The 137,399-nt window shown below is 40.4% G+C and overlaps 4 protein-coding genes across 5 annotated transcripts; 2 read left to right on the forward strand and 2 right to left on the reverse strand.

Moving 5' to 3' along the window:
• The first annotated feature begins 905 nt into the window (after positions 1-905).
• Positions 906-49,389, forward strand: stk32a (serine/threonine kinase 32A). Its single transcript, XM_079171681.1, has 10 exons — positions 906-1,039; positions 13,210-13,383; positions 28,173-28,210; positions 34,260-34,349; positions 36,506-36,609; positions 39,003-39,119; positions 40,304-40,429; positions 42,273-42,401; positions 48,666-48,730; positions 49,135-49,389. Exons 1-10 carry the CDS (start codon positions 921-923, stop codon positions 49,250-49,252), a joined length of 1,080 nt encoding a protein of 359 aa, XP_079027807.1. The 5' UTR covers positions 906-920; the 3' UTR covers positions 49,253-49,389.
• A 6,895-nt stretch (positions 49,390-56,284) lies between these two features.
• Positions 56,285-84,829, reverse strand: dpysl3 (dihydropyrimidinase like 3). The gene is made up of 14 exons (XM_079172001.1): positions 84,710-84,829; positions 74,847-74,935; positions 73,131-73,315; positions 71,304-71,468; positions 71,118-71,179; positions 69,573-69,653; positions 68,395-68,463; positions 67,305-67,425; positions 66,051-66,207; positions 65,204-65,345; positions 63,281-63,451; positions 60,073-60,252; positions 58,874-59,027; positions 56,285-56,416 (listed from the first exon to the last, which is right to left on the reverse strand). Exons 1-14 carry the CDS (start codon positions 84,746-84,748, stop codon positions 56,322-56,324), a joined length of 1,710 nt encoding a protein of 569 aa, XP_079028127.1. The 5' UTR covers positions 84,749-84,829; the 3' UTR covers positions 56,285-56,321.
• Positions 84,830-100,384: 15,555 nt separating this feature from the next.
• On the reverse strand, positions 100,385-111,728 carry jakmip2 (janus kinase and microtubule interacting protein 2; the record flags this gene model as incomplete). 2 transcript variants are annotated; one of them, XM_079172409.1, is made up of 22 exons in its annotated part: positions 100,385-100,435; positions 100,793-100,858; positions 100,997-101,149; positions 101,859-101,909; positions 102,210-102,287; positions 102,670-102,738; positions 102,841-102,906; positions 102,995-103,048; positions 103,274-103,375; positions 103,978-104,076; positions 104,496-104,558; positions 105,011-105,094; positions 106,019-106,147; positions 106,301-106,423; positions 106,778-106,834; positions 107,521-107,661; positions 107,797-107,943; positions 108,073-108,171; positions 108,979-109,194; positions 109,883-110,125; positions 110,445-110,699; positions 111,600-111,728. In XM_079172409.1, 22 exons carry the CDS (start codon positions 111,726-111,728, stop codon positions 100,385-100,387), a joined length of 2,475 nt encoding a protein of 824 aa, XP_079028535.1. The 2 variants fall into 2 exon arrangements, with proteins under 2 accessions (XP_079028535.1, XP_079028536.1); XM_079172410.1 differs by lacking the exon at positions 104,496-104,558.
• Positions 111,729-123,535: 11,807 nt separating this feature from the next.
• LOC306705291 (sodium- and chloride-dependent GABA transporter 2-like) lies at positions 123,536-132,858 on the forward strand. The gene is made up of 14 exons (XM_079172007.1): positions 123,536-123,824; positions 123,927-124,061; positions 124,390-124,530; positions 124,764-124,851; positions 125,414-125,546; positions 126,802-126,936; positions 127,039-127,142; positions 127,582-127,706; positions 128,504-128,616; positions 128,705-128,842; positions 129,610-129,712; positions 129,891-129,991; positions 130,379-130,549; positions 131,335-132,858. The coding sequence occupies exons 1-14, from the start codon at positions 123,641-123,643 to the stop codon at positions 131,485-131,487; spliced, it is 1,824 nt and encodes a 607-aa protein (XP_079028133.1). The 5' UTR covers positions 123,536-123,640; the 3' UTR covers positions 131,488-132,858.
• The last annotated feature ends 4,541 nt before the right edge of the window (positions 132,859-137,399 follow it).

Genomic DNA, 137,399 nt, shown 5'->3' on the forward strand with positions numbered 1-137,399 from the left:
TCCATTCTCAGAGACATTGTCGAACGGGGGTAATCACGTACAGTTTGATTTATACGTGTAATGACAGCTGCCCAGATTGCTACAGGTGTTATATTCTGCATTTTGCTGCGTCACGTCAGAATCCTGCTACTTTTTCCCACTGATACATAAATACACTGAGTGCTGTTTGAAAGCATTTTTTATGCAATTTTGAAATTATATATATATATATGACTGACACACACCGGGCAATTCTAATGAATGCCAACATGACGTTTCCCATCTCTAAGATGCAAAACATACGGGTGTGAGAAGTTTAGCGCCTTAAGAGAGGATTACATCCCTTATCACAGAGATTAAAGAGAACGTTTCCTTCCAGCCTCGTTGGATGGTTATTGCAATATAGCACTTCATGTGTCACAAGCGATAAAGCTCAAGACAAACATGGATAAATGATGGAAAACACGTGACTGTATTGCAACAGTTTGTAAAAGTACATAGTTTTTCAACGTGTCAAAACAGAATATCAGCATTTTATCAATTATTTCTCTTTGAAATCTGGTGAAATGATAAATCTCACAAATCTGTTGAAGCATCTTTAAAAGTATGCTGATAAGCAGCGTTTTCTCTATGTGTCATGCGACATGACTTACCAATGATCAAAACATGAAGGAATGATGCAGAGCAGTGGCGATGTTTAATGTGTTATCGCATTGGCAGTAAGGACTACATTATCATTTTGTATGGAAATATCATCTGTTCAGAGTTCGCAGGATGTGAGTCACTATTAACAACCTTGAAAGTACTGAAGCATAAGATTGAGACACACAAGCAGAACAGAATAAGTATTCAGACCATTTTCACCAGTGCAGTGAAATAAAACTACCCTTGTGTGATCTCATCATCAGGTCTGCATTGTACAGAAGAAGGACACTAAGAAGATGTACGCCATGAAGTACATGAACAAGCTGAAATGCGTGGAGCGGAACGAAGTGAGAAATGTCTTGAAGGAGCTGCAGATAATGCAGAACCTTGAGCATCCGTTCCTGGTCAACTTCTGGTAAGCCGATGTGCTTTGCCGCATAAGTATTTGAATGTGTGGTTCCACAGCACACGTTTGTGTATCACTTAAGTCTATATAAGGTTTCCTGTAAAAGGCAAATAAACCTGGACCACTTCTTCTACAGTGTTTAGGTACTTACTTTAGCTACTCTTTGAATTCAAACTGACTTCAGACAACCCTATATTTAGCCCTGAGTGACTTTGATAAAATATACACCTCCATTCCTTAATATGTAAACAAAAAGCTGCTGTGTAAAATTTTAAGTACACTATGAATGATTTCCACTGCCGCAGATTGTCTCCACAAAGGCTTGTATTTAACACTGTGATTACCATCAGCCATAGCAGCCTTTTGAATGATTGTGTAGTGCGCTCGGTGTCACCCATTTGATTTTTATGGTGATTGTATCCTGTCCATTAAATCGATGACTGCACAGACCCATAGGGATGCCGTCAGCCATTAAAGAAAGCTCCGGATTGCGTTTGCAGATGCATTCAGAAAGGTGTTGCCTACTGAAGAACACTGTCAAGCCTCCATTCGCGTCATCTCGCCCCTTGAAGTTGCTAAAAGGAAAATGTAGTTAGCTCACTGATCCAAATTCAACTTTTATGTGCTCAACTCTCCTCTCAGCAGCTTCTCGTTTGCCTCACCGCATTTTGGGGGTCGAGGAAGTCTTTTTGCCTCAACATTGTACATCTCAAATCAAAACTGCGAGTGCTAATCTAAGATGACTCATCAGGTACTTTCAGCAACTCATTCATCATAATTTGAAAGCCCGAGCTTATTGAGCAGCAGGAGTCGTACTTTTGAGATGCCTGATAAGTATGGCTTGTTAAGTTTCCGTCTGAAAGGCGTCATTAATTCTTGATAGGCACTCACACTCTGCAACGTTTTGAGAGGAAGCCACCCTGGTTTTCTTTCTGCCAGGCAGAAAGGCAGAGAGGAGGGAATGTCTGTGTGCAGGGATGAAGAATAACTGCCACAGTCATGTGGTCCAGTTTTAAAAAATAAAATATTTATTGATATTTTAGTGTTATTTATAATTTCTCCTTTTGATTTGCAGGTTCCTTTGGGGTTAGGCAGCTCCCATTAAACAACTCTGGAAATGTGAACAGTTAAATGTGATAATAAAAGAGAGACTTGTGGCACCAATGCTCTCCAAGTAGCTTTTCTCAACCCTTTGTCCACTGTCCCACTTTTCTATCTTTTCTATCTTCCCCTTTCTCCCATTTTATTTCCATATCTTTTTTGAAACACTACTACTCTGGCCAAATCAGTAGCCGATTTTTAATTACTAATTTGAGGGGAACAAAACCAAATCCGTCCACTGTGGGAATGAATGAGAAGAGACTGAAAGCACAGTCAAAAGAGGAGAGGAGAGGAAAGGAAAGGAAAGAACAGCAGAGAGGTGCAGGGAAAGGGAGAAAAAGGCAGAGAGGAAAAAACAACAGAGGAGGTTAACAGAGGACTCATACAGACTCATCAGACAAACAATGCCAGTGCTTGCTTTCTTGCCTGATTGCATGCTGTGTTGGACAAAAAAAACAGTTGGAAGTTAATGCATTTGGCAGCGTAAATCCCCCTGGGTGGGGGTGATTTCCTCTAGAGATGTGCTTGGGTCAGCGCTATGTCCACTCTCTCTCTCTCTCTTCCTGTCGCTCTCACTGTGTTGAGTTGGCGTAAGTTATGATTGTCCTGAGGTAAGCGCTCAAGGTCGGGGACGGGGAGAGATTACCGCAGGCATATGAACCGCACTGAGACAGCTCCAGTACATGCGGAAAACCTGGCTTTGTTTTTCTGTCCCCTGGCCTGTCCTCTGTCCTCTGTCCTCTCTTCTCTCACCTTCCTCCTTTTCGTCCTCCTCCGCTGCTATTTTCCTCCTTCACCACCTGCTTGTCTTCCTTTTACTCTCCTCTCGCTGTCACTCCACTTGCTACCGCATGACCTCATGCGTCCGCTGGTTGTGTGCAGCCGAACAACAATGCACTTGGAAAGTCAGCATGAACTTCTAAATAAGTTATGTTCCCTCCATGCAAATCTATAACGTATGATATGGAGTACCGATTTAGAAGCATCTTCTCTGGCATTAAGTGTTTGGTACGGTCAGTGTATTGATGTGCCAGCACTGGCAGGACAGCCCGTTTTGCCTGTGCTGCACTAAGTCCCACTGTGTAAGGGGAGCCCTTACTGGTACTGCGATGCCAGATATACACTCGCACTATATCAGAGACAGACACAGAGAGGGAGAGGTGGCAACCAGCATCAGACGCTGCTGTATGGCGCTTTCAGTCGTCTTTGACTGTGGATTTTGCAGTTGATTTGTTTGTTGGTGTAGGAAATGTCACAGAAGAAGTACTTCATGAAACTACCTGCTTGCTGTTTGGTGTGATGAATGTGTTACTCACAGGCTGTGTAATGTGTGCTCTGAGAGTAGCACGTTTGTTTTCAAGCAGAGAGCAAACCGTTCGCAGTGCAGTAACACTGCAAAATTGTTTGCTAAGTTGCTGACATATTGAAATGCCATCTGGTGATACAGTTCGGATCTTGAAAGAACAACTACAATTTTATAGATTTTCATAATGTTAACAATGCCGGATTTAATAATCAACCACACAGCCAAACAGATGGGATTCATACAAACTTAAGTCAATGACATAACCATGTAGATCTTCCATATCTTCTTCATGCTCTCTTGCACAAACTTCACCACAGAGTAATAGTGATCTCAGACAACTTTGTCTAGTGTGTGGTTAAGAACTCACAACTAAACCTGCTTTGAACAAAGTCTATTACACTTCATTGCTGTTACATCTTGCACGTCTAACCTCTGTGACAAATACTGCCAATTATGCAACGTGGTAATGTAAAAAAGCCATTGTGTAACTGTCAAAAGAAAAAACAGTAAGTACATTAACAAAAGTCTGACACATTGTAGAGTAAAAGCTTCACTTGCTCTAGGGAGTCCCTTTTTTTCGCTCAGTTTTTATGCGATCTCACTAATGTATTTCATTTCTATGCAGAGTAAGACATCTTTCAGTGTTATTCCCCATTCATGTGCATTTTCTCCTCAGAAAACCAAACAGAAGTGACATAATGTCTCACAAAGGCGATGATTTCTTTAAGAAACTGAGAGAAGACTCCCTCCAAGCGTCCTTACATAAAATCTCTAGTTCACCAGATATGCTGTATGGTACGGGCACTACAGTGTGCTTAGTAGGGTACATTTGAAATGAATGGCGTAAGATAAGAAAAGCATAATCCAGACTCTATTACTGCAAGTAAGCAAAAGTAAGATCTGCTTGTACCTGAGGTACAATCTATGTCCTAATGTATTTTTAAAATATGCACATCACACTACTTTTACCTTTAGCCTAACACTAGAAAGCAGCACGTCAGCATGTCAAGTATATCGCCCGATGTCAAGGTGACCTGGTATAATGGAAGATCATAATCAGGAGTGGTGAGAATAAGTAAACATCATGATTAACTTCTGTTTTTAATCCTAAATGTTACCATATTAGAAGTAAAACAAATAAATAAATAAGTAAAAGCAAAAAGTAAATATTAAAATATATGCTTACTTGTTAACTATAACTGGAGTTATATTTGATATGTGAGATCATTCATTTCCCGTGCTTTGTTTGGGGATGTGTGTATGTATTTTTGCAAGAGAGTGGATCCAATGCGTGCGTGTGTGTTCTCAGGCCGCATTAGACACTGACTGATGGAAGCTGTCAGTCAATGGAGGTGTTGGGAGATGGGGTGGGAGGAAGGTCGGAGGGCTGTCGGCATTGATCCAACATTTCACAGTCGGAGCAGTTGGCTGGCTGTGTCCGTTTCAGCAAAGGGCTTTGGTCAGCACGTGTGTGGAAACGTGTGTGCATGTGTATGTATGTATGTATGTCTAATCACGCTAATTGCAATAGCTTGTGTTACACATCGTGATTAGTCATTTTATTGCTGAGATTTACTGGTGTTGATTTTCTGCTGTGGGCATTCAATCAATGGATGCTAAGTAACATGTTTAGATTGAGCAGGTTTTTGTTATTTCACCTCATAAAACGGTGTTCAGGTTATGGATGATAGGTTACTGAGAGGGGAAAACAAAAAAGTCCCGTATCAACCACACGCCATCCACCCAAATTATTATTTTCTCTGATTTAGAGACCTGTCCCCGCATGGACATTTCACTCCTCCTCTTGTTGCTTTTGAAATGATGGTGTTGTATTGATGTATGGGTGTTCTATTTGACGATTTACTTTCATGATTAGAGATCATTAGCTCACTGTAGTTATAAACTTGACAGAGGAAACAGAAGTTACGCTGCTGTTCCTCGTGCGTAAACGCGCACAGTGTCAATAGCAATATGCTGCAGAGTAAAATGTTCACGTTTTTAGAGAGTGAAATCTATATTTTCCTCAATAATTATGTAATATTTCATCCAACAGCAACCAATCCGCTATTAATCAGAATGTTCATGTTTTATGATCCGTACGGCTATAACTGCAATCCGCGCATCTCTAGTGCACAAGTACTGAAAAAGTGAGTTGTTTTATATGTCCCCTTCAAGCAGTACAATATCACTACATTTAATGAATGAGATATCTTTTCAGATTGGGCATATGTTTAGGAATATTGCCAATATTGCCATTACTTTAAAAGAAGCTACGAGGACTGTATTTCCTGATTTAAGGATAGTAATCTACTTTAAAATAGAATAATTTGCATGTCTGAAGAAACTGAATTTATTACAAGTCATTAAACTTTTATAACTTTATATTGCAGCAGTTTTAGTATTATTTGAATTAACCGTGTGGCCTTAAATGTCACAATTGCTACCGTTGAAAGAGGGAAAGGAGTTATTTTTGTCAGGACACAGTAGCTTCTGAGCCCCTGTGGTTTCTGGAGACTTCCATTACTGAAGTGGCCTAGGGGTGCCTGTGTCTCTAAAAGCTCCATGCAGGATGCTCTTCCATCAGACTGACTGCCTAGAGGCCTCCAACAGGTCACATTGAAAAGCATGTGTGGCGGAGCAGATACAGACAGTGAAAGAAAGACAAAATGAGACGGCGGGAGAGACAGAGGAAAAAGTGGGACAACTAGAGGACAAGAGAGACAGAGAAAGGACAAGAGTGAACAAGCCAGCTGTAGGGATAGGGAAAGCAGATGCCAGCAAGGCTAATACAAAGTCTGCACCATTTCAACATAATGTACAAGTGCTAATCTGCAGTCTGACTGCTGTTCTTTACTCTCCACCCAAAATGCTGGTCGAGGCATCAGCTGCTAATGATGCTTGAGAACTTGTTCTGCTTTTGTCTGTCTTAGCCCATTGCAGCTGCAAAATACAAATGGAGACAGTCAACAGTGTAGTGCTGCTGTCTCACTGGTTGGCAGATTATTTTCCACTTCATACTTGCTCATCCGTTTTTATTTCTTTATTTCTATAACCTTTATTCTTTTGCTTGTTATGATGTTGTTGAATTATAAAAATGGGAATACGCTCTTGGGCTTTATTGTGTTTTATCCTTTTGACAAAATGCAGTCGATGACATGATGCCATCTGGTGAGATTGTGAACATATTATTGATTTATAGAAGTCATATATTTCTCTTTTAAAATGTTGTCAATAAAAAAAAAATTCAATTCCATTTCAACACCAGCAGCAGCAGCAGCAGCAGTAGCTTCAGTGCTCTGTCTGTGTCTACACACGATGCATTCAGGCACAGAATTGAGTGGAGGTAAATGCACAGCTTCAACATGAAACGGACTCTTTTAAATCACATTGGTCACACAGAGCACGTATATGTTGTCATATTAATGGTAACTTGGGTAACTTTCTGTGACCCTGCGCTTACTTGTGACAAACAGCTTTGTCTAATTTATTTTGACAGCAGTGGCAGCAGGGCAGTGGAGACTTCATTCATATTCAAACACCTTCTAAGTACTGCGTCGCCATGTGTCGCCACAAAGAGAGAGAGAGAGAGAGAGAGAGAGAGAGAGAGAGAGAGAGAGAGCACTTGTTTTCAGAAGAAATGGGGATTTTATTGTCACAGGAGACCAATTTACACTCTAAGTATAGTGGAGATATTGCTGAAATAGCATAGAATATCAAGCTGAATTAGCACCTGGTCAGTCAGTCCCAGGGGGATGATGTTGATTTGCTGCTATAATATCTAATATGCAGTATGTACAAAGCACAAGAAAGAATTAATACGTGCAAAAATGCTCACTTATGCAGATAGTCAAGTGCTGAAGAAGCAACACGTATTACTCAGAGTTGTTGACTTTGTGTATCTACAGGGTACACATTTCCACTATGTACTGTGTGTGTGTGTGTTTTTACTTGGAAAAATGTCTGCTTGCATATGTGTAGACCTATGTCTGTTACTATGTACCTTTTAAGACTTATGAAACAAAGTTTAATTCAAAAGTAGCTAACTCAAACAACAGGTAGTTGGGTGGCAATATAAGTATACCTTGGTCAACGTATCCTCATACAACGGGTCGTATGATATCTTACAAAAAGCTTCTAGTTTATTTGTGCCTTTTCCTACGAAAGTCCAGCAACGTGTACATTTTCGCTCGTTACCCAGTCTTTTTAAAACAAACTTCCGTCTTCACAGGAAACAACTTAGTTACTTAGCACAACTACTTAGTTAGGTTTTGTAAAAGATCATTGTTTGGTTTAAAATAACTGCAGTTACTGAAGTATGCAAGTTACGTGACAAATAAATCAACGTCGACTACTTGTTTCACATGGGGAACAAACAGCGGTCTCCTGCGTGAAAGATCGGTGTTTGTTGGACCGATAAACAGCCCCTTCCGCCCGCCTGGCGAGGGTTTTTTTAACTCTTAGTTCATGACTAAGTGGATAACATACAAAATTATTTCTTTGGATACATAAAAGTTACAGCGCACAATTTTCGCAGGCATAGCTACGAATGCTGGATGAGAACAGCCGGCCTGGGTACACGTGCATGCATCTGTGTGTGTACATTACAGTAATCAGAGTGCATACCCTCTGTATGCCAGCTTTGTTAATGAGCAACCATGTGAGCGATTGCGGTGAGTCATTCAGTCTCGTTTGCTCTTAAGACAGAACAACCTCCCCCGACAATGACAGCTAAGCCCTTTTGGTTTTTACCACCTTGGCTTTCTGATGGAAAGACTTGTGGGACAGAAAACACGGAAACCTCAGCCAAGCATGAGAGCTGGTTTTCTACTCTATTACACCGGTTTCACGGAGGACTCAAGTGTGCTATCGATTGGTTTGATGGACTTGCAGTCCCTCCTTGATCCTCCTTGACCCGACCAATCACCAAGTACGTATGATAATGTTGTATTACATTACATTTTCAGATTAATAGCTGTTTTGACTTTCTCTGTCAGTGAATATTCCACTAACATGTTGCAATTATTGGTCAGTGCAGTTATTGGTCAGTGCAGAGCAACGAGCATTTGTTGCAAAAAAAACTTTTTAAAATTATCAAAAAGGAGAGGATTTTCACCTAAAAATAAAGTTATGTAGACAGAACGGTTACAGTGTTCAATATATTATTGCTTTTTTTTCATCCCAGATACTTTAATATTCGATATCAGCTGATATGATCTTTTTCCTTCATTTAAGCAGATATACTATACATATACTATACATATACTGTATATATATATATAAACAATTACATATACTAAACAGGTAATACTTAATTGACAAAATAATACTTATGAAAATAATTAATTCATGATAAAGTTGAAGGTTTAAATCTAGAAAGGGTCACTGAACTTGCAGAAATTGTTTCATGGTATTATATACTATCGCAGTTATATAAATAAACAGCACTTTTCCTTGAAGAAGCCACTGTTTTTCTATCAAGAAAAAGAGCAATAAAGTCCCGTTTGTATCCCCTAAATGCTTGTGGCAGCAGCTTCTTGGAGTCTTTTCCACCTTAACTACTTCTGCTGGGTGAGAGGTATTTACACGTGAGTGTGTGTGTGTGTGTGTGTGTGTGTGTGTGTGTGTGTGTGTGGAAGGAGAGGGAGAATGAGAGGCAAAGAGAGTTAATCAAATGATTAATAGACAGAGTAAAATGGAGTCCATCCAGCAAACACACACACAGCTTTACCACTGAGAAGCTCATCTTGGTTTACAGTTTTGAGCCCGAGCTTCAAATAACCGTCATCAATATTTCACAAACATTCAGCTTTGCATTTAAAACAAATATATTGGACATATTTTTGTATGCTGCATCTCACACTACTGCCCTAATGTTTATTTTCTTAACATTTTAGAATATTCTCTCTAATGGCAAGCATTTTACAGCAAAGTTAAAGTTATTGCCATCCTAAAGTGAAAGCTTCAAAATAATAAGTGTCCTGACTTTTTAGAGAAATTCCAGCATTACACAGAAGCAGAGCATGCGGGTAATCGGGAGGCAATGTTTTGACCATCTATGTGCTCAGTCAGAGGTGCGTTGGCCCCAAAAACTACAAATACTGTATGAAAGTGAAGCATTGCTTTGATATTTAAGAGAATGTGATGTTAATATGACACCTGCTTCAGTTATCTCTCTCTTACATCTAATGTCAACAGCTGGATCTTTGATTTAGTTTTTTACAGACTCCCCATGGAGGTCTCCTCTTCTTAGAATATGTTGCTTTCAAGAAATGTTGTCCCCTTATTTATCAGGCTCTAGCCATCTTTTTTGTGACGATTGATAGGATTTGAACATATTACAATTAGAATAGTCGGTCATTTTGAACAAATAGAGAAAATGTGGCTTTCTATGAGTGTTGCTCTCTGAAGCTAGATCTATAGTCTAGATCAGGAAAAGCGATTTACCAAGCCATTCCGATTTACAGTTGCTCCCCTTCCTATGCCACATGGAGGAATCATTAGAATATACCGTCCCCTAAATCTCACACACGGCTTGGGGAATTATACCTTTGCAAAGGTGTATCATATTTTTTCTAGCAAGCCAATCAGATAAGACTGGGCTTTTTTCAGGAGGGGGGCTTAAAGAGTGTATTTGAACATTTTATGTTCTAGTAGAACCCAAAATAGAAGCATGAACCTGTAAATGACCATAGTATGTCCCCTTTCAAATAACTGTGAATATATTGAAAACAGAAATGCCCAAAAAGGTTTATATGGGTTTTGTATGCATTCCTCCATACGTGTCTCTCTGTATGGTATAATATCTGAGAATTCACATTCTGATTCAACGATCTTTAGCTTTGTAGCATTTAAATTCATCCCATTATGCTGTCTCACACACACACATACACATATAAACTTTGCCAAAAACTTTGGAGAACCTTGGTGTCCAAAAGCGTGGCTAAGTCATTTCTGCTTGTCTGAGTGATTGATAGCATTGCAGCTGGTCCCATCCATTCAGCTGTACTGTATTAGACACTTTAAGTGGGGAGGGCTGGCCTCTTCTCATTTCTCTTTTTTCCCACTGAAACGAATATTCATCAGTGGAGAACTGTTGGTTGATTGTGCATCTGTGTGTTCAAGATGGTGTGTTGATTTTTGCCAGTTTATTCTATAATAAAACATCATAATATTGAATGCATGTTTTAACTGAAACTTGGACTCTACTGTGTGCATCTCTTCATGCACCTCGTTGTGACTTTGCCAAATGTGTGTGTATCTTCAGGACGAGTATCTACAGATAGTCTTTCCACACTCTGAGGCCATTGGCAATCAGATGTCGAGTGGTCTCAGCATTATCTGAGCCTTAGCAGACAGTTTTGAGTCAGCTCAATCAATCCCCATTCACCCTGTGCAGAAAAGCACCACCTCCAGTTCATTGGAGAAGGGCCCCGAGGAGGGGAGTTCACCAACGTGGCAAAAAACTACACCCGGTCATTGAACACTGAGTTTAGGCAAAGATGATGGTCCTTACAGAGAAGTGTCTGCCAGAAGAAACCCCAATGGACTCCGGGGTGAAAATATGCAACCTCTCAAAAGTGAAATTGCAGCCTATTCATTGCAGATCAGGAACATGTTGAAGGACGGAGGGTGGTAGTGTAGTATTTTGTGGAAGATCTGAACTTGCCGATGTAGGACGCTGCGTTGCACACAGCAACGCTTTAGGCGACCCAGGAAAATGTCGGCTGCTGCAATATTTTTTTTTAACGTTTATTTGCTTTTTGAGAGAAACTAATTAGCACGACGTTTAGAGAGGAGGAAAAAAACACCCACCGTGGCCCCACTCAGCATGTAAAAATCAATGATGATTTGTGCAACAGCTTCACAAATGGCAATGCAGTGGGCCGCATGCTGATAAAGGCTTGCTGTGCATGACAGTACTTGATGGATGGATGATAGCTGGGTGACCACAAGTAGCGTTACCACCCAGAACATCCCCCCGCACCATAAAAGAGTGTGACTGGCTGAGGCATATGCAAGCTAGTTCTACGTACAGTATGCACTAAAACTAAGTTGTCTGAGCAGACTGTTCAGTTTCCCCTGCACACTGACGTAAAGAATATGTAATATATGTAATGGCCCACTTTACTAAAATGGCAAGACACTCACCAGTCTGACGAAAAACACGTTAACCCTAAACGGAGATAGAAGCAGCGCAGGGAGCCATCTGAGCGGACGATGTTGCTGACTGGATGCAGAATAAATGAGCTATAAGATTTTCATACCGCCAATGTTGATGGAATTGAAGAGGAACAAATCCTCAATAACACTGTGCACATCACTGTAAAAAAGAAAAAAGCCAGGATAATCTGTTTGCTGATCACTAATGTAATCACAACAGAGATTATGTTTTCGCTGTGTTAACTATTCACATTTTATTTTTGCTACAGAATGCAGAAAGCAACAAAAACAGGATGCAACTTTGATGATGTTATAGTCCTCAATGTATTTTTAAGTATGCAGATAATGTATTGGATTATATTCGACTGTACAAGGCTCTTTAGTAAGCAAACGTGAAATATCTTTAGAATGCAGTTGTGTCCGACTTTCCTTCATAATTTGCATTGGTGAAATCCATTTTTATTAAAAGTAAAACTGGTAATAATGTGGGCCAAATAAACCTGACTTTAAAGATTTAAAGGTGTCTCAGCAGACCTGAACACTGACAATAAAAACATTAATTGTAAGGATTCAAAAAGGACAGGGAAGAGAAAGAAGAGAGAGGAATAAAAGGAACATTTTCAAATAGTCTACAGTCTACGTCCTGTCTATTTAGTGTTTTTAAGACGTCTAAAATGTGTTCAAATAGGAACACTTTGTTACCCGTCTCTCCTGTCTCCCAACTATCATAGCCACTTATGTACAAGATTATTAATAGTTTCTTAGCCTGCCAGCCTTGAAGACAGGATAATGAGCATATCCCCCGGCATGACTTAGCCAACATGTAGGTGCTCCCCCCCTGCGATAAGTAACATGTGACGAGTGTTTTTCTTCTGCTTGTTGTACCGTTAGTCATACAGAGTAGAGCAGCATTTACCCTCAGAGACACCGAGTGGCTCCTGAGGCTGTTTTGTCAGAGATCATGGGGTTTGAAACACTAATGGGTAAAAATTTGTTGAACCGTTTTTTCTTGTCAAACCTTTTCTACTCAGGTCCTACACACGGTCTTATAAAGGTTGATTTGCCTGAGGAGCACAAGGCTTATATGAGTTCAATTTGCACTTGACATTTTCTTTTCTTGCTGAAGGGTATAAATGTTACATCTTCAACATTGCAGCGTTGCAAAAAGTCAACCTTCTGCTCAGTTAGACTTTCTTCCAGCATGGGTTCCCCCATCTAAAAATAAAGCGTGTTTTCTGTTATTATCATCTTTTGGGAACCCTTCTTAAACACTGGTTTATGGTATTATGTTCCACCATCTTCCGCCTCTTAAAACTCCATCCTTATTTCCCCTCTCCTCTCTTCTTATGTAACTTCGACATCTCCATATTTACCTTCCCTTCAAACCTCCCTCTCTGCTGCTCTGCTTTCTGTCACCACTCTTATTTTCACCTCCATTTCTGATTTCTACCGCCCCCTCTTACTGCATGTCTCTCTCTTCCTTCTAACCTCCCTGGTAAGCATCTACCCACTTCAATCTTTTTCTTCCAAATCTCCTTCGTCCCCACCCCATGTCCTTGCCACTACCTGGCCTTGTCTCTCTACACTCCTGACCGCCTGCCTTCCTCTGCAGGTATTCCTTCCAGGATGAGGAGGACATGTTTATGGTGGTGGACTTGCTCTTAGGAGGAGACCTGCGCTATCACCTCCAGCAGAACGTCCACTTCTCGGAGAGCACCGTCAAGCTCTACATCTGTGAACTGGCCCTGGCGCTGGGATACCTCCGTACGAAGCGCATTATACACAGGTGAGAAGCTGTCTCTTCATTTCCTTCCTCTGAATCCTTTTTTGTAGTTTACTATATTGTAGTTTGATTACCAAACCTTTAATAATGCAGAGAACGGTTATATGCAAACAACATGAGACTGGTTGCCCCATTATTTCTCCTCCTGCTACAGTACATGTCCCCATTCTGTCTCTCTACCTTGTTTTTCACCTCCAAGTTTGAGTATTATCTACCCCGGTGTTCTTTTCTCCTTGGCTGTCCACTTTCATATTATATTCTAATATGACTGCTCCACCACTGTGCAGGAAGGTCAAAATGTGTTGACATAGAGGTCACACCTGACACAACAGTTTACCCTGAGCTGCAGACTATGGCCATCCCAAAATGCACCAGTTCTGTCCCCACTGCTGCGCCAAGACTTAAATTAATTTGTAAATTGCAGGTTAAGTGCTTTTTAGGCAGACATATCTGCTGCAATGGCAGAGCCACCGACTCACATGGCCAAGAAAGACATGGCTACTGCCCAATGTTATTATTTTAAGTTGTTGAAGTGACTCAAAGAGCTTGGGATGTCCTATTACAGCCAATGATGCTGCCAAAATATGTCCCTCTTTCCCATACTGGTATCAGGTAACAAATAATACCTCTCATATAGGGACAATGCAGATACAATATACAAATAGAGCAAGCCTGTCTCACACTAGATATTTTCTCATTTACTATGCCAAATACATTTTGTAGGAAACATATTTGCTGCTGTTTTTTTTCTTCTTTTCAATCCTGCAAGTGTGTCATAGTTACGTTACATACGAGTCAAACGAAGGTCGTCAGCGTGTGTGGTTGCGCAAAGCACAGGATTTTTACACCGGAGTCCAGGATTTGTCTTTCGTCCCATATCTTGTTTTTTTGAGGACGTATATTTCCTCATTTGTACATTATGCAAACATTTAGAGTGGATTCTCTGCAGAGTTTTATAAATGAGACCCCAGGAGCGTATACCATAGAAAAAACTAATTAAATGCATTGATTTTTTTTTTTTGGATACGCCCAAAACCAAAATTTGCTATGGTTATTAAAAAGTAGAATCTTGGCAAAATTACAAAAACTTAAATCAGCATCATGCGGAAGGACGTAAGATACAAAGACACATACTCAAACTACTGCAGGGTACCAAAGCACAACATGATAACCTTTTGCTTTGTAATGACTCTTACAGTACTTTAAATGTATACATTTTCAGCATGGGCGACCTGAGTAGCGCATGAGTAATGCTTTGCTCCAATATCTGAGGCAATGTGAAGTCAGTATTCCATTCACTGCTTTGACTTACTCCTCCCCTGTGGTGACTGAGCATCCAGGTAAATATAGAAAGAGAGGCCTTCTCAGATCATGACTAATAGGAAACTTCCCTTGAACAGAGAACACCACATAACAAATTAGACCAATTAACGTAAAGCAGACCACTTGCTCTTGTCTGTGCTTTTAATACCGAAAAAGGAAAGAGGGAGAAATAAATGGGACAGATTATTTATTTGCGTATTCATCGAGTCCATTGAGGGATATGAATATTTAAATTATGTTTTCTATTTTGGTGCTGTAGAGGACTGACTTGATGTGCAGGTGTTGGGGGCGTTTGTTTTGACAGAATCAACATCTCTTCAATCTGCATTCATTAGCTTCAAATAGGAAGAGGAGCTGAAAGTAACTCTCAGCTCATCTCCGTGGAAATTGAATATATAATGTCCTCCCTGAGATGTGGACGTGTTGACTTAGGTGTGGCAAGTGAATGCACTTAAAGCCTTCAGAATGAGTTTGTGTGTACGCACCTGTGTATAGGTGTGTAAATGCAGGATGTACACGTTCTTCTTCCGTTGGTCTCTGATGATTTTGATGATAATCAGGGGAGTAACGATGATAATATGGCAATAATGATATGCTAATTATATTATTGCAAGTTTGATCATGACTATGACAGAATATGCTTGTAGTAGTTGTAGTGATTTGGTTCAATATAATGGCTAGATGTCCATTTGTTCAGCTAGGCTTTATTCACAAGACAAATCATTCACGCAGATTACAAATCTAATTAATAATGTCAATAAGTGGAACTTTAAAGTCCCTCCGAGAGTGTCTCTAACTTTAATTTAAATATTTCTTGACTTAGATTGCACAGTACCTGTGCTTGTACATTTCTATACAATTATATTTGCTCTACTGTTAATTCATGGAAAAACTGAAACCTACACTGTACATTTACCACCACTCGTCTACTTTACTGTCAATTTCTTCTTTGTTTCGATCCCCAATCACACGTCATGAATCTGACGTAGACTTTCTCAAAAACAAATGAAAGAAAAAAACTTAGGAGGAAGGTTTTGTTAAATGAAGCCCATTGGTTCTAAAGGTTATGTTATTGTGAAATGCAAAGTTGTTTCATATTGTTTAAAACAAGCTTAAAATTAATAGAAGACTCATCAAAAGCAGACTGCAATTTGGAGGGCTTGTTTTAGGTATAGAGTAGATGATGGTATCATCAGCATACAAACTAACATGGCAGTGCTCAGTTGGAAAATATACATATTATTTATGTGCAAAGTTAATAGCAGTGGGCCTAATATTGATCCCCATGGGATACGTTTATCAACTATTTTTGGAAACCATTGGCAAAAAGAGTCTATGGATCCCACCTGGGTTGTCGGCAGTATGAAAGTAATTTTTTTAAACAAAAACACATTTAAATGAATTAATTTGAATTAAAGTTATATTACTTTAGAAATAGCTAAGTTTAAATATGGGTTTGGTGTAGTCAAGCACAGGTTATAGATCAAAGATGGAGTCCTGTCCCCGTCTGTAACTATATTGGGATCCATAATAACGTGAACGCAGCAGTGACAACAACAGACATCTCTGTTTAATATTGCCAATTATTTTCAATAATGAGCTCTTGAACTGTATGCCACTGTATGGCAAATTAACAATCTCAAGGGAGTAGGCACAGAGCAGCAATGACCTTAACAACAGCAGTTCACCTCATCTTGATGGAGCCTGTATGGAAAATCAAAACAGCAGCGTCATCATGGGACATGCAGGAGCCTCAGAGCATATAAAGTGTGATGCATGGTGGAAGTTAAATTAATTCCGATTTATTATCAAGGGGGAATTGATTTTACTTGAAGCCTACAAAGTAGGGAGTATTTTAGAAGTTTTATATTACTCACCCTTAAATAAAATGTTATATGCTCTATTATGATTTAAATGAATGTTTTCATCATGGATTAAATAAGAAATAAAGAAAACTTCACTCGAAGTGTAAAAGTTGAAAATGTATGATTTTGTTATAGACAACTACAAATTCATTACATTACACTCACGTTATGCGTCATACTATAGTCCTTTTTCTTGTCTAAATAATGGTGATGGTTGAACATATTTTAGAGTGCATATTTGTATTTTGAGACACCATGCTCAGAACATGATCAACCTCAGCAGGGGTGTCATATATCTGGTTTAGTTTATTCAGGGTTGGTTAGTCCGTGGTTTTTAACCAAAACTCTCTGAGGAGTTTGAATTATTGACAACAGAATGAGTCTCAATTAGATGACATCTTCAGAGACTTCATGAGTCTCTCCAAACAAGTGGAAAGATAAATGGCAAGTGTGTGACAGGGAAAGGCATATGTATGTGTATCCGTGTGTGTGTGTGTGTGTGTGTGTGTGTGTGTGCACGCGTCTACCTCACCACAGCCTCTTTGACATCAACAACAATAATCTGAGGCTGAATCCTCAGGTGTATTTTGTTGCTTCCTAGATTCCTCATAATGGAAAGACTTACATGTTGACAGTCAGCAGACGCTCTTAACAAGTCAATATTCCTCACTGGCAACACACTGCCCACTAAAGTAGTTAAGGAGCTAATCGTTCCTATCAAACTAACAGAGATGGATAGATAATGGAGGTCCATTAAGTGAGTCTCACAGTGAACCATGTAAAATACACACACACACACACACACACACTGGTATAGCAGTACACTTGTTTGAATAATCTTTTACAACATACTTGCTATTGCAAAGTGTGCTTTTTCTATGAATATTTCATAGAGAATACCGGATATTTGTTGTGCTGAGCATTTCATATTTGTTGATGGTAATCGTTCAAAGGGGAAAAGCGGTAATTTTAACTATGAACATTTAGTTTTCATAACACACTAATAGATGGCTAGTGTGACTTTGACTCTGTCAATTATTTGTCGATATTCTACATTTTTCTGATCATCAACAAATTAAATGAAAAGACTTAAACCTATTACAAGTACCGTCTGTGTAACGAAAGGCTGTTAAGTAGTTTATTTCTCTGTGCCACAGAACCTAATTGTTGTCCCAAACTATTACAAAAAACATCAATGAGCCACATCTTTGTCCTAGGTTCTTTCATGACCATGAACATGGCATCGTAGTTTATTTTGACTCAATGCCACGTGCACCGTCGAGCTGCTGTAAATACTTACTAGAGTGCCAAATGTGTAGCCTATATGGCTGAAAACAGTCCCCAAAAATTGCACCATTTACTCTTGTTTGAGTAAAGTTTGCTAAAAACTACAGTGTCCATCTGAATTCACTTGGCGGTAAATATAAGACTACTTTGTGACACATTTTTAAAGATGTTCCTCTTCAGCTGGAACAAATGGGCTTGGGGCTGAGTGCCACTGGAAGTTGGGAAGAATTGTGAGACAGACTAAGACATTGTTGGTTTTGGTCTTTCCATGGAAACTGTCCAATCTATTTATTCAGTTTCCTGAAGCGCACTGAGACCCAGCTGTTCCAGCAGAAAGCCTATTTCATCCAAGGAGGATTCTTTTTTGCAAGCTATGATCTCCTTACCCCATCTTTTCTCCCCGCATCTCTCTCTCCCTCTCTCACACACACACACACACACACACACACACAATATCGTGCTTATCCCTCATAATCTCTTTCATTATGACTCCCCATTTTTTTCCCTCGTGCTGTTTTATTCACCTACTGGACTTATTTATTTTCCTTGCTCTTCTCTCCCTCAGCCTCATTTCTTAGTCTCGGTTGTGCCCGATCTTTCCATTTCTCTGAGGGAGTGGCAAAGGATAGCTCCACTAAAATAATCTAAATTGCTCCTTCATCCCCTTCTCCTCTAGAGGCCTTTTTCCAAGCTGCCGAAAGGGAATATGGTCTTAATTCACCTATCTGGTTAATTGAAGGTGAAAGAATAACAAAACAGTCACAGTGGGTCTTCTTATGGATGTTTCTTAAAATAGAGATAGCATGGAGGCAGACTAAGTCATTACTTGTACTCTCCATCAACTATTCGAAATGGCAAGCGTTTGTCATGTCTTCAAGTGACGTATTCTTTATTCATGGGGTGTGTTAATGTTTTATTTCCCAGCAGAAGAAGAAAAAGAAGAACCAAGAGGTAGGGTGGGTAGACATTATGCACTCATATTTCATAAATGCAGATTAAGGTGCCAGCTGGTGCCAGCGCTCTGATTTCTACCACAAAATGGTCAATTGAGCATTATCATTGTCGGAAATCTCCCTGAGCGCAACCCAGCTCACAACAGCAGATTAGCCGATGGGAGGATGTGTGCGCTCTGAACATAATAGATTGTTTACTAGCTAGTGTGCTCCAAAAGGATCATTAATTGCCTGCGTGTGTATCTAACTCACGTGTCTGCCTGCAGGTAAAAGAAGGAGAACGAGTTTAGCAGAGAGCAATGTATCCTAGTAGTCAGAATGGCAAACATGCAGACAGACAGAAGGAGCTACAGACAGAGATACAATGTCAAAGATTGTGAAGAGAGCTGATATGTTTTGTAACAATCCCTGAGTGAATTATTCATCACTGGTAATTGTGATGTGAGTTTTTGGCCTTGGCTTTTTAGTGCTGACTGGCTGCTTTCACTGTCTGCTCTGCAATCTCTGTCCCCCAAAAATCAGCTCCAAATTACACCGGGGACTTGTCAAACCCGACTTCCGTCAACCAGTATCTGTGAATGAATAAAGAATGAACATCTCCCAGCTTCACACACACACACACACACACACACACGCAGTGTTTACCCATGTGAGTAAACACAGCAACAGACACGCACGCATGTACACCTGAGCCGGTCTCCCGCCTGTCAGAGCTGCTTTTCTTCAACAGCAAGAAGAAAGGCTGAGCGAGGGACGCAGCAGTTTGCTGGGTTGGAGATGTTAGCCTCTGTGGGTCTAGTTGGGCTTTCAATTCACGTTCAAAGGCAGCGGCTGTCTGACTCGCTCCTCAGTGGTTGGTGGGCGTGGGTACTTAGAACTGAGGGATTTTGACACTGTGTGCATTTGTGAGTTTCTGTGCACAAATGTGTGTGCTTTGCTTGTTTTGAGTGTGTGTGATGTAGCTGAGCTGTGGGCTTTCTGGGGCTTCCAGAGCTCCTCCTTTGTGACAGAGAGGGAGAGGCACAATCTCAAACAGCTCTCTGCTTTTATTCTGGAGGGGAGAAGAGAGTTACTAAAGCAGCAAAGCCATGAAAGAGCCTCTGATTAAACTGCCTGCAATCTATGCCCAGGGAAACCAGTAACACCAATTTCACTGCAGCAGCTATGTTTTTTCTTTTTAATGGAATAACGTGGGTATCCACTTAAAGATTTCAATATAGCTGAGAATTATTCGTTCATTTGTCATTTGGCCCAAAGCCAGAAACGCCAGACATCATGTAGCTAGGGCTGGGTATCACATCTCAGTACTTCTGGAACAGTTGAAATGTGTTATAAAAAAAACAATTGAGTAGAGATAAAACGATTATTCAATTAATCGAATAGTCTCTACTATTATTATCTACAACAATTTTTATAATTTTCTGAGCAGAAATGCTCATGGGAAGAAATCTTGGATTTTTTATTATTTTTGTTTTTACATGTGATACATGTCGTCGAATTTCTGAAATTAAGGCTCACAAACAAGTGAGTGTCTTTCCGAGTCTCGCATATCACACTTGCGAGCTGCAAATCACAGCCTTCAACAAAGTATCAGACTGAGAGCGCACTTCTCTTCTCTCACATTTAGACAAGATGTGGTGAGGCCACCCTGACATGAGTGACTGTAACTCATCATCTCTCATTAGACTATCTGTAACTGCACTCTCATATAAAGAGCACTACACTTGCTCCAAGACAACCTCACATACCTGCCCAATAAATACACTGTGTTAATATGCTAGAACATCAACAGTCACATAAAGGTTACGGCTGCATTTCTCTGTATTTTCGCCACTACAATACAAACAATTGTTCAATTAATAGGGAAAATATTCTGCTAAATCGTTAAAATAATCATTGCAACCCTACTAATTTAAATAATGTGCTTGTGCCGCTGCTTGATTAGACAAAATCTGAGTACTCACCTCACAGATATGTGTGTGGATGTTTGCAAACTATAATTGTGAGGACCAGCACCCGTTTATAACCTTCGAAGTGAGGACATTTTGCAAAGTGAGGACATTTAGGCCAATCCTCACTACGTTTGCACTCTAATGGCCTCCAGAGGTTGTGTATATGCTTCGTTCAAAGTTTCAGACTGTACCTCAGAAAAGTTCGAAACTGGATCAACTTAAACCATAAAGACAATTTTATCAAATCAAATGAAATGCATTATGTGACATTTCATTCTGCTACATATAAATAACTTGTATCTTATACTTTTAGTATAATTGACATATTTTCTTATTTTTACTTACTCAGAACTAAAAATGTACAGTAGCTGCGGTTCTTAGACCCAGTCTGAAATGTACTTTAAATTTAAACGTATCCGTCATTTGTGAATCTTAATCAACCTGCTATATAGCCTATTTGTGAGTAATATCTATAAGTTACAGTTCACCTATTAGACTGCATATTAATTAGGTTTCAGCCCGTTTTACCAATCTGCATGTAATCAGTGTACATAAGTGCACATTTGTATTGGTCATCAATGCACTGTGCTCATGGTATCAATGGTTGGTGTTTAAGATCATGTACCTTAGTAGGAGGACTGTATTGACCTATTAATAAACACCAGTCCAACTGTTCAAATAAAAGGTCAATATAGAGACAGTAAAAACTCCAATAACAGAAAACTGCTACTTTTGTCATAAAACCTGGTGTTAGTAATGTTCATTTTAGGAGGCTGGAGTCAGGGAGGCACCTTGCTCTGAAATGTAGCATTCATTTGTCACTTAGTATATCAGAACGTTTTTTTCCTCATTCCCCATGTGAATTTGTCTGGACCTCACTTTGGTGCATTTACAGGAACGAGTGTGTGTTCTTATTTGGACTCAGCATATGTTTGTGGGCATGTGTAGGCTTATGTTTTTGTTCAATGATCATAGTGTGTGATTGAGTGGTTGCATGACTTGCGTGTGTGCAGAGATGGGCAGTATTTCTATTACTTGTATTTGAAATACGTATTTCAATTACTTTTGAGTATTTTGTAATTTGTATTTGATAGGGCCGATTAAAAATCGTAACGTAATTTGTAACAAAATACTTTAGAGTGGAGTAATTTTGTATTTAAAATACTCAAAATACTTTCTCCACGAATCAAAAAACAGTTCACGAGTTCAGTCTTCAGATCTTCAAGTTCAATGGATTATCTGTCAAGTTAAATATTGTATCTGAGTGTGACAGATGTCAACTAGCTTGATGTATAATTTATGTCTGGGTCTGGCTACGTATATACATGGTGATGGTTATAATATCAAGCGATCGATGCTAACATGCTAATGATGCTAGCATGCTGTCTAGGCTAGTGCATAGCCAGTGTTTAGCAAGTTAACTTATCAGTCGAGTAGCTAGCTATAGGAAGAGGGAGATTGGGAGCTTGTATTTCATATGTGATGAATATTTTCTTTTTGATACAAAGCCAACGTTTATGGGCTGTTAAGTCCCATTAATAAAAATATATATATACATAATCAATCAAGTTGTTGTCTTTCAATAGCTTTGCTTAGTTACACTGACATTCTGTGACTGTTCTTCCTTTTTGTGGGGTTCACCAGAGTTTGTTGTACATTATATATACCTGAATGCTCTGCTATACCAAATTGTGAGAAAACGGAAAATCCAGAAAAAAGTATTTCCTATATTTTAAATACAAAATACATGTATTTTGTTACATTTTCTGGCACCAGTATTTTGTATTTTGTTGTTATACATTTATTTGGGGTATTTTGTATTTTGTATCAAAATACATTTTGATGTATTTTTGCCCATCTCTGCGTGTGTGTGTGTGTGTGTGTGTATAAGCCACTGTTTTCAGGTGTGTTGGCCCGCTCCAGTATCACTGCAGTATCAAATGACCAGGTACAGGCTTCAGTTACCCCTCTCCCCCTAATAGAAGGCTGTAATGAGGCCATTAGATCCTGCTAATGACTTGTAGGGTCAGTCAACCGCGAGAAAAGCCGAGGGGATCCGCTTGCACCGAGCTCTCCTGGCCTTTCGCCTCACATTTTTAACTACATTCTTCCCTTTTTCTACTGCTTACTTCATTGCTTTTACGCTACTTGCTCTTTGTGCTCTCTGTCTCCCTCTCATAATTCACCGTAGCTCTCTATATCCCCTCGCCTTTTTCTTTCTAGTCGTCTCATTGGCTCTCCACTTCTTTTTTTCAATTTATTCATTCAGAAGAGCACTACACATTTAGCTTTCTCTCAAATTGTCACTGTCCCGTCTTTATCTCCCAATGTATGCCTACTCCTACTACTCTTTATCTGTCTCACTCAATAAATGCATAGCTGTCTGACTTATTTACTCAGTCCATCTCCTCCTACCTTTTCTCCTCATATATTTTATACATGTACTTTATATCTCCTTCCCTGTCTTTCTGCGTCTCTTCTACTTGTTTGGTCAAGTGATTCATACACAGCTGTCAATTCTTATGTAAAGCACTTTTGATTATCATAATATTTTCTTTTTACTCTGAGATAAAGAAAAAAAAAACGTAAAACTTCTACAATTTTATGTTCGACTGCAGTGACAAAGAATGACTGATGATCATAAATTGCTACGTCATATTTTGGTGAGTGCATGATCTGAGTTTAGAGGCTGAATTCAAGTATTTCTCCAAATTATTTTTCCATCACATTTCATGATACAACAGTGTAACTCTTTGACCTCGTACAGCTTTCTGTTGTGTTACCTCTAAAAGCATCACATTAAAACTGGTAAACACTTGCAGATGGTTGGGGGGGGGGGGGGGGTCACCTAGTCAAGCAGTCCTGTCTTCACACAGCACAGGTGTGACCGGGGCTGCAACAGACCCATCTGTTTCTCAGCACTAATAGATGGTGCATAGCGGTTATCCACGCTAATGAACACAGAACGAAACTGCCAGCTGAAATTTGCAGGTCCCAAACCTGTGCTCTCTCAAGTCTTCTCTTTATTATAGAGCTGGACCTTGAATCCCAAAGGATTAGTTAATTCAAATCAGTAACATTGTATTCAGTAACATAGTACGAAAAACCCACAAGTGATTACATCCAATACACACTGCATGAAAAACATTAAAACACATTAAAAGTCTCTTACTGAGTCAAGGAAAGAAATGTGAATAATAGCACTGCTCTTTCCCTAGACATGATCATTACGGAGCCGTCTGACCTACTTTTCATTATGACTTTTTTTTCAGACAAAACGACTTTAGTTGTTATTGCTGGGTAACTCTTTTATGTCAACTTTCATGAAAGGAAAATAGAATTACGTTCATAGATCATTAAACTCATTGCAACTGAGAAACTGTGAGTATTGATTGTGACTTCTAGAATAGGCCTTAAAAGTCTCTGAGGTTTTTAAAGTATTGACTATTTTAGTGCAAAACCACTACAAGACAGAGCACATTCAGGAGATCTGAGACTATCCTTTAATTTGTTCTTTTTTGTTTTAAATACATATAATTGACAGTGTAAAACTGCAGTACGTATTTGAAGCAAATCTACATGCCTTGCACTCCTTTCCTGTCAATTTTCTTCCTTTTGTTTCTGATGCACCCCTTGATAACGTTAGCTAGCGTATCAAACTAATATGGCTATAGAACATGTCAGTTTTCAAAAATGATCAGGGAGCATTTTCTTGCTTCACTGTCCATTGTCAGAAGAAAAGATCAGTCGTGGCCATCATCGTCACCTCTACATCCGCAGCTTGGCTGTTACCACGCGCCACCTCCTAATGAGCCTTGCTGCTTTGCTTCATCTTTTACGCCAGTTATCTCAACCCCTCCACGTCCCGTGGATTCACAATGGCAGCATGGCCTTTAGCTATGAAAAGAGGTTTACTCTTTGTTCTTTTTTTTTTTCGCAGCGACACATGCCCCTCCTCTCTCCCCTATTGCCATCCGTTGAGGCAAATGTCAGCTAATTAAGGGTTACATGGTCGACCTTTCTCACCCCCACCTGGGCCCGCACCACTCGATCCTCCACACAAAACACAGGTCAGCGTGGCCTCTGATATGCTAAATATTCCTGGGCTCCTACAGGGCAGTGGACTTAATTAGAGGAGACACTTGCTGTCTAATACTGAGGATGCACAATGAGTCTGCCACAAAGATGACGTGTGTCTGCTACAATGCTACAGTCTCCAACCTGTTGTGATTCGCCAATACACATAAATGTGCTCTTGAATGTCCCAACTATTCCCCCTTATGTTCCCTTAAAACCTACATTGTGTATTATGTTATTCCAACAAACATTCTGAAACCCACTGCTAGCATGATTACAAATCAAGTCAAATTTTGAGAGTAGAACATTGACCTCACAAACCCTGGTAATAAACTCAAAAATAGGTACTTCTCAAATGTCTTAATTCTGCAATGTAGATGTTGATCTTAGGGTGTGGTAGTTCTCAAAACGAGTGCTGCATTTGACCATCATGCGCAAGTGGAACATTTGATACGGCCGCTGAATATTGAATATCGTCTCTCCAGTTCAAAGCATCTTTAGAGCTGTGGGGATACGTTCCAGAGACTAGAGAACAGAGAGAAGCCGAGGACACACTGTGCCCTTCCACTCTTTTTCCGGTCTGCAGCTTAACACATGCATCAAGAAACAGACTGTTCGGATGAGAAAAACCTCTCACATGTCTTAGGAGAGGATGGCAATTTTGAGAATCTGACACTGCACGATACTTTCAAGTTTGTGTGGATGCGCGTGCCTGTCTGTGTGTGCGAGAGTCTATGTTTCTGTGTGTAAATGGGCAGTGGTGGGGGCAAAACGTATGTAGGCACGTATGTTATTTGGAAATCATCTGAGTGGCACAGACAATGTTATGAAAGTGAGAGCAATTGTCAAGGACAGATACAGATCAGTGAAAATGATGAGAAAGAAATTAATAATTTCGCTTTGAATTAAATATGAATGGCCAGGAGGGATGTCATTGGGCACCAAACTGTTCTTTGAAGTGGATGACTGTCATCAAGGACATTGGTAATATCGCTCGTGCCTTTGTGACTCGGTGTCTAACAATTTGGGAATCCGCAGTCTGTGTTGCTGACATCTGTTGTCAAAATGACTTCTCTCTATGAATTCCCTTTCTATGGTTCCAATACAGAGCAGAGCAGTTTATAAGCCATTGTGCATTATTGTCATGAGAAGAAAGGGTCAACAAATGTGTGTCAACAAGACAACAACAACAGAGACATGAGTGCTGAACGTCACTCAAAAATGCAGTGCAGTGAAAGTACAGTGCATCAGAAGAAAATCTAGGCTGGCAAAAGGCTCATTGTCCTGGCTAAAACAAATACAAAAAGACACTGATTATGCATGTGTTTGTTGGGAAAATCACATCATTGTCATTTCTATGAAAGTAAATAATTGCAGTAGCAGGAAAATACAGCCTGTACTCACTGTAGCCAATAAGGTAGAGCTAAAAAAAAAACAAGGCCCAAATCTTTTTTTTTTTTGGTACATCCAAATTGTATTCAGATTGATTTTCTGGACAGCAATGAAAATTGGATTTATGCAAATCGGTTCTAAATCATATTCGGAGGTGGTTTGAAATGCGATTCCAATCAGATCTCTACAGATGTGTCTCAGACAGATGCTCTGGCTGCTCAAATCGAAGTGTCTTTCCCATCCTGAGCTCTACATGTTTCCACCAGCCAGTACTTTGCACATGGCCCCACACCTCTTTCCGCACAGTGAAGCCCGCCATGAGTGCAGCACGGAACGCCACAATGTATACCGGTATACATTGCATCCTTCTGGATGCCGTTAGGATTTATGTGTCGTCAGAGCAAAATAAAAAAAGATAGGTGCAGAAAAACAACCACCGGTTAGAAAATGGGAGTGATGAGAAACCAGCAGAAGCTGTGACTTTAGTAAGAGCCTCGGTCTACACCTGTTCCTCCTCTCAGGTGTCTCAGCTACTCCCACAGCTTAACCTGCTGTCCAATCTCATCTCCATCTGTTTTTGTCACACACCTGGTACAGTGTTGCATGAGAGGGCCATTTTAAAGTTTATATCTGGGTGTATTATATGTCAATTTTTGTCACTTACTGAAGTGAAATGACTCACCACAATAGTGAGTCAGTCTACTTCTATATTCATCTCTGGGAAGCTTTTACGTTTGATGATCTGTTCACACAGTTTTGGGTATTACTCTGACACGCAGGAAGTGTTATGTTGTGAGACTTCAGCAGCAGAAAACAGGGGCTTGTATAGAATAGGTAGAGGAAGAACTGGATAACTGATATGAGCAATGTAACCTCCCTGGCAGGACAAAGAGGAGAGTGCCACCTACAGAAACTCAAGCGTCATCAGCAGTAATGAGACATCTGACTACCACCCACACGGTTTTATTTACAGGTGGACTGTGGGAAGTGCGGTGCTGAAACACCATTTGCTTTTTCACTTTTTACAACAAATTAAAATCAAGGATCTTGTAGAATACCACTGGAAAGCCCATTTTAATAATGTACCTAACGGGACTAAATGTGTGTGATGATACTGACTAAAGACGTCATCTCAGTCCGTCACCATACGATAGATTTAGTTGCTGTGTTAGATAATTCCTCTGACTGGTGGTCACTATAAGTTAAAAAAACATCTGTATGTGTTTTCTGACCTGCCTCCACTGTGGGAAAGTCATGCTTAAGTTTAAGCAATTAAAACTTTGCATATTCTACCTCGTACTTTACCAAAATGAGCTGCAAAGCCGAGTTTCCAGTGTCATTCTGTGCCCTGGTTGATCAACTAATAACATAAATCGCATTATTACATACCCACAGACATGGCATTGCAATATAGCATCATACTAAATAATGTAGAATCTGTTTTGAGAAAATGTAAAGAAGACTAGACTGGGCTTCTAGGTTTCAGCTTGATACATATCAGGAATGCTAAAGCTTAGTTTAAACAGGACGTAATGAAGCCGGGGCGAGGCACACGCGGTAGAAAATGACATTTTCACGGCCGGCGCGCTTGGTCACGCACCTCTACATTTTTGCAACTTGGCGTTTTTGCATGCTCAGAGCTCGTGGAAAAGTGCCAAGCGAAAGTATAAACAAAGCTTTAGGTGGTAAAGATGTTTTAGCAAATGACACTTAACTGTCTTTTTTTATATTCTTACTCAACGTATTTTATTTACAGTAACAATTGTTGCCTAAAGACTCTGGCACTCACTGTATTCAGATTCTGAAAATCCCACGACTGCTTGTATACTGCAAGTTAGAAATTTAAATATTTGCACAGAAATTACATGCTTCTGTTCCTGATTTTACTCACTACTCAAAAAGACATACTAATTCCACTGTACTGTTTGTGTTTTCCCTTCCAGAGACATCAAACCAGACAACATACTACTGGATGAACATGGTAAGATCCCTTTCCTAATTATTATATTTCCATTTATTCATATGGAGTTGAGGGGTTGGAATTTAAAGTCCAGCACAATTCGGTTTAGTTTTTGTAATTGTTTACATATGGCAATATCATTTAACATGGTGACCTGACTTGACTTAGCATCCCAAATTCAAGACTTAACAGCGTCTGGCTGAGGATTTCACCGTACCTCAGACCTCTGGGATCACTTCTGCACAGATCAAAAGGAGCAATGCTCAGAGGCAGCTTTCACAGTCGGTGCCTAGATAGGCCTTGCAGCATGAAGTAAAAAAAGCATCTAATACCTTGTTTTAACAAGTGCAACATAGAGGAGTGCACAAGTTCATTTTCATTTTCTGTCCACACTATGCCAGACTGCGTTGGTTGAAGCACTGTGACATTAACACGGTGTTCTTTCTCTCTGAAATAAGACAGAGTGAGGACTGTGGAGGACGGGGTGATATTAATGATGCCTCCTTCACTACATGTTCTGAATGATTGATCAAGTCTGACAGGCTTTAGTGTCAGTTTCAGTGTGACACAAATCTACACACACACACATACAATGACTAAAGAGACAGAGTGAGCAGTGTGTGTGTGTACATGTCAGAGGGAGGGGTGCCATTGTAAATAAAGGTGGCAAAAAGACTGTAAATGCCCCCATCAATATGTCAATCAAGAATATTAAAGTGCTTCATGCTATGATCCATCCTCGAGAAACACACAGACATCCCAGACATAAGATCGTACAGTATGCACATGTACACTACATGGCCAAAATAATGAAGGATAAATCTTTTCAAGCACGATGAAACCCTCTAATTGGCTTTGCTTGGAGTGACACAGAATTTGACCTGTTAATTAAAGAAGTCCATGCCGCAAGGTCAAAAAGATAGGTGTATATAGCTCTTCTCAGCTATTTTGTCTTCTTCTCCATACACCAAAATCCAGTCAGAACCAGTTACCAACAAACGTATCTCAAGAAATTGAGACACCCCCAAGGTCCTCTGGTCTTTACGACTAGAAAGTCTAAACCTTCTGTCACATTAAAAGGTGGCAATGCACCCTTTGAGTCATTCATGAGGTGGTTTAATAGTGATTCAGCAAATAACGTACATTTTAGTAATTTTCTACCACAGGTTATGTCCTCAGTTTGATTATGAATTATGTCATACACTCACGCCAGCTTCCAGTGAAGGAAGAGATTATAACAGTACAGTCCTATTGTAAACTAAACCCTGACTCAACTGTTCATCTGCTGTATACAGACCAGACGGCAACCTCGGATTCTGAAAAGTGAAGCCAATGCAGAACGGTCTTAAACTTGCATGGGGCAACTCCTCTAGTTGCAAAAAGATGTCTGATTGTATAGAAGTCTGTGTGAAAATAACCCTACTTCTCACTTGATTTATTACTTCAAACATTGTAAACATGAGTTTTTGGTCTCAATCCCTAGTTTCACGTCTTCTGCAATATAGCATATTATCTATTTAGTAATTATGGTCCCATTTAGAGTAAAATAGAAGTTAAAGCAGGGTATGCTTCAGGGCGTGGCTACATTGTGATTAACAGGTCGCTAACACTGCAGTGTCCAGGAGTTGTCAATGTTTTCATTTTAGAACTTTAATAACCCTCTCACAGTGGGTTTTTATGAAAGTTAATTGTTGTTGGTTGCCTAAAATGGTCTTATTCACCCTCTCGTGTCACTTCTTGTTGCAAAAAAACAAGACGACTACGGACAAAAACTAAGATGGCAACAGCCAAAATGTCGAACTCAAGGCTTCAAAATCGTAGTCAACAAACCAACGGCTGATGTCATGGTGAGGAAGTCTACCTATACTGTATAGTCTTTGATACAGAAAGTAGAGATTTGTCCTTCAACTCAGGAGATTCGAGTATAATTTCAGCATAACGGAAACAATCTCAAAACTATATTTACAGGCACAGTCAAGAGGTCTCGGTAATGCTGCACACGTTCCCGAAAACGTTAGAACATGATCATGTTGTGTGGTAGTTTGATTCATGAGCTGATTGTAATGTATATACAATATCGTGATATTCAAGTCCATGAATAATTAACTAACCAACTATAGTGTTGCATTCCCCTTAGATGGAACTATGCTGTTTAAACCTAACCATGAAAAACAGACCAAAAGGCCATATAGTGTACACACACACACACACACACACACACACACACACACACACACACACACAAAGTCTGGAGTACTTGGAGGGCACTGGGCAGCTTCTAAAGGGCTATGTGGGATAGCAGCCCAGCTGTCGCTACAAACTGGAAGCAGACAGAGAGAGACAGAGACACACACACACACACACACACACACACACACACACACGCACAAACACACAAACAGGGAGAGCCACAAAGATACAACAAGAAAGAGGAAAGTGATGAGCAAACATTTCTGGAGAGAAAGATTTGTCAAAGGAAGAAAATCAGAATAGACAAAGAAAGAAGGAAATGTGGGAGGAAGAGTGATAAAGATGGAGACGAAAGAGAAAGGCAGCTTTGTCAGCCTAATCCTGATTTCCACAGGACAGCTGACGTTCACCTGTGCTTTCTCTCTCTCTCTCTGTGCTGTGTGTGTGCGTATCCTTTCAAACTCAACAAGCACTTCTCTCCTGCTCATGCATTCTACCCACACTCTGTTTTCCAAAGCAGACCTGTAGTTTACCTCTCCACTTAAGTCTAAAACAATGGGGGGGGGGGGCAGCAGGCTGTTTGCGTCTGCACACCATGTCAAGTTTGCAAGCCTGAATCGACCCGTTCCTCTTGTGTTCCTCTGGGAGCTGCTTCATAGAGAGAAAAACAATTTACTCACGCATGTGCGATGTTGCTTTATTAAATGGCATAGCCCCAGGATGCTGGGAGAAGCTCCGAGAGGGCCGGTTGTCTGGGTTGTCTGGGAGCGCGTATGCATGCTTCACAAGTAGGCACTACATTGAGGGGAAACCACGGCTCTGGTGCATATGTCTGCCACGTCATCGCCCATGGGACTCTTTGGAAAAGTACAGTATAGGATCTTTCTTGATCAGGAATATCAGTTAAGAGTTTTTAGGAACAAAGTCAGTCAATTCATATTGGAAATGTATAGGAACAATACAGGCCTGCAAGCTAATATGGAGTTGCCAATGCACTGGAGAGTGCCGAACTTCTGCTGTGGCTTCATTACTCCTGCTTCGTGAAACAGGCCAATGTAGTTTAAGTCATGTTACATAAAGCTTCTATCTAAAGTGTGTGTAGTGGTGTTTAAAATGACCAACAGACATCCAGATTGGGACCATTAGTAAACTCATTTGTGTATGAACAGTATAAAGAGAAATACAAAAATAGAAGAGACATGCAGCAGCGTGACATAACCTAAGGATCAAACCAGACAGTTGTGGAAGTAATCCTAGCGAAACACATTAGATAACTAAGCCACCAAGTAACCTGCTGAACCATTGTTCAGCCACCTCACATTTCAGCAACAGTTTGGACTGGTGACAAACGGGAGTTAATCTGATGATTTTAGAGCAAGAGATTAAATTTGAATTTTAAGGGAATACTGGCACTCTGGACTGCATGCATTATTTTCACCAAATTTAAGTCTGACCTGTATTCTCTTCATTTGGTGCACACACATGAGTGAGTGAAGTGGCTTACTTACAAATAGTGCAATGCTTAAAATCCAAAGGGGAAAAAATGCAACGAAGAACTGTTTAAGGCTTAAAAATTATAATACAAAAAGCATTGCAACGGCGGTTGATTCAGTCATATACCCAGTTATACCCAGCATAACATGTCAATAAGATCAAGAGTAGCAGGTACAAGGCATCAAAAGACTGCTGAAAATGAAAAAAAAGAGAGTGAAAGTCATTTTAAAGTTAGGCTGCTTTGTTACGTTCACTAATTTAAATATGTATTATGTCACGAAGGCTGATTAGCTTCCACTATGTCTCTACAACAGTTAGGATAGTCACTCTACTACGGAAATTGGTATGTTAAAATAACAGCAACCACATTTTAACATTAACAAAAATAGGTACAACAAACAGCAAAACGTATATACAAATATAAGGTAACTAAAAATGGCACGTTTTGGCAACCAGCTGATGACTGGTTCTCAGCATGGCAACCCACTTTTAAAAGTCAGTGTTGAACCCTTAAGCCCCATTTCTCTCTCCCTGGGGTCCACTTTTGATTCACCAGTCAGGAACCACTGTCTATCTCATCCATCCACTGAACCCAGCAATAAGTCCACACTGTGATGACAAAGCTCTGTAACCTGAAAGCAATGCACTGTACATTTTCCATAATGCAGATTTGGAAACTGTGTCATAGCTCATCTCTTAATCTCTCTCTGACCTATGAGAGTTCTCTCTGACTATGACATCACGACACTAACTCGACTCCAAACTTCACTTAACTCTCATCATTTCTATAGAAACACTAACAATTATTATTCAAGAGCAAAACCTACGAGTCTAAAAGCCTCTGCTATTGGACACCAGAGGCTGTTTGGCTCCTTACACCTAACTGGACCAGAGAGGTTTGAACTGATCTCAGAATGACACTTTGGTTACCATTTTCTACATATTATTTTGCAACTAGATACTTTTTTCCATGCAGCCCGAGATTTTGCTGATGGTTATCCGTTTATTCCCGCTGGCTACTGTGTAAAACTCCTGTCCTAAATATGTCTTCTGCAAAGCTAAGAGAGATGAAGACAGAAAAGGGGAAAAAAGGGAGATAAGTACTGTATTTGACAGAGACAGGAGACATCATTAAATATGAAAACATGAAAGAAGCTCTACCCTTACTCAAGCTCCACTTATAGTTTGACGTTTTTGCTCCACCTCTGTCACAGTCATCAGACTGCATTAACAATGGTCCTTTACCTGCAAAGCACCACCCAATCTCCCTTCTGTGCATCACTACACAACTAAAGTCATACACCGCAGATTAGAATACGGTATGTGAGAATATTTCAGCATATTTCTAAATGGTAAAGGACACAGAGGGGTAAAAAAGTAAAGAGCTAAAGAAACAGAAATGGGTTTACGGAGGGGAAAAGAAAATGAAAATCTGAGGAAAGCTATCATATGGAAGGCAAACAGGAAAAGAGAAGAAGAGGGTGATTAAAAAAAAGGCACACAGAAAGAAAAGGTGTGCTAATAGAGATTGATGGAAAACATTGAGGGAGGAGGGAGAAAAATAAAGGAGGAGAAGAGATTTCTATGTGCACTTCTCTTATCTTTAAAGCGTAAATAAACACAGCTGGCCAGCTTGTGTCTTTTTTGTATTCACACTCAGTTACAGTTTATGGTTGAGATAAAATATATATATATATATATTTGAACTGTGTACAGTATGGCTGTTTGTTTTATGTTGGACATACTGTATGTGTTTGTGAGGTGATTGAGGATGCCCATTCATCCGAACAATCACTCTGCGGCAAAAACTCTCCAGCTCTTTCTCACTCAGTATGACACACACACACAAACACACACATGCACACACACACGCACACGCACACACAGCTCATTAGTGTGTGCTCAGTGTGCTCAGTGTGCATGTCGCAGACTCTGGGCCATCTTGCAGCATGGTGAGACACAGGTCAATGGTTTGACTTTGACTTTAGAAATCATTGAGGTTGCTGCTTAAACACTCACAATATAAACGCATGTGTGTTTTATTCCATCAATAAAGCTGCAGTTAATTTGCATTTGATGCCTTTTAATGTCCTCAATGCAATGATTGTAAGTATGCATAAAGGACAAGGCATTTTTTTCTATTATGTTGTGTGTTCAAATTCTTCTGATCCTCACATAGGGATGTGAGGATTGGGATACCTGCTCTGTGTAAGCTGTGCTTGGAAAAAGGGAAAAAGCTTCAACGCTTTGGGGAAACAGTTTATATTGATGGCGCAAACAGAGCTCTGTGATCTTATAGCTCTGTGCCACTTCAGGATTTATAGGGTTCACACAAGTGAGCATGCCCCGTGTCCCTTTGAGGTAATATAACCCCTCTGCTCTACAGGACACGTCCATCTAACAGACTTCAACATCGCAGCCATTGTAAAAGACGACCTGAAAGCAACGTCCATCGCCGGGACCAAGCCGTACATGGGTAAGGAAACACATTTTTGACCAATGCTTCACAAGAAAACTTTAATACTAGGGACATCAAATACAAGCTAGAGGAAGCAGTTTGAAACTATTAGCTTTAATTTAGAGAAATTATGGAACGTTATTCATATAAACTCCACAGAGCGCACTTAACGTTTGCTAATCCAAATTCCAAATGACATTGAAGGGATATTAGCGACTAACTTTGGTAAGCCCTGCCTACAGCCTCGATGTGAGGAGACAAGTGCCAACACCCAGCACATGGTACAAATAGAGATTGAGGTTGTAATTCTTACATAAAACCCTTTCTAGAGTAGGTTTAAAAAAACCAACTAAAAACTAAATGAATGATACAAGAGAAATTAAATGATTGGTGAAGGAATGAAATATGGATTGAGGGACTCATGCAGAAAAAGACAACACCAGAAATCATTTTTGTACATTTCTGTTTCACCCGTAAAGCCCCCAAAGCCAAGTTCACAGAGTTTGACTTTTGTCAATATTAGCTGCCTGACGGCCAGGAAGAAGATACAGCTAAAAATAAGTGCTATTGACTATTGACCAATAAATGGCAGTACTTTGTTGTGAGGTACATAGTGATGGTTTAAAGCTCAGGGAGCTAAATGATGAATTCTGCTGAGGAGACATTTTAAGTGACAAATGATTAGCTTGGATATTTATAATATGGAGACTTTTTTGTGTCTAAATTTGTGTCTAATTGTAAAAAAAAAAGTACTTTTAAGTATTCTTCTTTGTTTGATTTGATGCATGAGTCCAAAAACTGATTTTAAAGAAAGTAATGTTGCCTTTAGAAACCAGTATTCATCCTTTTCACCTCCGGTGCAATCGCCCTCCTCATGACTCTTAAGTCCAGTAGTGATCAGGTCGATGAGGATTCAGCTCCTGAGAGATCAGATAGGAGCTTAACAGGATTTCAGGGGGATATGAATGACGAGACTGAGCGTGTTAGTGTGCGCGTGTGCCTGCTTCTATCCTTACAAAGTGTGTGCTCATGATGGAGAATGATCTTGCGTGTGTGTGATTTCAGGTGAATACTGTGCTGTAATATATTATTCATGTATCTCTCTGTAGCTTCAGTAGCTAAACTGCCTTTTCAGTAAGAGAGCAGAGCAAACCTGCCATAACGACGAGGAGTCGGACATGTGTGTGTGTGTGTGCACGTGTGTGTGTGTACAGTATGTGTCATGGCAGTCTGGATTTTGACAGTGTAATCCAGATAATGAAGAAAGAAGTGATGAATGGTGGAAATTCATTTTAACCATTTGAAACAAGATTACAGCTGAATAACTTTCCCTAGAGTAGATTATTCCTTTTCACTGGAGAGGAAAAATTATTTCTGAGTTTTGATAGCTCGTCCCACCCATAAAACCTGTTATTCATTATTCATACAAATACATTCTGATGCTACACTGGCTCCAAATTAGATCCCAATAATTAATACTCGCCTCAGGCAAAAAGAGTGGAATTTAATCATCCCAGAACCCCAACAAACCCTTCATGAGCTCAACCTCTTCTGTAATAATCTGCTAAACTGTCACACAAACCGCTTTTCAGACATGTTGAGTACGTAAACATGACAGCTAATGTTAGATGTCAGTCTCATGTCTAAATAAGCCCCCAAAGTTGCGACGGCGGTCTGACTGGGTCAGACCTACATTACCGAAGCACTTCCTACATTTGCTGTACTCCCTCGCTATTATTTCAGTTTTTATTGATGCCAATTGCATCTAATAAGTGATGAAGTTGATGAGAACATTCACGAGGGCATTTGCTGTGAGAAGAGGGAACGAGTGTCCCGCATAGTGATGATGGTCATTAATTAAGGCTCCAACTGCAAAGTAGGTTTTAAAATCCACCATGATTCAGCTCTTTCTGCAACTATGTTTGAATGTTTGAAGCCTTTGTGGAACATTTACATAATAAAGACCAATGTCTCAATTACAAAAAAGACATGACTTTAATCGGGCTATAGTTAAAATAAACTGTCATTGACTAAAATGTCCCAAAAAAACGAGGAATAGGGATCAATAACACACAAACACCAAAAGAAAAATATATTTCTAACCTAGCAAAGATAGTATCACCACACACCATATGGATATTTGATTTTGTTGTATAATATTTTCTGTCTATCAGCTCCCGAGCTGTTCCAAACCTTCGAGGGGTCCCACCCTGGCTACTCCTTCTCTGTCGACTGGTGGTCGCTGGGCATCACAGCATACGAGCTACTGAGAGGACAGGTGACTCCAGCTTAACTTACTTCAGCGTGGCCGTCTGGCACACTTTTCTTGTAGGTGTCATATGTATTTTCTACTGCAGTAGAGTCCTGGCAGTAGGAAAGAAGACAAACAGCAAGACCTCAGCCTTCACAAAACAAAAAAGAGGGGTTATAATTGAATTTTAAGCTGACCTCACTCAGAAACACATCTAAATGTTTAGTCACGGTGTGAAACGCATCAGTGCAGGAGAATGAGCAAATAGAATTTGAGTTATTTTAAGAGTCACTTAATTGGAATTGATTTTTTTATATATTACTTATTTCATTTCATGCTGGTTCCCATCTGGAGAAGTTTTATCCTGATGTCATGGAAATGAACACGGGACATAATGCTTTCACTCATTAGCTTCGCTATATAAGGCCGGGTCTTTCGAGCTAACAGCGACGCAGACTGCAGCTGCAGAATTTACTCTCATATTTCAGAGTGATGATTACACAAACTACAGTAACCTCTGTCTACACTGACAAGGACCCAGAACACCTGAAACTGATCTGGACGCTGTCATTAAGTGTTCCTGGAACCGTTTCCTCTATTCAGACATCTCAATGCTCTCCCTTTCACCCTCCTCCATAAAACTGTTGAGTTACTTTACCTCAGAACTTTCCATTTCGCTTTCTAAAACATATTCTGACCCAGTTACATCTGACGCCCACTTGAATATATTTAGAGCTCAAAATGTATCTCACATCCAAACCTTCTAGAATATACAGTATGTTCTGTCCTCTCGTTGACCTCAAGGCTACATCTTAACTGCACAGTTTACCTGAAGTCTTCTCTCTTACCTCAAAGCTGTGTCCTGTGATTTTTCAAGTACTTTCAACCTTCACTCATTCAGGTAGGAATTGCTGAGCACACATGTACTCACCCGGAATTCACTTCGAGTGACATAGACGTGAGCCCCTTTTTCAAAGTTCCTGTATAATCTGCATCATCTACAAACCCTCTGCTAAACTTTCCTTCACCCCTCTCTCTGAAATGTAATTTTCACTTCATCCCTCTGTCTCCAAGGGACATTCAGCTACACTTTTCTCTGACTGCCATATTACAACATGTGCAGAACTATTTGGCTGTTGAAAACGGAGAGCTAGCTCGCTATTATTCCAGGTCCAGGCACCTTTCGATGCTTTCTTTTATCTCTCTCTAAAAAGAATATTTCACCAACAACATGACCATATTCATATAAATGACTCACCACTTGTTACCTTGAATTCTTGAAGAACGTGTTTTGGAAGAAAAACGTTTTTTTTTTCTCGCATGCCTCCACAGTGAGCAGAGAGTCCAAAAAGGTAGAAAAACCTTTGAAGAATTGAAGTCAATGGGGGTTGAGTTTAACAAAAGCAAAACTAATATCTAAACATCCGTTTACAAACTCTCACACAACTCGTACGGTATAATCCAAGTCGCATTAATGCAGTCGTATGCTCAGGATTTCCCCAAACACATGCATCTCCACCAAAACGTATCTAAAACACTTGAGCAAGTGCGCAAGTGTGAGATACAGAAGTGTTACACTGCAGGACTTGTGTGAGAGTTAGCAAACGGATGTTCTGATATAGTTTTGCTTTTGTTAACCGTGGACCCTATTTACTTTACTTCATCAAGCCATCAAGCCATTGTAATTGACATACAAATGGTTATTTAGTTCAGACCTGGTATTAAGCTCCAACCACATGTTACTTCATCATTTATCTCCTCTCCCAGCGACCAGGCTTCCCTGCTGGGCCTGACCACAGATCAAAGCAACTCAGCATCTCTCCTGAGCTGCAAATCAGTCACTGTCACTTAGTGTCTCCACCTTCAGCTTTTATAAATTAGACAACAATTAACCCCAGAGAGGGAACAAAGAGACGCAGGGGTACATTTCCAAAAGTAGTACAAATATACTGGACCAATGTTTTTCCTTCTGTCATCTGAAAATCTGACTCCTTATGTGTGCCCTGGATGGGGAACATAATTGACACCACGCATCCAAAAGAACATGGAATGGAGCGCCTGCAGCGTGTTGTTCCATCTCTCTCTCCCCTTTCCAGTCTTATCAGTCTGAGAGGGGGCTTACTGTCCCGGAAAAAGACCAAGAGGGTGGAGAAGGATTGGTGTGGAAAGTTGTCAACAAGCTGCCCTCTCACACTGAAAGGCAAAGGGCTTAAGTTGTTTTGAAAATAGTCCCTCATTCTCTGTTTCCTCTATCATTTTATTCTCAACATTGCAGGATATGGGTTCACGGAAGGAGAGCACAAGGAGACGTGTAGAGAGGGCCAACTGAAGAACTAACTTCGAAACCCATACTTTATCAAAGAAACTCCTCCAGGCTATGAATACAAGTATTCTGTAACATGCTGCTCTCCTCTTTGCAGAGACCATATGTGATGAGATCCAGTACACCGGCTAATGAGATCCTTCAGACCTTCCACAAGGTCCATCCCAGCTACCCGGCAGCCTGGTCTTTGGAGATGAAGTCTCTACTCAGAAAGGTAAACTATTGGTACTTTCCACTTTGATTATGGCTGCTGGCAAAACTCCAATATCACAATATCCCGATGCAAAATGACCAGTAAACTGCCAACATCATACCAATTTGACTGGTGTGATCTTGTCCTAAATACAGACAAGAGAGGCAAAGTAGTGATAGTTGATGAGTGTAGCTTCTCTGGGTGGGTTGCACGTCGGTTTGAATTTGTATTTCCTGTGGGAAGACAACGATCCTTCCCTTACACCAGCACTTTATTTCACAAGGTGCATCTATAGAATCTGAAGTAGAGGGTCACTTTCATGTCAGCCTTACTTTGTATACGCGGCTTATTTGTACATGCAAGTCTTGCAGCGTACAGAGCAGCTTTGGAAGTATAATCCTCAAATATTCAAAAACAGGAACTGTTGTGTTGTGACGTACAGTGTCAAAGTTACACAGTACATAAATAAATACATCTAAAGTGTAGCCTACTGTACAAAGTGAGCACATGCTTACAAACACTGCAAACACACATGGCAGCACATACCATGGCACTGGAGAAATAAAGCTATACATGCTCCTTAATAACAAGAGTTATTTTCCATTTAAAGTAAATCGCATATTATTACATCTTAACAGTCTATTCTTAATTAAAATTAAGAAGGTGTACTCTTCTTGTTGCAATTAAGCCACTTACAAAGCAACCAGATGCACTGTCGCTGTAGCATTTGGGGTTTTGTCTTGGCAGCGATCCACTGCAGTCAAACTGTTGCATTGCTTCGTGCTCAGACTCCTCGTGCCTCATTGGCATTCCAGTCGCATGTGTAAATGTGTGGGAGAGAGAGAGAGTGTGTGTGTGTGGGAGATAAAAAGAGAGAGAGAGATGTAAAGAAAGTGAGAATGTAAGGGGAGAATTTCATGCACAATATATTTGTCCTTCACACCTCAAAACCCTTTGAATCTTCCTCATCACCATTTGCTTCCTATATGTACCTCATCGTCTTTTCCTCTCTCCATCCTCTCATGTCCATCCCTCAATATCATCCACCCCCCCCCCCCAACCCCTTTGTCCCTGTATCCTCATTCTCAGACACATCCTTTAGGGTAAACATGTGCTCCTGTCTCAGTGGCACTCAGCCTCCAACTTTTTCAGCCATGCCTCCCCATGGACAATTGTTCTCACCCTAATCCGTTTGTCTCCCTCAGTTGCTGTGCATAGATGTCCAGAAGCGCATTTCCTGTCTAGCAGAGCTACAGGATCTGGACTACATGTCACATGTCAACTGGGACGCTGTGCTCAGCAAACAGCTTCCTCCCGGCTTTATTCCCAATGTGAGTGAAATAAACTGAGCACTGCCTCAGTATGCTACCCAACAAAAAGCTCTGAATACATTTTTTAAAAGAAAGTGCTGCCAAATGCTTTAAAAACAAAACAACCAATATTCACCAAAAAATGACTGAATATGCCATCTGTGGATGAATGATGATGCATGATTTTTGCTATTTTCTCACATTCAGAAAAAATACCATCAATTCCTCAAACCCCCTTCCTTCTACTGTTCTCTCATAGCTGTTCCCATAACAGTATATCTCCCGAAGGGGACAAAGATGCAGGGGGGGGAAAAAAGACTTAAGTCTGAACTACCAACTCCTTATTTAATCCTTTCTAGCCGAGCTGTAGACACCACCCTCTGCTGGGCTGAGCTGGATCTCCCACTGAGTGTGTATTAGACACCCTGATGCAGAGACAGACATAGTAAGCACATGCATACATGCCTCAGGTACAAAAACGACTACCTGAAGCCCTACATGTGGTCTCTGGATCATTATGGTGAAGATGGTGTTTGCACATAATGCTATCACTAGGCAGGAAGTGTAGCTGCTTAGTTGGACAACTAAGCAGCTACACTTCTCTGTCCCTGTCAGGTTTTTACTGAACTGATTCGCTGTGCCCTGTTTCAAAGCTGGTGGTATACGGATTGAGGATCTGACACAAGATCTGAATGAGAGCCTGCAAACGTCGAGAGTCCAGCTCATTTGACCCAGTGTCATAAAACTGTCAGTAAAAAAAAAAAGAACAATAGCTGTCAATGGAGCACTTTAATTCACTTTTATGGGCATATATATATGCTATATTCATTCAGCTACACTCATGACAGATCAATCCAAAAACCCCGTTTGTTTACTATCACATGGTTAGAAGAATAGCAGCACATTCTGACACTTCAGATGCTGGAACAGGAAGATTTCTTGGCTTTTTCTTTTTTTTGTGTGTAAAAGACAACTTTAATGTCTCTAACAATTATAGTTTTAGTGAAGCAGCAAGGTGACAATAATTGTCACTCCTTCGTGTCAGGGCTCATGCAGAATAATGACGAGCTGCAAGTGCAAAGATGACTAGATGATTTTATCAAATTCTTAGTCTATTGCGACTGCAGAGCAGCAGGTTTTCCCCAGCGGGCTCGAGCTGGCACAGCACAGGAAAAGCACAGAGGATCGATGGGGAATTGACAGTGTGTCTCTATCTAATTATAGGCTTATCCTCTGTCTTCAGTGCCTTATAGACTGTTAATGTCTGAACAGGAAGAGAGATCTCAGGCCCTTCTGTTTTGTTTCCTAACTTCCCAGCATTCAGTCTGCTTTCGCTTTATTGGCTTTCTGCGTTTTGAGCTTTGATCATTGCATATTTTTTTTAGACATGTAGTAGTGCTAGTTTCTAATTTTAAGTTTAAAACATTGGCAAACATGCCACAATAAGACAATAGTAAGTGATACACAGTTCATGAAAGCACTGTGCTGTTGCTGTTGTCAGACAATGTTAAAGCTTTGTCTTTTCTGAAGCAACGGCAAAGTTGGTTTTAAAGAAAATATACAAAGAACGATCATCTTGCTTCTACAGAATACCGCCGGCTAAAAAAATGAAATACACATTACAGTAACCTATATTCCATTCGTACTGACTAATTTACAAGTAATCTCAAGCACTACTGTGCAAAAACACTGATACTAAAATCAAAACCATGAGTATCTCACAAACGACTACTACTTACCAAGTGTTGGTGTGGCATTTAGGTTATGTCTCAAAGTTTTATATACTAATAAGATTGAATATTTGAACCCATGGATCTCTTTGTTTGTTTTAAACGTGTGCCTGCATGTGTCTGCGTCTCTGTAGAGGCGGAGACTGAACTGTGACCCTACATTTGAGCTGGAGGAAATGATCCTGGAGTCCAAACCACTTCACAAGAAGAAGAAAAGGCTTGCAAGAAAAAACAAGGACCAGGGATCTGATGGGTCTCCACAGGTAGGACTTTCTTCTCGAAACATCAAATGCAATAATACAGCAGAATGTTCGGATTTGACTTCTACTGGGAAGCTACCGAATTATATAAAAACCTTAAACAAATTAAATAATCGACCAGCCCTTTAAAAGGTGTCTCTCCCTCAGTGCTCTTTATTATTCATTAAAGAAAGATGAGCATTGGTTTCATTCGGCTGATCTACGGGAGCTACGTATGTCCTTAGTTTGTCTTTTAAATGTGTCTGGAGTGCCATTGGGAATCTTGACGACACGCTTTTAGAGCTCTGTCCTCCCTCACCTTCATCAGAATAAATCGTCCGTTCGCCTGACGCGTGTATGGGGAAGGCGAAGAATGCAATCACCTATGGCCCTCGCTCCAGTGTTTTAGTCTGTCGCTCCATCTACATAAATCAGCTGCTGTCCTCTGTGTGTTTATAGAAAATAGAGAGGAAATCACTGAAAGGTTAATTTGATCAACTGGTCAAGTGAGACGTGGGAGGAACACACACACACACACACACACACACACCTACACACACACACACGTACACACATTACTCACTCGTAAACACTGCAAGAGTGAAAGCGGTTAAGCAGCAGTGATTTCATTTTTGGTCTAGTGCTGCAGTGGGACCTGATAAGTGCTGTCGTTTTTTTTTGTTTGGAGGATAACTGCAGTTAAAAAAAAAAAAAACTCAAGTCATTTGTGTTTACTTTCAGCTTAAGTCCAAATAGGACCGTTGAATAGCTTGGAGGAAACTAAATATATAATTCTGGGTAGCAAGAAATCAGGTTGACATGTTATTATGCAAGGGCTTCTTCTTGGGTTATATACAGAACTGGTTTTATAAAATGAAGAGTTTAGGGGCAGATTTTGTAGTGAGAACTAATATTGACTTTAAGAAATCTGATAATCATAGCCCATTTCTTCCAAGTGTTTTTATAATAAAATCTGTGACTTGATGGAACATCTTCCTTTGTCACAGCTGACTATGTTACTGATTTGGACCACACTTTACTTTTCTGCACAAATACATTATACTTCCAATGGGACATCACATAGTATTTTTATAAATCTGCTGCTGTATGTGACGGGGTGTGTCACTGCCTCTCCTGTGTCGACAGCCATGCTCCACTGATATATCAGTGTGGAAGAGATACAGTAATAACGCTCAAACATGTTCCTGTCACGAGAGAGATTTTAGTGATACACCTTCAAGACCAATAGTACGGCGCGTTTATCGGAAGATATGTATTTACGGTACAGGACTCAATAGCCACACTGAATTCTAGGGATTCTGTCCAATTTTTCTATCTTTGGATTTGTTCTATTGAGACAGTAAAAGTACCAGCAGCAGAATCAAACAGCTCATGGTTTCACTCATGTGCTCTGACCAGTTATAGTGCAGTTGTGTGTGCTGGGTCTGGTCCCTTTCCAATAATAATTCACCACACTGTTGAAACCTGCCTTCGCACACTAAAGTTTCCACGTGCACAACCTAACCTATTGCACACACACACACACACACATATATATATATATATACAACCAATGTCATTACAAAGTTAATATGTTTGGACCCTCTCCACATACTTTGCCAGCTTGCAATAAGAAGGCAGCGCTTGCCTAAAGTGCGACATGTTTAATGAAAGCCGACAGCTGCTTATGGAGACCTGCCTCTGTGTATATATCAGTGATATCTCACTGTGCAGTCAGACAACCTTCATCATCCTTTGGCCCATTCAGACAAAGAGAACGTCTCCTATTCTAATGAAATAATGATAGTAGCCCTTCAGGGAAACATTTATGTTAATGGCCGCAGATGAGGTAACGACGAACGGTCAGACTAACAGGAAACTAACACACACACACTAAACAGTCAATAAAATGGGTTTGTACTTTGGTGGCCTGCATTTCCTGATTAAATCACCTGATTCATTTGTGTATAATTTATTCAATATTTGAATAATGCAGCTCGCCTGAAACCAGGATTAGAAATATTCAGCATGGAAAAGGTCTTTCACATGAAAATGGAGAAAGCAACTTTAAAATGATTTTAAACAATGAATGACTATCATATAGTACAAGAAAGATTGATGTTGTGATGCATTCTTTGTTTTATGCAGATCAGTGAGGTTTATAAGTAGTAAATAGCAATCGTGGTTATGATTTGCTGAACTGTCTTGAAGAGGTAAAAAACAGGATTACAGAACATTTTTTGAAGACCTGCCAATTTGGCAGCATAACATCAGCAAATGCTTTTAGACTACTTGCCCAAAACCTCAGCGTCACTTTTGAAGGTGGTTTTGATAAATACGTTTGTTCAGAATATCTTGGTACGGAATGTGTTTCAAAATTGAAGGATTGTCCTGGCCCACCTTGAGAAAGCCTTTCAAACTACCGTTAAATCTCCCCATCTTATTTTCAGAGGCTGTATTCTGTAATGCGCCTGTGTGTCTCACGTTGTCTGTAGCTTGTTCAGAATGCGGTGGCCAAACTGATCCCATTCTGCCATCTTAACATTAGTCCGTGGCTTGCTACTGTATTGACCCTTCAGATTGTTACTCTGACCTTGTCGTCCTTTTTCTCATCTCAATGTTTTGTAAAGAAACATGTTACATATTGGTATGCATGTTTAAATCAACAGTAAATGGCAACCAGCTAAATATTACCCCTTCACTTTATATTGCTTTATGAGGGACCATGAACTTGAATATATACATATACTGGAAAATGCAATACTGACAATTTTCATCTTTCTTTCGAAATTACTTGTTTAAAATGCATATTATTAATTTCAAGCAGTCCTATTTTGCAGCATGCGTCGCTCTTTTTGTGAGGGAGAATATTCCGCTTTATAAATATCTCTATTAGCTCTATAAATATCGGTTTGTGTTTGTGCGATGCTTTTCCATATCAATTTACGAGGGACCTGTGGGGCCACTTGTGATGGATGCACATAAGAGAGCTTGATGCTTGATGTGTGTGCATGTGTGTGTGTGCGCGTGTGTGTATGTGTGCGTGAAAGAGAGAGGGAGATGGTCTGTGCAGCATCTCTGAAGCATAGCAGATCAATATTGAATGAAGTAAGCTAGTTGCCCTAATGCTGTCCCAGCCAGCTTCTTACTCATTACCCTGAGGCTGCTCTGTATTCTTTTGGCATATTCTTCCTCTCCATTCCAACCTTATTCCCCCCCCCCTTGTCGTCACCCTCTTTAGACAATGCTGTTTATTATACGTCACTCTTATCCTCCCTCCCCACACACACACACACAGATCCATTTTCCTTCTTTCAGCTCTCTGCCTCAGTGTTCCCGCTACGCTCATAATGTAGCATAGAATTAGCTCAATTAAATCACTGATAATAGGCAGCAGAAAATTGGACTTGTGCAGTGAGAACAAAATGAATTGTTGGTCTCCCATCACACAAACACATACTTCTCTCTTCTAGCATATTCTTTACTGCACGTATGAAACAGAGTGGAAAACTGTCCAAAAGATGATGGAGCTTTTTTCCTATCTTTATTCAAGAGTATGTTCTTTCAATTTGAGAGCATGATTCATTGATTTAAAGTTTAGGTTTCGCAATGCTTTCCATCTGTCCTCCCACTCAAATAGCCCTCGCTTGCACTTCGATTTGCTCAAACTGTATGCTCTCAGAACTGTATGCGCTCAGATATATTGTAGCTTGCACAGATTTCCTGCACTCCAGCTTCAGCCCTTCTCCTCACACTGTGGCTGCCGCTCAGATTTCTCTTCTGGTCACGGATGTTTTGTGCAAAAGCCCTTTCGAATTTCCAATGCGTGTTTTGAGCGTTTGTCAGGATGTGGCTTCATTGTTGTTAGGCTGCCATTGTCAGGCTGTCTCCAGGTGGTACCTTGGTGGCAGCAACAGCGCTACACATAACAGCTGGTATACATACATAAAGGTACATACATGAAATTTGAACTTTGATTACGTTGTAGAACAGGATTTTAGCATTCTTCCCTGTCCTTTCCGATTAATCTCTTCCAGAAACAAATGTATATGTGCTTGCTGCTAGGCAAATAGACGCTGCGTGGTATTGAAACATCACTTAATTAGTATTAAAGTGAGGTAAATCAATGGGCCACTGGAAGAGGGAGAGCTGCATGTCTATCTGAGGATATAGCTCCATGTGTGACACTAATTAAAAGTGCAGTCAGAGCTTGTCCTCAGTTTAGTCCTGATTGCAGGAATGCCATCGGAGGCAGTCAAACAGTTGTAGCTCAAAAAGAAGAACTTGTTTTTAGATTTTACACCAAACGGCATGCTCAGCTGAAAATGATGGTGTATAACTTTTGACATTCGCCATATTTCTCTTCTAAAATCCATAGCACTGGTTTGATTTGTCATGTATGAATTTGGTGCCAATAGTCTGGTGAAATTTAAAATGAATACAGCGTGGGAAATGCATATCATTTACAGTATATCATAAGTTTTATGTTTATAGAGTTCATGATCTATAAGTGATCAAATGCATTACGTGTATTATAATTTAGTGCACACTCATGATCTCTGCACACGCGTGCTTTGTCTCGTTAAATGGAAAGTTTAATCTAAGCAATTAGCATTCCCAACAGCCTATTTTTAAAGCAACAAATAAAGAGAGAGAGGGGGAGACAGAGAGAGGTGGTGATGAATCGCCTAGAGTTAGTGTTACTGTTCTCTCTGCAAGGCCAGGAGGTTGAACACAGGTTGCACTTAAGCAGTGCAACTTGTGTTCAACCTCCTCCTGCAACTGTGATTGCTGTAAATAACAAAGTCTTTTCCTGGATCTTTCAAACAAGAGATGTGCTTTGTAAATAAACTGGGGAAAAGGTTATGCAAAGGTGGTGTTGTTGTTGTCAGGTTCTATCATGCCTTTAGATCTAAGAATATCCCGTTGTGAAATGAGAAACCCTCCATCACACTGTCGTCTCATCAGTCACATCCATCACTGATGTTTGACTAATTATATACAGCATTCCTCCTCTGTCTTTGTCTGCCTGTTTACTTCTTTGTCCTTTCAGTAGTCTGCACCACCCACACACAAGCACACCCTGTGTTCCCATCTCTGCCTGGATGATTGGTGTTTATGTAGTTATGTAGTGAATTTGTCATTTTCCTCTGTGATACCGCTGTGAAAGGGTCCCTTACCCAGAAACCCAGGAAAAAAAAAGACACCGACTGCCACTGCACGCATGCGAGATAATTACATAATGCACACTCTACACTTTCTGTTCTTTTCGTTCACTTTCTCAAGTGTACATACACAGCAGCTCCCTCTCCTCTCTCTCTCTCTCTCTCTCTCTCTCTCTCTCTCTGGTTCCCTGCCATAATTTAGTTGATGGCTTTTGGTCTGCCAGGGGCTGCTCCCCCACTGTGACAGCACCTGTACTGACCCTCTCTGCTGGGCTGTGTGACTGGCTGCTCTGGGCAGAGAGTCAGCCACTTCTCTCCTGGAGGGGTTTTCCGTGAACCTGGATGTGACTGGAGGGGTGTTTTTGGGAAGCAGCTGTCTTGAGGATTAGGAGCGCGTCCTTGGATGACCTAACCTCCATAAAGGATGAGGAAACTCTCCAAAGTAGAGACATTCTGGAGGACCAAAGTGGCCAGTTTGGAGTTTAAGTTTAATTTTGTGAATTGTATTTCATTTAGGTTCGGTAAGGTGTATTTCCAGAGAGGTAATATTGGTAGGTAAAACTCTCATCTGCACAAGGAAATGAACGAACCATTCTGCATTTGTTCATTTTCTCTCTATTATGTTCTTGTGTCTCAGCTAGTTTGTCTCCCTGTCAGACACACACACACACACACAGTGCAGTGTCCTAATGGTGATGTATCTCTATAATCTCTCTTGTCACTGCCTCCTAGGGAGAGTGAGAAAGCACCCGTCTACTGCTATACAGTCGTGTGAGGACAGTCTGCCATGACAGAGCCGGATGTTCTCACATGATTAAGTAGGCCAAATATGTATGAGTGCGTGGAGCAGGTGGAGAGATCAGAGCACAAGTGTCCTCTAAAGTTAGGTCAAATTCCTCTTCTGGCATCTTATTAAAAGAGAATAAACTCACATGAGGAAAGTAGTGAGTGCAGTCCACTGCCTGTCTCCCACCAGTGACACCAAAACAACTACATTAAATGTAATCAATTCTGTAGATGGTATTGATAAGGACTAATGATCGGCCCAGATTTTGTTATCGCTTTTTCAGGATTGCCAGCAGTTGAGTTACTGAAGGTCTGTGTTTGGTTGTCTCTCCTCCAGAACGGTCAGTTGCAGCAGAGATTGGATAATGTCCAGAGAGACTTCATCATCTTCAACAGAGAAAAGTAAGGAACCTCCGATACCTGCAAAACACCTTCTGTACATATAATACTGTTCATCTAATGGTGAAATAAGTTGCAATATAGTGGAAACTTTCAGGAAACATCACAACTGTCAGTGTATAAAATCAATATTGAATGACAACTCTGTTTAGTATTGTTAATGAAATGTTCTGTCGTTTTTTTACACTGCAGCAACATTTTAAGTTTAAAAGAAAAGTCCTTGCCCAATGTCATAGTCAATACTTAAATGTCTGGAAAAACAGCTAACTCTGGCCATCACAAAGTTAAAATGATGAAAAATAAAAACTATTATTAGCCATTATCCTCGGCCATCAGAGGCAAGAGGTTACGTTAAAACGATAACATGTCAATAGTGTGTCCTAACGATGACGTCCTTTACTCACCAGGTCAAAGAAAGCAGTGGTGGACTCAGACACCTCTGAGCTGTCCATGAGTGAGAAGAACAAGGCAATAGAGGACGGACAGAACAACAACGTCGAACCGGCTGCCTACTTATCGGGATAGGTCTGGAGACCCGACATCCCAAACGTAGTCCCTTACCACTTGCACCTGCCCACAGCTTGTAGATCAGCAATTTACACAAAGACACATATTGTTCTATCAGCACAGGCACTCGTCTTCAATGTTCCCCGCACCACAACACGTACTTGTGTGTCACCATTCGACCCACAAAAACCACATCGAGATCTGCAGACCTGCAGGAGTGAAATGGACTCCCGGAGCAGCAGTCGTGCCAGGCCGAGGCTTTTTTTTTGTTGGTTTTCTCTCTTTCCTGTCACGAAGAAGAACGATTCTCAGCAGAGTGTCACTCATACCATGCTCCTATACATCACTCTGGTGCTCTACGGTCTGCTCAACCTCTACTCTGGGCAGCGTGCTGAAGTGGAAAGGAGGTCACTGCCCTGCCAAAAAAAGAAGAAAAAAAAGGAGACAATGCCACACCTGCTCAGCTGTTACAGTAATAAAGTCTGACGTGGTTAGCACTGGCTGAAAGCTGGATGTACTGCTGCTGACCTGGGCGAGACACTCAGTTGTCTATTCTCAACCATGCATTTTCTGGTTAATTACAGCTATTCCAACACAATGGTTCTCCAGTGCTATGGAAATGGACTTGACAAGAATTGGCATGAAGGTGGACGCCTTTGTCCCGTGTGATCCACATGACTTGAGCATGACACTAAGAGTACAACACATTCAAACGGCGGGGTTACTACGGTATAATGAGGCCTTTTATTTTAAGAACGCAACCACAGATTCCTCTAAGATAGAAAATGAAGAGCTGAACTGTAGGCTTGGGCGTGAATGGCTCACTTTAACATAGCAGCAGATACACGGCGGTAGCAGTCATTATGCTTAGCTTAGCTTAGCTTAGCTTGTCGAGCTAACAAAAGACAGTAGGATTGCAACATTTTGTACAATGTCCCTACTGCAGATAGGCAACTTGCGTACGCTTTAAGTTACTATTGAGTCAAAACTGAAATTTGAAATGCATTTGACAAACAACGGTTTTAAGGTTAAACTTGGAGGTCCTTTCTTGAGATTGGAAGTTGTATAAAGTCGCTGAAGTTAAGGCCACCCGGTGTGGTTGAAAGCTCCGGGCACAACCAGAAGATTACTGATCAATCTGCAAATGACCAGCGGGGTCTTTAAATATAGTTTTATAGCTGTGAAAACATAGAAAAGGTAGACGGTAGGTGTTATATGTTTTGCACTGAACTTTGCTTTGCACATGCTTCTTCATCAACTGTAGCATTTATGCACAGAGAGACAAAAAAAATCTAAAGCTGTGAGTGAACACTTATTCCCTTAGGGATGGTTCTATAGACAAGGATTAAGCTGAGTCCTAGATAAGATTTATTTTCAGTTACTGTATGCACTGAAATTCGTTTTTTTTGTCAAATAATGTTCGTGCCCTTCTTCTTTTGTGCCACCAGATAACTCTGTAAATTTCTATTCAAAAAGAATTGCTCCCGTAGAATAATACGTTCAGCGACAACGTTGTTGTGCAGAAGGTATTCAACCGTAATTTAGTACCAACTGGATAACACAGTGGGGAAAAATCGTAATATTGATTTTCACATTCAATGTTGTTTACAAGAAAACAACGATGGAAGAAATAAAAAAAACCAGGCCAGACATTACCCACTTATTCATACGATTTAAATATACTTTAAGATTTGTCTGAAACTATATGTCTAAGAAACCACACCTGCCTCTGAAGTTTCAGAGGGATGCCTTATAAGATAGATATGGCACACAGCTCTATCCCGTAAACTCTTCGTGTAGGTAGGAAAAACCTGAGCTTTTTTTCAAAATCAGTAAGTAAATGTCATTTCTACTAATGTCTAGTCGTCCTATTGACCTCAATCTTATCTATGTGCAATACAACTCAATCCTTTCAAGTCTATGATACTTGTTACAATATTTAAAATAGATTTCACTCTATTCAGTTCATTACTGTTGGCACTTTTCTATTGAAAATTGGTACAACGTTTTGACTTAACTTTGTGTTGTTGTTGTTGTTGTTGTTGTTGTTGTTGTTGTTGTCATTGTCATTGATGTAAATTTACAGATCCAAAGGTGGTTTCCTGTATAAGTTGTGAGATATAGTGGGATAGTTAAACAGATCCTGGGTATAGTCGGGGTAAATTATATTTGTGAATGATTATCTTACTTTGTCCATATATAATAGGTACCAGATGAGTTGGGTTTATTGTGATATAATCATATGATGTGGCTGATTGAAAAAGTAAACGTTTAAATAATAATTGACAAATAGTATTTTACCCAGGTAATAAAAATGTTCAACAAATCTTACCAACCTAAAAAAAAACATTAAGTCTGGGAACAGATTTGTTCCTCACCTGTGAATTTCATTCCAATTAAGTTGTTGTCCTTCAGTTGTCACTTTGTGTTTATTGTATTCAAATGTGATGGAGTTGCAAACTATTAAGGTGTGCCTTAAAAAACGACTTTCTTTTTCTGAACCAATACGACAATGTCTTGTGCTTTATTTCACTAATTATTTGTGAATTACTATATTTTATTGAATAAGCATTATAAGTAAAATGGGACATGGAATGATATTAGTAGTGAAAGCATTTAAGCAAAATCAGGAAAGTGGAAAGATCTAAAAACATTGTTAAATCATCGGTCTAAAAGGTCTTTTACCTTAAACAAAACTTGCATATATGATATGTATTTAATGTGCAGGTTGCTCTCCACTATCCTAAATATTATGCTGCCCCCTCGTGTTAACTGACAAGTAGTGCAGTTAGTAACCTACAGAGGGGTAGATGGACTTGGTATGAACACCCATGGTTAAAATAATATGTAAAGATATAACTAAGCCACAAGGATGAGTCTCCAACTTCAATGGCTGTTGTTTATCTTCGCACAAGTCAGAAAGTATCAGAAAATAGTCTCTTAACTCTCTCTTTTTCCAATGCGTCACAGAGCGTTTCCTTGACAACGCACCCTCAGCGTCCGAAATGCTTTTGTGATAATGCTGATGTGCTTTTCCTATTCTCACTTTCTCTCTCTTTCTCTCCCACACACATCCACAGTGAACACATTGGTGTCCACCACTTCCCTAGGTAATCTAGAAGGCACGGTCCCTTCTCTCCTCCACAGTGGAGATGAGCTGAGGCTGCACATCTCCACATTAATGGCAGATCGGAGCGGGATTTTACGTTGATCAATGCTTCCCCAATATGCTATGTGGAATCCCCAATGATAAAAGCAGCAAACCTCGGTTTCTCACATGAATGTTAACAAAATATATTGTTATCTACTCACACACACAGACTCGATAGCAACTAATCTACATTATCCTCTCCGGAAATGTTTTCTCATTACAGTCATACACTTTCTCATCGTGTTACCTACAACACCAACAAGCACCACACACACACACACACACACACACACACGCACACACACACACACACCACCCCAGTTTAGACTGAGGTTGCTGACTCATCTCTTGTTCCACACCTAGTGTGCTTTTTACGATCGTCATCAATGCCACTTGGCATGATTGCTATGATGTCATTAGACTTTTACTCACCATTAAACAATGCATGAGGGACCTTGCAGCACTTTTACTGTTGGACCGCACAGTGAGGGTAAATGTGTGTGTAACTCCTACAGCTAGGGAACACAATGGGACTGTACTTTAGTCATCCTATTAGTTCGACCACATAGTGCAAGTGTCATTAATGCGATTCATTATTTTCATGAAGTGCACTTTCCTTACCAATCATTTAAATTGGCAAAGTTTGGATCCACGACAGCCTGCAAATATAATCAGTCTGTGATGCAGGAACAGCCCTAATGGTTATCCTTACAACGGGCGAAGAGGTGAGACTTACCTTTATGTCCTGCTGGAGTTTTGACATTCACCCAAACTGCCATTTGTGTGTGTTTGTGGTTCATCTTTAAAGTCGACTGCAATGTCTTTTTACAGTTTTCTTCTTTTACCATCCCTCCCTGCAATATGAACACAAAAAAACAAACACCTACATTACCAGCAGTCTAAACGTACAGTACTTGTACTTGAAATTTAACTGGTTAGAATTAAACATTCTGAGGTAAATTCTTACTCCTCACTGAGAAGACGTTATAGCATCTGCAGCATTTGCATGCCGTGCAAATGTCAGAAGCCAGCCAAACTATCTCCCTTTATCTCAAACACAGCAACTCTGTAATTATGGGGGAAAAAATTATCTAAAAGTGGAACTCCTACTCTATTGGTGAGATTTGCGTTGGCTCTTTCATAATAAACACGAGTGTGTGTGATCATGTTAATGGTGCCACCAAAAGGGAACAAAAAAGCTAGTTTGACACTTATTTCTGAACTTTTTGAAGGACTGTCACAGCTACCTGAAGGAAGCCTCTAATTGAACAAATAAAAAAAGAGAACCAACCGCTGGCCAGGTAAAATAGTCAGCATTTAGTTGATTGCAGGTGGTCTACTACACGTCAGAGCGGCGTAGTGTTGCTCAGCGCTGCCCCTGGTGGCTAAGAGATGGATTGTATCTCTTGCATACTATGGATGGAGAATACTAGACTTTAGCTTTGTAACAATGTTTATTTGTCATAACAACTCAATATTAATCTTGGCATTAAGTATCGTTTTTTATTTTTTACTGGGCTATTAGAATTGCTACAGATCTGACATTCGGAGCAAGTCTCCCAGAGATGCTGGTGTAAATCAAACCTCATGCTTCTATTGCATGTTGTTTATCCAACTTGAACCCCTCAACTCTGTATGAATTGTTTACACAGTCAGTCACCGCCACGATGACTCACTGTCTGAATAAATGTGCAGTTCATACTCTATAAAAGGAAAGTGCTCAATAAAGTGGAAACTCTAAGCGTATAAACAGCCAGCAAAGATGTGGATACAGATATATAGTACCCTGGGGTTTTAAAGCAATTCTGGTTTATTGAGAAATGAATAATGGTGTTTAAAACAAAGTAAGGAGACACTCAACATGTAAAGCTCACCTGCCTGGATGTGTTAAGAATACTGTACATGGCGTTGCACTTATATTGACAGGGCTGCTTCTGCAAATTATATCTGCATTAGAAAAGAATCATAGGTACAAATTCAAAAATTCATAAAGACAATTCAACCCGATGAAGCCGTTTTATAATCTAAAATGTGAATGTAATGCTAATGCAAATTGTAAAAATGTGCGATGGTAATTCATGAAGAAGGTCCGATTTGATTATCATAAAATAATTGTAGCCTACTTTTACACTTGTAACCTTAGGCCTCTTTCTCATTAATTAAGACCATTTTTATAACCGTTCATTTTCTTATGTCCACCTTTAGTACATACTTCTCAATGAAAAAAAGAGATCCCAGTCAGTCAGTTGCAACTCATGTTTATTCAGGAAACAAATCATACCTCCACAACACACCTTCTTTTTTTACCTGCCATCTCTGGGTTTTGATAAAACAGTAAAAAAGAATCAACATAAAAACAATAACAAAGGTTGTCAAACTAACATAAATACAACAAACCACCACTCGTTCCTGTCCCAGACTCTGCCCCACCGCTGCCAAATAAAAACGACATCTCCTCCCCTCCTTCCCCTGCAGTGGGACAGCAACCAAATAAAACGCTTCCCTTACTGCACCGCGATCCTCTGCGTTGCCAGAATACAGCAGAGACATAAAGAGCTCTAAGCCCCCCTCAGAACATTCAGCTCCAGAGTGCTTCACGTAAACTAACTTGGGCCCATGGTTATATTCAGGCTGGTGTTGAATTAGCATTGGTCAGAATTGCATTAGAGGGCTATGTAGGGATGACAAGGGAATGATGGTCTTTCTCTCGTTCTAAAACGAGAGCCCAGTTAGTCAGGAATGAAAAAGTAAAGCAAGAGGTGAAGTGCTGTTATCTGAAAGCAGGTGTTTGTCACTTATTCATTTAATTGCATCTGGTTTTCTTCATTGCCCTCAATTCTAAAGCTCATCATTACAAGTTATGACTGAGCTTCAAGGGAGTGTATTTGTACTTCTTCTGAACAGGTTTTTTTTTTTTGTTAATCTTTTTCCCCCTCTTTCTCGTTTTCAAGATGATTTTAGGATGAGCACATTTAGCAGCCAATAAGCTAGAAGCAAATGCAAAGGACGGTTTCTTACAACGTTCAATACAGCCATGATGGAGTGCAGGAAATAAAAAATAAAAATTGGGAGATACAGAATGCTAAAACCCTTTCTAATTCATGTGTCTGTCTTCCTTTAATAACATCAATAATTAGCCAATCAATACAACATGGGGATGGTATTCATCAAGCACCTCAGAGGAGAGGGGGTGGCAAAAGGATCATGGATCACGTCACCCATGTTATTGTGGCCCATGCAGCTCCATGTCCAACTGCACTCCTGCTCTGAGATTTGATAAATACCTTTTACTTGGTCCAGTAAACCCAAACGGGCTGCAACAAACATCACTCACAAAGCTACATTACATCTACCGTATATATACAATGCCATCTAGAGCTAATCAATGGTACTGCATGAGAAAACATGGCTAATGTGGGATCTAGTGTTGCTGACTATGGAGAAAGCAGGCTACTGAAAAGGGGGTGACATTGAAAGCCAAACAGGGTGAAAGAACCATCGCATCAATCTGAGAAAGGCGTTATCCATTTTCCTTTGAGAGCAGAGTTTGTTTGTATTTGGTTGTATGTGATTTTATGCAGTTTTACTAGTGTAGTTTCCTATTGGCAAATAACACAGTGAAGATGTTCTCACTGTAGTGTGTTGTATTCTATACTGAGAAGAAGTGAAGCTAAAGACTGGTCATGTGTATTGTGCTTTGTTGGTATCTTTTAGTGGCGATTCTAAACCACTTCAAAACAAACTCCCCAGGAAAAGGGATGCTGTTCTCATCTGAGCACGGTAGCGTTGTGACAGGTAAGGCATGAGGATTCAGTGTTTGGCTCTTTTAACTAATCATGGTCCTCTGCATCTGCTCCTCCCTCCCTCCCTCCCACCCTCACTCCTGCACTCTGGCTGCTGTCGTTTTCTGGACGCATCCCCTCGTCTTCCTGCTGTTTAACTGAGGGATGTGATGTTGGAACGACCACCAGGGGGCACTACGATACGGCGGCCAGCAGGCCTGATAGGGAGGTCATCTGGGATGGAGGGGCCTGGACAGAGAGGAAAGGAGAGACAGACAAGGTGAATTACATGGAAAAACAAAAAGAGCAAAGAGACAGTCGGAAGAAAGATCAAGGGTGAAAAAAGGGGGCCAAATTGAAAACCGGGGCAAAGAGAGAATTAAAGAGAGACGTTTAAAAGACTGTAAGAAATTAGACAAATGGACACAAAAGAAAAATCGCATCAGATGCAACAGTATGATTTAAAATTCAAGAAAATGCTGCAAATCAGTGTCCCATTATTATCTTGACTTTGAAGAAAACATAATGGAGAAAAGACAGATTTCCATATACACACCTTTGTAACGCTACTCTCTAATTATGTATTAATATCCCCACCTGCTAATTAGTTAATGGTGCAGTGTAGAACACTCCAAGTGTTATCATTGGTTAGCATGTACTTTACTTTAAGTTCTGTCTGCTCTTAAAACCAGAATTTGTCCCATTTGTCAATCCTTTCAGACTTCATCACAGGACACAAATACTTGCTGTCTACACTCGCATTATTACTTTCCAGGACACATTTCTCTATTGCCTATGATATATGTACCTGCCACTGAGACGACAGGGTGATTCATATTTCAGCAGACCATGCCCTGTATGAGTGCTACTGAAACATTAACAAAAGAAGCGACAGTTTGACATAAAGCCCCGTGTTTCCAAAGGATGAGCCAGGGCCTCCGCTGCAACAAATTAACAGTGAGCATATAAATGGAAAGTAGAGTGATGTCAGACTATGATACACTGTATCTAAGCAAACAATCCTTCCCATCTCATTCCAGGCAAGTAAATCCACTCTGCAGGTGGTGGCCCTGGACAAACTCAAATAGATTACAAACAGGAAAACACACAGAACCATTACAAAGTCTGGGAAACCAAGAGCAGCCTTACTCCCCTCTAAATTCATGTACTCAAATGTGGAAATTCTTTCCGGCGGAGGTCACCGTCTTATTTCATCGATGAGGTATCACACATAACCTATTCTTGTAAAGACAGGTTCTTCAATAAAGCCAAAAGCTAAACACCAATCTGTGGAGTTTAAAAATGGTTTATCCACTATTTTAAAATACTACACGCATTCACAAAGACAGCTAATAACCCTGTGAGAACAGCTGTGTGCTGTCCAGGTAAAAAAAGGGGTCGCTCTCATTGATTTACATGGACATATTCACTCCGTCAGGAATGGATGGAAACACTGACTATCCGATTCACGAGTTTACCATTTGCACAAAGTTTCACTGTTTGGCAGCATGACAGAAACAATTCCTCACATTTGATGTCTAAATCAAAGCTAATCCAATGCCTTACATATGGGCATAATCAGACTGTCACTCAGCAGCTCCGCATAATGGAACAGATGTCGAGTGTGAATACATAGTGTTGTGATCTCTCACATTAGATAGGCTTTCTTAATAGACCGTGTCCAGACGCCAGGACTGAAATCTTGTTCGCTGTGCATTTTAGGCCTTGAGCCAAAATGCATATCCAGCGTGACCTACAGCAAGTGTAACTGTGGAAAACACTTGAAACTATGTAGCTTGACATTACCAAAAGGCTGTAGTTAGAGGTCACCGTGTCCTAAAGAGCAATAAAAAAGATTGTATTTGAGAGGCGTGAGATACTGTAAGAGAGTAATTCAGCGGGAGAAAGGGATTTACGGTGCATTTCTTAGAGATGAGTCATTACAGAGAATGACTGATCTAACGGAGTTAGGAAATAAGATGTTGAGTAGTGCAAAATACATGTGAAAGCAGGAGAATAGAAGCCAAGATTTGCTTACTACAATGTGCATAATACAGAAATACACCAAAGTACTGAGCTCATATCTCGAATGCTAATTCATCTAAAAAATGTAAATGAAGTTACCATCCTAGATGCGTATGGGTCAAAAGTAAAGTTTGTATGGTTTCAATTTGGGGTAATGTTGACTTCATGGTAAACCACACTAAAGCACAAAACAGCTAACTGGTTGCGTACACAAATGTAACTTCATGCTGTCTGCGCTCTGGCTCATTAAAACTCAAAAAGGAGCTTACGTGGGCAACTTAATGACATGCATTAACAGACAAATTGCCCTGTTTTCGAAGGAGCCTGGTATACTGCAGACAAAGGCATGCCATACTTTGCACATCATAAAGTGTGAAACAGGATAACTGGAGATTATTAGGTTACTCTACAGGCTTGAAGCTTATCGCCAAGAAGATGTGAATGCATCATTCAGAGCAACATGCAAAAATAAATCACATGACTCCTTCACAGCATGATGTTGTAGCTCAGTTGAGATAAAACGGGGCCGTGATGGTGGATCGAATGATGCACATGCATGCATCTCTGATGTGTTTCCATACAGTATAAATCAATACAGACCATAAACAGATGAAGGGCTGGGTGATAAGAGGGATGGGGTTTGTATTAAGAAGCTGGGCTCACTGCGTTGTGCAGGGTTACCTGTTAGACTAAATCCAGACTGGTGCAGGTTTCTGACAGGCGGTTTGGTGGGAGAGGTACGTGCCGAGGCAGAGGGGGTGCCACCACGGGACATGGAGAATTCAGACACGGGGCCGTCGTACATTCCCCTGGGTACTGCCCTCAGGACCGCCAGCTACGGGACAAACGATAAGAGCAGAGATGGCGGCGGTGAGGGGAGAGTAAAGTAAAGAAGCAGGGGTAAGAACACAGAGAGACACTACGGTGTTTGGTATCACAGACAGATTTGATGTTACCAAGTCCACAACTGTTTTGCATTAGACGATTGTTTTGTGTCTGAATTTATATATGCATTTTTCAGAGAGCCTTTTTCCTGCCGAGCCTTTTTCCTGCCGAGAACCAGTTCCAGATTTACACACACAAACACAAACATAGACATACAAACACAGGTAAGCAAAACCATTTTACAGCAAGTTGTGAACAAGCCATTGTCTGTCAGTTTGTCTGTCAGTGGCACGACTCAGAGGACTCTTGGAAACTCTGTGCAGAGTTAAAAAGAGTGAACGAATAAAGAGCCTACCAAGACAAACAGCGCACTGTTACTACAGCTACATGTTCTCATCACCAGCCAGCTGCAAATTAGGAAATTGTTGAACAATGAGATTTTTGGCCCATGAGATAAGAAGGCAAGAGAGCAGACGGCAGGGTCTGCTTTGAGTTTAACTTGTTGTAAATCAAACGGTCGAATGGGGTTAACTCTTAAAGGAAGGAGATAGGAATTACCTTTTTTTTATTCCTTGATGAGGTACAGCTACTGGATCTCTTGTGAGACTACAGTAACTTATTTTAACTGTAGACTCTTTTACTGTATGTGGTAGGCCTCTGGAAAGTCATACACATCCAAACTCACTGTATCATCTTTAAAACCATGACGACAAAGTCTCGACCACCCTCACTGCATGCACATTTTGCAGCCAGCGCTCTGAGGCTGAACCTTGGAGGCTGATGTCAGACTTAATGCATCTCCCCCACATCCCACTTCACTGCCTCCATTCTTCCCGCCCTTTTTTCTCCCCACCATTAAAACTTCTATTTCAGCCCAAACCTTTCTAACTTCCAATCCAATAGATCTTGACTCCTACCTTCCATCTTCGCTTATTTTTTTTATTGCTGTATGAAGTGTAAATAGTAGGCTGGGCAGAAGTAGAACCAGTATTTACCTGCTTCCTGGCTTTAATACGCTTGTAGGCAAAGTCGGGGAAGGGAGAGCAGGGAATAAAGCGGCCCACGCCGGAGATGATATGCATGTTCCCATCTTCCAGAACAATCTTCCCCTGGCAAACCACCACTTGTGGGGCTCCACGCAGCTCCATGCCCTCAAAGACGTTGTACTCAGCAGCCTAAAACACACACAAAAAAAACGATTAGATACTTGGGACAAAAGCTTTGAAATAGAACAGAAACAGTTGTGGGGTCAATACATTAGCACAAAGAAGTTAAGAAGTTATAGAAATATGTAGATCGATCAGGCGAAAACTAGAAGAGCAGATAAGTTGACAGTAATACAAATGTTGAGTAAATGTGAACCACAATCATATTAAGACACATATGCATACACTATATGCTCTCACAAACACATACAAACACACAGAAGAAGAATCATATCCTGTTAAGCCCTCAATAGAGCATTCTGCCAAACAAGCCTGACTTTTTAAATCCGATTCATCTCATGAGTCATATCAGTGTTTAAGGTGGGATGAGGAACACAAATATTGGATATAAACACAGTTTATTAAAGCAACACCGTAGCAAACGTTTGCAAAAACAACTCCATTGATAGTAAGCATGAACATGGTGGAATTTTCAATTCATTTTTATATTTATTTTCCTTTGGAAAATTGAATCAAATTCAATTTGATCAATCTAATTTAATTTTGAGGAAAAAAAGAAAAAGAAAATAAAACCTCCTGTAACCTTCCTTTAAAGGACTGATGAAGGGATGGAAGAGATGAGGAAGACAACAACAATAGGGGAGCTCGGAGAGGATGGATGAAGAGACAGGAAGTGGAGGCGTAAAGCCTCTTTCTCCTCTACTCTCTTAATCCCACACTCGCTTTCTCCCGTTCTTTATCATTCATCACCTTGATTCTTACACTTGCCTGTTTGGCATGTACAAACAGCTGCCGTCATCCAGCTGGTGTTTAAGGTCTCAGTTCCTCTCACTCTCTTTCCAGTTGTCCATCCCCTTCATTCATTTATCCCTCCTTCTGTCTGGTTTTATCCTCTTGTCTTTCTCCCCCTCACCCATTCTTTTTTTTATGTGTTTTATGTGATCCCAAGATTATTGTGCCCTATTCATCCTCGTCCAATTTCCCTTTTTGTGCCAACTTTCTTTGCTCGACGTGGGATTTGTTTGGGATCTGTGATGGCCCCCTCCCCTCACTCCATTGTTCCTAGTTTCCTCTGCACACGGTCCTGTTTTCTGCTGCCGTCCAAATTCAGGCCTGAACAGGACATAACTTAAGACTTACTGCATGCCAAACATGATGTCATGACTGAGCAGAGTGTGTCTCGGAGTGTGTGTGTGTGTGTGTGTGTTGCTGCCTGTTCTTGTTTATGTGTCAGAATATCCTTATTACCATCTATGTATTTTTGTGTTGACAACAGCAACCAATCCACACCAGATGTGGGCTTGATGATGACAAACTTAGACACAGCACAGTGTAAATCCTATTTACTCTGCAGGGGAACGCATTCACCAACGCTGTGTGCTGGTAAACAGTGCTGCTGCTGTTTGGCCTGGCCTCAGACTATCCAGAGCTCTGCTCTTCTGCTCTCCTCTGTTTTATCTGGAAAGGACGGCCAGCAGGAAATGAAAAGGTGACATCATTACGTAAGAACCCAAGGATCCTCAGTGGATGTACTCCACATTTGGAGAAGTCATATTATCAGTCCAGTTCTCTCTGTCTCTTTCCATTCCTCCATCTGAAGACAGAGAAAATGTTCCGTCTCTCCCACTAAACAGACGCCATTAGGTCTTTTAGCAAGGCAAAATAAAATCTACGAGCTTAACTTCATCATTACGGAAACCAACTTACACATGTCGTTCGTGTATTTCTGTATACACAGGATTTGTGCTAGGTCAGTAAAGCCCTAATTTCCTGGGCAGAGACTTCCTCTGCTGCCGAGTGGGCTCTCTGGGATCTTCTAATGTCTGCTTAATGGTAGGAAACTCATTATGTAAATATGTAAAATGTGTGTGTGTGGCCTTTGTCTTTGACCCGCAGAGTGAGTACAAAAAAAATCTGCAATTGCATAATACAGTTTCACATATTTCTAATATAGCTTCACTCGTTTGATGAATTGCACTATGTTCACTGTGATGTACGTTTAAAAAGAAAGCAGCGCCAGCAGGCAACAGATCCCAAATCGCCACAAAATCTGAGTGAAGGAGAAGCAATGTGGATTGCAATTGCAGAGGATGGAGTCGATGGTGGTCACGCTACACTACCAGCTCTGAATCAGACTGCACGAGACGTTTCCCTTGACATCACATGTCTTATGACCAGAGCTGTTTTCTACTTTATGAGACGAGTGGTCAATCAAGGATGTTCCAAATCTCTGCGGTTTGTGGAAGTATTTCGAAATATCAGTTTCTTGTATAATCCTGTGCAATCAATGACATTCTCTAAACCCACTATGGTTGTCCTATCATGAAAAAAATGTTTGTATAATGTGTTCAAGCGAATGTCCTACGTAGTTAAAGGAAATACCTCTTGATTATACAGCTCATAGCTTCGTTGTTGATTAACTGTAGATGGACTGTTTTGGACAATGTTTGCAGCACTGACATAATGTTTGTACATTTTAATAATCCATTTTATTTCCAGATCACAACTCCGGTCATTGCTGAGAGTTTTATGGATTTCGTGAGGCTCAACTTAACAGTGAGAGCTGGTCATGTGATAAGTGCAGCATGAGATTATTATTAGTGGTGAACATCCACTGAGACTTCATTTCCGTTCAGAGGAACTGAGAACTCCCTGGAAACTGTTCAAAAATGTGCTCCCTCTCTCTCCCTCCCTCTCTCTCCCTCACTCTCTATTTTGCACACACACACACAGATGTGGACACGTATCTCTTATCTCATGTTCTGCTTCACTCTTTTTCACCCTGGCTTTTATATATACAGCAAATCACATGTTTGCACCACAGAGCATATGGATAGATGCCATCAGGGTTACTGTAACAATAACAGCACAGACATTACTCAAGAAAAAGTCCCCTCATTGTTGGTGTACTCCCCTCTACATGTATGCACTCTAAACTCAACTCTCAAACTCAAGGCTGAGCAGTAAAACGTTATGAGCTGAATTTAACTGAAACAAAAAAAAAGCACGACCTGTGACGGGTAGACACCGTTCTTACCGAGTTGTGTGTCTTGGCAGTGATGGTGCGGATGGAGTCTGTGTCCCAGATGACCAAGTCAGCATCAGAGCCCACGGCGATCCGACCCTTACGTGGGTACAGGTTCAGGATCTTAGCTGCGTTGGTGCTGGTGACTGCCACAAACATGTTCTCGTCCATCTTACCTGTAGTCTAGGGGGCGAACGAGCATAAACAGGGAATAGTAAGCATTTGTCAAAAAAGATTGGTTACAGGATACAATGGTGCCCTTCATCTCGTATGGAAATATTTTCTGCTCCTAGATATAGATGGATTCGCTTTTTGGATATGTGTAGCTCACATTGAGATGACATTCTCCTTTTGGGTTGAGGGATTACTCGACCCGGTGCAATGTGCCTATTGAACCAACAGAGGAGTTGCCACTTTACTTTTTAATGTTGATATTAGCTTTATGAATTTCCTGAAAGGGTCAGGGTTAATGGCACTGTGTCAAAGCAGTGCCTATCTTCCACTGAATCAACACAGAGATGATTTACTTTACACCCTCTGCTCTGGTCCGGACCGAGTGCAATCAATCTGGGCCTGTGAACAATTTCTGATAAATGAATGAGACTAAATAATGATCTTCACAGAGCGATGTTCTTTTCACGACAGCTATAGAGCGCGGGCGCAGCTAATCCAGTTAATACGGCAATAGCTTCACTCAATTGAGCCAATCAAATCGATTGTGTGCCGTGCATAGACAGAACAACAGCGTAAGAGAGATGTGAGAGAGATGACAGCATGGAGAATGAAGCGATTGACCTGCTACTCTCTGACTACAAACTACAGAATGTCTTTGAATGTCCAAACTTAACAAAGTTTTCCTGGGCAAAGTGCAATAAATGTACATTTTCCTTCGTCTGCAGTGCAATAAATATGCATTATTTGCACAAAAGCAATCATTACTGAGCACCGTAGCACTTAATTTTATCCAATCCTATTTTTTAACCAACACCTTTTTAAACATATTTTTATAGTCTTTATTGTTGTGCTGTTATGTGTGTACTGTCACTGTTTATCTGTGCTCTGCTGCGAGCCAATAAAGAACTGTACTGAACACCTTGTTGTCTTGAGGTGTGTTTTTGTCAAAATCATTGACATCAATCAATCATGAGCAAGATATTCGAGGAATGTTGTATCCTTAGTCCATAAGCTGTTGTCACGAGGCGACGAGCTTAGCTTAGTATAAAGACTGGAAAATGGGGAAATTGCTATACCTTTAAAAATACAGCTATCAGCACTGCAGGAAGCTTAACTCAGTCCAGTGAAGTATGGTGTGAGCTCGGGCTTTACGTAACTACCCAAAGAAAATAGATTCAGTGTAACTTTTTAAAAGCCCATCGACTTTTTACAGGCAGCCCAGCACTCCACAGCTGTCTAAAGCTACATGCTGTGCGTCTGTTAGCAGTACACTGATGTAGTGATAACGAGAGAGAAGGAAGGGAGAAAAATGAGGGCAGAGGGCTGTATCCAAGGGTGAAGGAAAGGACAGATTTGGAGATAGAAACGGAAATGACAAAGCAACGCAGAGACAGTGACAATAAGACAGTGAAATAAAGCTTGAGAGAGTTAAAGAGAGAGAGTAATAACCGAAGAGTATCATTTAGAGAAAAATAGTGAAAGACAAACAAAAGGAGGGAGACAGACAACAAGAGCCTTTTAGGGCCATTTCAAATGCAAAAATGTAGTCTGTTTTAAACTTCTGCAGAAGTCCGATGTTTCCTTGCCATCTGGGTCTAAGACAACATACATAATATGCTAAATAAAGTCCACAACAATATTGACGTTTACTATGCCATCAGGCAAAAAAGCGATTCCCTTTCATAGAAGTGGTAGCTCTCAAAACGAAAAAGATAAATTTGCTTCTTTGTTTTTTATTTGGTCCAAAAACATAGTCCTCACCACAGCTTTATCCCAGATGAGGGTCATCCTCTCCTCCACTCCGTTAAGACCTTCTGGGATCTGAGTGAAGTCATCCTTGCCAATGGCCTTCTGGGCCACGCTGAAGGTACAATGAGCGCTGCCAGTCACACTCAGGTCTCCACTGGGGGACAAAGAAACATGAAAATACAGAGTTAAGATGGAATTATACCAGCACAGTACAAGCTGTGAATCACAAGTAAAGATGTGTATTTACTTTAGCAGGACTTGCACAACAAAACAAAACAATGACTGTGAGTTAAAATATGCCTAAAGCACAAACATTTTGTGGTGTTTCCTGTTTCCAGATGACGCTCAAACTCAATTACCAGACGAAGCCCACCAGAACGCAATAATCTAACTTATACTAAGTGCAGTAAATAGTGGCAAAGTCAACACTTATTCTACATTTCTTACAAGCTACATTTCTATTCAGGTGTGTGGCAGCTTATTTATGACTTCTTTCTCTTACTTTAAGAATCCTACCTCACAATAATTGCCAAGGGAGAACGCCCTCTGATGAGCAAAGGGGTTGGGGAGTTACGTGTTGTAATTCAATCAGTCATGATTTTATTTGTAGCTATAGTACTATGTTAGGTAACCATAGAGTTAATTAGTAATCTATCAAATGGATTGTTTAAATGTTGTTCCCTAACAAGCAGTGTGTGATTTGGATAGGAATTTATGAATACAAGACGAGTGACTACACCCCTGTGTTGTGTTATTTATGCATGCTACAGTAATATCAGGTGATATAATATCATGGGAAATACTTCATATGATGTCTGATTGTCTGATGATAAACAGAGAACGGTGCAGTGATACGTACCTGGACAGCATTGTGTTCAGATAGTCTGGAGTGGTGGGATCAGGGCTGAGAGGAGGTGATGTTACAAAGGAAGCCGCCTTAGCCCAATTCTTGCTCCAGTAATGTGTCCCATCAGTACCCAGGCTGGCTGTGATTGGCTCCCCAAACACAATATTTCCTGGGAAAAAAATAACGATAAAAACTCAGTTCAGAGTATCAAATGTAAAGCGTATCAAATTGATTCATTTTAGTGGTTCTTGGCAATCAACAGTTGCATCAATGAAGCTTGATTGATTTGTCAGCAGTTTAAATCCCACTAAGAGCTTTAGTAATTCATCTGTTTGCAGCAGAGGAATCATGCCGAATCTCTAAATAAGCCAAACATCACCCTTGGAAATGAACAAACGTTTATGTTTGGTCAATTGTGGTTGAGCTTGTTCTTCCATGCATGATGAGTTAAGAGTTCAATTCCTGCCAGTAACATTTTTGTGTTTCTGTATGGTCCTTTTTGGTTTAAATGTCAGGAAATATGCTCGGGAATAGTTCCAAACAAAGGTGTCAAGCCCATAAAGGCCCCTAAATGGTGTACAAGACTGCAAGTCTTTCTGAGGTCAGCCTGTTTAAACCTCATGTGGCCTTTTGCCAAAGACATCCAAACACACATTCTTCTTCTCTGCCCTTTCCCCGTTTTCCTGTTCCATTCTCAAAAAATGGATATTACACATTCCATGGCAGCCAGACAGCCCTTCAGTTCACCTCTGCTCTTTCCCGGGACTGTGAGGAATGGGCTGTGTGACAGCTGAACCACAGAAAAAACCTGAATGACATATCTGAAAATTCCTCTGAGAATAGCCTCTTTTACATCAGCAGAGACTCAGCGTACATCAGCAGCTTCAGGACGGACAGTAAAATCATCTTATAAGGGCATAGGTGTAGTGACGTGCTGGTATGAGCATTTCAAAGGTCTCAGAAATCAGAGAAAGATGGCAACCAATGAGCAGAAGTAAAATATCAAATAAATATTTTTCTCCCTAGACAATACACCATTATAATTTCACTTAAATTAAGCTGAACAAGAAATCCATGTAATTGTATTGTAAAGACGTAAACGTGCCGTTATTCACATCACATGGTAGGAGAGAAGTTTCTTTCCTATGTAAATATCTTGTAAAAAAACAAACAAACATCTAAGTACAGTACAATCGCTCATTAGATACAAACACATCGTTTAAAATATTCCGCATCGTGTGGAGACGTCTAAATGCAGCTCTTTACCTTTTTTCCTTGCCTGTGAGATGATGTCAGCGGCACTCTTGCTCATGACTCGGGTCACATAGAGAGGACAGTTGGTCTGGCTGGCGATGGTGATGGCACGAAACACCGCCTCTGCCTCCAGCTACAGAGGGGACAGGACATTGTGGTGGACATGGAAAGGTTTTTGCCATTTGGATTTTCTCAAATAAACTTAAAATAGGTAAACTACAGCAAACTATGTGTTTTTGGAACTGCATTATTTTAATTATGTGGAAGCTGATGAATTATAAAATGGATTACATCGAGTTAGGGTAGATAAAAGTAAATTCATGAGATTAGCAAACAGATGCTAAATAAACTTCGGTGAGGTCAGACAAGAGCGCCACATGCTCATTTACCTAATTGTTTTTTTGTCACCCATTGGTGATTATTAAATTGCTGAAATGTTTGTGAAACAACAATCAACTTCCTATATGGTTAAGCAGTTGCCAGTAGCCTCCAGATGTGTCGACTGTCTTCTTCATGTGCAAACACTTCAGCTGATTATTGTGCTCTCGTCTACAAACTCAACCTGGGTCCAATAACGAATACATTCAAACCAAACAGGACACCAGACACTGATAAAGCACTAATCCAACTTTGTCTCTGCTCAATTAAATCATGTAACCGAGCTTTTGATCCTTAAGACGCCACTTAACTGCATGACACTATGAGACTGGTGGGACAACTCCACCGCGCTGCACCACAGAGTGGAAAATCTCAGTGACGCTAAAGGCGGACAAGTTGCTGAGTTGAGAGAGTGGCTTTCATTCACTGTTTGTTAAAGGAACATTTCATTAAAGGAAGGGAATTTTCACCCAACGCCTCTTATGTGTCTGAAACCACATGTGTGTAACAAGGACAACGTGTGTTAAAAGCAGTCCAAGAACGTCATTGTGGGCAATGAGAGTGTGTGTATGATCCTCGTAAAAAAAACATAAACGGCATTAAAACACATTAAAACAGCCAATATCTCAAGGAAAAGGCTTTGTATCAAAACAACTGTACTTGGCTATTTCAAAATGTTAATTATTGTAATCAGTGTATAGGTGTGTGTGTGTGCGGGTTATACCTCTTCTGGCCTGCTCAGCACGTGTCCCTCTGGTCCGGTGATACCCATCTGCAGCATGCGGGCCTGCTCCTGTTGAACAAACACGCAAAGAGTTGACTGCTTAGCTCAGAGGCGCGAGACTATTTCTGAGTGTTCAGTGATTTGTGTGGTCGGACTCCAAACTGATATTCTGTTTCTGTTTCTCTCTGCCTGTGCGAATGATATGAGAAGCAGTTTTATCGTGTGGGTCAGGCCACACACTGAGGACTGTGGGAATCCACAAACTGTAGAGGCTGCTCCTTTGTGTCGCAGGAAGTGCAGAGTCGACCCTTTGCATGGAGACACTTAGGCATAGCGTCTGTCATGTCACCATGGATGCTATATGATGGCATGCTTCCCCAAAAAAAGACTTATTTAATTACCATATTTTCTTAATAGCGAATTAGTTAGTCAACATAAGACATACACTTTGTGAGGAAGGATATTATTGAATTTTTTGCACTTCATGTTTGTTTCTTTATGTATTTCTGTAGAGAAAATTGAAGTTTAAGTTTTCCTCAAGCAAGCATCTAGTGGTCATAAGAGGAACTGCAGCTTGAGACACTTTTGTGATGGTTTCAGCACGTATCCATGGTGGTTGTTGCTTGGTTACAACATCTCCTCTGCACCAGCACTAAAATCCACACACTGGTCTAAACAATGCCTCTCTATCTCATGAGCTCTGAAGTAAAATCAGGACATGACATAATCTGGGGTTCAGGGAATCAGACTCCATCAAAGTTGTAGTTTAAGACTGGATTAGAGATCTGGGATTTGCAATGAATCAGATCCAACACACACACACACACACACACAGTGACAGAATCCAGGCATGGTCTGCAGCTCTGACTAATACCAACCCTCTCATTCCACCAACTATTACTGGTCATTCACTTTCATTTGTGTAAACTACACCCACACATTACTGTCCGAAAGGAAACGAATTCTCCCTCTCATCAGTGACAGCATGTTTAGTCTGTATAGTGGAGATGCACGGCGATAAGGCTCGACCAGACCGGCGACATCATAAATCACACAAACCCAAAACAGATCGCAGAGTTGGCCTCGAGACAAGTCTTTAAGGAGAGGGCAGTGACGAGTATGAGGCAGGGGGGAAATGTGAAGAAGAGCTGCATCTGTCAGTTTATATGTCTCTTTACCTCAGCGATGATCTCGCCATTTTCAGCATGGACCTCAGCGATGCCTCCCCTCTCCGCCAGGAAGGAAAAAACATCATAGATCTGGAGGAGAAAGACACAGAAAACGGTGAGAAATCACATTGGCACTGTTTGTATGTTTAAAATCCTGCATGGCTGTTTACACAAGAATCAGATGCTCCTTTTTATCCTGGGGGTCATCCTCAAGCCGCAGTTTACAAGAAGCCCACAATTTGCATGATGTCTACTACGACACGCTGCAATTACTGTGTGTGGTCTCCAGAAATGGTTAAACTCTTGTGGGATGACCTGCAGTTGCTGTTATGTTGCTGCACCACATTTCCTTAGTGAGCTGCATGACATCAGTTTTCAAGCTGGACTATTTCTGTTGCCTCATGTGCTCCTCTGAGCGACCAAATTAGCTATGGCTGGACATGAGAAACACGAAGAGTCTCGCCTCACACCGTCTGGACTTAGACTTTGTTTTTCTACATTTACCAGCTCTACTTACAGTATGAACTCACTACGCTGTGCATCACAGGATACAAGTTACATAAGGACAGGGTGTGTCGAGGGAGAAGAAAAGATTCATACTTTCTAAAAGATGTAACAGTAAGTTGGATATTTTGCGTATTAAAGTGAAGGCAAACCAAAGGTCAGCATTTACTTACTGTTTAGACACTGCTTTTGAAATAATTGTAATTGCTTTTATTTGATTACCTAAATAAGATAACGATATCTAAATCACTTACTGAGTGAAACACTGAGTGCAGCCAGAGATGCTCTATAACAAAGATAAGACGGATAACAAGCTCCACCAATAGTTTGAAATGGTATACACTTCATGTATCCAAAGTGGGCGTGGTCATTGCTGTTCATACTGGCCACAACCCAATTCCATTTTAAGGAATGGGGGGGATGCCACAGTCGGTGTAAAGCTGATATTCGGGCCTCAGAATTCTGACACAGCAAAATCAAGTGGAAATCTTCCAAAGTTACTTAGTTTAGTACAAACATTCCAACTTTGTGCCTCCAACGACATGGTTTCCTTGCTGAGCTTCAGCAGAAGAATAGTTAATACTGAAACATTTCTTCAATGAGAGTTTTTGCGAGCTGCTTTTGCGTTGCTGTAAGCCTCACGTTCTGCCACTCTATGTGCCCTGAACGCCTCGGGTTGAAAATAATTCAACTCAGAGCGGAAAAGCTTTCGTCGACATTCGTGTTTTTTGTGGTTGTTGTTTTGCCGGCTATCTGGAGCTACACGAGTTAACCAACCTTAGTAACCATGATCGGAACATAAAAAGCTAATTAGTGCGGTACTTGAGATTTCTGGTGAGTTGTTTTTCATTTATTCAAACTATATTATTAACTATAGGGTAGCGTTTGTGGTGGTTTGTGTTAAGCGTAAGCACTCATTTAGTGGTTGCCTACCAAACATTTAAAAAAAAGGATGCAGCTAACTGAAAAAAAGAACTGTCGATTTTGCCCCCCATCTCTTTGCTGCTTTAAATTTAGTTTAAAGTGTACACGATGTTAAAGTTTGTGTACCTCACTGTTGCTCAACTGGTAATAGTCCTTGTAAGCCATGTAGACCTGGAACGAGTTCACACCTGTAACAAAGAAAAACAAAATACGGAAGAAAACATGAGCAATGATACTGAAACCTTCCTAAAAACGTTCAAAGACGGATATAAAAATGGTGAGTAGATGTTCTGTTACGATATCACAGCCTACCTTTCTCCTTGATGAGGGTATCCACCTCCTGCTTTACGCTGTCGTTCCAGTGGGTGATGTCCACGTGGAGGGAGTAGTCGCAACAGGTCTTCTCATCAGCCCACTGCCTCCACTGGTCATAGGCCTCCATCAGGCTGCAGCCGGGGTCTGGGATCACATGGTCCACTGGACGGTAGAGGAGAGAGGACGGAGGGATGAAGGGATGAGGGAAGGAGAAGAGAAGTTTGTATGGATAAAAGGGTTTTAGGAGAGAAGGAAGGTGATGGATGCAGAAAGGAGAGGTGGCAGTGGAAATGAAATGATTGGAAAGACAAAGAAGTGTTAGAGTGTGTGACAGACGGGGTGATGTCAGGATTTATCTGCTGGTTTCAACTTTCTCCCTGTATTCTTTATCTTGCATAATCAGCTGTCTGTCTGCGTTCCTGCAGTGCTCAGCCAGCGGGGGCCGACCTTGTCAGATTACATTTTCATCATCTTTGTCTGGGTGCGGGTGTCCTTGATAAATTTGGGGGCCATTTCAACAGTGGATATTTTCAGACTTTTGTTGTTTTTTTGGTTATGTAACCACGATCAATTCTTTAGATTAGAGTTTGGCACACAAGGCCAGTGGGTTTTTCATGATGGGACCACCCACGCTTTTGGTGGCTGAAACATACATATTAAAGTTCTTGTGTTACAGCTTTTAGTATATTGCCAGTGTGATTTAGTGGAAATGTAAGTAAGAATAGTCCCACACATGCAAACCTCCCTGCTGAAGCATAACTTTCAATATATTTTCAATAATATATGATATATAATTTAGATCATCATCATATTTGACAAGCAAGATGATGCTCAAGCACCTGAAATCACAAATATAACAAAAGACAACATTTAAAATGTGTGAATTGTTCTATTATTTAGATTGTATACTACACAGAGAGTACATGCTTGCCTTTTTGCTTGCCTAAGGTACATTTCTGTTTTCATTGAAATTATTAATAGTAAATCCTCATTGTACACAACAGGATAAACAGCACAAATGATCCTGCTTTATCTTACTCAGCTGTAATAAAATAAGACGCCTGCTGGCTCACCAGCTGAATGGCGTCTTTATCTCATTAAATATGTGCCAATCTGCTTATCTGGTCTTTGCATGTTAATAGCATCGAGCTGGAAACGGCAGTCAGAAAAAAAAAAACTACTTTTGTTTATTATGTAAACCATCTGAACTACTTTTGTGTTCACCTTCACATCAACACAACATCATCTGTTTAGTGGAGACAGACATATACAGGAAGATACCAAGTTGTCACGTTCTCTCCAACACATCATCCACTGGAATATAATCCCTCAATGAACGGAGCCCATGAATAGAGCTTACTACAGTAGCAGGTCTGTTCGTTAATGCCTCCGTTTGAACACAGCGCCACACTGGCAGCATAGCAGCAGCGTAGCAGCCAGCTCAAAAGAAGTTCATGGTATTAATGAGACTGTGGTGCCCACCAGCTGTTAGCTGTGATAGCGTCTGATCTGTCAGCTACATGAAGCACACATATACCCCCATGCTGTACATATACAAGTAACATGCAGACAGACACTGGTGCTGTGCTGTATCTCTCCCCCCCCCCCCCCCCCCCCCCTTCCTGATCCTACCCCCTTACACTCAGTCTTTTGTATGGTCCTCTCTTGGAGAGCTGCCCAAAAACAGACCAGAACCGCTTCCCATCTCTTTTTTTTCTGTTCCTTTGTTCGGGTCTCGGCCTTCTTTTTGTTCCCTCTTTTTAGCTACCGTCTCTATCTCAAACTCAGCTGGACTGTGTGAGCGAGCTTTCCTACAGCCCTTACCGATCATGGTCGTGCCCCCGGCAAGTGCAGCTTTTGTTCCCTGAGCGAAGTCATCCACGGTCGTGGTTCCCCGGTACGGCATCTGGAAGTGGGTGTGGATGTCGATGCCACCGGGGATCACCATCTTCCCGTTGGCCTCGACGGTCTTCACCCCACCGGGCACGATCAGGTTGTCGCCGATCTGCCTGTCGAGGGAAGTGGATGTTGTCATAATTGTATGATGATGCGATGTTGCATTCATAAAAGATGTTTAGACAGCAGAACATCATGCTATTTCAAGTAAATCAAGATAACAAATGAATAAAGCAAGCAATTCCTAAACACCGATGTGCGGGAGGTGGCTGATTTATAAACATGTTAAGTCACAATTTGATATCAGCAGACATCTTTCCAGTACATTTAAATCACAAGCAAATGTTTTTAACTTTAAACTGGGCCCCAGAACAACGTCAGCCAAGCTTGAAGCAGCACATCTTCACCATGCCAACACATCAACATTTCGCCCCTGCTAAAAGAAAAACCCTGTTGTTCAGACTTTATAGAGGGGACACGCCAGACGGACAGAGAGGCAGGCAGAAGCCAGTGTCTCTGTGAGAGTTTGCCAGCAGCCCAATGGTCTGGCAGGCCTCTGGGTGTTTATTATGCAACACCAGGCTTTCCATGGGTGCCTCTCTCTGAGCTGTCTCACTAAGGGACAAGGGGGGACAAAGAGCCTATAACTGGAAAACAAAGTGAGAACGGGACGGGGAGGAGAGTGACAGAGGGGACCGGCTGATTCAGGGAGACACAGAAAGAGGAATTCACACACCCTCGCCTTGTCTGGTGGGACGAAGACATGCTCATACTAGAGGACGAGACTGGCTTGATAAAGCAGCTTGTGCTCATGCATTTATTTATTGAAGTTTCCATAACACTCATTTATAATTAGACTGTTATAGTCAGTTTGGGTTGCTTTGCACTGCAATAAATGCACTTGAGTTTAAGTTTCCCTGTGTCACAAAGAGTGATGCAACGTATTTTAGCTCCTAGTGTCACCTGTCTCAAGCTCAAAACATTTCTTTTAACCTGTCACCTGCCCTCCTTCTACAAATTCTAACCATAATGAAACAAATCAATAATTATTCAAATCTTATAGGGAACATTTGAGACCATTAAGATTCTTTATTCTCCATTGCAGAATAAAGAAGTCCATTGCAACTACATGCCATGAAAAAAGATCTGTTATGGATATTTGAGAAACTTGGACTATATACAGTACAGTAAGGATTTCCAGAAGATTAGTTTCTGCATTTACTTTTACTTTACTTTCGGTCAGGCAGATTAAGATTATCTCTGTGACACTGAAGCTTTTGGAAAGCTGGAGGCTCGTGCTCCTTGCACAGATGAGTCATTCTTGCAGATGTCCCAAATTTTGAGAACGATTTATGACAATAAGGAATCCGAATTCGACTTTAACGTTTTCACAAATTTGACCTGGCCGACCCATCAAAACTAATCCAGATTACTTCACATGTTGAGAAAAATGTGTACATTTCTGCAAAAGCGATCTGCCCTCTCATGAGAAAGATGCTGTTTAACATGAGGGAGAGGCTACAGATGAGCTACATACTGTATAACTTGAGTGAAAGACAGGAAATGTATGACGAGCGAGTGGGGAATGGAAGCAAATGGAAATGAATAAAAGCAGAGCAGAAAGGAGGACAGCGGAGGACTTACTTAATGACGCCATCCTCCAAGTAGATATCGGCATGGAAGGACTGGTCGTCATTCACGATCCTCCCTCCTTTGATCAGAAGCCTGTCGCTCTGTAGAGAAAAGGATGGGAGGGACAAGAAGAAATAGATCGTTATGATTCGATGCAGTTTGGCTTGAAACATTGTCAAGAAAGCAAGCTTCATTAGAGGATGATCTACTGAGCCAGATCATTTCTTCTGTATATTTCGAGCTGGACAATGCTGTTCTATTTCTCTTTAGTTGGATCATTTCCTTCTTCTCTCACCCAGAGGAGATGAACAATGTCTCATTCATTCGTTCATTCATGGCAAGGAAGAGAAAGGGCATGTTTGTCAGTCTTGTCCCATGTAAACACACCACATACAAGTTAGCTAGGGACCTCTCCCTGTGGTCTCATGCAAGTGACCCGTATTTGCATCAACATTTTCTTGACATCGTTGTTAAATGAGTCCAGCAAATAAAAGCGAGGACTATCTGGCACTGTTTCCTCAATGGAAAATGTGCAGTAATTCTATAAACAATGCAGTGACTCATGGTCATTTTAAACATTAAACATACACAATCATGAAAAAATAATCTGTGTTAACTTTGGTAATTTAGCTTTCCTCTGTTGAATCTGCATACATTTGTCAAACATGCGTTACCGTTTTGCTGTGACTTTTAATAGTTATTTCAGATTAAAAGTGTTATAAATTCAATTTTAGTCTGCACCAAATGCTAGAAGGATGCTGTGTTTGTCTAGCACTCAACAGGAATTGTTCAATGACCGTGCAGAGCTGCTTTCCTCTATTGCTTGTCTGCTGTACCTCATGGTATCTGCCTTCCAGCTTGCAAAGATAACCTTTACTGGTGCAAAAACTGAATCGGGGAGTGCCAGTTTGATAATGATTCAAATTATGAATATGAAGAATCAAATTTCAGGAGAAGGTATTCCTGCAGGAAGACAGGGCAGCTTTCACTGTAACTTATATTCCCCTGCATTAGAATGACCGCTCATGGTGATAACATTTGAGAGGCTGACATTTTGCTGCTGGTCGCCGAACTGAAGCTGCTTTTAAAAGGACTGATCATGGATTAACATCTAAAACCATGTTTATCCAGATTTCATTACGCAACAACTGTGGATGTTATTTTCTCAGTTTAATCCATTTATTCCACGGACCAAAAACGCCAATCACCAATATTGGTCTGATCTGGGCGTTGCCATCAAATCTGCTGCCGCTGCACCACGGACTGACTCTAGCAGGGCGTTGTAATGGCGACGGTTGACTGCAGGGAGGAAGACTAGAGAGGATGGGAGACTGGGCGCATGGTTTTGCTGACTTGTTGGATAGCTATTTCATGGCTGTCAAACCGGGTGGAGGTCTGCATGGATAACTGTGCAAGGTGGTTTGGGAATCTGTGGGCAAACTGTTTGAGAGAAGGCTGAAACGTCTGATACACAGAAACTCTCTGTTATGGCATTTCAGGTTAAATGTTTTGTGCTATTTTGGGGACAAAACAAGCAATAGATATACTGTATATCAAATATTGAATGATAAATCCATTCATCAATGATGAAAATAATCATTAGTTACAGCCCATCATAAGCAGTATTTTTTTTAAAAGAGGACCGTTCTGGAGTTTCTGGAGAAACAAATGTCTCGCTGTGATTTAAGGCCAATTCTATGACATGAATTGGCCTTAAATTAATAATTAGGTTGTATTCTAAACAGCATGGATATAAAAATACATTCACATGCTAAAACATTCTCAGTTCTTCGCCCTGCTTCCATATTTCCCGACAGCACATGTGTGCAGAGATTTACAGCCCTGGCAGTGAACCCAGTGTTTCATCACTATAATGAACTGCAGCCACTCCCTCACACAACAGAAAAAAAGGAGGAAAAAAAAGAGAATAATACCGTTCTGTATGCATCTCAGATTATACAAACTCAATATCTGCTGAGCTCATAACCACACGCAATGTGTGTGTATGCTTGTGTCTTTGTGTGTATGTGAGTTAGATGGTGATGGAGTGGTGTGAAACAGAGCCCAGAGCTTTTCGCTGGAAACCACACCCTGAAGCAACACATTACAACACACAGTCATCAGCAGCTGGAGCACAGCACCAGATCATACCGTTGAGCCTGCAGCTCTGAATCTGTGGCTCGGTAGCTCAGAGATTATTGGGATGACTGTAATATAGTTCCGGGGATAAAATGGACGCTTTGGAAATAATCAAAGTCAGCACCTTACAGAGGTGTGAACATTTCTTGATTCTAAGAGGCATCGCGAGGCAGACCTGGACGAGTAGCACGACTGCATCTGTCAAGCTTGTTCCTCTCCTTTCTCCTCAATTGCAATAAATTGCATTGACAATACTTCCAAAAAATCGCCTACATTTAAGAGTGATGGAGTCATACATCAAGCAAATTTAAGGATTTTTAGTTTTTCTCACATTCATAACTGTAAGTTGAATATTTATTTTGAAAAAAGAAATCAAAGACTGCATCGACTGCATCAGACGAATAAAGATGTTTTATTTGATTTATAATACTGCAGTGAGAGGTGTGTCCTCATGCATGTGTGCCTTACTGAAGTGCTTCAGCAGTCTCTCTCTCTCTCTCTCTCTCTCTCTCTCTCTCTCTCTCTCTCTCTCTCTCTCTCTCTCTCTCTCTCTCTCTCTCTCACACACACACACTCATATTCCCCTTTGTCTGTTTCTGCCCACTCTCCCCACTGGCCTTTAACAACATGCAAGAGACCACAATCATTTGACAATCAATAGCATTTCCATCACTACCCAGCAACTGTCAGTCAGCTGATTTTAGTATTCCATTTCAGTTAATGCATCTGCTAGTGACACACATAATGTGTAACTATGACTGTGGACTGTCAAGACACACCGTTCTTTCTTATTTTTCTTCTTTTTTAACACTTGTTAATGTCACTTCATGAATCTAAATGCAGTCAGAGCATTTATTATGGCTTTTTCTAATGGAATCTATGACAGACGGCAACATTTCCCAGAGCTCATGTCATTCGACCACCTACAGCAATAGGACACTTCCAACATTTAATAAAAAATGTAACAAGTGGCAGCATGCTGTTTCCCAATATGGCAACGGTTAAGCAGTCAATATGTGCCAAAAGACTGTTTATTGTTTCAGAATTTATACAGGACTCTGTCATTTTCAACAACAATAAATCTCAACATTTCTGCATTATTTTGACTAATAAGAAAATAAAACAGGGACAATAGAGGGGTGTGACACATGGAAGTCCTCCCATCAACTCAGTTCATTATGTTTTTACGATTTCAAATTATAACAAATGATGTATCAGAATTCAAAATCTTGTGTGAGTTAAAACCATCTGCGCTGTTTATGACACTGGTAGCGGGTCTAAACCGAACCATTTGTTACAACATTAATGGGACCGCACCATCCACATATTGAACAATCAATTGATTTACGGACGATTTAATGGCAAGAATGAAATTCAACTTTGTTTTGTAATGTTGCCTGTTTTCGTACCTCCATGTAGGATCTGACCTCGGATACTGAAGCCTTGCTACTGCTTTCTCTATCGCTGCTGTTTTAACAATAATGGATTTTGATTTAAATTGATTCTTGCCCACACTTCCTCCTGAATCCTTTTTGGATATTGATTTCAACCACCTAAATCAATGAAAACTCTACCTTGTTTTAAGATGTTCAGATGTTCAGATGAGACTGATCAGCATTTCATTAAGTGTCCATCCTATGCTAATAGCTGGCTTTTTACGGAACTATAGATAACAATCTCTGTTCTTGCATTTTGAAGTATTCAATCCTTTGAAAGAACTTGTTTTACAGCTCTGCCCTAATCTGCGCACTGGGATTGGAGAAAAAAATACTTTGATCCATTCAGAGATTCTATGATTCTGGTTTGGCCTCTGGCAGAGGCGACTCTCAAACCGGGACAAACCCATTGACCAGACATTGACCAAAAATAGTGATTTTTTTTTTCTGGGTTCCCCAGAATAAGCAGCTACAGTGTAGAAGAAGAGTAGCAGAGCATGTGTAGATACAACCAGACTGAACAGTCTTTGTATATCTATCTCTTTCTAAAGACATTCAGTGAGATAGTTGGTACACTGTGTGGCATTCTTTAATTCAGGCATCCTGCCTACATGTGAAAGAAATTCCAACAAAAGAAAGTCTTTGCTACAAATTGTTATGCTCAAATCTTATAGTCTGAAAGCTTTGATTTAAAGCTATGACATCTCATCTCCTACCCAACCAGGTTTCTTTGGAGAGTGCCTTTAGACATTTCTTATCTACTTTAAACATGTCTCAACTTTAATCTAGTAACATAATACGCCCTTTTCACAACAGCCATTTTGACATAGCAGGGTAAACACAGGCGTAATGAATCAAATTAATTGAGGTCCCTTTTTATTTAGTGTGTCACAGTCATTCCAGCTTTCACAATACCAGGGCCCGGTGAACTTAAATGTAAAGCGGCCATAATAAACGCTATTCATTACACCTTTGTTTGTTCACCCGGCAATGAAATGTCAAAATGGCAGCTGTGAAAAGATATGAAAAAATGATATTAGACCACAAAGATTCATACTATCTTAACAGTTTAGCATTTTCATTCAAGGCAACAATAATGCTGTTGATCCTGATTTGCTCTGACCTTCCAGGGTCACTGACCATGTCCTCGTTTGTCAATCATGTCACTGTTACTGCGCCCAGTTTTTGGAAAGGGAAAATAATCTCACTGGATGAGCTGCACAATGTAGTCATTGTAGTTTGTGCAGTCTGTGTTTATTTGCCTAAAACAGCAAATATATCGACGATACAAACATTAGCTGTATGTAACTAGCTATAGGTGGCTAACTAGCTATGTACACACTAGGGGTGTAACAACACATTAATCTGGATCTAAATACTAAATGATCAACGATTCAACATTATCACATACATTATTAAGATGTCTGAGTCATGTTAAAATAACACACGAGGATAAGGTCACTAAGATTAGTGCACTAAGCTTAGCTGGTACTGGCCTATAAAGAAATACTGTGTTCAAGAGGTCAAACCAACACAACCGTTACAGCTGGAGAGTGAAATAAATAAAATATCTAAAAATGAAATGATGTTTCACCGAAGATCCAATGAAAGCGATGCCTTGCTCTTGGGGCAAACAATTTAAGCAAACAACTGTTTGGCTCCGACCATCACAAATGTTTCTTACTCATCTTCACTTCCATCAGCGTACTTGTTAATATGGGATTGCATGCGTGACTGTAAACAGCGCGTGCTGGGTAAACAGTAGAGGATTTGGTGTTTCCACCAATTCGGTCAGTTGGAGGATTAGCTGAAACACACATCACGCAATCACAACTGAGGTCAACCACAAATGTTTATATAAAGCTCCTATAACTAAGTTGCTGCAATCAAAGAGACGTATACTAATGTCTGTCATTAATCTAAACTGATACTAGAAATATGCACGGTTTAGGAAACTGTGCTTCCAGTTGCTTTACTGTTCTGATGCATTTTAATTTAAATTTGAAGTCATCGGGGAAAAAAGTCATTAATCTAATTTTACCTTCCGCATCCTCCCTCTAGAGCTGACAAGCTCATAAATTAAAACATCTGGCAACGACGTAGAGTAAAGTTCGGGTGGAAAAAAATAGCTTGTCATTGGGAAAAACAAAGCACCAACAATGAAGCACCTCTCGCTGCACAGGAAGCTGTCATTTTCTGTTACACAAGGCAGCAGCAGCAATCGAAAATAGACGACAGGATGTTATTCTTGTACTACTACGCTGATATGCACTGACAACTATTTTTTCCACTTCCACTAGACAGGAGGGAGAAGCTCATAAATAGGGATACAAATTACTAGTAGCCCCTCCTCCATGCTTAATAAGTCAGGATGGTACACGTCTATGAAACAGGCCATTAGACGAGACCTCCATTAGCTGTGAGGGAGATCCTTGTGTGGGGGAGAGAGCGGGAGGGGGAGGCAGGCAGGGACCAGTGGAAGAGGGAAGTCATCCTGAGTGTGCTTCTGCTTCAGCCCTGTTGCCTAGCGCGCAAACAATATTTACTCTTTACCCCAAAACTGCACAGGATTCTTCTTTGACATTCTGGAAAAGTGAAAACAATGAGATGTATCAATCTCAATCAACTGCGTAAGCTCCCGCCAGCCGCGGCCGTACAAAGACCCGGCACGTCTTGAAAGCTGATATTGTGATAGGCCGGAGTAGTGCAACAATGTTACCATGGCGACACAAACAAAAGGACAAAAAGCCAATATGGATATGATTGAGCCAGACAGGTTGAATTATAAACTGTCTCAGTCAAGAGGTGTTGGTGTGCGACTGAGGTGTGTGTCGAATCACATCCCCGCACGACAAACCAAACAGCGGTTGTGTTTTCCTGCCATCACAACGGTGTGTTGGTCGCCATGGTGAGTCGCACGGCAACGCCTGGGTGGCCACGGGGTATTTTGTTTGCACTCGAGCCCGCTCTGCTGCAGCCTGCACGGTGATGGCGCACTCTGGTTCTGGCGGAGCCCGGTTTTTGTGGTCCGTCGACGGGGTTTCATTTCCAGGGGCCGTGCCCACAGACGCTCATTCCAGCTGGAGGGGATTACTGATGACATGTACCAGCCTGGAACAACACTGAGGCTGCTGTGAGCGGGTATGAGGGAAGGGAAGGACCACACCTAGAAATCTGACGGAGCCACTCTGGCAGAGAGCGGACGCAAGGCAACAGCTGGAATAGAGCGGGCCGGCATGGAAATACAGAAGGAGAGTCTTGGAGGGGAGGAGGGTTATGAGCAGATATGTACGCTAAATGATTTAAGACTTCAAAACTTACTGGGGAGATGTTAGTCCATTCAACAAGCTGATGACTCTGTTCAAGTTTTAGTATGTTTTTTTTTATAAATAGTGGTATAGTGTTGAAGCTGCCGCTTTCCAGAACCACCTCTTAAAACCTAGAAGTGGTTCACATTTTATTGTCAAAAGACTGGTATTGAGTTTCTCTCTCTCTCGCAAATGTCACAGACAATACACTACAGTATTTATGTCTTCAGGTTTGCAGAATGACATATCTAATTCTTAAAATGCTCAATATATCAAACTCCATTATGGATACTATTACGGACTTTTTTCAGCTGTAGCCATTCAATGTGTTTGCATTATTGCCCCTCTATATAGGTGTAAATTGTGTTTTAACGCAAAAGAGATTCACAGGAAACGATGAACGCATGTATTGGATGTAGCGTAGATGTAATTTAATTGTTAATTGAGTATTACTTATGACTTTGTTGTCAATGTGACCCGATCAAATCCTTTCAGTTTGTTTGGGGGCACTATAAACAGATGAGCTCGTTTTGCTGTTGTGTTTTAGAGTAGAAGCTTGTAGCGTGTCTGCTGCCCCCAGTGGTGGATACAAGTATTGTTTTTCAACAAGTCCCAACAAATTAAACGGAAAACTGCGTTTTTCTGTCCATACCCTCCAGAACGACACATAGAAGTGTTATCTGATGACATAATTCGTCAGTACCCTCAAAAACACGTTATAAATCAGATGTCTATGATTCATGCTTGGTTAGGTTTAGGCTCAAAAACAACTTGTGGGTAAAGATCATGTTTCGGGTTCAAATCCAAGTGGTTGAGAAAGGAATCATTTTGAACTGAATGCTGACCTGTTGTATAAAAACACTCTTGTCATTACCAAAAGTAACCACAGGTGTCGCCAAATCAGCAAGGAATTAAAGTAGCATAACTTCAATCTGTTGCGGAGAGAAAAAATACTGGACTACCTTGATATGTTGAGAGTAAAAGACTGATTTGAGGGGTAAAGCAGTGGAAAAACTGTGCTGGTTCATTACATCATGTTTGAAAGCCAATGAATAAGTCTCCTGTGAACTAAAGCAGCGTGACGCCACTTTATCTCTGCTCTTGGTCAAGGACATCAGTGAGATACTTTACTGTGGCAACAGCTGAATGTCAGTTTAGTTAACATGTTGGTTACCACTCAATGGAGCTTTTCTTTGAGATTTACAACAATCTCCAAACTGAAAAATGTAACTTCTGTACCCAGATTGCATGTATCTTGAGGCCGTCAAACTCACTTATGTTATGCATTTTTCTCGTCTGTGATTTCTCGCCTCAGTGTCAAACTATGAAGAGAGGAGACAGATCTTATCTTGGTGAGCCTAGTGCTCTCTGCTGCAGCATCACTTACTGATTATGTCTAGTGACATGTGTGTTTGGACATAAATATCAAATATCACACCCTATGAGGTTTGACACCCCAAAATTCCACCATAGGAGGAGGTTAAAGAAAAAAAAGGACCCAACCTCTGTGTGTGGAGGGGGGGTGGGGGTTGGTAACATGAACATTTCCATTCCTATAATTCTGGCCCAGTTTAGCATATTATAGAGAGGTGGCCTACTTCAAGAGTAATGTGCGTATTACTCTGCTCAGAATACAGATAAGACCTCTACGGCGGTCGTCCCCCCAGACAACACCCATTTGGTGTAATATCAGCTGAGGGAGACAAAGGCTGAGTCTCCCACAGCCGAGCAACACACCCCTGAGCTGCAACAATGAAAACTGGAAGGCAGGCGTTTCTGACACACACACACACACACAGAAGGAAAGGGAGAGGTTTCTCTGCAGTAGTATCACAAACCAGCACCCAGCTGGCTGGCTGAGTAACACCTGCCTGCCCCCGAATTCAACCTCCACCCCTCGATGCTCTGCCTGGAGTCTGAATCTTTCTCCCTCCCATGATGCAGGAATACAAGCGCCCCACTACAAGGCCAGCTAATCACAGCTCATCACAAATGGGCGTGTATCCCCCCCCCCCCCCCCCCCTCTCTCTTTTTACTCCCCTCGCTCTCCTCTGCACCAGCCTGCAACATGAACAGTAGCCCATGTCTCTAGTCTGCAGGGGAGACATTTCAATTCTTCATATTAAAATACAAAAGGTCCTCTTTTTTTTTAAATAATGAGCTCATACACAAGCATTGCAAATACATTTACGCTCCTCTGCCTACCCTTTTGTGCAATTCTTTGCCAACACATCCGCAGGACTATAATTAGGTTATAGTATCATTGTGATACTTAGAAGTCACTAAAACATTGTTCATCAAAATGGCGAGAGAAGCTCTTTGAAAGGGAGACTAACGTCACTGATCAATAGCCTCCCATGCGAGTGATCAATTACGCCCCAAATAATCTCCGTAACAGAAAAATGGACCTTTCTTGTTAAAATGGCTAAAACGTGATTTGAATCGCTTCACGCGCACGGATTGATGGGTATCTCTTTATTTAGTTATTGCTAAATGTAAATATTATGTAGGGGGAATCGATAGCATAAAGCACATAAATGCAATATCATAATGATATGCCACCAAACTACATTTATTAACAATAATCAAGAACGATCGGGCACCATAAACTCACATCTATGCAGAAGTCCCTGCAGAAAGATTACAGTGAGTTCTCTTTATGGGCGAGCCGGCTCGCTACACGCATGGAGCCCCTCAACAAAGAAGATGCAGGACACCTTTAAGAAAACGCCTCATCTCCCTGCCTCGCCGTCACTATAACAGACAGTCAAGCTATTTCATAGTGCGTATTTCTTCCAACGACTTCCAGCAGTAAATACAAAGAAAAATTGACACGCTTCGAGTTTCGCTGGTGACTGCTTTTTATGTTTCTGACACATCGCTGTGAAACGGCAGCGCGAAGCACTAACGCAGCGATTTTTTATTTTTTTTTGCAACAGAAGGCATCAGAAGTTCTTACAGCCAATGAAGCATAAATAACTGTTTTACTCACTGTGATCTTTGGGATGTTCTTTTTTCCTTGGTAAGACATGTTTTCGTACGATTCCACCTCTAAAAGTCAAGCTTTGAAAAGACGGTATTCCCTCTCGGATGCTGCAGCGGCCCTCGCCTGGATGGGAGAGTCAGGGAATGGTCGCCACTCTGTCAGTGCGATGTAAAGTGCCTCGCAGAGAGCTACAGGAGCGTCTGTGGCTCAGTCACCCGGCCCCTCCCTCGATCGGCTCAAATTGGAAAGAAGCGATGTCACAATCTTTCCACCAGAGGGCGCAGCGGAGCAGCTGCTGAACAGCCTGCAGCCAGTTGTCTGCATTACTGAGCTGTCGCACCTCTTTTCTTTTTTTTTCTTGCACATATGACAACACATTTACCAATCAGATCGTTTTCTTTTTTAATCTGAACTATCTGGTTTCAAATGCAGCATTGTGTGGTCTGATCTGCATCTGTGTGTTCACAGCCAGAGTCATAAGGAGTGAACTGATCAGAGTAGAAGATAGATAATAGATCATAATTGATTGAGTAGAAAGCAGGACTCCCTTCCCCGTGCAGGTTAGAAATCACCATCATTAAAGTCATTATCATTATTATTATTAGGTCCTAAAATGAAATGGCTACTTACAAATCCTACTGTTTCAATGTAATACTGTTCAACTTACAGCCATAAACTAAATGAATAGACTTTTAAGAAAAATAAATACATTTTTAAAGGGGATTTTGAAATTGGAAAATGTTTGAATGAAAACAGAAGAAAATAAGAAATAAATCAAAATCAAAAAATGTCCAGATGTAATTTTTCATCAACACAAGCACATCTCTTTAGATAACATTAAATAACTCCTTATACATTCAGGATCTCTTTTTTTTGTTTAAATAGAAATGTTATATAAAAATATAAGATTCAAGTAGGTTAACAGTGTAAATCTTTACACATAATTACCTATGGATTTTGTTTTTGTGCACACAGAGGAGGAGCAAAATGGTGTAGCAGCTGTCACAGAGACTGCCCACCACATTACACACCCCACATGCTACTCACCACTACACACACACACACACACACACACACACACACACACCCTCTGCTTGTCCCTACCCAGCCATGTGTCTCTATTGTTTGGACCTAAAGTGGATCCCCTTCACTCCACCGGCCGTTTCCTCCACCACTCCCCTCCTCAGCACTAATGCACCCATAATGAGGTTTAGAGACATGCATGTGAGTGTGTGTGCGTGTGTCTGTGTGTGTGTGTGTGTGTGTACTACAACCATCATCTAGAAAACCATACTTTCGTTCAGTTTTCAAGAAAGACAGATAGTCGTAGTTAAATATATTTGAGCTATGAAACGTCCCCTTTTGTATTACTCTATTGAAAAATAATTGTCTTTGTGATTAATATCATGTGCTGACTATCTCATATCTTTAGGCTTATAAAAAGTGTTTATTAAAAAGATGTTAAATTATTTGTTTTGTAAACGAGACATTGAATAATTTGTCTTTTTTTTAGGTTTCATTATATTAAATATCTCTTTGTGTTGATACTTTAAGTGTGTGTGCATATGTGTGTTTGCCAAAACCTCTTACCCTGAACATTACTCTACAATCATACATTATATATATTGGGAGAAGCTATGCTTCAAAAGTTGATCTATTTTTCATGTAATTTAATTGCCACTGATTGTTTTCCTCCTGCTTTTGGCTGCATGAAGACGCGGCGCCTGCTTGCTGACGTGTCCTTTCATGGCCGTGAGGCAGTCAGGCATTACCTCAGCATTCCCAGGCCTTGGAGAATGCATCAACAACTCACATCAAGTTCGCAGACCTGCTACCACTGCAGACCGCATTAACCAGCTGACACTGATAGACAGACAGGGGGCAGACAGATCAAGGATGCAGAAAAGACATCAGAGCTGCACCAGCAGAACAAGCACCTCGGTGGCCCCAAATGGAAGAGAGAACTGATAAACATTCTCTTCAATACTTTGCAATCATATTAAGTTGCATTACTCACCTATACACATTAGCATGGTCGTGTTTACTTTCAAGTGATCACTTCATACGCAAGGATGCCAGTTAACTTAGTAAGAGACACTGGTGAGTTCAGCTTCTCACTGCGCTATTTTGGTGAAGGTTTAGAATTTTGTGGTGAGGAGATTTTGTTTACGACTTAAAGAGTACAGTTTCGACGTGCTCGAAAAGTGATTTGGCGCTATATAAATAAAATGGGCTTTCTTGCCTTTTCTTTTAGTGAATCAGGATTACAAGGTAATGTTTTAACTACTGCAGCTTTAACAATTACCTCGAAGGATGCCTACATAACGTATTATTGTGGCTCACGTGCATAGATGTGTATGGACAATTTTCAATGTGTATGTGGTTTACTGTTTGAGTGGTTAAGCGTGAATGTAAGAGTATAAAGGGCTCCTCCCAGTCTGACCGCCATCCTGCAGGATAACAAAGGGTGTGTTATCCCCCCCCCCCCCCCCCCCCCCCCCACATCCCTATCCAGCTCCCCTGGGACCCTGGCTAACCACTCCCCACTCTTCACTCCATTAGCAGCTGATTGAGGTTATTAGTTGACCAGACAAAAGGAAACCAATAAAACAAATAGTCGTGATAGTTATTGTTTATTACCACCAATAAATGCAATGAATTTATTTAGCGTTGAATCAAAAAATAATTTATCTCAAGGTAGCCACGCCTTAAAGCATACCTTGCTTTATTGTCTATTTTACTCTTAATGGGACAATCATTTACTAAATGAAGATCAAGCTGTATTGAAGAAGACTTGAAACTAGTGATTGAGACCATAAACTCCTGTGTACAAGGTTTACTGAGGTAGTAATAAATCAAGTGGGAAGTAGGCTCATTTTCTTTGTCGCCCCTTGCTGGCTATCAGAAGAAATGCAAGTTTAATGCACTTCAGCATTTGGCTTCACTTTTCAGGACGAGAGGTTGTCACCTGATAACTACAACATCAACACAAGCTTATTGAATTCTAAATTATTTGACCAAAGCCATAAAATAACCCCAAATTAATGCAAACAATGAACAGGCATAACAACTACAGCCGTTTAGTGTCAACTAACTTTAAATTGAAAACGTGAAACTGGTGAACTTGAAACTCGGAAAAAGGATCATCAAAATCGGTCATCTTTTCCACAACCGTCATTAGTTTACAAAAAGAGATTCATGTTAAGCCAAATTGGCATCCAGACTATAATGTCAGAAGAGTAAGCATGTCCTGACTCTGTTGTCAGTCTGATGTCCTCAAACAGTTTCCAAACAAAGCAGAAAATGTGCACAGTCTAACTATGTCTGTTGATTTCAGCTGATTCATCTGGTCCCTCAGGAGGTGCAATATTGCAGTTCAGTATCAAACCTCATGGGGGGGGTGGGGGGGATTAGTAGGGTATGATGTAAGGATTCAAATAGGTGCACACAGCCCAGTTTCCAAACTGTCTTCTGTCAGGCTGGGAATCAATAAGAGCACAGGAATCACTGAGGTGTAAATGATGAGGACAAACCCTTCAAACTAAATAGACAAAAAAACATTTGTCATTTCTACTTTAGATCATGTATCAATATTCTCAAATAAACAGAGTGTTGTGGCTTCAATCAGTCCCCTAGAATTAGCCTTGTTGTCTCACAGGAGCTCTGTCACTCTTCTGTTTGCAGCTGTGTCTCCAATGAATCAACGGTGGGAGACAGCAGAGGGCGATAACAGATCTGCCCCTGCAGCAGAAACAGCAGCAGGCTTGTTTTGCTTATGGTTAGACTTGGAGCAAGCAGTATTTACGTTTTAGAAACATTAAGTGGGACTTGCATCAGGTGCATGAAAGAGTATTTAAACATTCAACAAAAAAGATCGATAATCTTTGTAATTGATGTGTCTCTTTTTTTGTCAGTTCTCTCTGAGCCAAAACTGCGAGTGTGTGTGCCAGAGCCAGAAAGACATGAATCATCATTGTTAGTGCCCAGACAGTGATCTCAGTCTGACTTTAGAATAACGTAACTTTCCTGCTCAAAACAAGTGCCCTTTAAAAGCATGTGTAGTGAATACTCAATGCCTGCTTCATAGCCCATACTTCTTGTTCCTTATAAAGAAAAATTGCCGAAAAACTCCTAAAACCTAGACTTTTGGAATAAGATGCAAATGTCATAGTTGAAACTGGTGTAATGATGACAAGTGGAGGTTAGATTTGGCATTGTCGTACCTTGAACTATTAGCTTTATTAAAAGTGTCTCCACACAAACTTTGCGGCCTTGAACCGCTTAAACTTTTTTTTTTACATGTCACAGAAGGAAAAGTACAGGAGTAAAGAATACAATTATTGATGGTTGGATTCCATTTTGCTGCTTCAGTTTCAAAGGTCCAGGTCACACTGTCATGACTTACTGGGGCATTTGAAAACAATGATCAAAAATCAACAATAATCAACACCTGCTTTTCCCATCATGAAAACTCTAAATGTCTGCTGTAAAATAAGGCCTATCCAGCATATATGTTTCCAGTATTTAACATTTTACAACAATACTGACCCACACTGAGCATTATTGGTACTGAGCATGTGTTACTACTAATGATACTACTGACTACTGCTGCTTACCATTACATCTACTAGTATTACTACTTGTGTGACTAATAAAAGCACGCCCTACAAACCATGCAGTTCCTTCTAAACAACCACAACCACCAAAGACCATGACTAGCATCACCTAACAAGAAGACCATTGCAGCCACCTGGATACAAAATGGCAACATTCTGAACAAGTCGGCACTCACTCAAAATGAAGAAAAACAAAACGTCAAACATATTTTGGCTTCATGCAACATATCAAAAACCTTGAACAACAGTGTGTGTATTCAATAAAGTGGAAGGTTAAAAAGTTGGATTTTGGTTTCAGTACAACAACCTCTATCTATTGTTCCAATCTGCTCTCGTGTTGTTTACACGCCATGTTTCAAGTTTGATTGCATTCCTTTGGTAGCCAGATGCACCAGCTGTTTCTAAGCTGTTCTGAATTTGTTTTTACAAACATACAGTACGCCACTAAGATGCAAATGCTACAGAAACCTTTTTGTTCTTTTTTTACATTGCACACATACTGCAGGTTTTAAAGGGAGGACATGCTCATATTTCTCAGTTGCATTTGGTGTGTAGATAATATCACCTTCTCTATGCATGCACATCGCAATAAAATACAAACTTGGATGTCATTGCCATACGATGATTTCTCTCTGTACCTTCCTAGGTTATGTCACTGTCTTACATTTTAGCTTGTTGCTCTAATGGGCCTAGGTGTTGTCACTCAAAAAAAGCAAATAGCTGGTCAATATGATGCTACATGTGTGGGCAACACAGTTTCCCCTCAGTATAATGTGTATATACGTTGGCTGAATTTTCCTGCAGTATTCTTCAAGAGTTCAAGGACTATACAAGCCAAACACATTTTGATGAACGTTTTGGCAGTGGATGGGAACATTGTCTCATTTCCCAGCCATTTTGGCAGGCAGTGTGTCCCCCCACCCACCCCCACCCACCATTTACCTTAAAACTAATTTGAGAAAGTAAATGTACTCCACGTCGAAAACCAGTGGCTGTTTGACTTCAGGCTCTATGACATGCACACACTGATTACTTGTTGAGGAGCCTTTGGAATGCTGTTTTTAAAGTATCTCTATAATTTCTTTAGGATGGTTTATATTCTTTGGTCTATAATCTGGTATGTCATATAGGGATGTGACAATATGGGGTTTCATATTGCATTGGTTCCCAAATGCATTGTGCATAAATCCAGCCTCTCTCAGATGAATACGTTTATTGGATTTGAATATAGATGATGGAAAGATTTCAAATTTGACTTAGTGGTCCACAAGCATCAGGGTCAATTTGTTAGTCAGTTGATTGTGCTGCTTTTTTGCTCTTTCAAAAGGTTGCAATTCTGTAAAGTCCTACCTGTCCATCTTTCACTGACTTTAAAATGATTGTCTAATATTACTAATTATATATTTTGCTTAGCAGTAAAACATTGAACACCCATCTTTTAAAAAAAACAAAGGTTGGTACCTAAAGAGAAAAAGTGCAACAGTCACAGTGAGAGTAGGAACCACTGCTGTCATTTACACACGCTGCATCAGTCTGCTAAGTAACAGTCTTCCTACCTTTTCATCTCCCAGGTTCTGCAGCACTTCTTTGCCGCCGCTGGTCCTGATCTCAACCCGAGGAGAGACGTTCCCTCCTCGCCTGTCCACACCAGGGAAGATCGTGTTGTCACTCGCCGGGCTCTGCGCCTCCGGACCGGTCTCTCGTCTGGCGGTCCTCGGGGTGCGGGAGCCTCTCTGGCCGACGCTCAGGGCATCAAAGTCTATGGTTTTACTCTCAAATGCGCCCTCGACGTTGCAAAACAAGCCGCCGTGTTTCTGCCGGGGCACCTGGTCGGCCGTGCCGGGTCGGGCGAGATAGACCGGCAGGTCGTCCTCTGCCCTGTCCCGGTTTCCCCTGCGCTCAGCCATGGTGGAGCCCTGCACAAGTGACCAAGAAAGGCGGTTAAACTAGTGCTGAAGTGGTGTGTGTGTGTGTGTGTGTATCTGTGTGTGTGTGTGTGTGTGTGTGTGTGTGTGTGTGTGTGTGTGTGTGTGTGTGTGTGTGTGTGTGTGTTGTGGAGAAGCCTGAGCTGACAGGCAGACAGGAGTTCACTTAAAGCTCGAGATGGCAGAGTAGCCTACTATATTTCTGTCAGATTTTAAAATGACTTTTTTTTATATATATATGCAGGATGATGGACTTTTGTAGTTTAAATTAGCAGCAGGGGCCGACCAAGGGACCCTTTCAAAAGGAAATTGCCTGAGATCTGTCTGGAAACATGTCGGCCTACTTACTTTTAAAAACGTACCTTTACTGCGACAACCCTCTCCTTTCTGTTGTCGTTTATTTTAGCTGGATAAACTAAACTGTTGTATTTGTCCTTAAACTCGCCCAATGTCCAGAAGTTCCAATAATCTGCGACCTGATATCAAAATCAACTGATTGGATTCAGGTGCGCCTTCAGCAGGTAGCGCAAGTTTCCAAGGTGCGGCCGGAGCTGTCCACTTCGTCGCTGTCCTTTCAGCACCAGTAAAGACGTCTGACACGTAACCATAGCTCCACCTGCTCTCTCCGCTCAAACCTCTTGGCTTCAACTCAAAACAGGCTAAAGCTGATGTTTCCGTGTGCGTGCGTGTTAGTCTGGGTCTTCCACGACGACACCACCCGAGGGGTTCACTCACTCACTCGCTCACTCACGCGCCAGCACAAATGAGACAGGATCGTGTCAGCAGCGCGGAGAGACGAGCAGCTTTCAGGCAGCGGGTCTCAAACTGAGAGACTGCGGAGTCAGCAGGAGTCAACACCGTCACTCAGTTAACAGAAATGCAATTATGTAACGGCCATATATCAGCACGTTTCACAAGTTTGAGTGGGGAGAGTAGTCTCCCTGGGTCTTTTTGTTTGTGTTATTATTCCTCCAGAACATTCCCTACCTCTTTCCACTGATAAAGGTAAAAACAAAAGGAGAAACACAGTATTTCTCTGGATTTTGCTCCTGTACAAAATACTTAAATTAAAATCACTTCAACCATATACTCAGACCATGTTACCACTGATTAGCCTTCATAAGTAGAATATCATCACAATTCTAATGTATTACCTTTTGTACTGTTTGAATCCCACTTCAAATTGCTGATATGGATTAAAAGTTGAAAGAATAATGGCAGTTTAGTTTGGTACAGGAAGAGGGTGGCGTTTGTTTCCCTGTGAGGTTGAGGCTTGGAATTTTCATCAGCTTGATTAGAAATAACAAGCTATCTTCAGATCAAGTGTGTGCGTGCCTGTGTGAGTCCACAGAGATGTGTAAGAGTGTCAAGGTCAGTCTCACCGTATAGGCTATAGAGAAATCACACAGGCCACAGCCTCAGGTCTCACCTAACAGGTTGTCAGCAACTGATATGAAGCCTTGGTTGTTTTCAGACAGAGGTCCCCTTCATGGGGAACGTCAGTCTGAGCCGGCATCCAGTACTTTCCTATCGTGCTTCTGCAGACTCATGCTTGGCAACCAAACTTCAACTTTCAAAACTGTATTTTATAATCCACCTCAACCACATCTAACTGACAAAAAAATCTAATTTGCAGGAAAGGAATTAAAGCTATACATAAATACAGTATCGCACACCATTTCCCCTTTAGTTCAAATGTAGGTTGCTATGAAGATGTCATTACTTTTCTGATCTTTTGTGCATTACATGTGTTGTTGTTATTTTGTGTCATAGTGGCTTGATATTGCCTGTTTTTACAGATTATTTGACGTTCAGAGAAAGCACATGAGTTAAAATGCAGATGGGAAAGGGGGGGGGGGATGATCAAGCACTATGTTCTGAAAGGATGGCTTAGTGGGGATTTTTTTCCAGGGGACTGAAGCTGAGTAAAATATGATAAGAAGCTCTATTTCCACACATTCCTTGCTGAATACCATTGTCGCAGTTCCTGTGGCTCTGTTGGCATCCAGCGCAGCAACTTGACGGGCCAGCAGAAATTTCCCCTCGCATGAATGTGAATAAAGCATCAAGGTTTGTGGAGATGCCAAGAGGCCGCTAAAATTCCCTGCCTCTTTACTTCTATGTTGACTTACAGAGTTTCTGTGTTTTAGGGCTGTCTGTCCTGTCCTTCTTTCCTCCAGTGTGTTGTGTTTAGACAGTAAATCATGTTGAGAGAAGGGGGTCAAAACAACAGAGAACGTCATGACAGCATTCACTACATGTCGACACTTTGTGCTTTGGCTGGCTACGCAGTCATACACTGACACCAACCAGTTCGGATGACTTGAAAAAGGGTTAAATATTACGTGAGCGAACAAGGACAGTGCTCGGAGGCTAGTGCAGATGTTTGTTTTGCTGTGGTCTGGACAGAGCAGACCGACTGGGAGGCAGTGGAGCCATCAGCTCACACTGTCTGGTTCTCAGTGTCAGCGGTGTCATGATAGCTGCAAACCATACAAACAAAACATCCAGTCAAGAAAATTCATTCAGGGTAAGTCGTCTAGTATTTTTTAGCCAACAATGACCAAAGATTTGGCATTGCACATTCTGAGTGAATGAATGGTCAAGATGCTCACTAACAGGATATTGCTCCGACTTAATGAGGCTTTTAAAGCAATTACAGCAGCGATGCTGGAAGAAAGCAGGAGACAACCCCCCATCTTCCTATTAAAAATGGATGTAAGGTATAGGCCGGCTAGTTGAATGAATGTCCTCCATAAGACTATACAGCGCTAACGATTCCACTGGCTTTCAGTGCATGTGCATCCAGGCATGATGCAATGACGGCAGATAGCACAGAGTTTTGGCGAATCCAGTCTTCATAGATTTGGCAGCAAGAGCGAGCGACGAGACGTTTGAAGAAGTAGGTAAGTGGGCCACTGTTCCACAGGCAAGTCGATAGGAGTTAATTCAAACAGGAAATGTCAGGTCTGACAAGTTCCACGTGAGTTCTGCATCGGCGCACGCAATTCCAGAAATGAGATGAAAGTTAAAGACAAAAAGATTACTGTCCACAGATGGTCCCATTGCTTCCTGTGTTATTTCTATGTATGTTATGTGTCGAGTACTGTATGTCTGTCAAAATAATTCATTTTTCACCTGGTAAAAGGTACACAACCTGAAACAACCATAAATATGTTTAGTCTCACAAAACACCTGTACTTGAGTCTTTGTAACATCTCAGCCAGTCTGAATGAGTTGAATTATTGGATACAACTACATGCCCTCACATTTGACATATTTTTGTCTGGCCTCTATATGACACTAATTTATTATTGTATATTATTAGAAACTGGGAAACCCAGACTGCAAACCTTTCTCATTGTTATTCACAGCAGTGGGGAGCAGGAGTAGAGCAGTATAGCACACAGTCACCAGCAGGAGTGAACCCTTGGCAACATGCACAGGGTGATCAGGACAGAGAGAAGACAAAGGCCTACATTCAAGACTTGCCTGATGTAGCCAAATAATAAACTAATTGAAAACAGAGGTCAAAGCTGCAGGAGAAAACACGCTTCAGCTGCTTTGCGCTAGTACTCGTAATGCTGGAAATGCATCATTATTCTCACTTTTGCTCAAAAAGATGAGAAGAAACCAAGTGAGCCACCAGTCTAACATGAGCCATGAAGTCAATGTTGCTGAGCAGCTGAACAGAGCAGATTGGGCAGCTGCATCCGCCTGGGATGGTTTGGCTGCCGACCAGCTGCTGCTGAAATAAGGTTAAAGAACCTCCAAGGATGTACTGTCAGACATTTCAATCATGTATCCCTTACAACGAGGCTGGCTTTCCAACAAACTATGACACGAGGGTTTTCATGTCATCTAATATAACTCATAATCATCTCCGCCAGGCGGATCATGCGAACGGATGCGTGTGCACGTGTGTCCGTGAGTGAGTGTCTGTTGCTAATCTTGCCTTCTCTTGCAGCAAAAACATTTCGTTTGGCTAACCTCTAACAGCCAACGGAACGAGCAGTACACACACAGCAGTACCTCTGCTTATTGAGTTTAATGTATCTTTGCCTGCATACATCGCCACTTATTTTTGAGTTTGATTGAAGTGTCTGTTACGTTAGTTTATAGACGAGGGGTTGGCCATTTGTGGGTTGTATTCAGTAAATCACACAATACAGCAGTGGTCTATGCATTCTACTGAGTGCACCGTTATAGTAAAAACATGAGTTTTAAACTGGTATTATGTGTTTAGAAACTGAGAAACATGCAGAATTGAATATGGATAGAAGAATAAAATGTCACACAAACTCTTTTCACAGGACGTGTTTTAAAATGAAAACGAGATATTCAGTTAGTCAGTGCACACGTTAACCTCTGAGAGTGACCCGTGTGGGTGCTGAGGACAGATAAGTGCTTTCAGACATATATGGCTGGACTGGTCTAAAACTCAAAACCTGGCTCGACCCCTGTTCTCTTCTGGCTTGGCAAGGACAGTCAGGACTAAAGTGAAAAGACAGACTGTTATCCTGGACTGACCCAGCTCTGTGTCCTGCATTACAGAAAAGAAGAAAAAAAAACAAGCTTGTGAGACTACTGAAGCCTTCACTGCTTCAGTGTAGGTTTTATGATTCTCGTAATGTATCACAAGTCTTGAAATGTTTCTTAATGCCGAGCCCTGGTATGTTTTAGCTGTTTTTATGAATCAAATTTATGAGAAACTTTTGAAATATCAGAAAATAATGACATTTGCGTTGAAGAATACTATTGACCCGTGCCAGTAAATACTAGCTATGGCTATTTCTGTGCATTGAGTGAAACATGTCCAGTGCACATCAGATGGAAGAATAACAGATACTGAGCTAAAGCTCATAGCCTGTTTCCCTCTTCCTGACCTGAAGAAAGCAGAGCCCCATTAGGGACAACTGATGACAACCACTAATAGACAATGACAGGAGTCAGCAATAAGATGCAACACAAACAATAACACGGTGCAACTTCATCTGCTGTACGATTGACACCTCCAGGAAAGCTACTAAATGGACTTTGTGTTGAGACTGTTTTGTCAGACCAGATCATGAATGCTAAAAAAGTTTAAAATATATTTCTTTAAAGAATAAATTGTAGATATGACAAATTACTAAATGAGAATAATGTCTCAAATCCTTACTATTATTCTTCAACTTTAACTCGTAAATATAGTTAGAAATGCTCATCTTCAACACAAAACCCCTACCAAGCATACCTGTAATAAAGATGCAGAAAGAAGACGATTTAGTCTTTAAGGTCAAAGGCCATGTTTTGTTTTATTTTTTACAGCATTGCTCCTTTTTTCTGTTTCTGTAATAATCTAGACGAAAGTAGGAGGAAGGGTTGAAGTCTCGCTGGAAGACAGACGGGGTAAAGATAAAAAGAAATCCTCTGTGAAATAAAGAAAAAGGTATATATATATATACATTACATTATATGATGATATCAACCGCCTGAAAAAAAAATAATCACTAAAAAGGAACATACAAGCGGATAGGGGGGGGGGGGGGGGGGGGCATTTAAGGCAACTGCTAGTTAGCTGAGTCTGCACAAACATAGTCTCAGTCATTCCCCTTGGTAAAGTGAATGGAGTCGGTCATATTTACTGTCCGCTATGTAATGAGATGCCTTGATACACTAGACCTGTGAATGGAGGGGTGGTATGGTGGACGGTACACCAGCTCAGGTATATGGGGAACAAGGACGGCCTATACTAGTAAATATTGCAGTGCCTGGGCAGTTGGCTTGACAGGAGAGCAAGTGTAGTGTTGCATTCACTTTCTCCTGTTTCATTTTGGGGAAGTGGCAAGTCGTGTTTTGTGAAAGAGGCTTGTTAGTATCAAAGACATTTTTGTTAGTAAAAAACAGGGGAACCTGCAGTGGTCTTGGGACAGAAAAGTGTGTGGCGTTATTATGATTGTTTCCGTCTTTTCCGTCATATGAAATTCAACTGCTGAATTTAAATTGTATCCATTTTTTTGTGCATCAAGGAAATACTGATGACACACCTGCTAGATTTGAATTTGTCAATCATCCGACCAGAGTTGATAAAGATATTTTGCAAGCTAGTTTGAAAATATTTACAAGTTTGTTAAAAGATTGTGTAACTTTAAAGGGTGAATGGAAAGTCGCTCAGGTGAAACCAGCACCCCCTGCTGGTCAAACAGAGCAGAACATTTATTAGACAGAAGATTAATAAATACAGTATTATGTGTGTGATAGAGGGAGAAAAAAAAAGAAAAGGGAGGCAAAAATCTCATTATTCCACATTCATATTCCAATGATTTTTCATTTATAATTTTCAAGGAAATAAAGTTCATCTTTGCAGCCGTCACCACAATATAACAGAGCACTGTATACCCTTTTTAGTCATAAACTACATCAACTGTTCAAGCTGCTTCAGAGAGTAAAATAAAATTGCAACTATTCACAGAAATAAAAGGGGAGACTAAATAAAATACTTCAGCGACATGTACATATCAACAAATGTATATTTTACAGTACAGAATAAGCATGTAGTTCAGTGGAAATCTTGGGACACAGTATCTTGGTGGTAGGAGCTGTAAAAAAAAAAATTAAAAAAGAAAGATAACCAGAGTGTAAAGCTCTTACAGTCTGCTGGTTTTTGAGATAAATGAAGAAGTGGCTTGACAATCTGTGGACATCCACCTTGTCGTTTCCCACCGTGATCTTTTTTGTTCTCTTTTTACCTCTCCACGCAAGTCTGTCATCTTTGTCCGGTGAAGACGCGTCAACCTGAGTGTCCTGTATCCCCCTTTTAGTGTCTCTACACACCAGCCTCTGCAGCGCAGTTCTGCCATTTCCCCGGGTTTAACCTCTGGAGAGTCCAAGCAGCGTGTGTAAGTACCATTCTGAAAACAGCAAGGGCAGGCCAGCCCGGTGACTCGCCATGTCCCATAGTGTCCCTCATAATAATCTGACCTGACTGAGACCAGTACCGGCCTCTGCACTCGTGGCCCCTGAGTTGGCTCGCCTCTATTTACCAAGAGGTTGCATTCATGAAGAACGTCCTTTTCGGGTTTTGGAAAGGAAAGAAGAGAAGAAGAGAGAAGTTGTGGTCCGGTGGCTTGTTTGTCTCGTTGTCTATCAGTAGCTCTCTCTGTTTGTATTCCCGCGGTGGCTAAATGTTGGTGAATGACATATTATTACCCTGCATGGCAGAGAGAACATTTCCCAGGCTTTGGTTTTGGATTTGTCAAAGCATGTGTGTGTGTGAGTGTGTTTGCATCTGCATGCGTCTGTAAATGCATGCGTGTCTGTAAACTGTGTGTACGTTGGTATACGTGTGTCTGTGTCTCTGCATCTACTGGAAGTGTCTCACTAATTGTGTGTCATTCTTGCAGCCTGTTGCAGTATACTCCCAGCTGTTTGGAGAGACATTTAATGTCCAACCAATGTACACCGCTCTTAAAAAAACTAAACGTCATCCTGTGCAGTATCCTGAGAACCCCACCCCCATTTAAAAATAAACAACAAAAGAATAAAATCTGAAGTGTGAACGTCCACAGCCAACACACGACACATCTACCTATACTGACAGCAGTCACTGATGTTAGGACACTAGCAGCCACTGCTACGCACTTTGTTCCACACTTGTCCAGAAAATAAATAACACTGCAGTCACAAACAAGATCTCCAAGCTGACACACCACCTGAGAGACAGAGACAGAGAGAGAGAGAGAGAGTGAGAGAGAGAGAGAGAGAGAGAGAGAGAGAGAGGGGTCACAAAGAGTTAGGAGTCAAAAGTACTGTGACAAAGCTAATTTAATTTAACATACACTACAGATTTTGTTAGGTTTAAAATTCATATTGTATTATTCTAGTATTTAGCAATTTTTCAGCAAATCTGTCAGCAAACCACACTCTTTAAACCAACTGGAAGTTAATTGGTAGAGTATGTCCATACTGTTTTCATACTTTACAGTCTTATGTTCCTTCAAAGTGTTGACATGACTGAATGCTAAAGCGCCAGACATTTTCCTCAGATGTTGTTGGAGACCAAACCACAGCTAAAAGGCAAAAACAAGTGGTCCTCTGTAGCTGCTGGATGGGAAACAAATTAGCAATAACAACTTCCCCGTGTTGTTCTCAAAGCTTGTTGCGCTGCCTCCAAGTGGCTGAAATAAAAACGACTGAATTTTCCTGCAAGACCATTTGCAACCACCAAAGACTGTATGCATCATTTTAAAATCACGTAGAAACATGGGTTAAAAGCCAAGAGGTGACAACAAACAAATGCAATAGAGAGAGGGAGAGATGATGGCGTTGATGGCACTGCTTGCTTTCTGAGCTGCCTGGAAACCTTTTAATAAGTAAAAATGATATGCTGATGAAATATGAAATATGGAAAAAGGGAACATGAAGATTAACAGAAATGCCACAGTGGAAATATTTTGAGAGTGCAAAGATAAAGACGGAATGACAGTTGAGTATTTCAAAGTGAATGCAAGGTGAAGCTACTAAATGTGTAGGAGAGGAGAGTGAGCAGACCAGGGTCAAATAAATTGTGCTTCTGGAGAGCACGGATCCTCCCAGTGGTCACATTATAATAACAACAAAAGAGCAGACTGTCTCACAATGTCTCCATTGCACAGTTTTTAGTTGGTTTGTTGTTCCTTTTCAAAACAACTACATTAATCTGAGGATTAAGTACGGGCCAAGATGAGTATTTTGACACATGGTTTGTGTCGACTTTATTGTACAATCAATACATCTCTCATTTGAGAATTTGCAGTATTTACAGATAAACAATGACATTATTTGTGTTTAAATCTGGTTTCATTTAATTGGTATGATGAGTAAATACCAAATTAGATTACTTTAAAACTATTTTTAAAAATAACATATATTACCTGCTTATATTCTGTAGGTCATAAGCACATAACAGGAAGTCTTACTAATGCTAAGGAAATGCATTTGTGAGTCAGGCTCTGCAGCAAGAGTATTCCCAGTTTTTACAAAGCCAAAACACTTGCTGTGCAGGTTGTGCTTTAAATGGAAAAGTATTTGACCGAGGTCCAGAAGAGAGACGGAGGTGGACTGAACTTTCTACTCAAAGCCCTCAGGACTCACCTCTGCTACAGGACACGCCAAAGACTTCAAGGCCAAAGGATAAAGGCGAGAGAAAAGAACAAGAACAGAAACAAAAACTGGAGAGAGAAAGAAAGAGATGAACAAGGGACAAAGAAAGTGAGAGGATTAGAGGCACACTCAAGATATGTTAGTAACAGCAGAGACAGAAGCAGAAGTTCACTGTACAGAGAATGTAAGAATAGAATTTCACATTTCATTTTGAGAGTAATTTCATGAACATAATGTGAAAAGAAATAGAACAGAAATACACTCAAAATTCAATTTCAGATTGATTTCACAATTCCATTATCTTGGCTGCCTATCAGCAAAGATATTTAAACGTATGAACTTGGTAGCATTTCAGTTTGTGTTCAAGCTTAATTAGTGAACGTATTTATTTTATTTTTTACAGAAAGACATGAAACATGGTCTACCTTTTCCTCCAGGTCTTTAATCTGCCTCCTCTGGATTTCCGTCTTGTCTTCAAGGTCACGAATCCTCTGCAAAATATTCACAGAGAAAATTGTCAGAGAGATTTCAAATGAAACACACAAAACACACAGAGCTGTATCATCACACACACACACACACACACACACACACACACACATAAATCACGGGTACAGACATAGACGGACCTGGTGCGCCTGGTGCAGCAGCTCCATCCTCTCCTGGAGGATCTGGCAGTCGTACTCCCGACTCTTCCTCAGCATCTGCCTCCTCAGCTTCTCCACCGACGTCCGCAGCTCGTCCTTCTGAAGTTCATCCAGAGGCTCGCCGTACTTTATCACCTGCAGGAAGAAGACAGGCATCAGACACAGTGGACACCAAGATAAACTTCACCACTTTATCCTATTAGACATTTATGTGACATTGTCAGAAATAGCATCTGAATTCTTGAATTATGGTTAAAAATAAAAAGTGCTCCAAAATTCTAATCAGTTCAGCCTCGTGTCCTGGTGGACGTTTGAGGCTATACTTGAAGAAGGCGTTCCTGATATATAATGTTCACGAGAACAGATGAACGTTAACATAATGCCCGCTGCTGTCTGCGGCATAAAAACACTTCTCAACACACTTATCTCGGTTACTAATGGTCTTATGTGAACACACCTCGTGTCGGCAGAGGCTCTAAAGAAAAAAGACTCTTGTTATGTTTCCTGGAAGCCTCTGTTTTCCTGATCTGTGTTTATGATTGTAACTTTGCCATGAGAATTCATCTGCAATAAACCTCATAAATTGGTCATGTGTACTCAATATTCTAGATTAGTGGGATGTGCATAATCACAAGGATGTACGTCAAAAGCACATCAATAAAAACATTTTATGACGCATTTCTTGACATTTAAATTGATGTCTTGATTTCATTAACTTCACCCCTCTAGTACTTAAGATACCAGCACTGATGTTTCACAAGGTAGAAAATGATTTTTGTTTGTGTTTGAAATTTACAGTAGTGGACATAACAGTAAGTCTGTAATATGTGGTGACAGGAAGCACCTTGTCCTGCTGCAGGGCGTTGTATAACGTTGCTTCCAACTCCTGGATTTGCTGTAAAGAGGAGAAGACAGGATTACTTGTTAGGTCAGACACGCAAAAATATATACAACTTTGTATTAAGTGACCTTCATTCCCTGCAGGCTCAACCCTTACCATAACTACTGCATGCATAACCCTAAACCTTCACCTAAGCTTGTCATGATTCTAACCACAACCCTAAAACCAAGTCTTAACTCTTGTGAGGACCTGAATATGAGTCTCCATATGGGAATTGAGCTCCAACAATCTAACCGTGAATAGATTTTGTCCCCACAAAGTGATGCATACGTGATACACAAACGCAACACGTACCAAGTAGGCCTGGTCCATGGCCTGTTTCCTGTAGTCCAGCTCCTCTTCTAGATACCCTTTCTGTTTACAGAACATCTCCTGTACAGAACAAGCAGGTCAGAGACAGTGGTTACTTTGTATTCCTTTATTTAAACTGGCCTTTGTGTCACCTTGTGCTGCAGTGTTTGTAACTGTTATGTGTTTTTAACATCTTTTTTTACTGATATTTTCTATTGTTTTATTTTCTTTTTATTGTTTTTTTCTTTTTAATAATATCTCATTTTTGTAAAACACTTTTTAAATCGTGTACTATGAAAGGTGCTGTACAAAATAAACTTCTTATAGTTATATTATATCAAACCAATATTTGGACTAAAGCTGCTGTGAGTCAGTAAACGTAATATTATATTGAAGCAGAGGCTACTGGTGACATCAGAGAGGTAAAATCCTGTAAAGAAAACACAGGATTGTTTTGACTCACCATCTCTATCTCCAGGTCCATCATCTTCTGGTGCAGCGCTGCCTCCGTCCCCTCAATCTGTTGAATCCACTAAAGGGCCACAAACAGCAAAACCTGAGTCAGCACCAACTATTCTGTGTGTGAATTGTTTTCATGTTATATGAAGAACCGTGATGTGGTTTCCAAACGTACCTTTTCTGCTAGCGACAACACAGTGCTGGCCTGAATAATGGCCACTTGCTCTTCATTTCTTAAATTCTATACAAAAATGGAAAAAAAACAACTTTTATTAATAACAGGTCTGTTTTGGCATCATATGTTGATTTGTTAATTCCAAATGAATTACCCCGTTGTCTCCCAGGATATCTAGAAGTTTGATGAGATCGGGTATGCACACGTCCTGTAAAGAAAACAGAATAACCAGGAGCATACAAAAAAGGCCTTCACCTTTCATTTTTATTTCTTTACACTGTAAATATTCAGAGTCCATTGATATTAAACCTTAACTAAAACAAAAGACACTGCATGCAATTAAAAAAGGAATCTTCACAGCCTCTAGTTTGCTGTGGCCTCTTTTATGATTAATTACTATAATTAAAGCAGACGAGTCCCTCTCACTGCGTACCTTGACCCCCTCCTTCATACAGTAGATCTGCAGAGCACTGACTCCCTCAGAGAAAGGATGCATCCTCAGGTGGTTGAATGGAGGGGACCTCCTCTCGCGCTCCTGCGACAACAAAAGTAGACATTAGATGATACAAAGGATGAACTATAACTGAAACTGTCATCACGAGTCTCTCGTGACACCGTTTTAAACCTGGATGAAACTGTATCTTCACTTTCACTGGCTTGTTTTGGACTGTCCCCTTCATGCATCACAGACAACATCAATGTTGACATTCAGAGCCAAACAGTTCCCTGAACAATCCTTGTTTCCACTTGAGCACTTTTTATTTCTTAATGATGATATTTAAGTTTAAGTAGGTGCTGCTTTTTGCTTTGTTCAACCTTGAAAATGCGGACTACCCATATTTCAGACAAATTGCTACTCTGAAGAAGCAGCGATGACAGCCTTTAATATCATTTAGGGATAAATCACAGTGTACCAGTGTCTGAGTGAACTGCTCTCCTCTCTGATCACTAGGTGGCAGCTTAGGCCCTCGCAAGCTGCCGTCAGTATCTGCACTGCAGCACAGATGAAACGCAAAGACCACTGTCAGCTAATAATCGGCCTGACTGACAGACTAGCGGGCATTTTGTCCACATGGCTTAATGGTTAACTCGATAGGATTTCCACTTAGCTACTTTGACAAAGGAAAGGTCACTCACCTCCAGCTCCAGTATCCTAAACTCTAACAGTTCATTCTGATCTTTGGAGTCTTGCAGTTCCTGCTGCAGTCGACTGCAGTCTGAATCCATCTTTTCCACCTGGACACCAAAGAGAGACAGAATTAATGAGACAGGAAGAGGCAGCTGTCCGGAACTTTAGACTGTAGCTACAGTCAGTATGTTATGTAATATGATGTTGTAATATGATACAGTGGCAATTAGGCAAGTCATAACTGTAGGAAAGTACCTCAAAGCTGTGAGGCTTTAAACAATGCTAAATACCAAATGTACCACCTGTGGCAGGTGTAATCAAACTGATAAAAAGAATCATAGTTTTTCAGGCAATTATAGTGCTTTAAAATAATACCACAGAAGAAAGTAACTAATCACGAGAAAAAACAATGACATAAATATCTTTTCGACAAATCAAAATTCTTTGAATGATCACAAACACAAACATCTTAAGAAAGACTCACGCTGTTTGATTATTGGAAATAAAACTACGGTTAAAGTCCAACCTTGTCAAATAGCTCCTGATTCCTTCGTAAGAAGAGCTGCTTCTCCTCCACCCATTTGGAGTCCTGACAGAGGACAGAGACACTTAATGCATAGACAGATATCCATAGACCCTGTTAAGCAAAACAATAAACTCAACATCTTCAGTGATGGCGTGGCAGTGAAACAATGTGTTACTTTCATTAGAAGACAGGAGGAATCCCAAGACATTTAATTATTAGATAACAAATAAACATTTTGTGTCTCTCCATCAATCTTTTTCTTGTTGTATATTTGGCCCTTAATGAGGAACTGAAAAACAGCACATTACAACATATTTCATAACCCAGTCCTCCGTATCAACTCAAAGAGTAAACATGTAATTCTGCCCTATTCTGTTAAGCTTCCCTTTTATACCACAAGTTAATTTTTTCAGTGTGTGCTGCTCATAATTATATATTGTGTGGTATTTCTGTTGTTTTGTCCACCACCCTACATGTAATTTGCCTTCATTCACGCGTGTGCTTGTGCGTCCTACCTGTCCCTTCAGGTTCAGTTCCTTCTCCAAGTCCTCTATTTTGGATTTATACCTGAGAACTTCTGCATGGAGCTGCTCCTGAGCCTGAAACATGAGTAACAAGGACTTTCATTAGCCAATAGGGTACTGTTTCTCAAGAGGGGGTCCATGAACCCATAGGGTCTGTGCCGGTATTGCAGGGGAAAGAAATGTATGTATAATCAATTCCACAGCCTTAAAGCAGCCCTATGACCTGACCGTGAATGTACCATCAACCTGCCCGCAACATTAGAATTTTACACGAAGAATTTCTTTGGATAAATTTGAGCCCTGATAACGTTACAGATTCTAAGCCTTTGGCAGCTTCAAGTACACGTGGGGATTTAATACGCAGAGAAATATGGTATTTGGAAGAAACTGAAGAGCACAGATCCAATTTGAACCACATTTACATAATCAATTCAAAATGTATCTTTATGAGGACAAAACACATGACAAACACAAGATAACTACTTCCAATCGCCAAATTGAAAATATCAAGCGAATCGAGCGATTTCATAATAGTTTTACCCACGTGGTTCACTGTTGTTAGATGATATATTCTAACTGGTTTTGATTTACTGTCCCTAATGATCGATTTGAATTAAACTTTTGTGGACATATCCTGCAAGTTTTGTGATGATTGGTGTTTGACTTTGGTCTAGTTATGTGCTGATGAACCACAGACATTTTGGTAACAATCGGACCGATGGTTTCTTGTCAGGAGAACTTATATGATCCCAGCGGCGTTTTTGGGGCGTTAATTGGAGTCATATTTCCTGTGAAGTACTTGCACATTATTTCCAGTTCTTGGGCAAAGTTTCATGTCTCTAACTTGCTCCAGCTCACAGAAATTTGAGCCACAGTGGAAGACAACAAATAATAACAATAACAAACTGACACAAACTCGATTGGCGATAATTAGCGTACACATATAGATTGGATAGGAATAAAAAAAAGAAAACAGTGATTTTCTCATTGTGTATGTACCCTGGTCTCCATCTCAGCATCCAGAATGCCTCCTTTCTGTTCCTGCAGCAGGGCATAGGCTCGCTGTAACGCCTGATACTCCCTGGTCAGCTGACGGAAACGCAGCTCCGACTCCTCGTTGGCTAGACCCTTGTTTGACACACACACACACAGGTTAGAGGTCAGAGTCTATGGCTGAACTGTTTGACAGTATATCCCTCTGCAGATGTAGCTGAACGGTCTAAAACATGTTGAAACGATTGTAAATGTAGTCGCTGTGACGAATATGAGGCAAGTCCTCACCTCCTCCAGGTCTTCATCTGGAGTAGCAGGAGTTCTGTCCATCCGGAACGAAGCCACCGAAGACGTCTCCGAGTCCATAGACTCTTCATCATACCCAAAGAATGTGTCTACTACGATGTGCCTCTGCAGAAGAAGAAGTTGAAAGATTTAGTTAGGTCTAGAAATCTCTGATGGTAAAGGTCCAACAATCAATATGCCTTGTTAACATCAGATCAAAGCTTTTTCCTTTTCCTTTCCTTTCACATTATTGTTTTCAGCTAAATACACCTCTGTGGCACAATCAGAGCCTAGAAAAATGATATCGACATTGAATAGTTGTTTTAACACAGACCAATATTGTTGGAAGCAAAAGTGATGAAATATTTCATTCTGTGTTTTCAAAGAACACACAAAATGTGTTTACTGGTATTATATAATAATAACCAAACGGAGTACAGTTAAAGATAAATAGATTGAACCAAATTTAATTATTTCTACCTTTATTGGCCTCGAACTTCTTTTATGCCTTTTCTTTCTCAGTAGTTTTTCTCGGTCCTGGAAAAACAGACAAATGGAAAGAAGAAAACACACCACTGTAAGATGATACCTTTTTCCCTTCTTTTTCTTTTAAATCAAATAAAAGAAAACAAACTCAATGACAACACAACCTTTCACACAGTTCACTAAAGACGTTAGGCATCATATGATGTTGATTTTTCAAACTCCAATTTCATACGTCAATAGCTTAGAGGTTATCATGTGGTTCTCCAACATGAGCTCTGTGTTTACATTATCTTACATTACGGTCATTTAGCAGACGCTTTTATCCAAAGCGACTTACAATTCAGATTCTATCCATACAACGTAGGCACAGCTACGGGAGCAATTTTGGGGTTAAGTGTCTTGCTCAAGGACACATCGACATGGACTAGTGGAGGCGGAGCCGGGGATCCAACCACCGACCCTCTGATTGAAGGACGGCCCTGCTCTCCACTTAGCCACAGTCGCCCATCATCTGAAAAACTTAATTTCTTACACTTTTTTATATATTAATCAAACAAAAAAAAAACATGCAAATATGATGTCTCACACTATACTGTGTATGTTTTACTACAGTGTTTTATGAAGGGTACAAAAGCATCCAATGTCCACATGACCTCTGGATCCAACACCATGACCCCAACTGTCTGATCAAAAAACGGATAATTTGCACCCTCGTTATATGAAAAACAACAACATACTCTCGTCAGCTCATCAATCATGCTTTGTTGCTCCAGGACTTGAAGCTTGAGAAAGGCTATTTCCTGGTCATCATGTGCTTGGTCCAGGTCATTCAGAGACTTCAGCTTCTTCAGTGGAGGATGGGAGCTTATCTTCTCCTTCTGCAGACAAACAGCACAAAGAGAGGAATGTCCTCTAAAGTTACAATATCTACCTATAAATCAGTCTGTTCCTCTTGCCCCCCCCCAAAAAAAAAACTACACTTATTTATGATGACAATGTGACTCTGTGCTGACCATCTCATGGTTCTCCTTGGCCAGGTTCTTGAGTTTATCCTCCAGCTTCTGGATCGTCTGAGTCAAATCATCATTCCTCTTACTCAGCAGCTTGTTCTTGTCCAGCATTGGCTTACACTGCTTCTCTGTCTCCCGAACTCGCTTCAGCTGGTGGGGAGAAATGGACACAGGGATGTATTGTTACTGACATGAGGATGGTGGACAGGGGGACACTGAGTCTGGGAGATTTGAGGAAAAGATAAGTGAGAGAAGGAAGACTAAATCACTTGGTCGTACCAGTTCATTCCTCTCATCGACCAGCAGTGAGTTGCGGTCCTCTAATTTGCGTATGGTCGAGTTGAGATCAGCAAGGCGCCTCTGGTTTCTCCTCAAGTCCTGAAACAGACAAATAAACAAAAAAACTATTTATCATTTCACTAATTCAATCAAAAACCAGGGTGGGAAAATACATTATTTAAGTATAATACCATGAAGAATGTTGCATCATCACTTTCAACAACTACAGTGCAACATCTAAATGTTTTGTTCAGTAATTCTATTAGTTGTAACAAAACTACCAAATCAAGTTGGAGTTCAGCGTTACTAACATGTTGCAAGAAGTGGACAAATTATTCTTTTACGAGAAGCCAACAAGATTACCATATCTGTAAACTTTAATTGTAATGTGCTCACACCTCATGGACATTATAACTTAATCCCATGAGTGGTCACATTAACAGTGGGACAGCTCATGAATCGACCCACTTTAACCAACCTTTGACCATGCAATCCAGACCATGCATGCACTCGTTTCAGAGTCTGCTCTCTCAATTCTCTCCAGCTGTCCACACAAGGACAAAGCTCAGCGTTTGTACATATGGCTCCTCTGTAAGGGGACAATACGACGATTGAGAAGACGCTGTGCTTTCAGTTTTAGTTTAGGATTCCGGCTGCCATAAGTCAGCATGAGCTGCTTTGATACATATGAGTGATGGCTAAAATGTGGTTACACAAGTCTCCTTTGCTCAAATCATGTGTTAGAAAACTAGTCATGGCACACTGGCGCTTTAGCTTCAAGGGCTAAAGCAAAGAAAAAAATGGGGCTTAACATGTATGAAGGCTCTCTCTCTTCTCTCAAATAAATAACTTGATATTAACGTTTGATATGAGTGGATCTTCTCCTTGATAAGCCTCTCTACTTACTGGGCTACCACAGTGCTCAGCTCCATCTCCAGCTCCAGCTCTGCCTGGAATCTCTCTCTTCGGACTCCCCAGGCCACACTCCATCTCCTTGACGAGGAACAGTTGTTCGTCCAGCGCGTCCTTCTGAAGCTGCAGCTTCTGTAGGAAACCCGCCGTTGACTCCAGTTCCCTCTCCAGACCAAAGATGGTGCGGTCTTTAGATTTGATTTCATCCACCTACGGTGAAGGAGAAGGAAGTAATGGTGTATTTCAGAAAGTGCTGAAAGGACATTACTCGCTTCTTTGACAACATAATATAGTTAACTGTATGAATGCATAGTGTACAATGTAGTACACAAGTAGTATACCATCAAAGTCCCAGTGAAACGGGAGTTAGAGTGTCTTTAACTTCTGTACTGTGATGTATTTCACAGTGAAACCAAATATTTGAACGGTGTACAGCTACAAGAGGGATTTAAATCTAATCCTTTGCATTTGATTGGGCCGTTAAAAAGTGAGTGGCCTTAGAGTGTAGCAGGATTTAAAGGTACAGAGGACTGGAGAAAAGAAAGTGATTGGATTTTGATATAAAAATACAAAGACATTAATTTTTGGGGGGAAATTTCCATAGTTTTGGGGACCTTAATTGTATGCAGGTTGTGTAGACTTAAAAAAGACTAAAAGATTGGTTGATTATCTGGATTTGCTAAAATAATTCATGACTGAAATAATGCTAGCTGAATAAAAACAACCATTGGTCCTAAATTCCACACATGGAGCTGCACAGACCTGGTTAGGATTTCTACATGAACAGTTGCAAGTTTATTTTTTTAAACCAACTACATCCTTGTAAACAAAGCTTTGAAATCATACTTCAGGAACCAGCAAAGTGTACTCAGGAACTAGTAGCAGTGACTGTGCCTACCAGTCTGCGGATGTCTTTCTCACTGTCCCACTTGATCTTGGAGATCTGCTCCTGGTGCTGCTGGTGCTCTACCCGCAGGTCGCCAGCCTTCATCTTGTCGGACTGGATCATGTTGCTGAGAGCCTCATCGGTCTGCTTCTTCGTGCTCTTCAGCTCCAGTATCTCCTGCAGGAGCTTCACTCGCTCCTGGTCAAAGAAGCGGCGAGCGTCCTCCTTGGCTTCCAGGGTCAATGCTGTGCGCACCTGAAGAAGCAGAATGGAGAGAGAGGTGAAGGGTTTTGATGTAGCTTGCGTAGATTTTCACAACCCTTACGAGGTTGTTGTTTTAGATTATCTGGGGACACGAAAAGGTGAGTAATGAGTATTCATTTCTAGTGCTTCCCCCCCATCTGGAGCTTTTTCTCAGCAGTGAAGGTGACAGTCTTGTCCGCTCTGTCCTGGTTTACTTCCACAGCTGCTGTTTCGACATTTCATTTGGGTGATAAGTATCTGTTTATTACTGTATATCTGTGTCACGACTGCAGAATCATACTCGCGCTGCACTGCCCTCTATTAACCTCACCTTCTCTCCGCTGCCATCGCGCATGGCGCTCAGTGCGGCTTTGAGCCTCTGGTTCTCCTGGTCCTTGATTTTGGCGTGGCGGGCCAGTTCCAGCTCATGCTGCCGTGTCAGGTTTTCCCTCAGAGCCTGGAGCTCCTTCTGCTTTTCCTCGTGCCACTTGGCCCGCTGCTCTGTCAACATGGCAGTGTGACGGTGCTGCTCCTGCTCTCGCACCCGCTTCACCTCCTGAAGCTTGTCGCGTTCCAGCTTGCTCACCTTTGAGAGGAGCGGCAGAGGAGGATGAGAGAGGAATTAGAATATGTTTACATGACCAGCATACCCACTATTGTACAGCAGGTTGCCATCAGTCATTGTTTTTGAAGATTTGACTTTCTGCTTTATTTCCCTTGATTAACGGATTTAGTTGTGGTTAAAAGGTTATTCATATTTGTTATGTTTTTGAGAACCAACTTTCACATGAACTCCTGGACAAAGCAATAACACGCATTTAATTGAATCTGGGAAATCTCTAATTACCGGTATAATAATATTTAATTTCATAATAATGGTAAAATAATTAAAAAAACATCAGCTGTGTACACTACGACTATGCTTAGTTTTCTTGATAGTGTTCTAATACTTAATTGCCATACCTTTACTACCCAATGTTTGATTGAAATTTTTAGGACATTAACTGGAAATAAAACGGTGAGATGAGGTGACACGTTAACAGCTTTCTACACGTAACATACAGCAGACAAAACATGCTTTTCTGTACAACATGTGCTTCACTGTCTGTACAACATCAATATTTAACATTGCAAGTGTTTTTTTGCAAATGGTCTACAATCTTTACCATTAACTGAACTGTTGACATGAAGGACGCCTTGAAAATAAGCAGGTCATTTGTGGTGTCACAAGTCACAAGATGTACTTTCAAGACCCAGCTTAACTCTGTGCAACGTGTCGTGTCCAAAGGCTGCTGCAAAAGTTAGATTTTACATTTCATAATCTTTTGGGACCTCAAGTTATTAAGTAGCTTTCTAAAAAGGATTATAAGCCAGTATGATTTAAACTTTGAAGCAGTATCAAGGTTTAAATCTACTGAGCTTAAATTGTAATTACAATATTTGAAATATTCTGGACGAATGTATGTATTTTGATGTTGTACAGTACCTTGCATTTTTCTTGGTGTAGCTCTATTTGAATGTCAGTCAACTTGGACCTGAGATCTTCATTGGCTGCCTGCAGGGCAGAGATGAGCGCTTCGGGCTTCTCGCTCTTCGTACGCCCTTTCTTGGCCATTGAGTCGAATACTAGAGAGGCTCTTCTAGTGCTTTCATTGAGACTTCACAGAAACTTCCCAAGGCGCTCCCAGTGGTTTCCAGTTCCTCCTCTTCCTCATTCTCCAATCAGAAAAAAAGGGCTTGGGTGTGGAGGAGAGACAAAGAAAGACCGAATGAAACACAGTGCAGGCTGCAGAGGTGACACAATTGAGACTTTTGGTACGTGCGGACTAGCTACACGTATGCGTGTGTTTGTCAGGGTGAGTTGAGAAGGGGCGATAGTGAAAGATTACTGATGCGACTAATGACAAGCAGATTGCCGGTTATAATTCCAAATTTATATGTGAACAAAACAAAGAGCCTGCAGCCAGCATGGCCCTGGAAGGCTGTACTTTGGCACAGCAGTGCTTTGAGCTATATGCTAATGTCAGCATGCTAATAGACTCAAATTGTTTTCTGAAGTTTAACAGGTATAATGTTCACCAAGCTCACCATCTTAGTTCAGCATGTTCTACTCATCTCTGCTTGAGGCTAGAAGCTCAAGGCTACATTAGCCGCTGATAGCATAACACACCTGAATCTCTGACTGATCTGTCAGCATTCCAGTTGCATTTTGGGGAATGTTAGGCGCAAGGTTTTGACGAGGAAGAAGACGCATGGAATGTAAAATACATTGTAAAGAATTGTAAATAGTTGTAGTGAAAGCTCACTCAAAACCACAAATGTCAGGCTCATGGTGTTGCCAGAGGACAAGTCAGGGGATCACCAAAGTGGCCTTCTGGAGACCATGAACCCAATCTCATCCCAATTTCAGCCTGGACCAAAGTGCTGGACCAACCGACCGACAAACATTGTCAAACCTAAAACCATTCCGCTAGCTTGACCAATAAAACTGGGGGTGAAGTAAATAAGTGAAGCTCTTCAATGCAAAACAAAATAACAATACATATATTCAGAAAGGCATTTAGGCTCAAGCTGGTCATCGGAACAGTGTAAGAGGAAGAAGATCAAATGCGTACAAGATCGTGGCTCATGGCCTGCAGAAAGAACCTATATGGTTGATTTACCTCATTAATAACAGAATCAATGTGCTCGTAAGTGAATGAATGGATGGAGTCAAAAGTAATCAAAAAGACTATGTCAGCACAAATAGCATCACCTAATTTTCTATCTTAAATGTCTGTGTATCTAATTGGCATATAATTCTGTTATTAGAAATGTGTTATCCCATGGTGTCTTTAATCTCAGGAATAGACATAACATGCACATCGTACAGTAAACTTACTTTTTGAGTCAACCTAATAATACCAGATGATTGAAAAAATGGAGGATGTTATTATGTTAGTGTTGCACCATTCAATTTAGATTGACTTGTGTTGGCAATGCATTTTTGAGGCGTGCTGCTGCCACTCTTGTATCATGGATCGAACCAGAAATCCTTTTGTTGCTGGTTGACTAAACTAATGTGATTAGACATAATGTGACTTTACCATTGATTAATTACAAAATGACAAACCGATCTCTACTGACACTTGGCATCAACATTATGCTTTACCACAAACTACAGTTGTCAATCAGCACATATCATCTGCATGAATTGTAATCATCTCTGGATAACAGGTTGTGATCTGATAACAGATTCACAGAACGAACAATGGAAAAAAACGTACAGCTTGCAACAATAAATGTGTGCTCACACAGAAACAATTTAATTACATGCCCCAGGAACAGTTTTCAAGAAAATTATGTATATAATTTCTAGAAAAGGGTTCCTGGAAAGGACTGTGTAATTTGATAGTAACTAGAGGGGAAATTAAATCAAGAAGTAATTCAAAGGAATTATTCGATAAATCAACAACTGCATATGAACCCAGCTAAGGAACAAATATATTAAGAAAACTCAAACTCATGAACTCATAAGACTCTGTATAATTAAGGCTCTTGCAGATACACATTTGTGCACATTATGACATGCATTAAGTTGTCATTAGGGTCATGCAATTGATTCAATTCACATAAATGCTGAGTGCTGCTGGTAGACGGACTGAATGAAAAATCTAAATGACTTCGCTTGGAGTAACTGTCTACTTCCAAACCACTTGAAGGTCTAACACTGTGAGAAAGCGCATTAGTTAATCCCATTTGTTTGAGGAATCTGCAGACACGACAAATACAGTGTGTGTGCTGTCATATTTTAAATCGGAAATGATTTTGCATGCTAATTTCCCAATTTTCCCAAAGTGTGGCTCTGTTTTCAGTGTCTTAAGTATGACGGGTTTTATTACTGTTTCCTTTTGATTTACTGGCCACAAAAGTGCACATGCATATGAACGTGTACACAGTCATGCACAGCCATGACGACTCAGAAGGAGTTGGAGGGTGTCCGTCATAATCTGAGGAGAGGTGACATAACATAGCTTAAAAGATTTTAAGGTTTCGATTAGAACACACAGGCTCATCACGCTGCAGCGTTATGGGGGACTTTTTAAAAGTGCTGCTGCTTTTTTAAGCATCACTAATGGAGGTTGTTCAAGGAACTATTGATGAATATCACTGGAGCAGTGACTGTAAACAGGCTACTGTATGTGTCAGCACATTATGCGGAATAAAAAGAGCAGAGTAACAATGTTGAACATTATTTACGATGTTAATGAGGTTCAAACGCTTTGGTAATGTAACAGGCCAACACTTATGCCTGTAGTCAATAACTATATGATGAATATGCAAAGTTTTGCCGAAGGACGTTTAGGTTCACTTAACTTAGTGTGTTTGCTGCAAAGTGTCATTGTAAAATGTCCATTTTCACAGAAAGACATAAGGGAATGATATACCTTGAATGTTTTCTAAATTAAGCTATGACGTTGTGGCACATCATACAGCATTTTGGCAGCAACTAATGTTTTTTCTGGCAATCTTTTAAATTAATGAATGAATAATTTAGTTTTAATTTGATGCATTCTCTATGGAACAAATGTGTTTTTCATACTTAATCAAATGGTTGAACACAATATTATAGCTCATAATTTACCAGGACGCAAAACACGTCAGCCTCACAAGGGCCTATGTAGTGTAGAGGAATAAAGAACAGAGGAAATCACATATAAATAGCTACATGGAAGAAGGGGGGGGGGATTAATCTAGACAGGAAACTCAAAAGTATCCGGAAAGGGATAGCCAGGCCTTTCTAAATAATGAATATGGTGACAGCATTGGCATGAGTCCAGAGAGAAGTGCTTTCGTCATGTGTTTTCCTCACTCAGCACTCCCACCTCCACCTGACTGCCTGAAAATATACATTTGGTTTCATATTTTCACACGCAAAGCAAACCTTCCATGGAGGGGAGGTTTAGCAAATAGCTAAAGCTATCATACAGGAGAGTTACTTTAGTTACTCAACACACTGGTGCTGATTTAGTACCATAATCCAGTTATTAAAAAAGTCTAGGTATTCCAATTTCATTTTGTATACATACAATATACAACTATTTAATTCTAAAAATACATGATAAGTTTTTACAAATTATTATTTGGTACCACTTTCTGATGTAAGGCGCCATTTATAAAGGGTATAAAAGATATAACTAATGGTTTCTTATTATTTATTATTATTTGTTATTGGTTGAGAATTCACAAATTCTGGAAAAGGTTTCCAGGCTGTGAAAAAGCCCTTTGGCTGGTATTTGTCCTTTTTTTTGGTAACAATTGCTTCATAAATGTTGAAAATCCATTAACAACTGCTCAAAGTCCCAATGAAACGAATGTTAGAGCGTGTTTAACTTCTGTGCTGTGACCTATTTCACAGTGAAATGGGATAAATTTCAGTTCTGTACAGCTACCAGATGGATTTAAATCTGATTGGACTGTTAAAAATGCAAAACGCAAATCTATTCTTATCTCTCCATAATGCTACTTTAGCTACTATGATCCACAAATGGTGAAGACTGGTTTTAAATGCCTGGTCTCGATAGCTAGTCGCCCAAAGTCTCGTTTGATTGGATGACATTTTCGTAAATGCAGGATAAGTCATTTGATTTTTTGTTTTACAGAAGAGAAAAGACAGGGACATATTTTGACATATATGTGGCATATAACATGAGATAAATGAACAATTTACACAGGATTAAAACTGGGGAAACGTGTTTTTCATTTCCCTGGGTCTTTAACAAGTTGTTGATGAATTGATTTTGGTTGAGATTCTCTGTGGAAGGGTAAGTGGTAGATATAATCAATCAAAAGGACCGGAGAACCCACATTTTCATATCAATAGCTGCTCTATAAAGCTTCAGAAAATGGTTTAGTAACCATTAATAAAGCCAATAATTAAATTGAAAAAAAGTAATACAATTTATTTTAGAGCTGAAAAGAATAGTCGATTACTCGATCACTAAAAAAATAAACTGTAATTATTTTGATCATAAATGAACCATTTATTTTTTTCAGCAAAAATGCCAATCATTGTCTGGTTCTAGGTTCTCCGTTATGAGGATTGTTTTCCTTTTCTCTGTTTAAAGTCATTGTAACCTGAATCTCTGTTTTGGACAGTTAGTCGGATAAAATAACACATTTGAAGATGTCACCTTGGACTCACTGTTTCTCACTTTTTATAAACAATCGATTGAGAAAGTCATTGGCGAATTAAACAATAATGAAATTAATTGTTAGTCACAGTCATATTATATTGTGTTATTATTATTGTATTTTCATTTTCATTGTGGCTGGTCAAGCTACGCAACAATATGTACAAAAAAAGTGATGATTCACTGATACACATCTCAATACACCACCATCATGCGAAGCCAACCACAACACAGATGACTACTAATACTATATTAACCTACAAACCATCCGCAGCAACCTGGTACTGCTCTGAAGGGAGAGACTAGAAATGAATTTGCTGTGAGCCCAAGTCAATCCTATTACCGTCATATTCCATTTTCAGCCTGCACTGTGAAATAATCCGCTGGCTAGTCAAATGAACGTAACACAGCCACAGACAGGCATCGTGGGCAATACTGGACCATGCACCGGATGTTGCCTCAATTGTCTATCTAACTTATTTTTAATTCCATTTCTATTTTAAATGTATTACTTTCACCGTTTATCACTCACCTCTCTTCACTCATCAGGCTGTGCATGTGAAGAGCTTTAATCTCGACACAGGAAGTTATAGCAGGAGATATCTCTTTTTGAAAGAAAGGATTTAAAACATCTTATATTGCAAACTGAGCTTGATCAACCTTAGCCACATTTTAGGCACACTGCAATAATGTAATCTTCATCTCACACCTTATCTTCTATTAGAGGTTACAAACCATTTCTTTTTACCATATTAGCATGAAGACAGGCATCATAGTACTCAACATACAGTAGTCTACACAACACCAATCACCTTATGCAGCATCTCTCCAAAAGCAACATCATGAGTCAACATCAGTGCAGGAAAAAAGAAGGAACACGCTATCTTACACAACACTCCCGGTAGTGGTCAAAATAGATGAGGACTCGCAACAGTTACAGTTCTCCAGCAAGAAATGGCACCATCTGACAGAACTCAATTTATATGGACTGCGAAGAAATCTCAAAGACTGACACAAGTTAATGAAATTGCTCCTGTCATGGCAGAAAGGGTTTGAAGAACTGGATCTTGCAAAAGTTACGTTAATAATTTAAATTGCCCTAAAATGGGAACTTTTGCAAAACAATGCATTCATTACCTGCATGGTTTTCAGAAATCATAAAGGGGCTTGAACACTGAACTATTATGATTTACACACTTTGACTTGACTGTTATATGCAACCGTGTCTTTATTTCTTGGTATAACTAGCTGCATGTCTGCAGTAGAGATGCCTGTTTCCCTGTGGTCACTGGGAGCAAGCTCTTAAAAAGTTGACATGTTACTATCTGAAAAATATTGTTAGCAAACAGTTGCCTACGCGTCCATCAGACACGTAGCAACATTAGCATTAATTTGGAGTCATTGTACTACTGATAAAAGTCCAATAATAACCAGGCTTTTTAGTTCTGTTTTGGTCTCAACCAACTCCTCAGGGAAATATTTGTCTCTTTTAGATGCTAAACGCTAGTCGCTAACTTTGTCTGTCTGCCATTTGGTGCTGGACAGTTAGCATCTTCTTCACTGAAAACAGCTGCTGCTGCAAATGACTGCCTTGTTAAGATATGGCTAACATGATGGCAAACAGTTGCCTACTTATACAACTAGCTGAAACGAAGGACCAAAATCATTCACATTGAGTCATGTGTTTGGCCACCTGAACAATACAAGACCAATACCTGATCTCCCTTTTGCTCTGTTTTAGTCTCAATTAACTTCTGAGAATAAATTATTGAGTCTTAAGCTGCTAGATATTTGACATTCCTCAGCAGCTAGTCGCTAATTCTGTCCATCTGCCATTGGGTGTCATCAGAGCTTTTATCACTGAAAACAGCTACGTACTGCTGCTAGAAAGTAGGTTGATTAGAGCAGTGATACGGTGAAATTGCAGTCCAAAGAAATGAAAGACAAAAGCACAATGGAACTGCAGAGTTGAATGATGATTATCTTCCACATCAAACAGAACTGGCATCATGACCCACTTTTGACTCCTTAGTCATTGATTTTGGGTGTTGGCGCTGGATTTTCCAGACAGAGTGAAGCAGGGCACTCTGAGAAAAGCAAGCCGTGCTGCTGCTTGTCGGCTTTAGTCTGATGGACCTCTTACGGTAGAAGCCATGGAGGCTTTTTTGTTGGGTTTTAATGACAAACGTTAGCTCTTTTTGAAAGACTTTTAATCATTTTTATGATAATTTGGACTTCATGCCATAGCTACATTTAGCAATATCATATCAGTTTTGCCAAATCGGGCTCATTCGCTACCATTCAATTTATTTTGTCATACAAAAAGGAAAGAGGCAGCTACCATGTTCTGCCATGAAATGGTCACTTTCAGCAGAAGGTTTAGATTTTACAAAAGTGGACATCTTTATTTCTGCCCATAAACAAGAGGCTATTCATTTCTGTAGTTTTTCATTCCCAAAATAATCCTTTCAACCAAGAGACAACATTTTTTTATATCAGGACCTGCCATCTGTCATCCACTATCCACTCAAACTATTGTACAAGCCATACGTTTCCTTGGGTTAGGGTAAGTATCAAAGGTTTAGGATAAGCTTTGGCTGCTTTTGGGGATCATATTTGGAGCTTCCATAAGCCTTCTAGAACTGTGTTGAGGATACACACCGCCAGGCAAGACAAGTAGCTCTTTAGTGAAGCAGTTGACAAAATGTTGGTCAGAATTGATCAGCAGGATAAAAAAAAAAGAGAAACGATGCATCTTCCATACAGTATTTTTGATTGTTTATAAGATTAACGTCAATGACTCACTCGACAAACTCTCAATAATGAGATCATGTTTATCAAAGACAAACTATCATTAATTTAAACTCATTTTAAATTCAACAAATGTGGCTGCAGAGCTTTTATTTTTTTAGAAGAGTGATGGTTGGGAAGATGTTGAGGAAAAAAAGTCCAAAGGCAAAGCATCTCTTATATGTAATCTGGTTATGATTTGATATATTACATAAAAACTGGAAACTCAGACAGTCTAATAAATCCTACAGTAAATGACTCTGCATGATGCAAAAATAACAATTTTGTTTTATACTAAACTTTGACTCTATCAAAACCGTTATCAAAAGATATAAGATATGATCATATTAACACTGAATAATGAACATGAATTTACATGTGGGGCAGTAAACCAAACTTTCCCTTATATACCAGAAAGATCTGTCCATAACTGCTCAACCTGAAGGGACTTCATCTATTTTACTGTTTGTTTTTTCCAGCTAACAAAATCTTACATTTCTGTGAAACTTTTTTTTTTTTTACTAATCCAGGTTACGCAAGATGAGTGTGCAAAAGTAAGTCTGGCTGGCCCCGACACAGCCCCAATGTCAATGAGCAACTTAAGTTTAATCAGTCTGGGGTCTGGTTGTGACATAAGTTGGTTCAAAGCGTCATCAAACAGAACTCTCCTACTTGTTCACACACAGGCAACAAACGACTTCTAATCCATCCGTCTCAGGTCAAAATATCAACACAGCGTACGAACAAGGCTCTAAGGAAGGAGTGCAGTAAAGTGCAAATGTAAATCATGTAACAACCGATTACATGAGGGAGATTGTCCACTGATGGTAGATAAGCAGTAACACATGAAGTGGCATTTCTGGAATTGTATGACAATATATAGCAATGCAAACACTTGATAGCCGGTAGATACAGAATAAACACAACACTGACACATGTGCTCATCTGGCCATCACAGAGGACCACTAAAAGATGAACGCCATAGTTCAAGATCTAATCGAACTGTGACAAATTTGTGGAGCAACATTAACACGACATCTCCAACGAAAGGGAAGAGAAACATCATTGCTATATGAGAATCATACTGCCCGACTGAATCAGGGTCACTATTGTGACAATTGAGCTCACGTTCCCATTCAAAATGATCCATCTAACTTTATCCCGGTCATTTTTTTAAATTGTATCCTCTTGTTTCACATTGTTCCATCGATGTGTGCTATTGAACGGCCCCCTCTTATGTAAGTTAATCTATGAACTATTAACTTGAGGGCAGTCCCTTTAGCCTGCATCTGTGCTGACCCTAAAACAGTAGTGGGACAAATGCCTTCCCAGCAGGGGTGATGTGTGATAAATCAGGCTAGTGTAACACCCTCAGGCAGTTGCAGGCTGCAGACCCTTGTGTCTCAGTCTGGAGGCCCCTGCCAGCTCACCACTGTGGACTAGCATGCATCACTGCAGCATTCTTTCAACCAAAAAAAACATGGCATGTGTGATGACCTGTCAAGCAGAAACAAGATGCACCTCCTGCAAACCATACCGCGCGCAGGCCTGATGTAGAGAAGCACAATGCGCACCGGGCTTTACCTGGAGCGCAATCACCAACAGCTGGGAGCATTCACCGCACAACAAGTAGCCAGGCCCACGGCTACCATAAGCCCCACCAGCCGCAGAAAATACAAACATGGAGATGATGCTCGATGCAGCGTGAGCATCCGTCGTGTGCACGATGGCCCCTGCACGGCGATGAAAATAATAATGTTTAAAAAGCCCACAGAAGCTCTATCCTCGTCATCTTCGGAGGGCTTGCTCGTGCAGGCCAAGCTCTGCCACTTCCGATATGCAGGCTGAGTCGATGCTACACGCTCAAAAAAAAAAAAGGGGGGGGTGGGGGGGGGCTCGTTTTTCTTGTCTGTGCTATTTTACACGATGATGGCATGTGTAGCTGCAGTGTTACATTTTTGGGTTCCAGCGGAATAAAAAACCCGAGCCCAATATGCATCTCGCACAGCTGCTGAGATGACCAACCACCAGGCCTGCTAGTCCCAGTAACTCCCAGTGCAGACGATGTTAAACCTACCGACGGCCGTATTTACAAACATCTCTCCTTACCGTACCTCGAAATCGATTCTCGTCGCGCGTTGAGTCCTAATCGTCGTGAAACCGTGTCCATGGCATGCTTTTTTTCTTCTTTTTTTTAAAGGGAGAAAAAAAACCCCGTCCTTTTCGCTACGGTCGCAGCATCAGCAGCAACCCCCGTACAATGAAGCAGCGATGGCCGGTGGTGATGATGCTGGGAGCCCCGCCCTCTTCCATAAGTAGCCTGAATGAGCTCACTGGTTTCCAGCTCAGCCGGCTCCTGTGCCGCCGCAGTCCGTCAGCACACAGCACACACAGACCCACCTATCTTGACAGGAAACGCGCATTTAGTCTCCAGAACGTTTCTTCTGGGGTTCTGCGTATGTTAAAGGGAAACATTGCAACGTGTCTATTACTACATTGACATTTTCCTGCAACGGAATATGTTGTGTTGTCGGTTCTTTTTTCTTTTGGAGAACGTCTCTGCAACGTTTGTAATGTTTTATTTAATATTTGCAACACTTTCTTTAATTTTCATTTCATTATAAAGGGTATAGTTGTCAGATGTAGTTTTAGTGAAATAATTCACAAAAGTTTGGAATCACCTTATATATTTTTGCTCTGTCCTTCAATAATGGCTACTTTAGTTGTTTTTTTGTTTTTTTTAAATGACACATTCAAAACTAAATGTAATTTTTACATTTGAAACAGCACCAAAAGAAGAATGAAACTATGTAGACTCCCCTTTAATCGATGACCCCACAGTGTTGTGTGACAGGGGAGAATACTGTTGGAACTTTTTTGAATTGGTTTTCCAGTCCACAAAAGTGTAATTGACTCTCGATCCTTACTGAACCACAAAAGTGCAGCTGAGCTCTAAATCTTTTTTTTTAATCCATTTGTCTTTGGGCCCTATATAGTTTAAGATTGAAGTTCAAATTGTGCTAACCCTAGACTATACGCTTCTCTATTGTGAAGTTTGAAGAATGGCTTTGGTAAAGCAACACGCCTGTTAATATCTTAACAGGCGTGTTAAGGGATCTTTGTGTCTTACTGCTCTTTCAGTTGTCAGGTTGAACTTTTTTTGCAAACCCTTCATTAGAAATAACATACGTGTAAAGACGGCTTTCTACAGGCTAAAAGCATGAAAGAAAACTCAAAAATATATAAAGTAGTACTCTCAGACATCTGTCGGTCTAGAAGATCATTTAAATGTTTATTACTTTGCCAACCAATTTGTTCCCAATTACTTTATATCATTGTTTTTCGTCTCTGTTTTAATGAGTGCTTTTAAAAATACCAATATATTGGGATCCTGGGGAACCCCAGTCCAAAGCCCCCAATTCCACTATGCAGTTTAAAAAGATGGAACTATTTATTGAGTACATGTTTGCCATGGGTCCTAATTTAAAGTATCAATTGAATATTACTATCAGGGGGTATAGGGCACTTCCGCAGTCATTTTGAAGGAAACAAACATTTACTCATGTGCTGTCTATCCACATTGTGCACAATATCCAAATTATCTGTAACTTTCCTAAAATAATAATAATATGTTGATGTTTTTTTCAGATGGCATTGATTACGTATTGTTTTGAAAATAAATCAGTTAATATATTTGCTATGATGGTAGTTTAGGTACAGTAGTTCACTATTGTGGACGTTTTTGTATGTAATGTTGGAAAGATATAGTTTAACGAATAACTTTCAGAATTAACCTCAAAATATACAATTTCGTATATTTCTTTGGAGTTGCAATGTATTCGCATTACTACTTGTTTTGTGTTACAGAAAAAGGTTTAATTGAATTGAAATGATTATGTGTCATTTGTAAAAAAATAAAATAAAAGTGAATCTGAAAAAGACGAACAACTGTTTATATGTGCTCTATGAGCTGTGCAATAACATGTGTTGCAGGATAAACTGAGTGAGAGATAGTGCTACCTAACGGTCAGTTCCAGCATCGTTTTCTCGTTCAGCGGCTGATTTCTCCGGATACAACAATCAAAGATTCATTTATACGAGTAGAATATTATGGTGCAGGCGTCATTCATTCATCCTTAAAGCGTGCTTCTCATCACATTGTTATTATACTGAACTGGATCATTCGTAGTGTTTTCTGAGTTGATTAACCAAGAAAGGCAAACAACACACCGATGACGTTTGAATAGGGATCCATACGTTTCCAAGCTTCCTTTGACACCCTCCCCTAATGCCCATCTACGTATCTGCAACGTATATACTTTAAATACTGTGAAAAGACAACGCAACAGCGGCACCTTCTTTATGACTGTACTGTGGAATCTCCGTGTCAGCCAATGACATTCCCACTTCATGTTCATTCACGCGGTGCAGTTTTGTCTGACAGTGGGGAGAGGTACAATTAGGCACTTAAATACCTAAATACTTAAGTCTTGGGTACAAGGCAAAGTTGGCACTGCAGAGTGATTCTACGAAACGTAGGGAGTGAAAGGGGTAAAAGACGGCCATGAAGGGAAAGAATGGCACCTGCACCGTTGCGGTGCCAAACGGACACCCACAGACGCATAAAGTGATGGAGGATCGGGGTCATTGGGGGAATAAAGCAGAGTTCATCCTGACCGTGATGGGCGCAATAATCGGACCTGGCAATGTATGGCGGTTCCCCTACCTGTGCTACAGAAACGGCGGAGGCGAGTTATTTTAAGCAGCTGTTGCTAAATATATGTATCTATAGACACACATATACATACATATTTCTCGGTGCATTAGGAAGTAAACAATATTTTTTGCAGGTGTGTTCTTCATACCGTACATCTTGTTCATGGTTACATGCGGAATCCCCTTATTCTTCCTTGAGACTTCCTTAGGACAATACACAAGCCAGGGGAGTGTAACGTGCTGGAGAAGGATTTGTCCGCTTTTTCAAGGTAAATACAATGGGTTTTTTCTCCTTTGAAAACATTGTCGTCCTATTTGTCAAGTGGCTTGTTATATTGTTAAGCGGACACGGATGTAAACGGCGCGCGTAATTACGCACGAAGTCTTTTTGACCATATCCTTTGTCACCCGATTGTCTTGGAGCAAATACGATAAATTGTGCTTTGTCTTTTATATAATAGCATAATGTTTATTTTCTTTCTTTTTTTTATTTTCGTTTTGCACAGGTCACTTTGTAGGCTACCCAAAAGACGGCGTTGAGTGTAAAAACAGAATATTATCTGTGCGCCAAACTCACTTGTGTTTTGTTTTTTTCAGGCATGGGCTATGCCAGTCAATTGATCATCATATTCAGTGCCACTTCATATATTATCATCATTGCATGGGCATTCTTTTACCTGTTCTCATCCTTCAGCCCGGATTTGCCTTGGGCCACATGTGGACACGACTGGAACACAGGTAGGCTGACCTCCAGCTTTTGGCGAGGGCTTCAGACACCTGTAGGTGACAAATATAGTTTAGAAAATTACCCCAAAAATTAGTATGAAGACTTTCCTCTTTGCGGAGATGTTGAAAGTACGGATTTGATTACTCATTTCGTTATGTACAACAACAAGCCATGTTTAAAGTCTACTTTTCACTTTGAAAGTAAGCATTTTTTTTATTCCAAGCCTTTTATTTTCTAATACTAGCCTCATGTCTGGACATCAACCATCCAAATCTGAGCCTCAGCACGACGTCTAGACAGAATGCCACTCTTCCTGTTGTGGAGTTCTGGGAGTAAGCATGTAGTCAAACTCAAATAAGTTGAATTCAATGCAAATTATTTCTTTCAAATTCCTTCCGTTTCTTTCTTCTCCGCTCCCTTTCTCTTTTCTCAACAGTCAGACAGCCTGAGTCTGCCACTGGTCTGGAGGGACAGGGGTGGCAAAAACAAAGCAGCTGCATGGGGGGCACAAGCTTGCAGAAAGATATTTTTGCCATTACGGGGCATCTATGAAAGGCGCTACATCACGTTTTGTGGAAGGGCACGTTTTAGCTACCATTGAGGCATCTAATAGTGCACTTTATCATACTTCTCAACTTGAAAGAGGTCCTTTAGTGGGCACTTTATTGTATTTTTCCGACCATATACATGCCATTTTTTTGCTCCGATTTTAGTTTTTTACCTCCACCCCAGGCCACCTCTGGTTTTCTCTCCTGTTCCTTTCTGTCACTCATCCACCATCTCATGCTGATGCTTCATTTTCCAGTCACCCTCTAATCCTTCCCTTACACCTGTAATTACATGTTATGCTCTCCCTCTCACAAACACTGCTCCTCTTGCACCTTCTCTGTCCAGGCGCAGGGTTTTGAAAATCTCTAGTGGTATCGAGGATGTTGGTAGCTTGAGGTGGGAGCTGGTCTTGTGTCTCATCCTGGCCTGGGTCATCTGTTACTTTTGCATTTGGAAGGGCATCAAGTCAACCGGAAAGGTTAGCTCCTTTAAGACTAAACAACGTACAAATCTCCCATATACACTGGTATAATTTAAGTTTTTGTTATTTTCATGAATTTCAAATTATTAAAAAGTCAATGTCAAGTTATTTTAAAGTTATTGTTAAAGCTGACATCTACACATCTATTTCAATAGGACATTATCCCTCACTGGTTTAATGGCTTCCCACCATAAACAGTTATGTTGGTTACAATGCCTTTCACAGCTGCAGCCCCCCTGGCATCAACTGACACCAGGTCTCTGCAGTGTGCAATTTAAGATGTACAAATCCATGTTTGTAAAAAATGCCACTGAAATCATTGTTAATAATCACAAAATGTAGTACGTTGTATGGAAAAAGATATTACATGTATGTGTTCAACATTTTCATGACATTGTAGGCAGGTTATTACATCAGCATTTTTATTTCCCACCACTCAGTTGTTATTATGACCACCTTTTTATGGTGGAGGGGTTTGTGCGTCCCTGTGAGCCTGGGAGCTGTGTCGTGGGGGGTAATGAGCTGCTGGTAGAGTCAATTTGTGCCCGGTGAGGGGTCAGACTAAGAGAGATTTTCAGACCCCAAGCAACGAATTGAATGTGAACCGTCGATCGAGGGGATGAGAACCAGGGATGCTCCAGAGGGAAAGTGGTTGGGACTAGGCAATACAAGTGGCAAAGAGTTGGTTGGGGGAATATCAAGGATTAGGAAATTGCTCATGTTATACTAGGTAACAGGGGTTTGGTGTGTCTTTAAGGCCAAAGTAAATATTCACATTAAAACAATCCAATAAACTCAGACCCCCACATTTCATGTAAGTCTGACCAGTGTTGCCTAACACACATGGATCTAAACTTTAAAACATTACAGTGGCTGAAGCTAATACACAGCTAGTACACCGCAATAATCCAAGTTTTACATTTCTTACTAAATAATGTATTGGTTCAAAAGCAGATGCTACAGTATAAACTACCAGATTTAGCTGCCTATTACCCAATTAACTAGGCTTGAGCTCATCTACATTCATATGTTGGGAAGTGATTGTTTCAAGATTAATACACCCCAGGAGTGCTGAAACAATTAGTCCATTAATTGATTTGTGGATTGGTGGAAAATTGATCAGCAACTACTTTGATAACCAAAGTCATTTATTAAGCCAAGATGTCTAACATAACTAAATCCCTCCAGATGTTGCTGATCCGTTACACCGTAGGATGGCTATAAGTGTCTTTGTTTCTTTTTTTCCTTACAGGCAGCTTACTTTACAGCCACTTTCCCCTTTGCTATGCTGTTTGTTTTGCTGATACGTGGTGTAACACTACCGGGAGCAATGGACGGGATCATTTACTACCTGTACCCTGACATCTCCCGCCTTTCAGATCCCCAGGTAAGAACACACATAGGACCTTTGGAGCAGAACCATTGATGTGTTTTCCCTACAGAGAGTCATCATGCACATAAACACTTTTTATTGGTTTGACTTTTTCAGGTGTGGATGGATGCTGGCACTCAGATCTTCTTCTCCTATGCCATCGGCCTTGGATTCCTAACCTCTCTTGGGAGTTACAACACCTACAAGAACGACTGTTACAAGTAAGTGCTGTGAGCCTGAATCATGTTTAACGAGCAGATGTAAAACACACAACACTCCCCACACTTGTTTTAGGGGCAGTCTACATTTTTTAAGTAAATATTCATTTAGAAATACGTCGTTATGATGGTTCTTCTTTAATATAATCATATCAGTTAGTTTTGTTTCCTCTGGTCTTAACTTTAGTCAAAATGACAAGTGAATTGTATTTCTTCTTCTAAAAAGCAAGTGGTATTATTTCAGGTCTATACCAAAAATAAGTGTAGAACTTGTAATAATGACTATGGAATAAAGTTGGTTAAAGATGTTCCACATCATCTGGACATCATTTATTCTTTATGTTGGCTTTATGAACACTTAAACCAGACACCATAAAAGGAATGAACACAATAAGAGGATTATGCTTACACATTTTTTTAACTGTATTCCTTTTTCTTTCAGGGACTGTTTCTACTTGTGTCTACTGAACAGTGCCACCAGCATTGTGTCAGGCTTCGCCGTTTTCTCTGTTTTGGGTTTCATGACCAACGAACAAGGGGTGGATATTTCTGAAGTAGCTCAATCAGGCAAGTACTGACTGTGCAAAATTCAACTAAATAGTGAGTAGACAGACATTTCCCGTGCAGCGTTTTCGGGGAGCTTGTGTTATAAATTGCCAGACACATAGCCTGCATAGTCACTACCTGCTGAAATGTGGAAATTGTGCCAAATCCTGCAATGTTTCTTTATCCTTATCCCTTTATCTTTCCAACCTAAGAAGCTTACAAACAGGCTTATACCTTATTCTGCCATATTTTTTCTCTTGTGTGATTTTTCTTTTCTTCTTGTATTACATTAAACTAAAAGCATGCGGCTCACATCAAGTGAGCGTGATTAATGTTAACCAGCAAGCAGAGCTAAAGACAACAAAAAAAAGATTAGTAAGAGTCAGTTTTGACATTAATCATGGCCTTTATGTTATGAATCATAAACTAGTTCATGATTTATATTGTTATTTTGACAACCACTCAGAACTATAACTGCATCAACAGGTCTCACATGCTGCTACTCATATTTATCCTACGTAGACATTTGTAGTAAAATATATTTATACTGCCGTTCTTTCTAGTCTGCCAATATTATGTGAATGCAGCATGAAATATCTCAACATATACTGGATGATTGCCATGGCATTTGGTACACACATTCCTGTCCCCTTAAGGATGAATTTTAATAAATTGTGTGATCCCCTGACTTGTCTAAGACTTTGGTCTATGTCTTCAAATTCAGTCATATGAGAAACATTCAAATTATATTTCCCTCTTTTGCCTTTAATATAGGTTTGTGTTATATCTTCTTACATTCTGTGTGTTTGTGTGTGTAGGTCCAGGGTTGGCATTCATTGTCTACCCACGTGCTGTAGCCATGATGCCCATGCCTCAGCTTTGGTCGGTGTGTTTCTTCCTCATGATTATTCTGCTGGGATTGGACAGTCAGGTACCGGCCGAACCTCTCTAAGTGAATAATGAATGAATGAATGAACGAACGAAGCCCTGATTCTCTTTCTCCCACTGGTTCCTTACAGTTTGTTGGTCTGGAGTGTCTGATGACGACACTGACAGATTTGTTCCCTACTTACCTGCGCCAAGGTTTTAGACGTGAGCTGGTTCTGCTGGCTATCTGCAGCGTCTGCTGTTTGCTGGGTCTCTCTCTGGTCACGGAGGTTTGTACAGTACTCAGAGGTAGACAGTTAGCAGAACCCTTTCCTAATGTTTTCTAACATATTATTTGAGATAATGAATGAATTAATGTGCTTTAGAAACTCACAAAAAGCAAAGCAGAGAAAGTTAGTGCATGAAACGATTAAAAACTAACAAATATAAGTCAATCCAAATAACAAAGTGACTGAAAAGAGGATATAAACACCAACTGGAAATAGGGCTCTGTCTGATATTCACCAGCACCTCTAAAGTGCACAATTCAACACATTATATTTCACATGTGTAAAAACATAAATTTGTTTTTTGTATTTGGATTATGTGCTGGACTATTTCGTGGTCAGGAGGCAGTGTCTTTATGCTAAGCTAAGCTAACTAGCTACTGGCTCAAGCTTCATATTTAAGGGACATCTCGCTCTTTGCAAGAAAGCTAATAAGCATTTTTTTTGGTCTGGTCACAATGCTACAACATTTAAGAAAGATTGGAATTAGTTTCGTATAAACTCAATCGAGGTTACATACTGTCACTTATTATAGATCTTTTTTTAACGAAACTTTTAAAGAATTGGAAAACGACAACTTTTCACCAATTGTGAAACTCAGCGTGAATGCAAGACAACAGTGTCTTAATAATAATGAGCACTGCCTCACTGTATTAACTTGGCCCCATGGTGGTAATTGGATCAAAAGAAGACAAGCATGTAAAGCACTTTTTGTTCATTGACAATAATACTGCTGTTGTAGCGGTTGTTACCTATGCCCTTGTGTTCAGGGAGGGATGTACCTGCTCCATCTGTTGGACCATCATGTCTGCAGCGGAACCACCCTGCTCATCCTCTCCCTCTTCCAGTCTATCAGCATTGCCTGGGTGTACGGTAAGTCACAACCAACCACACAAAGTCTTTATCCTCTTGACGAAACTCGGATTATAAGAAACTTGTCTTACAACGTATGTCAGCAGGGCAAAAAAAAACACGGTACGGACATTTGATATGCAGAGAAATTCCCCTGAAGACGAGATTAACCTAATGTATTTTTTTTTTCTTCCGAAAGGTGCTGACCGTTTCTATGGCAACATCACCGACATGATCGGTTATCGTCCGTACCCTCTGATGAAGTACTGCTGGCGCTACATCACTCCCTTCTTCTGTTTTGTAAGAGTTCAGTGCTTTCGGTCACGGGTGTTTCATGTATGTTGCTGTATCTGTGAACCGGCTGTTCCATTAGATGTAGGACGTGATACGAGTTAATGAGAGAAAGGGAGGAACCAACCACAGCGAGAATTATGTGCGGATAAATCTCAGGCAATGCACACACGCATAAATAAGAAATGTGGAATCTATATCTTGTATGTAAAGCGCTCGTTTCACCTTATCCTCTTTTGAACCTTTACTTTAATTAGCAATTCCTCCCAGCAGAACTTCCCAAGTTAGAGGTTAGAGTTCATTTAAGTAGGTGTCTTGTCTTTTTGAGTTCCACAGCTACGTTAGTACAGATTTAGTAAATTCAACACTAATCCACTTTGTCTCCTCTAATCCCAGGGCACCTTCATCTTCTCTATCGTCAAATACACCCCGCTGAAGTTCAGTAACACCTACGTTTATCCACTCTGGGCTAACATCTTGGGTTGGTTCATAGCCACTGTCTCCCTCTCCCTCATCCCTCTGTTTATGGTATACAAAATAATGCAGGCAAAAGGCACTCTCCGACAGGTGAATATACTCCTCGTGCTTCACTCTGAATTGTAAAAGTACTTTTTAGCAAATTCTGCTCTCACTGATGTTTGGTAAAACCTTTAACCTCTGATATAGATTATGGTTATTTTGTGTTTGTTGGCACATCCTATTATTTAAGAACAGTTTGTTAACAACATCTGGAGGATAATATTACAAGAAAAACACGTGAACTTTTACTTTTGAATGTAGGACGCCTTTCCCTGCTTAAGGGGAAAATCCGGCGCTTGTAACCAAGTAAATCTTTTCAAGTAGTTAAGTACAATTTTGAGGTATTTGCGCTTGAGTATTTCCATTTTCTGCAACTTCACTTCAGAGGCAAATATTGTACTTTTTACTCCACTACATTTTTTTTACAATAAATTATGATATAGGTTAATATTATAGATTAAGATAAAACTTTGAGTCCTGTGGGGAAATTCACGAGCTAGCCAGCGGATAAAGTATATAAAGTAAATTAGCACCACCTTTATCAGCTGCAACATTAAAGCGATTTATGTTTATATTAATGCATCAACAATAACATTCAAAGGCGCAACTTAACTATACAAACAAAATCTATAAAAAAATGATAAATTATGTGCAAAATTGTTTTAAAATGTTTTAAATTTTACCGAACACTATCATCATACTGACATAAAGGAGAAATAGTGTAAAGAATCCCTCCTAGTATGCACAAAGTAATGAAGAATGCTATGTGTTTTATCCTCAGCTCAACCGAATTTCACTTCACTCTTGAATCTGTTTTCTTTTTTTTTCCTCAGCGGTTCTTGTTGCTCTGCCAGCCTGTGGACCTTAACCTGGATCGAAAATGTTTTCCCACAATGGAGCCCACGGCCATCACAGAACTCATACCTCTAACCCAAAATGGGGAACTCACTCAGGGAGCAGAAACTGTAGTAGTCTATCATGAGTAATGCAACGTTGTGAAGTCATTCCCAAACATGTCTTTTGCCTTTGTTTCTGTACTGTAGCCAGCAACGACGCTGACAGACGCTTAACCAACTTTGACAGAAGAAATTTGACAAATAGCTTTAGTTCTTCAGTTTAAGAATAGGAGTAAAGTTGAATAATATAGATTATTATCTTTCACTTTAATCCAAAATTACTGGAGAGCACTGGCCTTATCACTGGCCTCATCACCACAACAAAGTTGTTGGTCTACCTGTAAGTTTTTCATATCAATTTTTTTTCAATATCATTTGGCAGGAATATTGAAATGGTCACATTTTATAAAGATGGATTTTGTTTCTAAAGAACAGGACTTGGCTTGTGCAAGGTTTTGCAGCTGCAATTCATTCTGAGGTACAACATAATATCCACAATTTAAAGCTTACACATATGCTCAAATAACCTTATCCTGTGTAGTGCTGCAGTATATTTGGATCTAAACATCACGTGGAATGTATGCACCCTATATAGTGCTATACACATGCTTTTATATGGTAAGTGCCTTACAACAACACATTTAGGTTATTTCACCTTGATATACAATATTTTTACTCTAGGTTTGTACACCTAGCATAGGTTCAACTCATGACTGACTATAGGTTAACCTGGTGCTTTTGTCATGTGTCTTTCAAGCGTTATTATATTATGTATTTCGTCTGACCTCTGTATGCAAACGATGGATAAACACATTTTAAAAAAGGATGGTAGATGGTGAAAATTATTACGTTAATGTGATCTTTTCTTTTTATGTCATAAAAGGTACATGCAACCGATTCATTTCTACAATGGTGATGAAGTATTTTTATAACATGGTAGGGGAAACACTGATTAACCTTTGTGACTTAGCAGGAAAAGCACAGTTGTCATTGAGCATTATCTATGACTTAGTTCTTGTTCAAGTGCCCCAGAATACCGCGTGACAGTGAGTCAGCATTTCCTACTGTAACGTGTCACAATTTCAGGAGTTTAATTTGGGGTTTTGCTCATGGACACTTCATGGAGAGGAGAAGGTAGGGGTTGAACCACCAAACCTGTGACCCAACCCTAGTCCTTATTGTATGGTATGCAAGTTCAGAGCTGAAAAATGAAAGGTTACCACTGTACTGTGTACATACTTATATCCCATGCACATGTAAGCACATACCAGTGACTTAAAACACATGCACAATGGCTTCATTGTATGGTGTTGATCTTGTAGCGCTTGTCGTTGCACAATTAGAAACACTAACCAGGCGGCGACTCTTGCATTATCGTTGCAGCATATGGGAATGCATGGGATACCCTGAAGTCACAAGCTACAGTGACCAAAACAATTTGCCTTTGTGTAATAATATGTGCTTCACCGTACTCCGTTCTCCTTGTGTAATGCTGTACACGTGTAATGAGGGAAGATCTTATCTATTTTTTGTATATTTCCAAAGAGAAGGAGACATAGAAAGATGTGGATATTCCCTCAGCTTTATACAATAGAACTCTACAAATCAATAAAAGATCTCTTATCAACAACATATTTTTTTTTTTAATTTGTTCAATTACATGCAGGGGTAAAGTTGAAGTTACTGCAAAGTTGTCAACACCTTGACAACACAATGACAACACCTAGGTATGTAATTGTGGTCTTCACAGGGATACCATTCACGTCTGCCAGGTTGATCATCTCATGTGTATAAATATAATTTTGTATTATCTGCTGGCTGGGATCATTCAAGTTCTACCTAAGGTCACTATACCTTGAAAATTACCATTTTTAATATGTACAGACATAATGTATGCAAAAAGACTAAGGGGCCAAGAGGACAACCTTGCCTTGTCCCCTGACGAATCTACTTTTCTTACTGTGCGTTAACTTAAATGAGCTGTTGGGTTCTAGTCTATTCAATGTTTTGACAGCTTTCAAAAGTGTTTCCCAAATCCTAAACATGTAACACCTTAATATATAAATTGGTAGCTTATTTTGTGTCAAAAAAAACTATTGTCCAATATATATTCATTTTAATTATTGTATGTGATTACATATATTTAACCCTGGCATGAATCCAGATTGTTCTTCATAAATAATATCATCCAGTCCTTATTTGGAGATGAGTGTGGAGTTTATATCAAAACTGAAAAAATGTGACCTGTAGAATAATGTTGGTGTAGCATAAAAAAGAGCAGAATTTGCAATGTGAAAACATCCTTAAGCCGTATGTATGTATGTAAGTATGGCCCCTGAATTGCACAAAAAACAACTACATAGGAAACTGAGAGTATAGTGTCCTATGTGTTATCAGAAAACGCACACTTTTCCGAAGTGTTTCCACGGGAGTGACGATGAAACAAAAAATGGTCTGGGCTGCAATGACCGAGGTGGTTAATGTTGTTGGTATTATCAATGGTAATATACAAGTTACCATCTGGTTGTGGTTGATCAAAGATGTGGGGTTTGAAATCAAATAATCATTTTCTCTTTACTAATATTGTACTCAAAACTTAACCAGAAAATAAACAATAAGTCTGAGAGATTAATCTTTCTGCACCCAGGTGGACTGTGGGCTCATTAAATTGACAAAGTAAGAAGAAGAGAGCGTGAGAATATCGTCTATGGGTGAGTCTCACAGTCAATGTGTGAGAGTTGGCAGCTTTGAATGAAGTTCAGTATGGCTCCAGGGGACAAGAGAAGGTGTGAGAGAAACACCTCATGGAAAGGGTGTGTGTGTGTGTGGGTGTGTGTGTGTGTGTGTGTGTGTGTGTGTGTGTGTGTGTGTGTGTGTGTGTGTGTGTGTGTGTGTGCGAACAAAAACAAACATAATCATTAAAGACTTTTAGTTTGTGAATAATCACCACCCTTTTGCTCCACCAGACCCTGCTCTTCCATTTTGTGCTGGCCCCCCAATCCGTTCATGACCCCAAGTTAATCAATTGTGTCTTTATGGTCCTATAGTCTCCTTCCTGTTTTCTTTTTCTTTCTGCAATGTTTTCATTCAAGAATTTTTGGTTTAATTTTATTCCTGCAGTATCTGCTGCTACATTACCTGCCCACAATTTAACTGCAGGAATCAATGGTTTTCATTGTATGCACAACTAATTTGTTTCTACAGGTGCTAAAGCACGAACAGTTCAAACTACGGTGAAAGTACTGTCAGAGCCAGTTGTGTTCACCTCATAACAATAATTGATGAGGACGAAAGGGCGTCCATCACTCATTAAAAACATGTAAACTAAAACGCCACAGTTAACGATAATGTGAGAACAGCTTTACATGCACATGATGTTTAGCCACATGTAACTGCTCAAAATGTTCCAGACGTTTTGAAAACAAAACAATTCATTGTTGATCTGGAAGAAGGCCCGAGGGCCGACACATCCTCATAATAAAGATACATATGGAGCCAGAGTGTGCAACAAATACTGCCATGCTCACAAAAAAATCCAAACCTTGAACCCACCAAACCGCAAATATTCTTTTGACACACAATGGTCTTAAAACATGCTGTATAGTGTATATATCCTTTTCATTATGTGAATATTTTTATCTTATGTACAGATAAAAGAATGGATATCAGATTTCTGTATAATATTGGACACGATTTAATAGTAAATGTAATTTTGTAGCATGTAATACATCACCTGTAGTCAGTCTGCCGTGTCTAATGCGAGGCCTGTGCTGTCATCTGTTCTCTGGTCAACCACTTCTTCCCACTATGCACTGAAAAAATAAAAACGTCCACGTGTGTATGCACACAGTAGAGTGAATACGGGAAACAAAAAGTACATGGAGTTGTTTTTAAAAACAACTCTGTATGTTGAAAGCACACATTTTCTGCTCCAAGAACACAATTTTCACAGCAATCTACTGTGAACAGATAAAAGAGTCAAGAGTAATTAGGTTAAAAGGCAAATGTTGAATCCCTCAAAAGGATTACAAAAAATACAGTAATAATAATAATAACACATTTTATTTGTAGAGCGCTTTGAGGTACTCAAAGACACTTTACATGCTAAAAAACTGAAACAATAAGCAATTACAATATAAATAAAATAGATGAGATAATAATAAGGAACAGCACAAACAACATAACTAACTAATGATTGGAGTACCTTGGTTTAAACTTCAAATGGTCAACAATAAATAATAAAGAGCTCTAACCATGTATTGATAAGTAATCTTTTTTATACTTTTATAATCTTTATTTCTTCTCGTGTCACCTTGGGTTATGATGTCAAGGTAGCGTCTGATGTGGGGGCTGTCACCCCTTCATGGTTTTTCAGCAGGAGACGAGGGTTCCCTCCTCCCATCAGAACAAACAGCTGCGCCTTGCGTCGTTCTGGTTAAACGTACATGATAAACAGAAAATAATATCATATTAAGAGAGGCTTGATTTAAGGGGACTCCCCTCTGCTGCTGAAATCTCATTTCACAAGATGATGGATTGCCAAAGAAGGTATTGACATCATTTTGCATAGACAGCAACAATTCTCCTCGACTCTTAAAGACGAATCAGTTCATACCAATAACATTTCTCAGGAGAGTTGGGTAACCTCACATAATTCCCAGAATGACTCATCCCAACTTCAAACTGAACAGAGCTCTAATCAGATCAAATAACTAACAAAAACATGTGGCCACGTGTAAGAGAGGAGTAAAAGTGTGTTCATAAGCCAGTTTTCTTTTCATGGTTGTTTGACTAAATCAGTTCCAGCTTTGTGAAGGTGTCGTTTGTGTGTGCATTTATTGCACGCTTCATTGTTGAAGCTCCAATCTAATATCAAAATGATCTATCTGTCAATTGTAAATTAATTAAGACCAAAAGAGTTTCTGTCATAAAAATAAACCATCCTACTCTTGATACTTTCAGTACATTTTGTTGCTACTACTTCAGTACTGTTATTTGAGTAACATTTTTAATTCAGACTTTGGCTTGCTTGTTCTGGAGTACATAACGTTGTGGTTTTGCTATTTTTACTTACATGAATAATCTTAATAAAGACAGTTTATCTTTCGTGTCTCTCTCATGTCATGTGGTTAGTGTTTGAGGTACTGAAGGAATTACATAGCGGATAGTAGAGAGAGCACACCACCTTGTGGAGGATGAGGGAATACAATGAAACATCCTGGTCGCTTTCATGTAGCAGCAAAGCTGCATCGTGGACCAAAATCACATCAACAGTAAACAAAACGTGTCCTTTGTATTGACTTAATAAGATTATTCTTGCAGGAAGAAAGTGTGCAATTGAGTGTAATTTAAGACTGCTGAGACGGGGACTCATGTCTGCTCATTACTAACAGTGCTGTGGTACACTGATTTAGTGACAGTTTCCTACTTATGGAGACCAGCTAGAGAAAACCATCAAGAACTTTGAATTATATATTTAACTGGCACTTGATTTAACAATATTCACGTGGGTGATGAGAAAGTGACACAAATCTATTTACTTCCTTTCGTTCTTTTTTCTTGTATTTCATAAATGATCTGCCCTGAAGTATCTAGCCTAGCTGTTCGCTATGTACTGCACTGTGGAGTGTTATATAATCCAGTTTGTTTGTTTGTCAGCAGAACAATAAAAAAAAAAACCTTGGTGAAAGGGAGTAGCATGGGACACAAAGAAATATTTTGGAGCAGATCCAAATCACAGGACGGATAAACACTTTCAATAACATTGTGAGTCGAAGTGTGCGCCCTCACTGTCCTTCTAGTTGCAACGGTGTTTTACTAAATTCTTAATACTATCTTATTTATTCACTACCTTTATGATTGTTGAAGATGAGAGAGAGGAGCTGGGAATCGAACCGTCAACCCTGTGATGAGCCGTCCCATTTTAAGCACAGCTTTATGCAAGATATTCCTAATTGTATCTATGAGGTTGGCATAGATGAGAGATAAAAACATAGGAAGTT

Source organism: Pholis gunnellus (assembly GCF_910591455.1).
Source record: "Pholis gunnellus genome assembly, chromosome: 13".
Lineage (NCBI taxonomy): Eukaryota > Metazoa > Chordata > Actinopteri > Perciformes > Pholidae > Pholis > Pholis gunnellus.

Bases quoted from the DNA above. Each gene is read 5' to 3' on its own strand.
- dpysl3 (XM_079172001.1), bottom strand. From the start codon at position 84,748: ATGTCTTACCAAGGAAAAAAGAACATCCCAAAGATCACA. The intron at 71,469-73,130 runs GTAAGGGCTGTA...TCTACCGTCCAG, and splicing joins CGGGGGCACGACCATGATCG to TGGACCATGTGATCCCAGAC. The intron at 60,253-63,280 runs GTAAGAACGGTG...TGTGTGTTTTAG, and splicing joins CTGCCAAGACACACAACTCG to GCTGCTGAGTACAACGTCTT.
- stk32a (XM_079171681.1), top strand. From the start codon at position 921: ATGTACGCCATGAAGTACATGAACAAGCTGAAATGCGTGGAGCGGAAC. The intron at 28,211-34,259 runs GTAAGATCCCTT...TCTGCTCTACAG, and splicing joins CATACTACTGGATGAACATG to GACACGTCCATCTAACAGAC. The intron at 42,402-48,665 runs GTAGGACTTTCT...TCTCTCCTCCAG, and splicing joins GATCTGATGGGTCTCCACAG to AACGGTCAGTTGCAGCAGAG.
- LOC306705291 (XM_079172007.1), top strand. From the start codon at position 123,641: ATGAAGGGAAAGAATGGCACCTGCACCGTTGCGGTGCCAAACGGACAC. The intron at 124,062-124,389 runs GTAAATACAATG...TGTTTTTTTCAG, and splicing joins GATTTGTCCGCTTTTTCAAG to GCATGGGCTATGCCAGTCAA. The intron at 129,713-129,890 runs GTAAGTCACAAC...TTCTTCCGAAAG, and splicing joins CAGCATTGCCTGGGTGTACG to GTGCTGACCGTTTCTATGGC.